We start from the raw sequence: 144,179 nt of genomic DNA on the forward strand, positions 1-144,179 counted from the left end.
TTTTGATGGTTTGGTACAGATAACTCGAGAACAGAAGAAGCTACCAATGTCAAACTACACCACGTGATTCAGGAGGGTTATGGCTCGTGCTCTTTAGATTTTGGTCAAAATCGGTCAAAGGTCAAGGTCACAGTGAGGTCAAACATCCAAAAAATGATAGCTCGAGAAAGGAAGAAGCTACCAATGTCAAATTACACCACGTGATTCAGGAGGGTGGTGGTCAGCGCTGATTAGATTTTGGTCAAAATCGGTCAAAGGTCAAGGTCACAGTGAGGTCAAACATCCAAAACATTCGATTTTTGATGGTTTGGTGCAGAATCATCGTAGAAACTTCTGGTTTGCGTCGCGACCTTCTCGAGAGACAGCTTTTATTAGACAAGGTCAGAGGTCAAGTTGACGATTTTGTAAGTACCAGTCGATGACTGCTTGTTTGTTATCTTGCCAAAACGAAGTTTTTGCAAGATATGTGAGTCAGCTTGTATGTTTTTTGCTTTTTTTTTGTTTGTAATCACGCATGAAAAATTCTGCAGAGCACAGTTATCATTGGAAATTTTTGTAACTTCGCATATCAGAGGCCTATAGAGGTCCCTTTCAGCGCACAAAATTTTGAAGGTCAAGGTCAAAGGTCAAGGTCACTTTGTCGCAAATCAGGGGAGTCGACGGAACCCTTATTTTTGAGTAATTTTGATCGGATCGTCTTCAAACTTTATGGGAATATTGTTCATGGTCTGGCGCTCAGCTGATTAATTTTTGGTTGCGATTGGCCTTGACCTTCTTATGTTTTCTTTTTTATTGGTCTGCAATCACATATAAATCACTCTGCAGAGCATAGTTATCATTGGAAATTTTTGTAACTTCGCATATCAGAGGCCTATAGAGGTCCCTTTCAGCGCATAAAATTTTGAAGGTCAAGGTCAAAGGTCAAGGTCACTTTGTCGCAAATCAGGGGAATCGACGAAACCCTTATTTTTTGAGTAATTTTGATCGGATCGTCTTCAAACTTCATGGGAATATTGTTCATGGTCTGGCGCTCAGCTGATTAATTTTTGGTTGCGATTGGCCTTGACCTTCTTATGTTTTCTTTTTTTTTGGTCTGTAATCACATATAAATCACTCTGCAGAGCACAGTTATCATTGGAAATTTTTGTAACTTCGCATATCAGAGGCCTATAGAGGTCCCTTTCAGCGCATAAAACTTTGAAGGTCAAGGTCAAAGGTCAAGGTCACTTTGTCGCAAATCAGGGGAATCGACGAAACCCTTATTTTTTGAGTAATTTTGATCGAATCGTCTTCAAACTTCATGGGAATATAGTTCATGGGCTAGCGCTCAGTTGATTAAATTTTGGTGGCGATTGGCCTTGACCTTCATGGTTAGCGCCTGAGGTCAAACATATTTGACCCCAAGGTCAACTTTTCAAGTTTTCGCAACCATATCATGTAGGACCTCAAATTGAACACCTCGATGAGTGCTTTCTAGATATGTCAAGCTTGAGACACGATGACGTCATTTGGTGACATTATGAGGCAAAAGCATATTTTTCATGGTTACTCTGTAGAACGATTCTCATCGGAATCTCTCGTAAGCAGATATTCCTTAAGGAGTCGCTCCTGGTGGATAGCAGCTCTGTTCACCTCAGTTTGACCTTTAAGAAGTCACACGTCGTCACCTTTTGGCAAGATACGGGTCAACCTGCGGGTGACACTGGTTTATTTTTTGTATGTTTGTGAACAGTATTACGGAAAAACTCCTCGACGGATTTCGACAAAACTTGGTGGGGGGGTTAGGTATGGTCGAAGGATCATGCCATTAAATTTTGGACTTGGTCCCCCCCCCCAAAAAAAATTGTTAGAGAAAAAAAAATTATTTATTTTTTTTGCATTTCTGTATGTTTTTGGTGATTTCCAACCACCCCCAAAAAAATTGTTACGCCCCCCCCCAAAAATTGTTCAAGAATTATTTTTTTTGCATTTCCACATGTTTTAAATGATTTCCAACCTCCCCCCAAAAAAATTGTTTGAGAATTTTTTTTTCTTCATTTCTACATGTTTTGAGTGATTTCCAACCGCCCCCCAAAAAATTGTGACCCCCCCAAAAAAATTGAGAATTTTTTTTTGCATTTCCACATGTTTTAAATGATTTCCAACCCTCCCCAAAAAAATTACCCCCTCCCAAAAAAAGGGATTTTTTTTTTGCATTTCTACATGTTCTAAGTGATTTCCAACCCACTCTCCCCAAAAAAAAAAATAGAGAATTTTTTTTGCATTTCTACAGATTTTTAGTGATTTCCAACCCCCCCCCCCCCCGCCACAAAAAAATTGTGAAAGAAAAATTTTTTTTTGCATCTATACATGTTTTAAGTGATTTCCAACCCCCCCCCCCCCCAAAAAAAAAATTTTGGAGAAAAGAACGATAACTCTGTCAGCACTGTTGACATCATATTTAATGAAGAAGATATAAGGTTTACTTGAGTGACCGAGCAGTATTGGGGGCAGAGGTTTTGCACTCTCCCGAGTGCTCCCCGTCTGGTTTAATCAGTATAAAGCAAGTTTTACTGAGTGATTTGGACTGATATTCAACGATTTATTTGCAGAAACGAGATCCTGCGTCATGTGCGAAAATTAACTATGCCTCAAACCCAGAGAGCACAAGACCTTTACGATTTTCAGAGGATGAATTGCTGGACAATCGGAAGGTGGAGTCAGATCATCAGGTGATTGTGCAATTCACCAGCGAAGGCAAGGAATCCACAGCTTCCCATTCTGGTCGATCTGGGCACTCAGAAAGGTATCTTGGAGCTGTCAAGGGATCCATTGAGAAAACTCCCTGTTTCATGACAGCAGATGTTGCAGAGGAGTTCCAAGTTAGCTCAAGAACTGTCGTGCAGTAACTTCATCAAATGGACTACTATGGGAGAGCAGCTCAGAGAAAATGTCTTCTTCGACCAGTCAACATTCAAAGAACGAAGTGGGCTGATGATGTGGCCAACAGACCCTTGGAGTTTTGGAAAACTGTCATTTTTTTCAGATGAGTCCCAATTTGCTCAGTTTTCTGACAGTGGACACGTGTGGATCTGGAGACTTCCCAGTCAAGAGTTCTCTTTGAAACGATTGCAGCCAACTGTCAAACACAGTGGTTTTTCAGTGATGGCGTGTGGAGCAATCTGGAGTACTGGTCGGTCAGAGCTTGTGGAGTGGGCAGGCAATATCAACTCCACGAAACACACTTCTATCCTTGAGGAAGGACTTCTCCCTGCCTTCTCCACTGGTCAGATAGTCAAAAACAACACTGTTCCTGGAAGATGGAGCTCCTTGCCACACTGCAAAAAAGACCAAAGAATGGCAGGACAAAAATGGGATCAAGTGACTTCCATGGCCCAGTCAGTCTCCTCACGTGAATCCCATTGAACACCTCTGGGCTAAATTGGATCGAGCTGTGCAGAAAATGTCCAGAAACCAACATCATTGGCAGAATTGCAAAACCTTTTGCATGAGGCCTGGGTGGAAATCCCAGAAGAGAAAATTTCGGAACTCGTTAGTTCTTTGCTTGAAAGAGTAAAAGTGTTGAAATCTGCAAATGTCAAGTCCACTAAACACCAGTGTATGTATTGAAATGGATCAAATGTTCTTCAACTGTTCAAGAAATAGATTTGGAAAAAATCATGATGTCGATTCACTTCTGTCATGTCTTTCTATCGCAAGATATTTCAAATATGTATTGGGCCCAATATGTTCTCATGGATCAGGCATTACGTGGCGGAGGCATGCACTCTGCCGAGTGCCCTTCCAGTTTCTTTTGTAATTAGAATGCCGTGAGAGAGCAGAGAAGTCCGTATTGAGTTGCTTCCTACACCTTAACATGGCGTGCGTTTAAAACATGAGAATTCTCACGGATCATTTGTTGTGCATTCAAAACATATTTGAACGGTCGACAGGAATGTACAGTATCTTCGAGGTCTTTGGGTGTTTTGGGTCCTGGAAACTTTTGGGACATTTGTATCCTCAGGGATTTTTTTGGACTGTTGGGTCCTCAGGGACTTTTGAGATTTTTGGGTCTTCCTGGATTTCAGGGTCTTAATGGTCTTGGGGGTCTTAAAAGGTTTTCAAAGTTGGAAGTGGTCTCAACAGTACAAAGGGTCAAAAGGGACATTCCAAAAGTGCGTAATTAATGAATAGATGTACATAATTAAGAGACAAAAAGTCGCCCCCCCCCACACACACTCACACACACACACACACACACACACACACACACACACACACACACACACACACACACACACACACACACACACACACACACACCTCATCTAATGATAGTAGATTTACAGTGACGACCTTCACAGTATCATTGTGTGTGAAATCCTTCTCTCTTGCCTCTCCATCAAGCGAGCTTTCGTGTTCTCTCACTGTCATGGTGGAATGAGTTGGCATCAATTAATTATTTATTTTAAACCAGACTCGATGCTGTAACGGTTGGAGTGTCCACTCTGAGTCTGGGAGATCAGCGGTTTGAACATCGGCTGAGTCATCCCAAAGACTACAAAACACTCCCACTCCAAAATATTCAAACTCCAACACACTCAAACAATCAAAACACACCAACTCGTGCAAATTACAAAACATCACCACACCACGAAAATTGGGACCTCACAAATGGGGTCTGAACAGCAGGTATCATCACTGTCCTCATTCGTCTGTTGAACCCAAGAAACTTGACTGAAGTATGGAGAATTTATTATTATATTCACTTGTAGATGAGATCTCGTGGCACAATGGTAGTGCGTCTGACTCCAGATCAGAAGGTTGCGTGTTCAAATCACGTCGAGGTCCTTTCCTTTTGAAACCAACGGGAAGTTTCGGTTTTGGCTCCTTGGTTGGAAAAGAGAGACACCGTCATCTTTGAAACCTCATCATCCCTTCCACCACAGAAGTTGAAGGAGGTTGTGTTTTCACCCCCTTTGTGTGTGTTTGTCTGTTTGTGTGAAGGATATTTCAAAAAGTATGGGACGGATTCGGAAGAAACTTTGTGGACAGGTTCGGAACATGACAAGGACTAAGAGATTCGATTTCGGTGAAGATCCGGAACCAGAATGTGATTTTTTTTTTCAGTGATTCGTCACCATTGAGAGATCGGGCTAAAATGATAAACAGCACAATATCTCAGAAAGTTGTGGACGAATTTGGACGAAACTTGGTGGACAGGTTCGTGTGTCGCAAGGAAGAAATTATTCGAATTTGATGAATATCCGAATCCGAATCTGGATACGATAATTATCTAATTGTTAAAATGATCCTTCACGATTGAGGGAAAGGGTCAAAAACAATAAAGTCCTGCACAGATACATGACAAAAGTAAATAGACACCTTAAATCTATTCATTTAATCTGTATAAAGCAAGTTTTACTGAGTGATTTGGACTGATCTTCAGCGATTTGTTTGCAGAAACGAGATCCTGGGTCATGTGTGACAATTAACTTTCCCTCAAACCCATGGAGCACAAGACCTTTACAATTTTCAGAGGATGAATTGTTGGACAATCGGAAGTGGAGTCAGCCAGCGTCAGATAATCAGGTGATTGTGCAATTCACCAGCGAATGCAAAGAATCCACAGCTTCCCATTCTGGTCGATCTGGGCCCTCAGAAAGGTGTCTTGGAGCTGTCAAGGGATCCGTTGAGAAAACTCTCCGTTTCAAGACAGCAGATGTTGCAGAGGAGTTCCAAGTTAGCTCAAGAACTGTCGTGCAGTAACTTCATCAAATGGACTACTATGGCAGAGCAGCTCAGAGAAAATGTCTTCTTTGACCAGTCAATGTTCAAAGAACGAAGTGGGCTGATGATGTGACCAACAGACCCTTGGAGTTTTGGAAAACTGTCATTTTTTTTCAGATGAGTCCCAATTTGCTCAGTTTTCTGACAGTGGACACGTGTAGATCTGGAGACTTCCTTGTCAAGAGTTCTCTTTGAACCGATTGCAGCCAACTGTCAAACACAGTGGTTTTTCAGTGATGGCGTGTGGAGCAATCTGGAGTACTGGTCGGTCAGAGCTTGTGGAGTGGGCAGGCAATATCAACTCCACGAAACACACTTCTATCCTTGAGGAAGGACTTCTCCCTGCCTTCTCCACTGGTCAGATAGTCAAAAACAACACTGTTCATGGAAGATGGAGCTCCTTGCCACACTGCAAAAAAGACCAAAGAATGGCAGGACAGAAATGGGATCAAGTGACTTCCATGGCCCAGTCAGTCTCCTGACATGAATCCCATTGAACACCTCTGGGCTAAATTGGATCGAGCTGTGCAGAAAATGTCCAGAAACCAACATCATTGGCAGAATTGCAAAACCTTTTGCATGAGGCCTGGGTGGAAATCCCAGAAGAGAAAATTTCGGAACTCGTTAGTTCTTTGCTTGAAAGAGTAAAAGTGTTGAAATCTGCAAATGTCAAGTCCACTAAACACCAGTGTATGTATTGAAATGGATCAAATGTTCTTCAAATGTTCAAGAAATAGATTTGGAAAAAATCATGATGTCGATTCACTTCTGTCATGTCTTTCTATCGCAAGATATTTCCAATATGTATTGGGCCCAATATGTTCTCATGGATCAGGCATTACGTGGCGGAGGCATGCACTCTGCCGAGTGCCCTTCCAGTTTCTTTTGTAATTAGAATGCCGTGAGAGAGCAGAGAAGTCCGTATTGAGGTTCTTCCTACACCTTAACATGGCGTGCGTTTAAAACATGAGAATTCTCAAGGATTATTTGTTGTGCATTCAAAATATATTTGAACGGTCGACAGGAATGTACAGTATCTTCGAGGTCTTTGGGTGTTTTGGGTCCTGGAAACTTTTGGGACATTTGTATCCTCAGGGATTTTTTTGGACTGTTGGGTCCTCAGGGACTTTTGAGTTTTTTGGGTTTTCCAGGATTTCAGGGTCTTAATGGTATTGGGGGTCTTAAAAGGTTTTCAAAGTTGGAAGTGGTCTCAACAGTACAAAGGGTCAAAAAGGGCATTCCAAAAGTGCATAATTAATGAATAGATGTACAAAATTAATAGACAAAAAGTCGCCCCCCCCCCACACACACACACACACACACACACACACACACACACACACACACACACACACACACACACACACACACACACACACACACACACACACACACACCTCTTCTATTGATCGTAGATTTACAGTGACGACCTTCACAGTATCATTGTGTGTGAAATCCTTCTCTCTTGCCTCTCCATCAAGCGACCTTTCCTGTTCTCTCACTGTCATGGTGGAATGAGTTGGCATCAATTATTTATTTTTATTTTAAACCAGACTCGATGCTGTAACGGTTGGAGTGTCCACTCTGAGTCTGGGAGATCAGTGGTTTGAACATCGGCTGAGTCATCCCAAAGACTCCAAAACACTCCCACTCCAAAATATTCAAACTCCAACACACTCAAACAATGAAAACACACCAACTCGTGCAAATTACAAAACATCACCACACCACGAAAATTGGGACCTCACAAAGGGGGGTCCGAACAGCAGGTATCATCACTGTCCTCATTCGTCTGATGAACCCAAGAAACTTGACTGAAGTATGGAGAATTTATTATTGGGTTCACTTGCAGATAAGATCTCGTGGCACAATGGTAGCGCGTCTGACTCCAGATCAGAAGGTTGTGTGTTCAAATCACGTCGAGATCATTTCTTTTTAAACCAACGGGTCGTTTGGGTTTTGTCTCCTTCGGGGGAAAAGAGAGACATCGTCATCTTTGAAATCTCATCATCACTTCCACCACAGAAGGTGAAGGAGGTTGTGTTTTCACCCCTTTGTGTGTGTTTGTCTGTTTGTGTGAAGGATATCTCAAAAAGTTTGGGACGGATTCGGATGAAACTTTGTGGACAGGTTCGGAATATGACAAGGACTAACTGGTCCGATTTCGGTGAAGATCCAGAACCAGAATGTGATATTTTTTTCAGTAATTCTTCACCATCGAGAGATTGGGGTACAAATGATATATAGCACAATATCTCAGAAAGTTGTGGACGAATTCGGACGAAACTTGGTGGACAGGTTCGTGTGTCGCAAGGAAGAAATTATTCGATTTTGATGAATATCCGAATCCGAATCTGGATACGATAATTATTTCATTGTTAAAATGATCCTTCACGATTGAGGGATAGGGTCAAAAACAATAAAGTCCTGCACAGATACATGACAAAAGTAAATAGACACCTTAAATCTATTCATTAACCTCCGCCTTCTTCGAAGATGGACGGAGGTTACTGTTTTCACCCCTTTCTGTTTGTTACTTCCAAAATCGAAAGATTTCGTCAGTATATTGATGACTTCCGTTTCTGTTTGTTTGTTTGTTTGTTTGTAGGCACGATAACTCGAGAATGCAAGAAGCTACCAATGTCAAATTACACCACGTGATTCAGGAGGGTGATGGCTCGTGCTGGTTCGATTTTGGTCAAAATCGGTCAAAGGTCAAAGTGAGGTCTAATATTCGATTTTTGATGGTTTGGTACAGATAACTCGAGAACGGAAGAAGATACCAATGTCAAATTACACCACGTGATTCAGGAGGGTTATGGCTCGTGCTCGTTAGATTTTGGTCAAAATCGGTCAAAGGTCAAGGTCAAAGTGAGGTCAAATATTCGATTTTTGATGGTTTGGTACAGATAACTCGAGAACGGAAGAAGCTACCAATGTCAAATTACACCACATGATTCAGGAGCGTGATGGCTCGTGTTGATTAGATTTTGGTCAAAATCGGTCAAAGGTCAAAGTCACAGTGAGGTCAAACATCCAAAAAATGATAACTCGAGAAAGGAAGAAGCTACCAATGTCAAATTACACCAGGTGATTCAGGTGGGTGGTGGCTAGCACTGATTAGATTTTGGTCAAAATCGGTCAAAGGTCAAGGTCACAGTCAGGTCAAACATCCAAAACATTCGATTTTTGATGGTTTGGTGCAGAATCATCGTAGAAACTTTTGGTTTGCGTCGCGACCTTCTCGAGAGACAGCTTTTATTAGACAAGGTCAGAGGTCAAGTTGACGATTTCCTAAGTACCAGTCAATGACTGCTTGTTTGTTATCTTGCCAAAACGAAGTTTTTGCAAGATATGTCTGTCAGCTTGTATGTTTTTTCCTTTTTTTTTTGTTTGTAATCACGTATGAAAAATTCTGCAGAGCACAGTTATCATTGGAAATTTTTGTAACTTCGCATAGCAGAGGCCTATAGAGGTCCCTTTCAACGCACAAAATTTTGAAGGTCAAGGTCAAAGGTCAAGGTCACTTTGTCGCAAATCAGAGGAGTCGATTAAACCCTTATTTTTTGAGTAATTTTGATCGGATCGTCTTCAAACTTCATGGGAATATTGTTCCTGGTCTGACGCTCAGCTGATTAATTTTTGGTTGCGATTGGCCTTGACCTTCTTATGTTTTTTTTTTTTTGTTTGTTTGTTTGTCTGTAATCACGTATAAAAAATTCTGCAGAGCACAGTTATCATTGGAAATTTTTGTAACTTCGCATATCAGAGGCCTATAGAGGTCCCTTTCAGCGCATAAAATTTTGAAGGTCAAGGTCAAAGGTCAAGGTCACTTTGTCGCAAATCAGGGGAATCGACGAAACCCTTATTTTTTGAGTAATTTTGATCGGATCGTCTTCAAACTTCATGGGAATATAGTTCATGGTCTGGCGCTCAGTTGATTAATTTTTGGTGGCGATTGGCCTTGACCTTCATGGTTAGCGCCTGAGGTCAAACATATTTGACCCCAAGGTCAACTTTTCAAGTTTTAGGAACCATATCGTGTAGGACCTCAAATTGAACACCTCGATGAGTGCTTTCTAGATATGTCAAGCTTGAGACATTATGACGTCATTTGGTGACATTATGAGGCAAAAGCATATTTTTCATGGTTACTCTGTAGAACGATTCTCATCGGAATCTCTCGTAAGCAGATATTCCTCAAGGAGTCGCTCCTGGTGGATAGCAGCTCTGTTCACCTCAGTGTGACCTTTAAGAAGTCACACGTCGTCACCTTTTGGCAAGATACGGGTCAACCTGCGGGTGACACTGGTTTATTTTTTGTATGTTTGTGAACAGTATTACGGAAAAACTCCTCGACGGATTTCGACGAAACTTGGTGGGGGGGGAGTTAGGTATGGTCCAAGGATCATGCCATTAAATTTTGGACTTGGTCCCCCCCCCAAAAAAAATTGTTTGAGAAAATTTTTTTTTTTTTTTGCATTTCTGTATGTTTTTGGTGATTTCCAACCACCCCCAAAAAAATTGTTACGCCCCCCCGCCAAAAAAAATTGTTCAAGAATTTTTTTTTTGCATTTCTGCATGTTTTCAGTGATTTCCAACCCCCCCCACCCCCAAAAAAATTGTTAGAGAAAAATAATTTTTTTTTTGCATTTCTTCATATTTTAAGTGATTTCCAACCCCCCCAAAAAAATGTTTGAGAATGTTTTTTTTTCATTTCTACATGTTTTGAGTGATTTCCAACCACCCCCAAAAAAATTGTTACCCCCCCCAAAAAAATAGAGAATTTCTTTTTGCATTTCCACATGTTTTAAATGATTTCCAACCCCCCAAAAAATTACCCCCCCCCCAAAAAAATAGAGAATTTTTTTTTTGCATTTCTACAGATTTTAAGTGATTTCCAACCCCTCCCCCACACCAAAGAATTGTGAAAGAAATTTTTTTTTGGGATTTCTACATGTTTTAAGTGATTTCCAACCCACTCCCCCCTCCCAAAAAATAGACAATTTTTTTTTGCATTTGTACATGTTTTAAATGATTTCCAACCCCCCCCCCAAAAAAATTATCCCCCCCAAAAGAAATTTTTTTTTTTGCATTTCTACATGTTTTAAGTGATTTCCAACACTCCCCCCCTCCCCCCCCAAAAAAAGAAATTTTGGAGAAAAGAACGATAACTCTGTCAGCACTGTTGACATCATATTAAATAAAGAAGATATAAGGTTTACTTGAGTGACCGAGCAGTATTGGTGGCAGAGGTTTTGCACTCTCCCGAGTGCTCCCCCTCTGGTTTAATCAGTATAAAGCAAGTTTTACTGAGTGATTTGGACTGATATTCAACGATTTATTTGCAGAAAAGAGATCCTGGGTCATGTGCGAAAATTAACTATGCCTCAAACCCAGAGAGCACAAGACCTTTACGATTTTCAGAGGATGAATTGCTGGACAATCGGAAGGTGGAGTCAGCCAGAGTTAGATAATCAGGTGATTGTGCAATTCACCAGCGAAGGCAAGGAATCCACAGCTTCCTATTCTGGTCGATCTGGGCACCCAGAAAGGTATCTTGGAGCTGTCAAGGGATCCATTGAGAAAACTCCCCGTTTCAAGACAGCAGATGTTGCAGAGGAGTTCCAAGTTAGCTCAAGAACTGTTGTGCAGTAACTTCATCAAATGGACTACTATGGGAGAGCAGCTCAGAGAAAATGTCTTCTTCGACCAGTCAACATTCAAAGAAAGAAGTGGGCTGATGATGTGGCCAACAGACCCTTGGAGTTTTGGAAAACTGTCATTTTTTTCAGATGAGTCCCAATTTGCTCAGTTTTCTGACAGTGGACACATGTGGATCTGGAGACTTCCCAGTCAAGAGTTCTCTTTGAAACGATTGCAGCCAACTGTCAAACACAGTGGTTTTTCAGTGATGGCGTGTGGAGCAATCTGGAGTACTGGTCGGTCAGAGCTTGTGGAGTGGGCAGGCAATATCAACTCCACGAAACACACTTCTATCCTTGAGGAAGGACTTCTCCCTGCCTTCTCCACTGGTCAGATAGTCAAAAACAACACTGTTCATGGAAGATGGAGCTCCTTGCCACACTGCAAAAAAGACCAAAGAATGGCAGGACAGAAATGAGATCAAGTGACTTCCATGGCCCAGTCAGTCTCCTCACGTGAATCCCATTGAACACCTCTGGGCTAAATTGGATCGAGCTGTGCAGAAAATGTCCAGAAACCAACATCATTGGCAGAATTGCAAAACCTTTTGCATGAGGCCTGGGTGGAAATCCCAGAAGAGAAAATTTCGGAACTCGTTAGTTCTTTGCTTGAAAGAGTAAAAGTGTTGAAAACTGCAAATGTCAAGTCCACTAAACACCAGTGTATGTATTGAAATGGATCAAATGTTCTTCAATTGTTCAAGAAATAGATTTGGAAAAAATCATGATGTCGATTCACTTCTGTCATGTGTTTCTATCGCAAGATATTTCAAATATGTATTGGGCCCAATATGTTCTCATGGATCAGGCATTATGTGGCGGAGGCATGCACTCTGCCGAGGGCCCTTCCAGTTTCTTTTGTAATTAGAATGCCGTGAGAGAGCAGAGAAGTCCGTATTGAGTTGATTCCTACACCTTAACATGGCATGCGTTTAAAACATGAGAATTCTCACGGATTATTTGTTGTGAATTCAAAACATATTTGAACGGTCGACAGGAAAGTACAGTATCTTCGAGGTCTTTGGGTGTTTTGGGTCCTGGAAACTTTTGGGACATTTGTATCCTCAGGGATTTTTTTGGACTGTTGGGTCCTCAGGGACTTTTGAGATTTTTGGGACTTCCAGGACTTCAGGGGTCTTAATGGTCTTGGGGGTCTTGAAAGGTTTTCAAAGTTGGATGTGGTCTCAACAGTACAAAGGGTCAAAAGGGACATTCCAAAAGTGCGTAATGAATGAATCGATGTACAAAATTAATAGACAAAAAGTCGCCCCCCCCCCACACACACACACACACACACACACACACACACACACACACACACACACACACACACACACACACACACACACACACACACACACACACACACACACACACACACACACACACACACACACACACACACACACACACACTCACACACACACGCACACACACCTCTTCTATTGATCGTAGATTTACAGTGACGACCTTCACAGTATCATTGTGTGTGAAATCCTTCTCTCTTGCCTCTCCATCAAGCGAGCTTTCGTGTTCTCTCACTGTCATGGTGGAATGAGTTGGCATCAATTATTTATTTTTATTTTAAACCAGACTCGATGCTGTAACGGTTGGAGTGTCCACTCTGAGTCTGGGAGATCAGCGGTTTGAACATCGGCTGAGTCATCCCAAAGACTCCAAAACACTCCCACTCCAAAATATTCAAACTCCAACACACTCAAACAATCAAAACACACCAACTCGTGCAAATTACAAAACATCACCACACCACGAAAATTGGGACCTCACAAAGGGGGGTCCGAACAGCAGGTATCATCACTGTCCTCATTCGTCTGTTGAACCCAAGAAACTTGACTGAAGTATGGAGAATTTATTATTGGGTTCACTTGTAGATGAGATCTCGTGGCACAATGGTAGCGCGTCTGACTCCAGATCAGAAGGTTGCGTGTTCAAATCACGTCGAGATCATTTCCTTTTTAAACCAACGGGTCGTTTGGGTTTTGGCTCCTTCGGGGGAAAAGAGAGACACCGTCAACTTTGAAATCTCATCATCACTTCCACCACAGAAGGTGAAGGAGGTTGTGTTTTCACCCCGTTGTGTGTGTTTGTCTGTTTGTGTGAAGGATATCTCAAAAAGTTTGGGACGGATTCGGATGAAACTTTGTGGACAGGTTTGGAACATGACAAGGACGAACTGATCCGATTTCGGTGAAGATCCAGAACCAGAATGTGATATTTTTTTCAGTGATTCTTCACCATCGAGAGATTGGGGTACAAATGATATACAGCACAATATCTCAGAAAGTTGTGGACGAATTCGGACGAAACTTGGTGGACAGGTTCGTGTGTCGCAAGGAAGAAATTATTCGATTTTGATGAATATCCGAATCCGAATCTGGATACGATAATTATTTCATTGTTAAAATGATCCTTCACGATTGAGGGATAGGGTCAAAAACAATAAAGTCCTGCACAGATACATGACAAAAGTAAATAGACACCTTAAATCTATTCATTAACCTCCGCCATCTTCGAAGATGGACGGAGGTTACTGTTTTCACCCCTTTCTGTTTGTTACTTCCGAAATCGAAAGATTTCGTCAGTATATTGATGACTTCCGTTTCTGTTTGTTTGTTTGTTTGTAGGCACGATAACTCGAGAATGCAAGAAGCTACCAATGTCACATTACACCACGTGATTCCGGAGGATGATGGCTCGTGCTGGTTCGATTTTGGTCGAAATCGGTCAAAGGTCAAAGTGAGGTCTAATATTCGATTTTTGATGGTTTGGTACAGATAACTCGAGAACGGAAGAAGCTACCAATGTCAAATTATACCACCTGATTCAGGAGCGTTATGTCTCGTGCTCGTTAGATTTTGGTCAAAATCGGTCAAAGGTCAAGGTCACAGTGAGGTCAAACATCCAAGAAATGATAGCTCGAGAAAGGAAGAAGCTACCAATGTCAAATTACACCATGTGATTCAGGAGGGTGGTGGCTAGCGCTGATTAGATTTTGGTCAAAATCGGTCAAAGGTCAAGGTCACAGTCAGGTCAAACATCCAAAACATTCGATTTTTGATGGTTTGGTGCAGAATCATCGTAGAAACTTCTGGTTTGCGTCGCGACCTTCTCGAGAGACAGCTTTTATTAGACAAGGTCAGAGGTCAAGTTGACGATTTTGTAAGTACCAGTCGATGACTGCTTGTTTGTTATCTTGCCAAAACGAAGTTTTTGCAAGATATGTGAGTCAGCTTGTATGTTTTTTGCTTTTTTTTGTTTGTTTGTAATCACGCATGAAAAATTCTGCAGAGCACAGTTATCATTGGAAATTTTTGTAACTTCGCATATCAGAGGCCTATAGAGGTCCCTTTCAGCGCATAAAATTTTGAAGGTCAAGGTCAAAGGTCAAGGTCACTTTGTCGCAAATCAGGGGAATCGACGAAACCCTTATTTTTTGAGTAATTTTGATCGGATCGTCTTCAAACTTCATGGGAATATAGTTCATGGTCTGGCGCTCAGCTGATTAATTTTTGGTGGCGATTGGCCTTGACCTTCATGGTTAGCGCCTGAGGTCAAACATATTTGACCCCAAGGTCAACTTTTCAAGTTTTCGCAACCATATCGTGTAGGACCTCAAATTGAACACCTCGATGAGTGCTTTCTAGACATGTCAAGCTTGAGACATTATGACGTCATTTGGTGACATTATGAGGAAAAAGCATATTTTTCATGGTTACTCTGTAGAACGATTCTCATCGGAATCTCTCGTAAGCAGATACTCCTTAAGGAGTCGCTCCTGGTCGATAGCAGCTCTGTTCACCTCAGTGTGACCTTTAAGAAGTCACACGTCGTCACCTTTTGGCAAGATACGGGTCAACCTGCGGGTGACACTGGTTTATTTTTTGTATGTTTGTGAACAGTATTACGGAAAAACTCCTCGACGGATTTCGACGAAACTTGGTGGGGGGGTTAGGTATGGTCCAAGGATCATGCCATTAAATTTTGGACTTGTTCCCCCCCCCCCCAAAAAAAAATTGTTGGAGAAATTTTTTTTTTTTTTTGCATTTCTGTATGTTTTTGGTGATTTCCAACCACCCCCAAAAAAATTGTTACGCCCCCCCCCCAACATTGATCAAGAATTTTTTTTTTGCATTTCTGCATGTTTTCAGTGATTTCCAACCCGCCCCCAAAAAAAATTGTTCGAGAAAAATAAAAAAATTTTTGCATTTCTTCATATTTTAAGAGATTTCCAACCCCCCCGCAAAAAAAAATTGTTTGAGAATTTTTTTTTTCATTTCTACATGTTTTGAGTGATTTCCAACCGCCCCCCCCAAAAATTGTTACCCCCCCAAAAAAATAGAGATTTTTTTTTGCATTTCCACATGTTTTAAATGATTTCCAACCCTCCCCCCCCAAAAAAAAAATAGAGAATTTTTTTGCATTTATACAGATTTTTAGTGATTTCCAACTCCCCCCACAAAAAAATTGTGAAAGAATTTTTTTTTTTGCATTTCTACATGTTTTAAGTGATTTCCAACCCACTCCCCCCCTCCCAAAAAAATAGAGAATTTTTTTTTGCATTTCTACATGTTTTAAGTGATTTCCAACCACCCCCCCCCCCACAAAAAAAAATTTTGGAGAAAAGAACGATAACTGTCAGCACTATTGACATGTTTAATGAAGAAGATATAAAGTTTACTTGAGTGACCGAGCAGTATTGGCAGCAGAGGTTTTGCACTCTGCCGAGTGCTCCCCCTCTGGTTTAATCAGCATAAAGCAAGTTTTACTGAGTGATTTGGACTGATATTCAACGATTTATTTGCAGAAACGAGATCCTGCGTCATGTACGAAAATTAACTATGCCTCAAAACCCAGAGAGCACAAGACCTTTACGATTTTCAGAGGATGAATTGCTGGACAATCGGAAGGTGGAGTCAGCCAGAGTCAGATCATCAGGTGATTGTGCAATTCACCAGCGAAGGCAAGGAATCCACAGCTTCCCATTCTGGTCGATCTGGGCACTCAGAAAGGTATCTTGGAGCTGTCAAGGGATCTGATGTGGATTTTTTAAACCCACCTTGTTGTGATCGTTGTCCTCCTGAAGGATTCTAACTGGTCGATTGTGGAATCCTATTTGACTTCAGACAGAGTTTAACGTTTGTCCGATTTGATTATAAAACCCTACAAAAACCCTATTGACACTGATAAAACTGATGTCCACACAAGTCCTTCCTTGTGAAACAATTTATTTCCTAATTATACACCATACACTTCTCACCCTTGTACAATGAACTTAAGAATCCCCATTTGATTGCAATATTATTTGGTTCTATTTCATTTATTCTTATTTTAGTTAACAGTTAGACCAACCCGATTCAATTCACTTCTACATTACATCAGAGAGTTTTATTCTAACTTGGTACTTGGTCAGTTCCAAGGAGTACGAGCCACTGAGAAACTATACTTCCTCACGTGCTCGTACTCAGAACAATGTGCCTTTCAAAACATTTATACTTCCATGAGAGAGAGGTTGGGGGATATTCACCCAGACTGTAGACGTGTCCTTTAGACAAAAGCCACTTTGTACATTTTCTAAGCAAAAGTTCATTTATCAGCTCGGTCACTCTGCTCCAGAACAACATATTTCTTATCATTTAGGGCAAAAGTCTTTTGGCCAGAAATGACAGCCAATTCAACTTGCAGCATAAAAGTTACATTTCTGAAACTCCATTTGTTACAATTTAAAATACATTAATATAAATTTTTCCCCGACAGATCCATTGAGAAAACTCCCCGTTTCAAGACAGCAGATGTTGCAGAGGAGTTCCAAGTTAGCTCAAGAACTGTCGTGCAGTTACTTCATCAAATGGACTACGATGGGAGAGCAGCTCAGAGAAAATGTCTTCTTCGACCAGTCAACATTCAAAGAACGAAGTGGGCTGATGATGTGGCCAACAGACCCTTGGAGTTTTGGAAAACTGTCATTTTTTTCAGATGAGTCCCAATTTGCTCAGTTTTCTGACAGTGGACACGTGTGGATCTGGAGACTTCCCAGTCAAGAGTTCTCTTTGAAACGATTGCAGCCAACTGTCAAACACAGTGGTTTTTCAGTGATGGCGTGTGGAGCAATCTGGAGTACTGGTCGGTCAGAGCTTGTGGAGTGGGCAGGCAATATCAACTCCACGAAACACACTTCTATCCTTGAGGAAGGACTTCTCCCTGCCTTCTCCATTGGTCAGATAGTCAAAAACAACACTGTTCATGGAAGATGGAGCTCCTTGCCACACTGCAAAAAAGACCAAAGAATGGCAGGACAGAAATGGGATCAAGTGACTTCCATGGCCCAGTCAGTCTCCTCACATGAATCCCATTGAACACCTCTGGGCTAAATTGGATCGAGCTTTGCAGAAAATGTCCAGAAACCATCATCATTGGCAGAATTGCAAAACCTTTTGCATGAGGCCTGGGTGGAAATCCCAGAAGAGAAAATTTCGGAACTCGTTAGTTCTTTGCTTGAAAGAGTAAAAGTGTTGAAATCTGCAAATGTCAAGTCCACTAAACACCAGTGTATGTATTGAAATGGATCAAATGTTCTTCAAATATTCAAGAAATAGATTTGGAAAAAATCATGATGTCGATTCACTTCTGTCATGTCTTTCTATCGCAAGATATTTCAAATATGTATTGGGCCCAATATGTTCTCATGGATCAGGCATTACGTGGCGGAGGCATGCACTCTGCCGAGTACCCTTCCAGTTTCTTTTGTAATTAGAATGCCGTGAGAGAGCAGAGAAGTCCGTATTGAGGTGCTTCCTACACCTTAACATGGCGTGCGTTTAAAACATGAGAATTCTCAAGGATTATTTGTTGTGCATTCAAAACATATTTGAACGGTCGACAGGAATGTACAGTATCTTCGAGGTCTTTGGGTGTTTTGGGTCCTGGAAACTTTTGGGACATTTGTATCCTCAGGGATTTTTTTGGACTGTTGGGTCCTCAGGGACTTTTGAGATTTTTGGGTTTTCCAGGATTTCAGGGTCTTAATTGTATTGGGGGTCTTAAAAGGTTTTCAAAGTTGGATTAAGTCTCAACAGTACAAAGGGTCAAAAGGGACATTCCAAAAGTGCGTAATTAATGAATAGATGTACAAAATTAATAGACAAAAAGTCGCCCCCCCCCCCACACACACACACACACACACACACACACACACACACACACACACACACACACACACACACACACACACACACACACACACACACACACACACACACACACACACACACACACACACACACACACACACACACACACACACACTCACACACACACGCACACAAACCTCTTCTATTGATCATAGATTTACAGTGATGATCTTCACAGTATCATTGTGTGTGAAATCCTTCTCTCTTGCCTCTCCATCAAGCGACCTTTCGTGTTCTCTCACTGTCATGGTGGAATGAGTTGGCATCAATTATTTATTTTTATTTTAAACCAGACTCGATGCTGTAACGGTTGGAGTGTCCACTCTGAGTCTGAGAGATCAGCGGTTTGAACATCGGCTGAGTCATCCCAAAGACTCCAAAACACTCCCACTCCAAAATATTCAAACTCCAACACACTCAAACAATCAAAACACACCAACTCGTGCAAATTACAAAACATCACCACACCACGAAAATTGGGACCTCACAAAGGGGGTCCGAACAGCAGGTATCATCACTGTCCTCATTCGTCTGATGAACCCAAGAAACTTGACTGAAGTATGGAGAATTTATTATTGGGTTCACTTGTAGATGAGATCTCGTGGCACAATGGTAGCGCGTCTGACTCCAGATCAGAAGGTTGCGTGTTCAAATCACGTCGAGATCATTTCTTTTTAAACCAACGGGTCGTTTGGGTTTTGGCTCCTTCGGGGGAAAAGAGAGACATCGTCATCTTTGAAATCTCATCATCACTTCCACCACAGAAGGTGAAGGAGGTTGTGTTTTCACCCCGATGTGTAAGTTTGTCTGTTTGTGTGAAGGATATCTCAAACAGTTTGGGACGGATTCGGATGAAACTTTGTGGACAGGTTCGGAACATGACAAGGACTAACTGGTCCGATTTCGGTGAAGATCCAGAACCAGAATGTGATATTTTTTTCAGTAATTCTTCACCATCGAGAGATTGGGGTACAAATGATATACAGCACAATATCTCAGAAAGTTTTGGACGAATTCGGACGAAACTTGGTGGACAGGTTCGTGTGTCGCAAGGAAGAAATTATTCGATTTTGATGAATATCCGAATCCGAATCTGGATACGATAATTATTTCATTGTTAAAATGATCCTTCACGATTGAGGGATAGGGTCAAAAACAATAAAGTCCTGCACAGATACATGACAAAAGTAAATAGACACCTTAAATCTATTCATTAACCTCCGCCATCTTCGAAGATGGACGGAGATTACTGTTTTCACCCCTTTCTGTTTCTTACTTCCGAAATCGAAAGATTTCGTTAGTATATTGATGACTTCCGTTTCTGTTTGTTTGTTTGTTTGTTTGTAGGCACGATAACTCGAGAACGCAAGAAGCTACCAATGTCAAATTACACCACGTGATTCAGGAGGGTGATGGCTCGCGCTGGTTCGATTTTGGTCGAAATCGGTCAAAGGTCAAAGTGAGGTCTAATATTCGATTTTTGATGGTTTGGTACAGATAAATCGAGAAAGGAAGAAGCTACCAATGTCAAATTATACCACGTGATTCAGGAGGGTTATGGCTCGTGCTCGTTAGATTTTGGTCAAAATCGGTCAAAGGTGAAGGTCACAGTGAGGTCAAACATACAAAAAAATGATAGCTCGAGAAAGGAAGAAGCTGCCAATGTCAAATTATACCACGTGATTCAGGAGAGTGGTGGCTAGCGCTGATTAGATTTTGGTCAAAATCGGTCAAAGGTCAAGGTCACAGTGAGGTCAAACATCCAAAACATTCGATTTTTGATGGTTTGGTGCAGAATCATCGTAGAAACTTCTGGTTTGCATCGCGACCTTCTCGAGAGATAGCTTTTATTAGACAAGGTCAGAGGTCAAGTTGACGATTTTGTAAGTACCAGTCAATGACTGCTTGTTTGTTATCTTGCCAAAACGAAGTTTTTGCAAGATATGTGAGTCAGCTTGTATGTTTTTTGCTTTTTTTTTGTTTGTAATCATGCATGAAAAATTCTGCAGAGCACAGTTATCATTGGAAATTTTTGTAACTTCGCATATCAGAGGCCGAAAGAGGTCCCTTTCAGCGCACAAAATTTTGAAGGTCAAGGTCAAAGGTCAAGGTCACTTTGTCGCAAATCAGGGGAGTCGACGAAACCCTTATTTTTTGAGTAATTTTGATCGGATCGTCTTCAAACTTCATGGGAATATAGTTCATGGTCTGGCGCTCAGTTGATTAATTTTTGGTGGCGATTGGCCTTGACCTTCATGGTTAGAACCTGAGGTCAAACATATTTGACCCCAAGGTCAACTTTTCAAGTTTTAGGAACCATATCGTGTAGGACCTCAAATTGAACACCTCGATGAGTGCTTTCTAGATATGTCAAGCTTGAGACATTATGACGTCATTTGGTGACATTATGAGGCAAAAGTATATTTTTCATGGTTACTCTGTAGAACGATTCTCATCGGAATCTCTCGTAAGCAGATATTCCTTAAGGAGTTGCTCCTGGTGGATAGCAACTCTGTTCACCTGAGTGTGACCTTTAAGAAGTCACACGTCGTCACCTTTTGGCAAGATACGGGTCAACCTGCGGGTGACACTGGTTTATTTTTTGTATGTTTGTGAACAGTATTACGGAAAAACTCCTCGACGGATTTCGACGAAACTTGGTGGGGGGGGGGGTTAGGTATGGTCCAAGGATCATGCCATTAAATTTTGGACTTGGTCCCACCCCCCCAAAAAAAATTGTTAGAGAAATTTTTTTTTTGCATTTCTGTATGTTTTTGGTGATTTCCAACCACCCCCAAAAAATTGTTACGCCCCCCCCCCAAAAAAAAATTGTTCAAGAATTTTTTTTTTTGCATTTCTGCATGTTTTCAGTGATTTCCAACCCCCCCCCAAAAAAATTGTTTGAGAATTTATTTTTTCATTTCTACATGTTTTGAGTGATTTCCAACCCCCCCCCCCCAAAAAAATTACCCCCTCCCAAAAAAAGGGATTTTTTTTTTTTGCATTTCTACATGTTCTAAGTGATTTCCAACCCACTCCCACCCCCCCAAAAAATAGAGAATTTTTTTTGCATTTCTACAGATTTTTAGTGATTTCCAAACCCCCCCACAAAAAAATTGTGAAAGAAATTTTTTTTTTTGCATTTCAACATGTTCTAAGTGATTTCCAACCCACTCCCCCTCCCCAAAAAAATAGAGAATTTTGTTTTGCATTTCTACATGTTTTAAATGATTTCTAACCCCCCCCCAAAAAAAATTTTTTATCCCCCCCCAAATATTTTTGTTTTGCATTTCTACATGTTTTAAGTGATTTCCAACCCTCCCCCCCCCAAAAAAAAATTTTTGGAGAAAAGAACGATAACTCTGTCAGCACTGTTGACATCATATTTAATGAAGAAGATATAAGGTTTACTTGAGTGACCGAGCAGCATTGGCGGCAGAGGTTTTGCACTCTCCCGAGTGCTCCCCCTCTGGTTTAATCAGTATAAAGCAAGTTTTACTGAGTGATTTGGACTGATATTCAACGATTTATTTGCAGAAACGAGATCCTGCGTCATGTGCGAAAATTAACTATGCCTCAAACACAGAGAGCACAAGACCTTTACGATTTTCAGAGGATGAATTGCTGGACAATCGGAAGGTGGAGTCAGCCAGAGTCAGATCATCAGGTGATTGTGCAATTCACCAGCGAAGGCAAGGAATCCACAGCTTCCCATTCTGGTCGATCTGGTCCCTCAGAAAGGTATCTTGGAGCTGTCAAGGGATCCATTGAGAAAACTCCCCGTTTCAAGACAGCAGATGTTGCAGAGGAGTTCCAAGTTAGCTCAAGAACTGTTGTGCAGTAACTTCATCAAATGGACTACTATGGGAGAGCAGCTCAGAGAAAATGTCTTCTTCGACCAGTCAACATTCAAAGAACGAAGTGGGCTGATGATGTGGCCAACAGACCCTTGGAGTTTTGGAAAACTGCCATTTTTTTCAGATGAGTCCCAATTTGCTCAGTTTTCTGACAGTGGACACGTGTGGATCTGGAGACTTCCCAGTCAAGAGTTCTCTTTGAAACGATTGCAGCCAACTGTCAAACACAGTGGTTTTTCAGTGATGGCGTGTGGAGCAATCTGGAGTCCTGGTCGGTCAGAGCTTGTGGAGTGGGCAGGCAATATCAACTCCACGAAACACACTTCTATCCTTGAGGAAGGACTTCTCCCTGTCTTCTCCACTGGCCAGATAGTCAAAAACAACACTGTCGATGGAAGATGGAGCTCCTTGCCACACTGCAAAAAAGACCAAAGAAAGGCAGGACAGAAATGGGATCAAGTGACTTCCATGGCCCAGTCAGTCTACTGACTTGAATCTCATTGAACACCTCTGGGCTAAATTGGATCGAGCTGTGCAGAAAATGTCCAGGAAACCAACATCATTGGCAAATTAGCAAAACCTTTTGCATGAGGCCTGGGTGGAAATCCCAGAAGAGAAAATTTCGGAACTCGTTCGTTCTTTGCTTGAAAGAGTAAAAGCATTGAAATCTGCAAATGACAATTCCACTAAACACCAGCGTATGTATTGATATGGATCAAATGTTCTTCAAATGTTCAAGAAATAAATTCGGAAAAAATCATGATGTCGATTCACTTCTGTCATGTCTCTCTATTGCAAGATATTTGAAATATGTGTTGGGCCCAATATGTTCTCATGGATAAGGCATTACGTGGCGGAGGCATGCACTCTGCCGAGTACCCTTCCAGTTTCTTTTGTAATTAGAATGCCGTGAGAGAGCAGAAAAGTCCGTATTGAGTTGCTTTCTACACCTTATCATGGCGTGCGTTGAAAACATGGGAATTCTCACGCATTATTTGTTATGCATTCAAAAGAAAATTGAACGGTCTACAGGAATGTACAGTATCTTCGAGGTCTTTGGGTGTTTCGGGTCTTGGAAACTTTTGGGACGTTTTTGTGCTCAGGGATTTTTTTGGACTTTTGGGTCCTCAGGGACTGTTGAGATTTTTGGGTCTTCCAGGACTTCAGAGTCTTAAGGGGTCTTAATGGTCTTGGGGGTCTTAAAAGGTTTTCAAAGTTGGAAGTGGTCTCAACAGTACAAAGGGTCAAAAGGGACATTCCAAAAGTGCGTAATTAATGAATAGATGTACATAATTAAGAGACAAAAAGTCGACCACACACACACACACACACACACACACACACACACACACACACACACACACACACACACACACACACACACACACACACACACACACACACACACACACACACACACACACACACACACACAGACACACACACACACACACACACACACCTCATCTAATGATAGTAGATTTACAGTGACGACCTTCACAGTATCATTGTGTGTGAAATCCCTCTCTCTTGCCTCTCCATCAAGCGAGCTTTCGTGTTCTCTCACTGTCATGGTGGAATGAGTTGGCATCAATTATTTATTTTTATTTTAAACCAGACTCGATGCTGTAACGGTTGGAGTGTCCACTCTGAGTCTGGGAAATCAGCGGTTTGAACATCGTCTGAGTCATCCCAAAGACTCCAAAACACTCCCACTCCAAAATATTCAAACTCCAACACACTCAAACAATCAAATCAAATCACACCAACTCGTGCAAATTACAAAACATCACCACACCACGAAAATTGGGACCTCACAAAGGGGGGTCCGAACAGCAGGTATCATCACTGTCCTCATTCGTCTGTTGAACCCAAGAAACTTGACTGAAGTATGGAGAATTTATTATTGGGTTCACTTGCAGATAAGATCTCGTGGCACAATGGTAGTGCGTCTGACTCCAGATCAGAAGGTTGTGTGTTCAAATCACGTCGAGATCATTTCTTTTTAAACCAACGGGTCGTTTGGGTTTTGGCTCCTTCGGGGGAAAAGAGAGACACCGTCATCTTTGAAATCTCATCATCACTTCCACCACAGAAGGTGAAGGAGGTTGTGTTTTCACCCCGTTGTGTGTGTTTGTCTGTTTGTGTAAAGGATATCTCAAAAAGTTTGGGACGGATTCGGATGAAACTTTGTGGACAGGTTCGGAACATGACAAGGACTAACTGGTCCGATTTCGGTGAAGATCCAGAACCAGAATGTGATATTTTTTTCAGTAATTCTTCACCATCGAGAGATTGGGCTACAAATGATATACAGCACAATATCTCAGAAAGTTGTGGACGAATTCGGACGAAACTTGGTGGACAGGTTCGTGTGTCGCAAGGAATAAATTATTCGTTTTTGATGAATATCCGAATCCGAATCTGGATACGATAATTATTTCATTGTTAAAATGATCCTTCACGATTGAGGGAGAGGGTCAAAAACAATAAAGTCCTGCACAGATACATGACAAAAATAAATAGACACCTTAAATCTATTCATTAACCTCCGCCATCTTCGAAGATGGACGGAGGTTACTGTTTTCACCCCTTTCTGTTTGTTACTTCCGAAATCGAAAGATTTCGTCAGTATATTGATGACTTCCCTTTCTGTTTGTTTGTTTGTTTGTTTGTTTGTAGGCACGATAACTCGAGAATGCAAGAAGCGACCAATGTCAAATTACACCACGTGATTCAGGAGGGTGATGGCTCGTGCTGGTTCGATTTTGGTCGAAATCGGTCAAAGGTCAAAGTGAGGTCTAATATTCGATTTTTGATGGTTTGGTACAGATAAATCGAGAACGGAAGAAGCTACCAATGTCAAATTACACCACGTGATTCAGGAGGGTGATGGCTCGTGCTCGTTAGATTTTGGTCAAAATCGGTCAAAGGTCAAGGTCACAGTGAGGTCAAACATCCAAAAAATGATAGCTCGAGAAAGGAAGAAGCTACCAATGTCAAATTAAACCTCGTGATTCAGGAGGGTGGTGGCTAGCGCTGATTAGATTTTGGTCAAAATTGGTCAAAGGTCAAGGTCACAGTGAGGTCAAACATCCAAAACATTCGATTTTTGATGGTTTGGTGCAGAATCATCGTAGAAACTTCTGGTTTGCGTCGCGACCTTCTCGAGAGACAGCTTTTATTAGACAAGGTCAGAGGTCAAGTTGACGATTTTGTAAGTACCAGTCGATGACTGCTTGTTTGTTATCTTGCCAAAACGAAGTTTTTGCAAGATATGTGAGTCAGCTTGTATGTTTTTTGCTTTTTTTTGTTTGTAATCACGCATGAAAAATTCTGCAGAGCACAGTTATCATTGGAAATTTTTGTAACTTCGCATATCAGAGGCCTATAGAGGTCCCTTTCAGCGCACAAAATTTTGAAGGTCAAGGTCAAAGATCAAGGTCACTTTGTCGCAAATCAGGGGAGTCGACGAAACCCTTATTTTTTGAGTAATTTTGATCGGATCGTCTTCAAACTTCATGGGAATATTGTTCATGGTCTGGCGCTCAGCTGATTAATTTTTGGTTGCGATTGGCCTTGACCTTCTTATGTTTTCTTTTTTTTTGGTCTGTCATCACATATAAATCACTCTGCAGAGCACAGTTATCATTGGAAATTTTTGTAACTTCGCATATCAGAGGCCGATAGAGGTCACTTTCAGCGCACAAAATTTTGAAGTTCAAGGTCAAAGGTCAAGGTCACTTTGTCGCAAATCAGGGGAATCGACGAAACCCTTATTTTTTGAGTAATTTTGATCGGATCGTCTTCAAACTTCATGGGAATATAGTTCATGGTCTGTCGCTCAGTTGATTAATTTTTGGTGGCGATTGGCCTTGACCTTCTTGGTTAGCGCCTGAGGTCAAACATATTTGACCCCAAGGTCAACTTTTCAAGTTTTAGCAACCATATCGTGTAGGACCTCAAATTGAACACCTCGATGAGTGCTTTCTAGACATGTCAAGCTTGAGACATTATGACGTCATTTGGTGACATTATGAGGCAAAAGCATATTTTTCATGGTTACTCTGTAGAACGATTCTCATCGGAATCTCTCGTAAGCAGATATTCCTTAAGGAGTCACTCCTGGTGGATAGCAGCTCTGTTCACCTCAGTGTGACCTTTAAGACGTCACACGTCGTCACCTTTTGGCAAGATACGGGTCAACCTGCGGGTGACACTGGTTTATTTTTTGTATGTTTGTGAACAGTATTACAGAAAAACTCCTCGACGGATTTCGACGAAACTTGGTGGGGGGGTTAGGTATGGTCCAAGGATCATGCCATTAAATTTTGGACTTGTTCCCCCCCCCAAAAAAAAATTGTTAGAGAAATTTTTTTTTTTGCATTTCTGCATGTTTTCAGTGATTTCCAACCCGCCCCCAAAAAAAATTGTTCGAGAAAAATAAAAAAAATTTTGCATTTCTTCATATTTTAAGAGATTTCCAACCCCCCCGCAAAAAAAAATTGTTTGAGAATTTTTTTTTTCATTTCTACATGTTTTGAGTGATTTCCAACCGCCCCCCAAAAATTGTTACCCCGCCAAAAAATAGAGATTTTTTTTTGCATTTCCACATGTTTTAAATGATTTCCAACCCCCCCCCAAAAAATTACCCCCTCCCAAAAAAAGGGATTTTTTTTTTTTTTGCATTTCTACATGTTCTAAGTGATTTCCAACCCTCCCCCCCCCAAAAAAAAATAGAGAATTTTTTTGCATTGCTACAGATTTTTAGTGATTTCCAACCCCTCCCCCACAAAAAAATTGTGAAAGAAATTTTTTTTTTTTGCATTTCTACATGTTTTAAGTGATTTCCAACCCTCCCCCCCCAAAAAAAAAATTTTTTGGAGAAAAGAACGATAACTCTGTCAGCACTGTTGACATCATATTTAATGAAGAAGATATAAGGTTTACTTGAGTGACCGAGCAGCATTGGCGGCAGAGGTTTTGCACTCTCCCGAGTGCTCCCCCTCTGGTTTAATCAGTATAAAGCAAGTTTTACTGAGTGATTTGGACTGATATTCAACGATTTATTTGCAGAAACGAGATCCTGCGTCATGTGCGAAAATTAACTATGCCTCAAACCCAGAGAGCACAAGACCTTTACGATTTTCAGAGGATGAATTGCTGGACAATCGGAAGGTGGAGTCAGCCAGAGTCAGATCATCAGGTGATTGTGCAATTCACCAGCGAAGGCAAGGAATCCACAGCTTCCCATTCTGGTCGATCTGGGCACTCAGAAAGGTATCTTGGAGCTGTCAAGGGATCTGATGTGGATTTTTTAAACCCACCTTGTTGTGATCGTTGTCCTCCTGAAGGATTCTAACTGGTCGATTGTGGAATCCTATTTGACTTCAGACAGAGTTTAACGTTTGTCCGATTTGATTATAAAACCCTACAAAAACCCTATTGACACTGATAAAACTGATGTCCACACAAGTCCTTCCTTGTGAAACAATTTATTTCCAAATTATACACCATACACTTCTCACCCTTGTACAATGAACTTAAGAATCCCCATTTGATTGCAATATTATTTGGTTCTATTTCATTTATTCTTATTTTAGTTAACAGTTAGACCAACCCGATTCAATTCACTTCTACATTACATCAGAGAGTTTTATTCTAACTTGGTACTTGGTCAGTTCCAAGGAGTACGAGCCACTGAGAAACTATACTTCCTCACGTGCTCGTACTCAGAACAATGTGCCTTTCAAAATATTTATACTTCCATGAGAGAGAGGTTGGGGGATATTCACCCAGACTGTAGACGTGTCCTTTAGACAAAAGCCACTTCGTACATTTTCTAAGCAAAGGTTCATTTATCAGCTCGGTCACTCTGCTCCAGAACAACACATTTCTTATCATTTAGGGCAAAAGTCTTTTGGCCAGAAATGACAGCCAATTCAACTTGCAGCATAAAAGTTACATTTCTGAAACTCCATTTGTTACAATTTAAAATACATTAATATAAATTTTTCCCCCACAGATCCATTGAGAAAACTCCCCGTTTCTGACAGCAGATGTTGCAGAGGAGTTCCAAGATAGCTCAAGAACTGTCGTGCAGTGACTTCATCAAATGGACTACTATGGGAGAGCAGCTCAGAGAAAATGTCTTCTTCGACCAGTCAATATTCAAAGAACGAAGTGGGCTGATGATGTGGCCAACAGACCCTTGGAGTTTTGGAAAACTATCATTTTTTTCAGATGAGTCCCAATTTGCTCAGTTTTCTGACAGTGGACACGTGTGGATCTGGAAACTTCCCAGTCAAGAGGTCTCTTTGAAACGATTGCAGGCAACTGTCAAACACAGTGGTTTTTCAGTGATGGCGTGTGGAGCAATCTGGAGTCCTGGTCGGTCAGAGCTTGTGGAGTGGGCAGGCAATATCAACTCCACGAAACACACTTCTATCCTTGAGGAAGGACTTCTCCCTGCCTTCTCCACTGGTCAGATAGTCAAAAACAACACTGTCGATGGAAGATGGAGCTCCTTGCCACACTGCAAAAAAGACCAAAGAATGGCAGGACAGAAATGGGATCAAGTGACTTCCATGGCCCAGTCAGTCTCCTCACATGAATCCCATTGAACACCTCTGGGCTAAATTGGATCGAGCTGTGCAGAAAATGTCCAGGAAACCAACATCATTGGCAAAATAGCAAAACCTTTTGCATGAGGCCTGGGTGGAAATCCCAGAAGAGAAAATTTCGGAACTCGTTCGTTCTTTGCTTGAAAGAGTAAAAGCGTTGAAATCTGCAAATGGCAAGTCCACTAAACACCAGCGTATGTATTGAAATGGATCAAATGTTCTTCAAATGTTCAAGAAATAAATTCGGAAAAAATCATGATGTCGATTCACTTCTGTCATGTCTCTCTATCGCAAGATATTTCAAATATGTGTTGGGCCCAATATGTTCTCATGGATAAGGCATGACGTGGCGGAGGCATGCACTCTGCCGAGTGCCCTTCCAGTTTCTTTTGTAATTAGAATGCCGTGAGAGAGCAGAGAAGTCCGTATTGAGTTGCTTTCTACACCTTATCATGGCGTGCGTTGAAAACATGTGAATTCTCACTGATTATTTGTTGTGCATTCAAAAAAAAATTGAACGGTCGACAGGAATGTACAGTATCTTCGAGGTCTTTGGGTGTTTTGGGTCCTGGAAACTTTTGGGACGTTTGTGTGCTCAGGGATTTTTTTGGACTGATGGGTCCTCAGGGACTGTTGAGATTTTTGGGTCTTCCAGGACTTCAGGGTCTAAAGGGGTCTTAATGGTCTTGGGGGTCTTAAAAGGTTTTCAAAGTTTGAAGTGGTCTCAACAGTACAAAGGGTCAAAAGGGACATTCCAAAAGTGCGTAATTAATGAATAGATGTACATAATTAAGAGACAAAAAGTCGACCACACACACACACACACACACACACACACACACACACACACACACACACACACACACACACACACACACACACACACACACACACACACACACACACACCTCATCTCATGATAGTAGATTTGCAGTGACGACCTTCACAGTATCATTGTGTGTGAAATCCTTCTCTTTTGCCTCTCCATCAAGCGAGCTTTCGTGTTCTCTCACTGTCATGGTGGAATGAGTTGGCATCAATTATTTATTTAATTTTAAACCAGACTCGATGCTGTAACGGTTGGAGTGTCCACTCTGAGTCTGGGAGATCAGCGGTTTGAACATCGGCTGAGTCATCCCAAAGACTCCAAAACACTCCCACTCCAAAATATTCAAACTCCAACACACTCAAACAATGAAAACACACCAACTCGTGCAAATTACAAAACATCACCACACCACGAAAATTGGGACCTCACAAAGGGGGGTCCGAACAGCAGGTATCATCACTGTCCTCATTCGTCTGTTGAACCCAAGAAACTTGACTGAAGTATGGAGAATTTATTATTGGGTTCACTTGCAGATAAGATCTCGTGGCACAATGGTAGTGCGTCTGACTCCAGATCAGAAGGTTGCGTGTTCAAATCACGTCGAGATCATTTCTTTTTAAACCAACGGGTCGTTTGGGTTTTGGCTCCTTCGGGGGAAAAGAGAGACACCGTCATCTTTGAAATCTCATCATCACTTCCACCACAGAAGGTGAAGGAGGTTGTGTTTTCACCCCGTTGTGTGTGTTTGTCTGTTTGTGTGAAGGATATCTCAAAAAGTTTGGGACGGATTCGGATGAAACTTTGTGGACAGGTTCGGAACATGACAAGGACTAACTGGTCCGATTTCGGCGAAGATCCAGAACCAGAATGTGATATTTTTTTCAGTAATTCTTCAACATTGAGAGATTGGGCTACAAATGATATACAGCACAATATCTCAGAAAGTTGTGGACGAATTCGGACGAAACTTGGTGGACAGGTTCGTGTGTCGCAAGGAAGAAATTATTCGATTTTGATGAATATCCGAATCCGAATCTGGATACGATAATTATTTCATTGTTAAAATGATCCTTCACGATTGAGGGATAGGGTCAAAAACAATAAAGTCCTGCACAGATACATGACAAAAGTAAATAGACACCTTAAATCTATTCATTAACCTCCGCCATCTTCGAAGATGACGGAGGTTACTGTTTTCACCCCTTTCTGTTTGTTACTTCCGAAATCTAAAGATTTCGTCAGTATATTGATGACTTCCATTTCTGTTTGTTTGTTTGTTTGTTTGTAGGCACGATAACTCGAGAATGCAAGAAGCGACCAATGTCAAATTACACCACGTGATTCAGGAGGGTGATGGCTCATGCTGGTTCGATTTTGGTCGAAATCGGTCAAAGGTCAAAGTGAGGTCTAATATTCGATTTTTGATGGTTTGGTACAGATAAATCGAGAACGGAAGAAGCTACCAATGTCGAATTACACCACGTGATTCAGGAGGGTGGTGGCTAGCGCTGATTAGATTTTGGTCAAAATCGGTCAAAGGTCAAGGTCACAGTGAGGTCAAACATCCAAAACATTCGATTTTTGATGGTTTGGTGCAGAATCATCGTAGAAACTTCTGGTTTGCGTCGCGACCTTCTCGAGAGACACCTTTTATTAGACAAGGTCAGAGGTCAAGTTGACGATTTTCTAAGTACCAGTCGATGACTGCTTGTTTGTTATCTTGCCAAAACGAAGTTTTGCAAGATATGTGAGTCAGCTTGTATGTTTTTTCCTTTTTTTTTTGTTTGTAATCACGTATGAAAAATTCTGCAGAGCACAGTTATCATTGGAAATTTTTGTAACTTCGCATAGCAGAGGCCTATAGAGGTCCCTTTCAACGCACAAAATTTTGAAGGTCAAGGTCAAAGGTCAAGGTCACTTTGTCGCAAATCAGAGGAGTCGATTAAACCCTTATTTTTTGAGTAATTTTGATCGGATCGTCTTCAAACTTCATGGGAATATTGTTCATGGTCTGGCGCTCAGCTGATTAATTTTTGGTTGCGATTGGCCTTGACCTTCTTATGTTTTCTTTTTTTTTTGGTCTGTAATCACATATAAATCACTCTGCAGAGCACAGTTATCATTGGAAATTTTTGGAACTTCGCATATCAGAGGCCTATAGAGGTCCCTTTCAGCGCACAAAATTTTGAAGGTCAAGGTCAAAGGTCAAGGTCACTTTGTCGCAAATCAGGGGAGTCGATGAAACCCTTATTTTTTGAGTAATTTTGATCGGATACTCTTCAAACTTCATGGGAATATTGTTCATGGTCTGGCGCTCAGCTGATTAATTTTTGGTTGCGATTGGCCTTGACCTTCTTATGTTTTCTTTTTTTTTTGGTCTGTAATCACATATAAATCACTCTGCAGAGCACAGTTATCATTGGAAATTTTTGGAACTTCGCATATCAGAGGCCTATAGAGGTCCCTTTCAGCGCACAAAATTTTGAAGGTCAAGGTCAAAGGTCAAGGTCACTTTGCCGCAAATCAGGGCAATCGACGAAACCCTTATTTTTTTGAGTAATTTTGATCGGATCGTCTTCAAACTTCATGGGAATATAGTTCATGGGCTGGCGCTCAGTTGATTAAACTTTGGTGGCGATTGGCATTGACCTTCATGGTTAGCGCCTGAGGTCAAACATATTTGACCCCACGGTCAACTTTTCAAGTTTTAGCAACCATATCGTGTAGGACCTCAAATTGAACACCTCGATGAGTGCTTTCTAGATATGTCAAGCTTGAGACATTATGACGTCATTTGGTGACATTATGAGGCAAAAGCATATTTTTCATGGTTACTCTGTAGAACGATTCTCATCGGAATCTCTCGTAAGCAGATATTCCTTGAGGAGTCGCTCCTGGTGGATAGCAGCTCTGTTCACCTCAGTTTGACCTTTAAGAAGTCACACGTCGTCACCTTTTGGCAAGATACGGGTCAACCTGCGGGTGACACTGGTTTATTTTTTGTATGTTTGTGAACAGTATTACGGAAAAACTCCTCGACGGATTTCGACGAAACTTGGTGGGGGGGGGGTTAGGTATGGTCCAAGGATCATGCCATTAAATTTTGGACTTGGTCCCCCCCCCAAAAAAAATTGTTTGAGAAAAAATTTTTTTTTTTTGCATTTCTATATGTTTTTGGTGATTTCCAACCACCCACAAAAAATTGTTACACCCCCCCCAAAAATTGTTCAAGAATTTTTTTCTGCATTTCTTCATATTTTAAGTGATTTCCAACCCCCCCCCAAAAAAAAATTGTTTGAGAAATTTTTTTTCTTCATTTCTACATGTTTTGAGTGATTTCCAACCGCCCCCAAAAATTGTTACCCCCCAAAAAAATAGAGAATTTTTTTTGCATTTCCACATGTTTTAAATGATTTCCAACCCCCCCCCCAAAAAATTACCCCCTCACAAAAAAGGGATTTTTTTTTTTTGCATTTCTACATGTTCTAAGTGATTTCCAACCCATTTCCCCCCAAAAAAAAATAGAGAATTTTTTTGCATTTCTACAGATTTTTAGTGATTTCCAACCCCCCCACAAAAAAATTGTGAAAGAAAATTTTTTTTTTTGCATTTCTACATGTTTTAAGTGATTTCCAACCCACTCCCCCCCCCTCCCCAAAAAAATAGAGAATTTTTTTTTTGCATTTCTACATGTTTTAAGTGATTTCCAACCCTCCCCCCCCAAAAAAAAATTTTGGAGAAAAGAACGATAACTCTGTCAGCACTGTTGACATCACATTTAATGAAGAAGATATAAGGTTTACTTGAGTGACCGAGCAGTATTGGGGGCAGAGGTTTTGCACTCTCCCGAGTGCTCCCCGTCTGGTTTAATCAGTATAAAGCAAGTTTTACTGAGTGATTTGGACTGATATTCAACGATTTATTTGCAGAAACGAGATCCTGGGTCATGTGCGACAATTAACTATGCCTCAAACCCAGAGAGCACAAGACCTTTACGATTTTCAGAGGATGAATTGCTGGACAATCGGAAGGTGGAGTCAGCCAGAGTCAGATCATCAGGTGATTGTGCAATGCACCAGCGAAGGCAAGGAATCCACAGCTTCCCATTCTGGTCGATCTGGGCACTCAGAAAGGTATCTTGGAGCTGTCAAGGGATCCATAGAGAAAACTCCCCGTTTCAAGACAGCAGATGTTGCAGAGGAGTTCCAAGTTAGCTCAAGAACTGTCGTGCAGTTACTTCATCAAATGAACTACCATGGGAGAGCAGCTCAGAGAAAATGTCTTCTTCGACCAGTCAATGTTCAAAGAACGAAGTGGGCTGATGATGTGACCAACAGACCCTTGGAGTTTTGGAAAACTGTCATTTTTTTCAGATGAGGCCCAATTTGCTCAGTTTTCTGACAGTGGACACGTGTGGATCTGGAGACTTCCTTGTCAAGAGTTCTCTTTGAACCGATTATAGCCAACTGTCAAACACAGTGGTTTTTCAGTGATGGCGTGTGGAGCAATCTGGAGTCCTGGTCGGTCAGAGCTTGTGGAGTGGGTGTGCAACAGCAACTCCACGAAACACACTTCTATCCTTGAGGAAGGACTTCTCCCTGTCTTCTCCACTGGCCAGATAGTCAAAAACAACACTGTCAATGGAAGATGGAGCTCCTTGCCACACTGCAAAAAAGACCAAAGAATGGCAGGACAGAAATGGGATCAAGTGACTTCCATGGCCCAGTCAGTCTAGTGACGTGAATCCCATTGAACACCTCTGGGCTAAATTGGTCGAGCTGTGCAGAAAATGTCCAGGAAACCAACATCATTGGCAAAATAGCAAAACCTTTTGCATGAGGCCTGGGTGGAAATCCCAGAAGAGAAAATTTCAGAACTCGTTCGTTCTTTGCTTGAAAGAGTAAAAGCGTTGAAATCTGCAAATGGCAATTCCACAAAACACCAGCGTATGTATTGATATGGATCAAATGTTCTTCAAATGTTCAAGAAATAAATTCGGAAAAAATCATGATGTCGATTCACTTCTGTCATGTCTTTCTATCGCAAGATATTTCAAATATGTGTTGGGCCCAATATGTTCTCATGAATCAGGCATTACGTGGTGGAGGCATGCACTCTGCCGAGTGCCCTTCCAGTTTCTTTTGTAATTAGAATGCCGTGAGAGAGCAGAGAAGTCCGTATTGAGTTGCTTTCTCCACCTTATCATGGCGTGCGTTGAAAACATGGGAATTCTCACGCATTATTTGTTATGCATTCAAAAAAAAATTGAACGGTCTCCAGGAATGTACAGTATCTTCGAGGTCTTTGGGTGTTTTGGGTCCTGGAAACTTTTGGGACGTTTGTGTGCTCAGGGATTTTTTTGGACTTTTGGGTCCTCAGGGACTGTTGAGATTTTTGGGTCTTCCAGGACTTCAGGGTCTTAAGGGGTCTTAATGGTCTTGGGGGTCTTAAAAGGTTTTCAAAGTTGGAAGTGGTCTCTACAGTGCAAAGGGTCAAAAGGGACATTCCAAAAGTGCGTAATTAATGAATAGATGTACATAATTAAGAGACAAAAAGTCGACCACCCACACACACACACACACACACACACACACACACACACACACACACACACACACACACACACACACACACACACACACACACACACACACACACACACACACACACACACACACACACACACACACACACACACACACACACACACCTCATCTATTGATGGTAGATTTACAGTGATGACCTTCACAGTATCATTGTGTGTGAAATCCTTCTCTCTTGCCTCTCCATCAAGCGAGCTTTCGTGTTCTCTCACTGTCATGGTGGAATGAGTTGGCATCAATTATTTATTTTTATTTTAAACCAGACTCGATGCTGTAACGGTTGGAGTGTCCACTCTGAGTCTGGGAGATCAGCGGTTTGAACATCGGCTGAGTCATCCCAAAGACTCCAAAACACTCCCACTCCAAAATATTCAAACTCCAACACACTCAAACAATCAAAACACACCAATTCGTGCAAATTACAAAATATCACCACACCACGAAAATTGGGACCTCACAAAGGGGGGGTCCGAACAGCAGGTATCATCACTGTCCTCATTCGTCTGTTGAACCCAAGAAACTTGACTGAAGTATGGAGAATTTATTATTGGGTTCACTTGCAGATAAGATCTCGTGGCACAATGGTAGTGCGTCTGACTCCAGATCAGAAGGTTGCGTGTTCAAATCACGTCGAGATCATTTCTTTTTAAACCAACGGGTCGTTTGGGTTTTGGCTCCTTCGGGGGAAAAGAGAGACACCGTCATCTTTGAAATCTCATCATCACTTCCACCACAGAAGGTGAAGGAGGTTGTGTTTTCACCCCGTTGTGTGTGTTTGTCTGTTTGTGTGAAGGATATCTCAAAAAGTTTGGGACGGATTCGGATGAAACTTTTTGGACAGGTTCGGAACATGACAAGGACTAACTGGTCCGATTTCGGTGAAGATCCAGAACCAGAATGTGATATTTTTTTCAGTAATTCTTCACCTTCGAGAGATTGGGCTACAAATGATATACAGCACAATATCTCAGAAAGTTGTGGACGAATTCGGACGAAACTTGGTGGACAGGTTCGTGTGTCACAAGGAAGAAAGTATTCGATTTTGATGAATATCCGAATCCGAATCTGGATACGATAATTATTTCATTGTTAAAATGATCCTTCACAATTGAGGGAAAGGGTCAAAAACAATAAAGTCCTGCACAGGTACATGACAAAAGTAAATAGACACCTTAAATCTATTCATTAACCTCCGCCATCTTCGAAGATGGACGGAGGTTACTGTTTTCACCCCTTTCTGTTTGTTACTTCCGAAATCGAAAGATTTCGTCAGTATATTGATGACTTCCGTTTCTGTTTGTTTGTTTGTTTGTTTGTAGGCACGATAACTCGAGAATGCAAGAAGCTACCAATGTCAAATTGCACCACGTGATTCAGGAGGGTGATGGCTCGTGCTGGTTCGATTTTGGTCGAAATCGGTCAAAGGTCAAAGTGAGGTCTAATATTCGATTTTTGATGGTTTGGTACAGATAAATCGAGAACGGAAGAAGCTACCAATGCCAAATTACACCACGTGATTCAGGAGGGTTATGGCTCGTGCTCGTTAGATTTTGGTCAAAATCGGTCAAAGGTCAAGGTCACAGTGAGGTCAAACATCCAAAAAATGATAGCTCGAGAAAGGAAGAAGCTACCAATGTCAAATTACACCACGTGATTCAGGAGGGTGGTGGCTAGCGCTGCTTAGATTTTGGTCAAAATCGGTCAAAGGTCAAGGTCACAGTGAGGTCAAACATCCAAAACATTCGATTTTTGATGGTTTGGTGCAGAATCATCGTAGAAACTTCTGGTTTGCGTCGCGACCTTCTCGAGAGACAGCTTTTATTAGACAAGGTCAGAGGTCAAGTTGACGATTTTCTAAGTACCAGTCGATGACTGCTTGGTTGTTATCTTGCCAAAACGAAGTTTTGCAAGATATGTGAGTCAGCTTGTATGTTTTTTGCTTTTTTTTTGTTTGTAATCACGTATGAAAAATTCTGCAGAGCACAGTTATCATTGGAAATTTTTGTAACTTCGCATATCAGAGGCCTACAGAGGTCCCTTTCAGCGCACAAAATTTTGAAGGTCAAGGTCAAATGTTAAGGTCACTTTGTCGCAAATTAGGGGAGTCGACGAAACCCTTATTTTTTGAGTAATTTTGATCGGATCGTCTTCAAACTTCATGGGAATATTGTTCATGGTCTGGCGCTCAGCTGATTAATTTTTGGTTGCGATTGGCCTTGACCTTCTTATGTTTTCTTTTTTTTTGGTCTGTAATCACATATAAATCACTCTGCAGAGCACGGTTATCATTGGAAATTTTTGTAACTTCGCATATCAGAGGCCTATAGAGGTCCCTTTCAGCGCACAGAATTTTGAAGGTCAAGGTCAAAGGTCAAGGTCACTTTGTCGCAAATCAGGGGAGTCGATGAAACCCTTATTTTTTGAGTAATTTTGATCGGATCGTCTTCAAACTTCATGGGAATATTGCTCATGGTCTGGCGCTCAGCTGATTAATTTTTGGTTGCGATTGGCCTTGACCTTCTTATGTTTTCTTTTTTTTTGGTCTGTAATCACATATAAATCACTCTGCAGAGCACAGTTATCATTGGAAATTTTTGTAACTTCGCATATCAGAGGCCTATAGAGGTCCCTTTCAGCGCATAAAATTTTGAAGGTCAAGGTCAAAGGTCAAGGTCACTTTGTCGCAAATCAGGGGAATCGACGAAACCCTTATTTTTTGAGTAATTTTGATCGGATCGTCTTCAAACTTCATGGGAATATAGTTCATGGGCTGGCGCTCAGTTGATTAATTTTTGGTGGCGATTGGCCTTGACCTTCATGGTTAGCGCCTGAGGTCAAACATATTTGACCCCAAGGTCAACTTTTTAAGTTTTAGCAACCATATCATGTAGGACCTCAAATTGAACACCTCGATGAGTGCTTTCTAGATATGTCAAGCTTGAGACATTATGACGTCATTTGGTGACATTATGAGGCAAAAGCATATTTTTCATGGTTACTCTGTAGAACGATTCTCATCGGAATCTCTCGTAAGCAGATATTCCTTAAGGAGTCGCTCCTGGTGGATAGCAGCTCTGTTCACCTCACTGTGACCTTTAAGAAGTCACACGTCGTCACCTTTTGGCAAGATACGGGTCAACCTGCGGGTGACACTGGTTTATTTTTTGTATGTTTGTGAACAGTATTACGGAAAAACTCCTCGACGGATTTCGACGAAACTTGGTGGGGGGGTTAGGTATGGTCGAAGGATCATGCCATTAAATTTTGGACTTGGTCCCCCCTCCCCAAAAAAAAATTGTTAGAGAAAAAAAAAATTTTTTTTTTTTGCATTTCTGTATGTTTTTGGTGATTTCCAACCACCCCCAAAAAAATTGTTACGCCCCCCCCAAAAATTGTTCAAGAATTTTTTTTTTTGCATTTCTGAATGTTTTCAGTGATTTCCAACCCCCCCCCCCAAAAATTGTTTGAGAATTTATTTTTTCATTTCTACATGTTTTGAGTGATTTCCAACCCCCCCCCCCAAAAAAAATACCCCCCCCCAAAAAAGGGATTTTTTTTGCATTTCTACATGTTCTCAGTGATTTCCAACCCACTCCCCCCCCCCCCCAAAAAATAGAGAATTTTTTTTTGCATTTCTACAGATTTTTAGTGATTTCCAACCCCCCCCCCCCAAAAAAATTTTGAAAGAAATTTTTTTTTTGCATTTCTACATGTTTTAAGTGATTTCCAACCCACTCCCCCTCCCCAAAAAAATAGAGAATTTTGTTTTGCATTTCTACATGTTTTAAATGATTTCTAACCCCCCCAAAAAAATTTTTTTATCCCCCCCCCAAATATTTTTGTTTTGCATTTCTACATGTTTTAAGTGATTTCCAACCCTCCCCCCCCCCAAAAAAAAATTTTTGAGAAAAGAACGATAACTCTGTCAGCACTGTTGACATCATATTTAATGAAGAAGATATAAGGTTTACTTGAGTGACCGAGCAGTATTGGGGGCAGAGGTTTTGCACTCTCCCGAGTGCTCCCCGTCTGGTTTAATCAGTATAAAGCAAGTTTTACTGAGTGATTTGGGCTGATATTCAACGATTTATTTGCAGAAACGAGATCCTGCGTCATGTGCGAAAATTAAGTATGCCTCAAACCCAGAGAGCACAAGACCTTTACGATTTTCAGAGGATGAATTGCTGGACAATCGGAAGGTGGAGTCAGATCATCAGGTGATTGTGCAATTCACCAGCGAAGGCAAGGAATCCACAGCTTCCCATTCTGGTCGATCTGGGCACTCAGAAAGGTATCTTGGAGCTGTCAAGGGATCCATAGAGAAAACTCCCCGTTTCAAGACAGCAGATGTTGCAGAGGAGTTCCAAGTTAGCTCAAGAACTGTCGTGCAGTAACTTCATCAAATGGACTACTATGGGAGAGCAGCTCAGAGAAAATGTCTTCTTCGACCAGTCAACATTCAAAGAACGAAGTGGGCTGATGATGTGGCCAACAGACCCTTGGAGTTTTGGAAAACTGTCATTTTTTTCAGATGAGTCCCAATTTGCTCAGTTTTCTGACAGTGGACACGTGTGGATCTGGAGACTTCGCAGTCAAGAGTTCTCTTTGAACCGATTGCAGCCAACTGTTAAACACAGTGGTTTTTCAGTGATGGCGTGTGGAGCAATCTGGAGTACTGGTCGGTCAGAGCTTGTGGAGTGGGCAGGCAATATCAACTCCACGAAACACACTTCTATCCTTGAGGAAGGACTTCTCCCTGCCTTCTCCACTGGTCAGATAGTCAAAAACAACACTGTTCATGGAAGATGGAGCTCCTTGCCACACTGCAAAAAAGACCAAAGAATGGCAGGACAGAAATGGGATCAAGTGACTTCCATGGCCCAGTCAGTCTCCTCACATGAATCCCATTGAACACCTCTGGGCTAAATTGGATCGAGCTGTGCAGAAAATGTCCAGAAACCAACATCATTGGCAGAATTGCAAAACCTTTTGCATGAGGCCTGGGTGGAAATCCCAGAAGAGAAAATTTCGGAACTCGTTAGTTCTTTGCTTGAAAGAGTAAAAGTGTTGAAATCTGCAAATGTCAAGTCCACTAAACACCAGTGTATGTATTGAAATGGATCAAATGTTCTTCAAATGTTCAAGAAATAGATTTGGAAAAAATCATGATGTCGATTCACTTCTGTCATGTCTTTCTATCGCAAGATATTTCAAATATGTATTGGGCCCAATATGTTCTCATGGATCAGGCATTATGTGGCGGAGGCATGCACTCTGCCGAGTACCCTTCAAGTTTCTTTTGTAATTAGAATGCCGTGAGAGAGCAGAGAAGTCCGTATTGAGTTGCTTCCTCCACCTTAACATGGCGTGCATTTAAAACATGAGAATTCTCACGGATCATTTGTTGTGCATTCAAAACATATTTGAACGGTCGACAGGAATGTACAGTATCTTCGAGGTCTTTGCGTGTTTTGGGTCCTGGAAACTTTTGGGACATTTGTATCCTCAGGGATTTTTTTGGACTGTTGGTTCCTCAGGGACTTTTGAGATTTTTGGGTCTTCCAGGACTTCAGGGGTCTTAATGGTCTTGGGGGTCTTGAAAGGTTTTCAAAGTTGGATGTGGTCTCAACAGTACAAAGGGTCAAAAGGGACATTCCAAAAGTGCGTAATTAATGAATAGATGTACAAAATTAACAGACAAAAAGTCGCCCCCCCCCCACACACACACACACACACACACACACACACACACACACACACACACACACACACACACACACACACACACACACACACACACACACACACACACACACACACACACACACACACACACACAAACACACACACACACACACACGCACACACCTCTTCTATTGATCGTAGATTTACAGTGACGACCTTCACAGTGTCATTGTGTGTGAAATCCTTCTCTCTTGCCTCTCCATCAAGCGACCTTTCGTGTTCTCTCACTGTCATGGTGGAATGAGTTGGCATCAATTAATTATTTATTTTAAACAATACTCGATGCTGTAACGGTTGGAGTGTCCACTCTGAGTCTGGGAGATCAGCGGTTTGAACATCGGCTGAGTCATCCCAAAGACTCCAAAACACTCCCACTCCACAATATTCAAACTCCAACACACTCAAACAATCAAAACACACCAACTCGTGCAAATTACAAAACATCACCACACCACGAAAATTGGGACCTCACAAATGGGGGTCCGAACAGCAGGTATCATCACTGTCCTCATTCGTCTGATGAACCCAAGAAACTTGACTGAAGTATGGAGAATTTATTATTGGGTTCACTTGTAGATAAGATCTCGTGGCACAATGGTAGCGCGTCTGACTCCAGATCAGAAGGTTGCGTGTTCAAATCACGTCGAGGTCATTTACTTTGGAAACCAACGGGAAGTTTCGGTTTTGGCTCCTTCGGGGGAAAAGAGAGACACCGTCATCTTTGAAACCTCGTCATCACTTCTACCACAGAAGTTGAAGGAGGTTGTGTTTTCACCCCTTTGTGTGTGTTTGTCTGTTTGTGTGAAGGATATTTCAAAAAGTTTGGGACGGATTCGGAAGAAACTTTGTGGACAGGTTTGGAATATGACAAGGACTAACAGATTCGATTTCGGTGAAGATCCGGAACCAGAATGTGATTTTTTTTTTCAGTGATTCGTCACCATTGAGAGATCGGGCTAAAATGATAAACAGCACAATATCTCAGAAAGTTGTGGACGAATTTGGACGAAACTTGGTGGACAGGTTCGGTGTGTCGCAAGGAAGAAATTATTCGAATTTGATGAATATCCGAATCCGAATCTGGATACGATAATTATTTAATTGTTAAAATGATCCTTCACGATTGAGGGAAAGGGTCAAAAACTATAAAGTCCTGCACGGATACATGACAAAAGTAAATAGACTCCTTAAATCTATTCATTTAATCTGTATAAAGCAAGTTTTACTGAGTGATTTGGACTGATCTTCAACGATTTGTTTGCAGAAAGGAGATCCTGGTTCATGTGCGACAATTAACTATGCCTCAAACCCACGGAGCACAAGACCTTTACGATTTTCAGAGGATGAATTGTTGGACAATCGGAAGTGGAGTCAGCCAGCGTCAGATAATCAGGTGATTGTGCAATTCACCAGCGAATGCAAGGAATCCACAGCTTCCCATTCTGGTCGATCTGGGCCCTCAGAAAGGTGTCTTGGAGCTGTCAAGTGATCCGTTGAGAAAACTCCCCGTTTCAAGACAGCAGATGTTGCAGAGGAGTTCCAAGTTAGCTCAAGAACTGTCGTGCAGTTACTTCATCAAATGGACTACGATGGGAGAGCAGCTCAGAGAAAATGTCTTCTTTGACCAGTCAATGTTCAAAGAACGAAGTGGGCTGATGATGTGACCAACAGACCCTTGGAGTTTTGGAAAACTGTCATTTTTTTCAGATGAGTCCCAATTTGCTCAGTTTTCTGACAGTGGACACGTGTGGATCTGGAGACTTCCTTGTCAAGAGTTCTCTTTGAACCGATTGCAGCCAACTGTCAAACACAGTGGTTTTTCAGTGATGGCGTGTGGAGCAATCTGGAGTACTGGTCGGTCAGAGCTTGTGGAGTGGGTGTGCAACAGCAACTCCACGAAACACACTTCTATCCTTGAGGAAGGACTTCTCCCTGTCTTCTCCACTGGCCAGATAGTCAAAAACAACACTGTCGATGGAAGATGGAGCTCCTTGCCACACTGCAAAAAAGACCAAAGAAAGGCAGGACAGAAATGGGTTCAAGTGACTTCCATGGCCCAGTCAGTCTACTGACGTGAATCTCATTGAACACCTCTGGGCTAAATTGGATCGAGCTGTGCAGAAAATGTCCAGGAAACCAACATCATTGGCAAAATCGCAAAACCTTTTGCATGAGGCCTGGGTGGAAATCCCAGAAGAGAAAATTTCCGAACTCGTTCGTTCTTTGCTTGAAAGAGTAAAAGCGTAGAAATCTGCAAATGGCAATTCCACGAAACACCAGCGTATGTATTGATATGGATCAAATGTTCTTCAAATGTTCAAGAAATAAATTCGGAAAAAATCATGATGTCGATTCACTTCTGTCATGTCTCTCTATCGTAAGATATTTCAAATATGTGTTGGGCCCAATATGTTCTCATGGATCAGGCATCACGTGGTGGAGGCATGCACTCTGCCGAGTGCCCTTCCAGTTTCTTTTGTAATTAGAATGCTGTGAGAGAGCAGAAAAGTCCGTATTGAGTTGCTTTCTACACCTTATCATGGCGTGCGTTGAAAACATGGGAATTCTCACGCATTATTTGTTATGCATTCAAAAAAAAATTGAACGGTCTACAGGAATGTACAGTATCTTCGAGGTCTTTGGGTGTTTTGGGTCCTGGAAACTTTTGGGACGTTTGTGTGCTCAGGGATTTTTTTGGACTTTTGGGTCCTCAGGGACTGTTGAGATTTTTGGGTCTTCCAGGACTTCAGGGTCTTAAGGGGTCTTAATGGTCTTGGGGGTCTTAAAAGGTTTTCAAAGTTGGAAGTGGTCTCAACAGTACAAAGGGTCAAAAGGGACATTCCAAAAGTGCGTAATTAATGAATAGATGTACATAATTAAGAGACAAAAAGTCGACCACACACACACACACACACACACACACACACACACACACACACACACACACACACACACACACACACACACACACACACACACACACACACACACACACACACACACACACACACACACACACCTCATCTAATGATAGTAGATTTACAGTGACGACCTTCACAGTATCATTGTGTGTGAAATCCTTCTCTCTTGCCTCTCCATCAAGCGAGCTTTCGTGTTCTCTCACTGTCATGGTGGAATGAGTTGGCATCAATTATTTATTTTTATTTTAAACCAGACTCGATGCTGTAACGGTTGGAGTGTCCACTCTGAGTCTGGGAGATCAGCGGTTTGAACATCGGCTGAGTCATCCCAAAGACTCCAAAACACTCCCACTCCAAAATATTCAAACTCCAACACACTCAAACAATGAAAACACACCAACTCGTGCAAATTACAAAACATCACCACACCACGAAAATTGGGACCTCACAAAGGGGGGTCCGAACAGCAGGTATCATCACTGTCCTCATTCGTCTGTTGAACCCAAGAAACTTGACTGAAGTATGGAGAATTTATTATTGGGTTCACTTGTAGATGGGATCTCGTGGCACAATGGTAGCGCGTCTGACTCCAGATCAGAAGGTTGCTTGTTCAAATCACGTCGAGATCATTTCTTTTTAAACCAACGGGTCGTTTGGGTTTTGGCTCCTTCGGGGGAAAAGAGAGACACCGTCATCTTTGAAATCTCATCATCACTTCCACCACAGAAGGCGAAGGAGGTTGTGTTTTCACCCCGTTGTGTGTGTTTGTCTGTTTGTGTGAAGGATATCTCAAAAAGTTTGGTGCGGATTCGGATGAAACTTTGTGGACAGGTTCGGAACATGACAAGGACGAACTGGTCCGATTTCGGTGAAGATCCAGAACCAGAATGTGATATTTTTTTCAGTAATTCTTCACCATCGAGAGATTGGGCTACAAATGATATACAGCACAATATCTCAGAAAGTTGTGGACGAATTCGGACGAAACTTGGTGGACAGGTTCGTGTGTCGCAAGGAAGAAATTATTCGATTTTGATGAATATCCGAATCCGAATCTGGATACGATAATTATTTCATTGTTAAAATGATCCTTCACGATTGAGGGATAGGGTCAAAAACAATAAAGTCCTGCACAGATACATGACAAAAGTAAATAGACACCTTAAATCTATTCATTAACCTCCGCCATCTTCGAAGATGACGGAGGTTACTGTTTTCACCCCTTTCTGTTTGTTACTTCCAAAATCGAAAGATTTCGTCAGTATATTGATGACTTCCATTTCTGTTTGTTTGTTTGTTTGTTTGTTTGTAGGCACGATAACTCGAGAATGCAAGAAGCTACCAATGTCAAATTACACCACGTGATTCAGGAGGGTGATGGCTCGTGCTGGTTCGATTTTGGTCGAAATCGGTCAAAGGTCAAAGTGAGGTCTAATATTAGATTTTTGATGGTTTGGTGCAGATAACTCGAGAACGGAAGAAGCTACCAATGTCAAATTACACCACGTGATTCAGGAGGGTTATGGCTCGTGCTCGTTAGATTTTGGTCAAAATCGGTCAAAGGTCAAGGTCACAGTGAGGTCAAACATCCAAAAAATGATAGCTCGAGAAAGGAAGAAGCTACCAATGTCAAATTACACCACGTGATTCAGGAGGGTGGTAGCTAGCGCTGATTAGATTTTGGTCAAAATCGGTCAAAGGTCAAGGTCACAGTGAGGTCAAACATCCAAAACATTCGATTTTTGATGGTTTGGTGCAGAATCATCGTAGAAACTTCTGGTTTGCGTCGCGACCTTCTCGAGAGACAGCTTTTATTAGACAAGGTCAGAGGTCAAGTTGACGATTTTGTAAGTACCAGTCGATGACTGCTTGTTTGTTATCTTGCCAAAACGAAGTTTTTGCAAGATATGTGAGTCAGCTTGTATGTTTTTTGCTTTTTTTTTGTTTGTAATCACGTATGAAAAATTCTTCAGAGCACAGTTATCATTGGAAATTTTTGTAACTTCGCATATCAGAGGCCTATAGAGGTCCCTTTCAGCGCACAAAATTTTGAAGGTCAAGGTCAAATGTTAAGGTCACTTTGTCGCAAATTGGGGGAGTCGACGAAACCCTTATTTTTTGAGTAATTTTGATCGGATCGTCTTCAAACTTCATGGGAATATTGTTCATGGTCTGGCGCTCAGCTGATTAATTTTTGGTTGCGATTGGTCTTGACCTTCTTATGTTTTCTTTTTTTTTGGTCTGTAATCACATATAAATCACTCTGCAGAGCACAGTTATCATTGGAAATTTTTGTAACTTCGCATATCAGAGGCCTATAGAGGTCCCTTTCAGCGCACAAAATTTTGAAGCTCAAGGTCAAAGGTCAAGGTCACTTTGTCGCAAATCAGGGGAGTCGACGAAACCCTTATTTTTTGAGTAATTTTGATCGGATCGTCTTCAAACTTCATGGGAATATTGTTCATGGTCTGGCGCTCAGCTGATTAATTTTTGGTTGCGATTGGCCTTGACCTTCTTATGTTTTCTTTTTTTGGGGTCTGTAATCACATATAAATCACTCTGCAGAGCACAGTTATCATTGGAAATTTTTGTAACTTCGCATATCAGAGGCCTATAGAGGTCCCTTTCAGTGCATAAAAATTTGAAGGTCAAGGTCAAAGGTCAAGGTCACTTTGTCGCAAATCAGGGGAATCGACGAAACCCTTATTTTTTGAGTAATTTTGATCGGATCGTCTTCAAACTTCATGGGAATATAGTTCATGGTCTGGCGCTCAGTTGATTAATTTTTGGTAGCGATTGGCCTTGACCTTCATAGTTGCCACCTGAGGTCAAACATATTTGACCCCAAGGTCAACTTTTCAAGTTTTAGGAACCATATCGTGTAGGACCTCAAATTGAACACCTCGATGAGTGCTTTCTAGATATGTCAAGCTTGAGACATTATGACGTCATTTGGTGACATTATGAGGCAAAGGCATATTTTTCATGGTTACTCTGTAGAACGATTCTCATCGGAATCTCTCGTAAGCAGATATTCCTTAAGGAGTCGCTACTGGTGGATAGCAGCTCTGTTCACCTCAGTGTGACCTTTAAGACGTCACACATCGTCACCTTTTGGCAAGATACGGGTCAACCTGCGGGTGACACTGGTTTATTTTTTGTATGTTTGTGAACAGTATTACGGAAAAACTCCTCGACGGATTTCGACGAAACTTGGTGGGGGGGTTAGGTATGGTCCAAGGATCATGCCATTAAATTTTGGACTTGGTCCCCACCCCCAAAAAAAAATTGTTAGAGAAAAAAAATTTTTTTTTTTGCATTTCTGTATGTTTTTGGTGATTTCCAACCACCCCCCAAAAAATTAAGCCCCCCCCCAATTGTTCAATAATTTTTTTTGCATTTCTGCATGTTTTCAGTGATTTCCAACCCCCCCCAAAAAAATTGTTCGAGAAAAATAATTTTTTTTTTGCATTTATTCATATTTTAAGTGATTTCCAACCCCCCCCCGCAAAAAAAAATTGTTTGAGAAATTTTTTTTCATTTCTACATGTTTTGAGTGATTTCCAACCGACCCCAAAAAATTTTTACCCCCCCAAAAAAATAGAGAATTTTTTTTGCATTTCCACATGTTTTAAATGATTTCCAACCCCCCCCCACCCAAAAAAATTACCCCTCCCAAAAAAAGGGATTTTTTTTGCATTTCTACATGTTCTAAGTGATTTCCAACCCACTCCCCCCCAAAAAAAAAAAAAAAATTTTTTTTTGCATTTCTTCAGATTTTTAGTGTTTTCCATACCCCCTCCCCCCACAAAAAAATTGTGAAAGAAATTATTTTTTGCATTTCTACATGTTTTAAGTGATTTCCAACCCACTCCCCCTCCCAAAAAAAGGAGAATTTTTTTTGCATTTCTACATGTTTTAAATGATTTCCAACCGCCCCCCGCAAAAAAAAATTATCCCCCCCCCCAAAAAAAATTTTTTTTTTTGCATTTCTACATGTTTTAAGTGATTTCCAACCCTCCCCCCCCTCCCAAAAAAAAATTTTTTGGAGAAAAGAACGATAACTCTGTCAGCACTGTTGACATCATATTTAATGAAGAAGATATAAGGTTTACTTGAGTGACCGAGCAGTATTGGCGGCAGAGGTTTTGCACTCTCCCGAGTGCTCCCCCTCTGGTTTAATCAGTATAAAGCAAGTTTTACTGAGTGATTTGGACTGATATTCAACGATTTATTTGCAGAAACGAGATCCTGCGTCATGAGCGAAAATTAACTCTGCCTCAAACCCAGAGAGCACAAGACCTTTACGATTTTCAGAGGATGAATTGCTGGACAATCGGAAGGTGGAGTCAGCGAGAGTCAGATCATCAGGTGATTGTGCAATTCACCAGCGAAGGCAAGGAATCCACAGCTTCCCATTCTTGTCGATCTGGGCACTCAGAAAGGTATCTTGGAGCTGTCAAGGGATCCATTGAGAAAACTCCCCGTTTCAAGACAGCAGATGTTGCAGAGGAGTTCCAAGTTAGCTCAAGAACTGTCGTGCAGTAACTTCATCAAATGGACTACTACGGGAGAGCAGCTCAGAGAAAATGTCTTCTTCGACCAGTCAACATTCAAAGAACGAAGTGGGCTGATGATGTGGCCAACAGACCCTTGGAGTTTTGGAAAACTGTCATTTTTTTCAGATGAGTCCCAATTTGCTCAGTTTTCTGACAGTGGACACGTGTGGATCTGGAGACTTCCCAGTCAAGAGTTCTCTTTGAAACGATTGCAGCCAACTGTCAAACACAGTGGTTTTTCAGTGATGGTGTGTGGAGAAATCTGGAGTACTGGTCGGTCAGAGCTTGTGGAGTGGGCAGGCAATATCAACTCCACGAAACACACTTCTATCCTTGAGGAAGGACATCTCCCTGCCTTCTCCACTGGTCAGATAGTCAAAAACAACACTGTTCATGGAAGATGGAGCTTCTTGCCACACTGCAAAAAGACCAAAGAATGGCAGGACAGAAATGGGATCAAGTGACTTCCATGGCCCAGTCAGTCTCCTCACGTGAATCCCATTGAACACCTCTGGGCTAAATTGGATCGAGCTGTGCAGAAAATGTCCAGAAACCAACATCATTGGCAGAATTGCAAAACCTTTTGCATGAGGCCTGGGTGGAAATCCCAGAAGAGAAAATTTCGGAACTCGTTAGTTCTTTGCTTGAAAGAGTAAAAGTGTTGAAATCTGCAAATGTCAAGTCCACTAAACACCAGTGTATGTATTGAAATGGATCAAATGTTCTTCAAATGTTCAAGAAATAGATTTGGAAAAAATCATGATGTCGATTCACTTCTGTCATGTCTTTCTATCGCAAGATATTTCAAATATGTATTGGGCCCAATACGTTCTCATGGATCAGGCATTACGTGGCGGAGGCATGCACTCTGCCGAGTGCCCTTCCAGTTTCTTTTGTCATTAGAATGCCGTGAGAGAGCAGAGAAGTCCGTATTGAGGTGCTTCCTACACCTTAACATGGCGTGCATTTAAAACATGAGAATTCTCAAGGATTATTTGTTGTGCATTCAAAACATATTTGAACGGTCGACAGGAATGTACAGTATCTTCGAGGTCTTTGGGTGTTTTGGGTCCTGGAAACTTTTGGGACATTTGTATCCTCAGGGATTTTTTTGGACTGTTGGGTCCTCAGGGACTTTTGAGATTTTTGGATTTTCCAGGATTTCAGGGTCTTAATGGTATTGGGGGTCTCAAAAGGTTTTCAAAGTTGGAAGTGGTCTCAACAGTACAAAGGGTCAAAAGGGACATTCCAAAAGTGCGTAATTAATGAATAGATGTACAAAATTAAGAGACAAAAAGTCGCCCCCCCCACACACACACACACACACACACACACACACACTCACACACACACACACACACACACACACTCACACACACACGCACACAAACCTCTTCTATTGATCGTAGATTTACAGTGATGATCTTCACAGTATCATTGTGTGTGAAATCCTTCTCTCTTGCCTCTCCATCAAGCGACCTTTCGTGTTCTCTCACTGTCATGGTGGAATGAGTTGGCATCAATTATTTATTTATTTTAAACCAGACTCGATGCTGTTACGGTTGGAGTGTCCACTCTGAGTCTGGGAGATCAGCGGTTTGAACATCGGCTGAGTCATCCCAAAGACTCCAAAACACTCCCACTCCAAAATATTCAAACTCCAACACACTCAAACAATCAAAACACACCAACTCGTGCAAATTACAAAACATCACCACACCACGAAAATTGGGACCTCACAAATGGGGGTCCGAACAGCAGGTATCATCACTGTCCTCATTCGTCTGATGAACCCAAGAAACTTGACTGAAGTATGGAGAATTTATTATTGGGTTCCACTTGTAGATGAGATCTCGTGGCACAATGGTAGTGCGTCTGACTCCAGATCAGAAGGTTGCGTGTTCAAATCACGTCGAGATCATTTCTTTTTAAACCAACGGGTCGTTTGGGTTTTGGCTCCTTCGGGGGAAAAGAGACACCGTCATCTTTGAAATCTCATCATCACTTCCACCACAGAAGGTGGAGGAGGTTGTGTTTTCACCCCGTTGTGTGTGTTTGTCTGTTTGTGTGAAGGATATCTCAAAAAGTTTGGGACGGATTCGGATGAAACTTTGTGGACAGGTTCGGAATATGACAAGGACCAACTGCTCCGATTTCGGTGAAGATCCGGAACCAGAATGTGATATTTTTTTTTCAGTGATTCTTCACCATTGAGGGATCAGGCTACAAATGATATACAGCACAATATCTCAGAAAGTTGTGGACGAATTCGGACGAAACTTGGTGGACAGGTTCGGTGTGTCGCAAGGAAGAAATTATTCGATTTTGATGAATATCCGAATCCGAATCTGGATACGATAATTATTTAATTGTTAAAATGATCCTTCACGATTGAGGGATCAGGTCAAAAACAATAAAGTCCTGCACAGATACATGACAAAAGTAAATAGACACCTTAAATCAATTCATTAACCTCCGCCATCTTCGAAGATGGACGGAGGTTACTGTTTTCACCCCTTTCTGTTTGTTACTTCCGAAATCTAAAGATTTCGTCAGAATATTGATGACTTCCATTTCTGTTTGTTTGTTATCTTGCCAAAACGAAGTTTTTGCAAGATATGTAAAGGCCCGGTCACACCTTGACGTTTTAGCCAGCGATGGCAACGTATTAAAATTTATGTAAAACGCTGGTTTACGTTGAACTTTTGATGTTTTTTTTTTTAAAGATTCGGACGTATTCATAGCGACTTGGTCTTATGTATAACGCATTGGTAATGGACACAGAACGTTTCGTTGTGTTATAGATAACTTATACCAACGAATGCTGAACCTGTTGTTGGCCTACACAACCGATGCCCAACGATAGTCTAACTTAGGCATAGCGCGTTGCACGCATCGCCGACGATGTCGTGACGTAGCCTATTAAAAGGCTGATGCACAACGATTCGAATCGTAACTGCCGTAGAAATGGAAGTGACAACATCGCGGTCACACCTTGGCGATCTTGCCAGCATATGCCGACCTAAGAAAAATGTGTCTAAAACGTTGGGGCACGTCAAATACGGTATGAGCAAGTTTGGTATACGTGAGTAGAACGCTAAAGTACGCTATCATACGTAGTAGTAAGTAGAGTACGCCAAGAAATTCTAAACATGTTCAAAATTTTACGACGTACTCGGCGTATGACACACGCTCCGCATGCGATGGGGATAAGTTTTACACACGATATGTGGACGCTTACACACGTCCACAAACGCTACTTATAAGCTACTCATAAGTCGAAACACGTCGCGGTAATGTCTTTTTTACGCGAAACTTATTTCTAACTTATGTTTGACGTGCTTTGAACCAATTCTTTACGTAGTCCCAACACACATCGACGTATGTAGACGTATTCCAATGACGTCTTCCGGTCGACAAAAAAAATAAATTGACGTGTTTCTAGCTTACAACTGCCATACAAAGACGTGTTCCCAGCGGTTTTGGGAATTGGTATATAAAAATGCTGCTCATAAAAGGGGAACCCAACAGTGTTTTCGAGTCCTTTTTGAGTCGATGTCCATGTCAGCAGTAACAGTATCAGTATCAGTATTAGTATCAGTATCAGTATCAGTATTAGTATTAGTATTAGTCGTAGTTTGTTCATGTTGGCAGTAGTAGGTGAGTGTGAGGGGGAGGGTGTGGGTTATGATGGATCGTCCTTGCGTTTAACGATTTAAATGATAAACTCAACGATTTAAATGGCTGCATCTCCACTATTGAAAGTAGACTCTTGCGCTCAACAATTGGATTTTTTTTTACACTCAACGACTTTTAAACGGTACCACTCAGCTATTTTCATTGTTTACAATGAACGATTTAAATTGCTGTCACTCGCCTTTGTTTTTTGACGCTGGGGTTTTGAAATTTGAAGCGTTTCTTCTGAACGTGTTAAAACGCTCAAACTCGACTATTTTAAATAGACGCTGCCGATGGACAATTGGAATCATAGCCAAGCAAGACATCGAAGTGTGAACATCCTCGTCATGCCGAAGAAAAGTTTGAAGAATGCTGCAAATAAGTGTCCTGGTCGTGGCCGTGGACGCTGACGCAAGGACGATCCATTATACCGACGTCTTTCAGCCTATGAGTAACTTAAAAGTAACGTCTGTCAACGTGTGGCAACGACCGCGTAACGTGCCAACAACACGTTAATCATAGGTTAGAAATAAGTTTTGGGTACGCTAAACATTACCTCGGCGTGTCTCAACTTATGATTAACTTACAAGTTGCATGTGTTGACGTCTGTCAACGATGGCAGACCGTGCATACAACTTGTGGCCAGCGTAGCGGAACGTGTGAGTCATACGCCGGCATACGTCGTGAAATTTCAAGCATGAAAAAAATTTGAGGACAACCAAAAAGTACAACGTTTAAAGCCAACGTACAACGACGTATGGCAGTGTTTTTCAGCGTGCTCTCGATGTTATCAAAATTTACCCATAACGTATTCAACGTGTGCCAGCGTTTTAGAAAAAAATTCAAAAATCGGCATACGTTGGCTAAAACATCAAGGTGTGACCGGGCCTTTAGTCAGCTTGTATGTTTTTTTTTTTGTTGTTGTTTGTTTGTTTGTTTGTTTGTCTGAAATCACATATAAAAAATTCTGCAGAGCACAGTTATCATTGGAAATTTTTGTAACTTCGCATATCAGAGGCCTATAGAAGTCCCTTTCAGTGCACAAAATTTTGAAGGTCAAGGTCAAAGGTCAAGGTCATTTTGTCGCAAATCAGGGGAGTCGACGAAACCCTTATTTTTTGAGTAATTTTGATCGGATCGTCTTCAAACTTCATGGTAATATAGCTCATGGTCTGGCGCTCAGCTGATTAATTTTTGGTGGCGATTGGCCTTGACCTTCATGGCTAGCGCCTGAGGTCAAACATATTTAACCCCAAGGTCAAATTTTCAAGTTTTAGGAACCATATCGTGTAGTACCTCAAATTGAACACCTCGATGAGTGCTTTCTAGATATGTCAAGCTTGAGACATTATGACGTCATTTGGTGACGTAATGAGGCAAACGCTTATTTTTCATGGTTACTCTGTAGAACGATTCTCATCGGAATCTCTCGTCGGCAGATATTCCTCAAGGAGTCACTCCTGGTGGATAGCAGCTCTGTTCACCTCAGTGTGACCTTAAAGAAGTCACACGTGGTCAGCTTTTGGCAAGATACGGGTCACCCTGCGGGTGACATTGTTTTTGTTTGTTTGTTTGTTGGCACGATAACTTGAGAATGGAAGAAGCTACCAATGTCAAATTACACCACGTGATTCAGGAGGGCGATGGCTCGTGCTGATTAGATTTTGGTCGAAATCGGTCAAAGGTCAAGGTCAAAGTGAGGTCAAATATTCGATTTTTGATGGTTTGGTACAGATAACTCGAGAACGGAAGAAGCTACCAATGTCAAATTACACCAGGTGATTCAGGAGGGTCGTGGCTAGCACTGATTAGATTTTGGTCAAAATCGGTCAAAGGTCAAGGTCACAGTCAGGTCAAACATCCAAAACATTCGATTTTTGATGGCTTGGTGCAGAATCATCGTAGAAACTTCTGGTTTGCGTCGCGACCTTCTCGAGAGACAGCTTTTATTAGACAAGGTCAGAGGTCAAGTTGACGATTTCCTAAGTACCAGTCAATGACTGCTTGTTTGTTATCTTGCCAAAACGAAGTTTTTGCAAGATATGTTAGTCAGCTTGTATGTTTTTTATCTTGCCAAAACGAAGTTTTTGCAAGATATGTTAGTCAGCTTGTATGTTTTTTTTGTTTGTTTGTTTGTCTGTAATCACGTATAAAAAATTCTGCAGAGCACAGTTATCATTGGAAATTTTTGTAACTTCGCATATCAGAGGCCTATAGAGGTCCCTTTCAGTGCATAAAATTTTGAAGGTCAAGGTCAAAGGTCAAGGTCACTTTGTCGCAAATCAGCGGAATCGACGAAACCCTTATTTTTTGAGTAATTTTGATCGGATCGTCTTCAAACTTCATGGGAATATAGTTCATGGTCTGGCACTCAGTTGATTAATTTTTGGTGGCGATTGGCCTTGACCTTCATGGTTAGCGCCTGAGGTCAAACATATTTGACCCCAAGGTCAACTTTTCAAGTTTTAGGAACCATATCTTGTAGGACCTCAAATTGAACACCTCGATGAGTGCTTTCTAGATATGTCAAGCTTGAGACATTATGACGTCATTTGGTGACATTATGAGGCAAAAGCATATTTTTCATGGTTACTCTGTAGAACGATTCTCATCGGAATCTCTCGTAAGCAGATATTCCTTAAGGAGTCGCTCCTGGTGGATAGCAGCTCTGTTCACCTCAGTGTGACCTTTAAGAAGTCACACGTCGTCACCTTTTGGCAAGATACGGGTCAACCTGCGGGTGACACTGGTTTATTTTTTGTATGTTTGTGAACAGTATTACGGAAAAACTCCTCGAAGGATTTCGACGAAACTTGGTGGGGGGGTTAGGTATGGTCCAAGGATCATGCCATTAAATTTTGGACTTGGTCCCCCCCCAAAAAAAAATTTTGGTCAAAATCGGTCAAAGGTCAAGGTCACAGTGAGGTCAAACATCCAAAAAATGATAGCTCGAGAAAGGAAGAAGCTACCAATGTCAAATTACACCACGTGATTCAGGAGGGTGGTAGCTAGCGCTGATTAGATTTTGGTCAAAATCGGTCAAAGGTCAAGGTCACAGTGAGGTCAAACATCCAAAACATTCGATTTTTGATGGTTTGGTGCAGAATCATCGTAGAAACTTCTGGTTTGCGTCGCGACCTTCTCGAGAGACAGCTTTTATTAGACAAGGTCAGAGGTCAAGTTGACGATTTTGTAAGTACCAGTCGATGACTGCTTGTTTGTTATCTTGCCAAAACGAAGTTTTTGCAAGATATGTGAGTCAGCTTGTATGTTTTTTGCTTTTTTTTTGTTTGTAATCACGTATGAAAAATTCTTCAGAGCACAGTTATCATTGGAAATTTTTGTAACTTCGCATATCAGAGGCCTATAGAGGTCCCTTTCAGCGCACAAAATTTTGAAGGTCAAGGTCAAATGTTAAGGTCACTTTGTCGCAAATTGGGGGAGTCGACGAAACCCTTATTTTTTGAGTAATTTTGATCGGATCGTCTTCAAACTTCATGGGAATATTGTTCATGGTCTGGCAATCAGCTGATTAATTTTTGGTTGCGATTGGTCTTGACCTTCTTATGTTTTCTTTTTTTTTGGTCTGTAATCACATATAAATCACTCTGCAGAGCACAGTTATCATTGGAAATTTTTGTAACTTCGCATATCAGAGGCCTATAGAGGTCCCTTTCAGCGCACAAAATTTTGAAGCTCAAGGTCAAAGGTCAAGGTCACTTTGTCGCAAATCAGGGGAGTCGACGAAACCCTTATTTTTTGAGTAATTTTGATCGGATCGTCTTCAAACTTCATGGGAATATTGTTCATGGTCTGGCGCTCAGCTGATTAATTTTTGGTTGCGATTGGCCTTGACCTTCTTATGTTTTCTTTTTTTGGGGTCTGTAATCACATATAAATCACTCTGCAGAGCACAGTTATCATTGGAAATTTTTGTAACTTCGCATATCAGAGGCCTATAGAGGTCCCTTTCAGCGCATAAAAATTTGAAGGTCAAGGTCAAAGGTCAAGGTCACTTTGTCGCAAATCAGGGGAATCGACGAAACCCTTATTTTTTGAGTAATTTTGATCGGATCGTCTTCAAACTTCATGGGAATATAGTTCATGGTCTGGCGCTCAGTTGATTAATTTTTGGTAGCGATTGGCCTTGACCTTCATAGTTGGCACCTGAGGTCAAACATATTTGACCCCAAGGTCAACTTTTCAAGTTTTAGGAACCATATCGTGTAGGACGTCAAATTGAACACCTCGATGAGTGCTTTCTAGATATGTCAAGCTTGAGACATTATGACGTCATTTGGTGACATTATGAGGCAAAGGCATATTTTTCATGGTTACTCTGTAGAACGATTCTCATCGGAATCTCTCGTAAGCAGATATTCCTTAAGGAGTCGCTACTGGTGGATAGCAGCTCTGTTCACCTCAGTGTGACCTTTAAGACGTCACACATCGTCACCTTTTGGCAAGATACGGGTCAACCTGCGGGTGACACTGGTTTATTTTTTGTATGTTTGTGAACAGTATTACGGAAAAACTCCTCGACGGATTTCGACGAAACTTGGTGGGGGGGTTAGGTATGGTCCAAGGATCATGCCATTAAATTTTGGACTTGGTCCCCCCCCCCCAAAAAAAATTGTTAGAGAAAAAAAAAATTTTTTTTTTGCATTTCTGTATGTTTTTGGTGATTTCCAACCACCCCCCAAAAAATTAAGCCCCCCCCCAATTGTTCAATAATTTTTTTTTTGCATTTCTGCATGTTTTCAGTGATTTCCAACCCCCCCCCAAAAAAATTGTTCGAGAAAAATAATTTTTTTTTTGCATTTATTCATATTTTAAGTGATTTCCAACCCCCCTCCCCCCCGCAAAAAAAATTGTTTGAGAAATTTTTTTTCATTTCTACATGTTTTGAGTGATTTCCAACCGACCCCAAAAATTGTTACCCCCCAAAAAATAGAGAATTTTTTTGCATTTCCACATGTTTTAAATGATTTCCAACCCCCCCCACCCAAAAAAAATTACCCCCTCCCAAAAAAAGGGATTTTTTTTGCATTTCTACATGTTCTAAGTGATTTCCAACCCACTCCCCCCCCCCCCAAAAAAAAAAATAGAGAATTTTTTTTGCATTTCTACAGATTTTTAGTGATTTCCAACCCCTCCCCCACAAAAAAATTGTGAAAGAAATTATTTTTTGCATTTCTACATGTTTTAAGTGATTTCCAACCCACTCCCCTCCCAAAAAAATAGAGAATTTTTTTTTGCATTTCTACATGTTTTAAGTGATTTCCAACCCCCCCCCCCCCCCCCAAAAAAAAAAAATTTTTTTTTTTGCATTTCTACATGTTTTAAGTGATTTCCAACCCTCCCCCCCCTCCCAAAAAAAAATTTTTTGGAGAAAAGAACGATAACTCTGTCAGCACTGTTGACATCATATCTAATGAAGAAGATATAAGGTTTACTTGAGTGACGGAGCAGTATTGGCGTGAGAGGTTTTGCATTCTTCCGTGTGCTCCCCATCTGGTTTAGTTACATTAAAGCAAGTTTTACTGAGTGATTTGGACTGATATTCAACGATTTATTTGCAGAAACGAGATCCTGCGTCATGAGCGAAAATTAACTCTGCCTCAAACCCAGAGAGCACAAGACCTTTACGATTTTCAGAGGATGAATTGCTGGACAATCGGAAGGTGGAGTCAGCGAGAGTCAGATCATCAGGTGATTGTGCAATTCACCAGCGAAGGCAAGGAATCCACAGCTTCCCATTCTTGTCGATCTGGGCACTCAGAAAGGTATCTTGGAGCTGTCAAGGGATCCATTGAGAAAACTCCCCGTTTCAAGACAGCAGATGTTGCAGAGGAGTTCCAAGTTAGCTCAAGAACTGTCGTGCAGTAACTTCATCAAATGGACTACTACGGGAGAGCAGCTCAGAGAAAATGTCTTCTTCGACCAGTCAACATTCAAAGAACGAAGTGGGCTGATGATGTGGCCAACAGACCCTTGGAGTTTTGGAAAACTGTCATTTTTTTCAGATGAGTCCCAATTTGCTCAGTTTTCTGACAGTGGACACGTGTGGATCTGGAGACTTCCCAGTCAAGAGTTCTCTTTGAAACGATTGCAGCCAACTGTCAAACACAGTGGTTTTTCAGTGATGGTGTGTGGAGAAATCTGGAGTACTGGTCGGTCAGAGCTTGTGGAGTGGGCAGGCAATATCAACTCCACGAAACACACTTCTATCCTTGAGGAAGGACATCTCCCTGCCTTCTCCACTGGTCAGATAGTCAAAAACAACACTGTTCATGGAAGATGGAGCTTCTTGCCACACTGCAAAAAAGACCAAAGAATGGCAGGACAGAAATGGGATCAAGTGACTTCCATGGCCCAGTCAGTCTCCTCACGTGAATCCCATTGAACACCTCTGGGCTAAATTGGATCGAGCTGTGCAGAAAATGTCCAGAAACCAACATCATTGGCAGAATTGCAAAACCTTTTGCATGAGGCCTGGGTGGAAATCCCAGAAGAGAAAATTTCGGAACTCGTTAGTTCTTTGCTTGAAAGAGTAAAAGTGTTGAAATCTGCAAATGTCAAGTCCACTAAACACCAGTGTATGTATTGAAATGGATCAAATGTTCTTCAAATGTTCAAGAAATAGATTTGGAAAAAATCATGATGTCGATTCACTTCTGTCATGTCTTTCTATCGCAAGATATTTCAAATATGTATTGGGCCCAATACGTTCTCATGGATCAGGCATTACGTGGCGGAGGCATGCACTCTGCCGAGTGCCCTTCCAGTTTCTTTTGTCATTAGAATGCCGTGAGAGAGCAGAGAAGTCCGTATTGAGGTGCTTCCTACACCTTAACATGGCGTGCATTTAAAACATGAGAATTCTCAAGGATTATTTGTTGTGCATTCAAAACATATTTGAACGGTCGACAGGAAAGTACAGTATCTTCGAGGTCTTTGGGTGTTTTGGGTCCTGGAAACTTTTGGGACATTTGTATCCTCAGGGATTTTTTTGGACTGTTGGGTCCTCAGGGACTTTTGAGATTTTTGGATTTTCCAGGATTTCAGGGTCTTCATGGTATTGGGGGTCTCAAAAGGTTTTCAAAGTTGGAAGTGGTCTCAACAGTACAAAGGGTCAAAAGGGACATTCCAAAAGTGCGTAATTAATGAATAGATGTACAAAATTAAGAGACAAAAAGTCGCCCCCCCACACACACACACACACACACACACACACACACACACACACACACACACACACACACACACACACACACACACACACACACACACACACACACACACTCACACACACACGCACACAAACCTCTTCTATTGATCGTAGATTTACAGTGATGATCTTCACAGTATCATTGTGTGTGAAATCCTTCTCTCTTGCCTCTCCATCAAGCGAGCTTTCGTGTTCTCTCACTGTCATGGTGGAATGAGTTGGCATCAATTATTTATTTATTTTAAACCAGACTCGATGCTGTTACGGTTGGAGTGTCCACTCTGAGTCTGGGAGATCAGCGGTTTGAACATCGGCTGAGTCATCCCAAAGACTCCAAAACACTCCCACTCCAAAATATTCAAACTCCAACACACTCAAACAATCAAAACACACCAACTCGTGCAAATTACAAAACATCACCACACCACGAAAATTGGGACCTCACAAATGGGGGTCCGAACAGCAGGTATCATCACTGTCCTCATTCGTCTGATGAACCCAAGAAACTTGACTGAAGTATGGAGAATTTATTATTGGGTTCCACTTGTAGATGAGATCTCGTGGCACAATGGTAGTGCGTCTGACTCCAGATCAGAAGGTTGCGTGTTCAAATCACGTCGAGATCATTTCTTTTTAAACCAACGGGTCGTTTGGGTTTTGGCTCCTTCGGGGGAAAAGAGAGACACCGTCATCTTTGAAATCTCATCATCACTTCCACCACAGAAGGTGGAGGAGGTTGTGTTTTCACCCCGTTGTGTGTGTTTGTCTGTTTGTGTGAAGGATATCTCAAAAAGTTTGGGACGGATTCGGATGAAACTTTGTGGACAGGTTCGGAATATGACAAGGACCAACTGCTCCGATTTCGGTGAAGATCCGGAACCAGAATGTGATATTTTTTTTTCAGTGATTCTTCACCATTGAGGGATCAGGCTACAAATGATATACAGCACAATATCTCAGAAAGTTGTGGACGAATTCGGACGAAACTTGGTGGACAGGTTCGGTGTGTCGCAAGGAAGAAATTATTCGATTTTGATGAATATCCGAATCCGAATCTGGATACGATAATTATTTAATTGTTAAAATGATCCTTCACGATTGAGGGATCAGGTCAAAAACAATAAAGTCCTGCACAGATACATGACAAAAGTAAATAGACACCTTAAATCAATTCATTAACCTCCGCCATCTTCGAAGATGGACGGAGGTTACTGTTTTCACCCCTTTCTGTTTGTTACTTCCGAAATCTAAAGATTTCGTCAGAATATTGATGACTTCCATTTCTGTTTGTTTGTTATCTTGCCAAAACGAAGTTTTTGCAAGATATGTAAAGGCCCGGTCACACCTTGACGTTTTAGCCAGCGATGGCAACGTATTAAAATTTATGTAAAACGCTGGTTTACGTTGAACTTTTGATGTTTTTTTAAAGATTCGGACGTATTCATAGCGACTTGGTCTTATGTATAACGCATTGGTAATGGACACAGAACGTTTCGTTGTGTTATAGATAACTTATACCAACGAATGCTGAACCTGTTGTTGGCCTACACAACCGATGCCCAACGATAGTCTAACTTAGGCATAGCGCGTTGCACGCATCGCCGACGATGTCGTGACGTAGCCTATTAAAAGGCTGATGCACAACGATTCGAATCGTAACTGCCGTAGAAATGGAAGTGACAACATCGCGGTCACACCTTGGCGATCTTGCCAGCGTATGCCGACCTAAGAAAAATGTGTCTAAAACGTTGGGGCACGTCAAATACGGTATGAGCAAGTTTGGTATACGTGAGTAGAACGCTAAAGTACGCTATCATACGTAGTAGTAAGTAGAGTACGCCAAGAAATTCTAAACATGTTCAAAATTTTACGACGTACTCGGCGTATGACACACGCTCCGCATGCGATGGGGATAAGTTTTACACACGATATGTGGACGCTTACACACGTCCACAAACGCTACTTATAAGCTACTCATAAGTCGAAACACGTCGCGGTAATGTCTTTTTACGCGAAACTTATTTCTAACTTATGTTTGACGTGCTTTGAACCAATTCTTTACGTAGTCCCAACACACATCGACGTATGTAGACGTATTCCAATGACGTCTTCCGGTCGACAAAAAAAATAAATTGACGTGTTTCTAGCTTACAACTGCCATACAAAGACGTGTTCCCAGCGGTTTTGGGAATTGGTATATAAAAATGCTGCTCATAAAAGGGGAACCCAACAGTGTTTTCGAGTCCTTTTTGAGTCGATGTCCATGTCAGCAGTAACAGTATCAGTATCAGTATTAGTATTAGTATTAGTCGTAGTTTGTTCATGTTGGCAGTAGTAGGTGAGTGTGAGGGGGAGGGTGTGGGTTATGATGGATCGTCCTTGCGTTTAACGATTTAAATGATAAACTCAACGATTTAAATGGCTGCATCTCCACTATTGAAAGTAGACTCTTGCGCTCAACAATTGGATTTTTTTTTTACACTCAACGACTTTTAAACGGTGCCACTCAGCTATTTTCATTGTTTACAATGAACGATTTAAATTGCTGTCACTCGCCTTTGTTTTTTGACGCTGGGGTTTTGAAATTTGAAGCGTTTCTTCTGAACGTGTTAAAACGCTCAAACTCGACTATTTTAAATAGACGCTGCCGATGGACAATTGGAATCATAGCCAAGCAAGACATCGAAGTGTGAACATCCTCGTCATGCCGAAGAAAAGTTTGAAGAATGCTGCAAATAAGTGTCCTGGTCGTGGCCGTGGACGCTGACGCAAGGACGATCCATTATACCGACGTCTTTCAGCCTATGAGTAACTTAAAAGTAACGTCTGTCAACGTGTGGCAACGACCGCGTAACGTGCCAACAACACGTTAATCATAGGTTAGAAATAAGTTTTGGGTACGCTAAACATTACCTCGGCGTGTCTCAACTTATGATTAACTTACAAGTTGCATGTGTTGACGTCTGTCAACGATGGCAGACCGTGCATACAACTTGTGGCCAGCGTAGCGGAACGTGTGAGTCATACGCCGGCATACGTCGTGAAATTTCAAGCATGAAAAAAATTTGAGGACAACCAAAAAGTACAACGTTTAAAGCCAACGTACAACGACGTATGGCAGTGTTTTTCAGCGTGCTCTCGATGTTATCAAAACTTACCCATAACGTATTCAACGTGTACCAGCGTTTTAGAAAAAAAATTCAAAAATCGGCATACGTTGGCTAAAACGTCAAGGTGTGACTGGGCCTTCAGTCAGCTTGTATGTTTTTTTTGTTGTTGTTTGTTTGTTTGTTTGTTTGTCTGAAATCACATATAAAAAATTCTGCAGAGCACAGTTATCATTGGAAATTTTTGTAACTTCGCATATCAGAGGCCTATAGAAGTCCCTTTCAGTGCACAAAATTTTGAAGGTCAAGGTCAAAGGTCAAGGTCATTTTGTCGCAAATCAGGGGAGTCGACGAAACCCTTATTTTTTGAGTAATTTTGATCGGATCGTCTTCAAACTTCATGGTAATATAGCTCATGGTCTGGCGCTCAGCTGATTAATTTTTGGTGGCGATTGGCCTTGACCTTCATGGCTAGCGCCTGAGGTCAAACATATTTAACCCCAAGGTCAAATTTTCAAGTTTTAGGAACCATATCGTGTAGTACCTCAAATTGAACACCTCGATGAGTGCTTTCTAGATATGTCAAGCTTGAGACATTATGACGTCATTTGGTGACGTAATGAGGCAAACGCTTATTTTTCATGGTTACTCTGTAGAACGATTCTCATCGGAATCTCTCGTCGGCAGATATTCCTCAAGGAGTCACTCCTGGTGGATAGCAGCTCTGTTCACCTCAGTGTGACCTTAAAGAAGTCACACGTGGTCAGCTTTTGGCAAGATACGGGTCACCCTGCGGGTGACATTGTTTTTGTTTGTTTGTTTGTTGGCACGATAACTTGAGAATGGAAGAAGCTACCAATGTCAAATTACACCACGTGATTCAGGAGGGCGATGGCTCGTGCTGATTAGATTTTGGTCGAAATCGGTCAAAGGTCAAGGTCAAAGTGAGGTCAAATATTCGATTTTTGATGGTTTGGTACAGATAACTCGAGAACGGAAGAAGCTACCAATGTCAAATTACACCAGGTGATTCAGGAGGGTCGTGGCTAGCACTGATTAGATTTTGGTCAAAATCGGTCAAAGGTCAAGGTCACAGTCAGGTCAAACATCCAAAACATTCGATTTTTGATGGTTTGGTGCAGAATCATCGTAGAAACTTCAGGTTTGCGTCGCGACCTTCTCGAGAGAAAGCTTTTATTAGACAAGGTCAGAGGTCAAGTTGACGATTTCCTAAGTACCAGTCAATGACTGCTTGTTTGTTATCTTGCCAAAACGAAGTTTTTGCAAGATATGTTAGTCAGCTTGTATGTTTTTTATCTTGCCAAAACCAAGTTTTTGCAAGATATGTTAGTCAGCTTGTATGTTTTTTTTGTTTGTTTGTTTGTCTGTAATCACGTATAAAAAATTCTGCAGAGCACAGTTATCATTGGAAATTTTTGTAACTTCGCATATCAGAGGCCTATAGAGGTCCCTTTCAGTGCATAAAATTTTGAAGGTCAAGGTCAAAGGTCAAGGTCACTTTGTCGCAAATCAGCGGAATCGACGAAACCCTTATTTTTTGAGTAATTTTGATCGGATCGTCTTCAAACTTCATGGGAATATAGTTCATGGTCTGGCACTCAGTTGATTAATTTTTGGTGGCGATTGGCCTTGACCTTCATGGTTAGCGCCTGAGGTCAAACATATTTGACCCCAAGGTCAACTTTTCAAGTTTTAGGAACCATATCTTGTAGGACCTCAAATTGAACACCTCGATGAGTGCTTTCTAGATATGTCAAGCTTGAGACATTATGACGTCATTTGGTGACATTATGAGGCAAAAGCATATTTTTCATGGTTACTCTGTAGAACGATTCTCATCGGAATCTCTCGTAAGCAGATATTCCTTAAGGAGTCGCTCCTGGTGGATAGCAGCTCTGTTCACCTCAGTGTGACCTTTAAGAAGTCACACGTCGTCACCTTTTGGCAAGATACGGGTCAACCTGCGGGTGACACTGGTTTATTTTTTGTGTTTGTGAACAGTATTACGGAAAAACTCCTCGAAGGATTTCGACGAAACTTGGTGGGGGGGTTAGGTATGGTCCAAGGATCATGCCATTAAATTTTGGACTTGGTCCCCCCCCAAAAAAAAATTGTTTGAGGAAAAAAAAAATTTTTTTGCATTTCTGTATGTTTTTGGTGATTTCCAACCACCCCAAAAAAAAATTGTTACGCCCCCCCACGCAAAAAAAATTGTTCAAGAATTTTTTTTTTTGCATTTCTGCATGTTTTCAGTGATTTCCACCCCCCCCCCGCCCCAAAAAAATTGTTAGAGAAAAATACATTTTTTTTTGCATTTCTTCATATTTTAAGTGATTTCCAACCCCCCCAAAAAAAATGTTTGAGAAATTTTTTTCATTTCTACATGTTTTGAGTGATTTCCAACCGCCCCAAAAAATTGTTACCCCCCCCAAAAAATAGAGATTTTTTTTTTTGCATTTCCACATGTTTTAAATGATTTCCAGCCCCCCCAAAAAAATTACCCCCATGAAACAAAAGGGATTTTTTTGCATTTCTACATGTTCTAAGTGATTTCCAACCCACTCCCCCCCCCCACAAAAAAATAGAGAAATTTTTTTTGCATTTCTACAGATTTTAAGTGATTTCCAACCCCTCCCCCACACCAAAAAATTGTGAAAGAAATTTTTTTTTTTGCATTTCTACATGTTTTAAGTGATTTCCAACCCTCCCCCCCTCCCAAAAATAGAGAATTTTTTTTTTGCATTTCTACATGTTTTAAATGATTTCCAACACCCTCCCCCCAATTTTTTTTTTTTTTTTGCATTTCTACATGTTTTAAGTGATTTCCAACCCTCCCCCCCCAAAAAAAAAATTTTGGAGAAAAGAACGATAACTCTGTCAGCACTGTTGACATCATATTAAATGAAGAAGATATAAGGTTTACTTGAGTGACCGAGCAGTATTGGCGGCAGAGGTTTTGCACTCTCCTGAGTGCTCCCCCTCTGGTTTAATCAGTATAAAGCAAGTTTTACTGAGTGATTTGGACTGATATTCAACGATTTATTTGCAGAAACGAGATCCTGCGTCATGTGCGAAAATTAACTATGCCTCAAACCGAGGGAGCACAAGACCTTTACGATTTTCAGAGGATGAATTGCTGGACAATCAGAAGGTGGAGTCAGCCAGAGTTAGATAATCAGGTGATTGTGCAATTCACCAGCGAAGGCAAGGAATCCACAGCTTCCCATTCTGGTCGATCTGGGCACTCAGAAAGGTATCTTGGAGCTGTCAAGGGATCCATTGAGAAAACTCCCCGTTTCAAGACAGCAGATGTTGCAGAGAAGTTCCAAGTTAGCTCAAGAACTGTTGTGCAGTAACTTCATCAAATGGACTACGATGGGAGAGCAGCTCAGAGAAAATGTCTTCTTCGACCAGTCAACATTCAAAGAACGAAGTGGGCTGATGATGTGGCCAACAGACCCTTGGAGTTTTGGAAAACTGTCATTTTTTTCAGATGAGTCCCAATTTGCTCAGTTTTCTGACAGTGGACACGTGTGGGTCTGGAGACTTCCCAGTCAAGAGTTCTCTTTGAAACGATTGCAGCCAACTGTCAAACACAGTGGTTTTTCAGTGATGGCGTGTGGAGCAATCTGGAGTACTGGTCGGTCAGAGCTTGTGGAGTGGGCAGGCAATATCAACTCCACGAAACACACTTCTATCCTTGAGGAAGGACTTCTCCCTGCCTTCTCCACTGGTCAGATAGTCAAAAACAACACTGTTCATGGAAGATGGAGCTCCTTGCCACACTGCAAAAAAGACCAAAGAATGGCAGGACAGAAATGGGATCAAGTGACTTCCATGGCCCAGTCAGTCTCCTGACGTGAATCCCATTGAACACCTCTGGGCAAAATTGGATCGAGCTGTGCAGAAAATGTCCAGAAACCAACATCATTGGCAGAATTGCAAAACCTTTTGCATGAGGCCTGGGTGGAAATCCCAGAAGAGAAAATTTCGGAACTCGTTAGTTCTTTGCTTGAAAGAGTAAAAGTGTTGAAAACTGCAAATGTCAAGTCCACTAAACACCAGTGTATGTATTGAAATGGATCAAATGTTCTTCAAATGTTCAAGAAATAGATTTGGAAAAAATCATGATGTCGATTCACTTCTGTCATGTGTTTCTATCGCAAAATATTTCAAATATGTATTGGGCCCAATATGTTCTCATGGATCAGGCATTACGTGGCGGAGGCATGCACTCTGCCAAGTGCCCTTCCAGTTTCTTTTGTAATTAGAATGCAGTGAGAGAGCAGAGAAGTCAGTATTGAGGTGCTTCCTACACCTTAACATGGCGTGCGTTTAAAACATGAGAATTCTCACGGATTATTTGTTGTGCATTCAAAACATATTTGAACGGTCGACAGGAAAGTACAGTATCTTCGAGGTCTTTGGGTGTTTTGGGTCCTGGAAACTTTTGGGACATTTGTATCCTCAGGGATTTTTTTGGACTGTTGGGTCCTCAGGGACTTTTGAGATTTTTGGGTCTTCCAGGACTTCAGGGGTCTTAATGGTCTTGGAGGTCTTGAAAGGTTTTCAAAGTTGGATGTGGTCTCAACAGTACAAAGGGTCAAAAGGGACATTCCAAAAGTGCGTAATTAATGAATCGATGTACAAAATTAATAGGCAAAAAGTCGCCCCCCCCCCACACACACACACACACACACACACACACACACTCACACACACGCACACACACCTCTTCTATTGATCGTAGATTTACAGTGACGACCTTCACAGTATCATTGTGTGTGAAATCCTTCTCTCTTGCCTCTCCATCAAGCGACCTTTCGTGTTCTCTCACTGTCATGGTGGAATGAGTTGGCATCAATTAATTATTTATTTTAAACCAGACTCGATGCTGTAACGGTTGGAGTGTCCACTCTGAGTCTGGGAGATCAGCAGTTTGAACATCGGCTGAGTCATCCCAAAGACTCCAAAACACTCCCACTCCAAAATATTCAAACTCCAACACACTCAAACAATCAAAACACACCAACTCATGCAAATTACAAAACATCACCACACCACGAAAATTGGGACCTCACAAATGGGGGTCCGAACAGCAGGTATCATCACTGTCCTCATTCGTCTGATGAACCCAAGAAACTTGACTGAAGTATGGAGAATTTATGATTGGGTTCACTTGTAGTTGAGATCTCGTGGCACAATGGTAGTGCATCTGACTCCAGATCAGAAGGTTGTGTGTTCAAATCACGTCGAGATCATTTACTTTTGAAACCAACGGGAAGTTTCGGTTTTGGCACCTTCGGGGGAAAAGAGAGACACCGTCATCTTTGAAACCTCGTCATCGCTTCCACCACAGAAGTTGAAGGAGGTTGTGTTTTCACCCCTTTGTGTGTGTTTGTCTGTTTGTGTGAAGGATATTTCAAAAAGTATGGGACGGATTCGGAAGAAACTTTGTGGACAGGTTTGGAATATGACAAGGACGAACAGATTCGATTTCGGTGAAGATCCGGAACCAGAATGTGATTTTTTTTTCAGTGATTCGTCACCATTGAGAGATCGGGCTAAAATGATATACAGCACAATATCTCAGAAAGTTCTGGACAAATTTGGACGAAACTTGGTGGACAGGTTCGGTGTGTCGCAAGGAAGAAATTATTCGAATTTGATGAATATCCGAATCCGAATCTGGATACGATAATTATTTAATTGTTAAAATGATCCTTCACGATTGAGGGAAAGGGTCAAAAACTATAAAGTCCTGCACAGATACATGACAAAAGTAAATAAACACCTTAAATCTATTCATTTAATCTGTATAAAGCAAGTTTTACTGAGTGATTTGGACTGATCTTCAACGATTTGTTTGCAGAAAGGAGATCCTGGGTCATGTGCGACAATTAACTTTCCCTCAAACCCACGGAGCACAAGACCTTTACGATTTTCAGAGGATGAATTGTTGGACAATCGGAAGGTGGAGTCAGCCAGAGTTAGATAATCAGGTGATTGTGCAATTCACCAGCGAAGGCAAGGAATCCACAGCTTCCTATTCTGGTCGATCTGGGCACCCAGAAAGGTATCTTGGAGCTGTCAAGGGATCCATTGAGAAAACTCCCCGTTTCAAGACAGCAGATGTTGCAGAGGAGTTCCAAGTTAGCTCAAGAACTGTTGTGCAGTAACTTCATCAAATGGACTACGATGGGAGAGCAGCTCAGAGAAAATGTCTTCTTCGACCAGTCAACATTCAAAGAAAGAAGGGGGCTGATGATGTGGCCAACAGACCCTTGGAGTTTTGGAAAACTGTCAGTTTTTTCAGATGAGTCCCAATTTGCTCAGTTTTCTGACAGTGGACACATGTGGATCTGGAGACTTCCCAGTCAAGAGTTCTCTTTGAAACGATTGCAGCCAACTGTCAAACACAGTGGTTTTTCAGTGATGGCGTGTGGAGCAATCTGGAGTACTGGTCGGTCAGAGCTTGTGGAGTGGGCAGGCAATATCAACTCCACGAAACACACTTCTATCCTTGAGGAAGGACTTCTCCCTGCCTTCTCCACTGGTCAGATAGTCAAAAACAACACTGTTCATGGAAGATGGAGCTCCTTGCCACACTGCAAAAAAGACCAAAGAATGGCAGGACAGAAATGGGATCAAGTGACTTCCATGGCCCAGTCAGTCTCCTCACGTGAATCCCATTGAACACCTCTGGGCTAAATTGGATCGAGCTGTGCAGAAAATGTCCAGAAACCAACATCATTGGCAGAATTGCAAAACCTTTTGCATGAGGCCTGGGTGGAAATCCCAGAAGAGAAAATTTCGGAACTCGTTAGTTCTTTGCTTGAAAGAGTAAAAGTGTTGAAAACTGCAAATGTCAAGTCCACTAAACACCAGTGTATGTATTGAAATGGATCAAATGTTCTTCAAATGTTCAAGAAATAGATTTGGAAAAAATCATGATGTCGATTCACTTCTGTCATGTCTTTCTATCGCAAGATATTTCAAATATGTATTGGGCCCAATATGTTCTCATGGATCAGGCATTACGTGGCGGAGGCATGCACTCTGCCGAGTGCCCTTCCAGTTTCTTTTGTAATTAGAATGCCGTGAGAGAGCAGAAAAGTCCGTATTGAGTTGCTTTCTACACCTTATCATGGCGTGCGTTGAAAACATGGGAATTCTCACGCATTATTTGTTATGCATTGAAAAAAAAATGGAACGGTCTTCAGGAATGTACAGTATCTTCGAGGTCTTTGGGTGTTTTGGGTCCTGGAAACTTTTGGAACGTTTGTGTAATCAGGGATTTTTTTTGGACTTATAGGTCCTCAAGGACTGTTGAGATTTTTGGGTCTTCCAGGACTTCAGGGTATTAAGGGGTCTTAATGGTCTTGGGGGTCTTAAAAGGCTTTCAAAGTTGGAAGTGGTCTCAACAGTACAAAGGGTCAAAAGGGACATTCCAAAAGTGCCGAATTAATGAAAAGATGTACATAAATAAGAGACAAAAAGTCGACCACACACACACACACACACACACACACACACACACACACACACACACACACACACACACACACACACACACACACACACACACACACACACACACACACACACACACACACACACACACACACACACCTCATCTAATGATAGTAGATTTACAGTGACGACCTTCACAGTATCATTGTGTGTGAAATCCTTCTCTCTTGCCTCTCCATCAAGCGACCTTTCGTGTTCTCTCACTGTCATGGTGGAATGAGTTGGCATCAATTATTTATTTATTTTAAACCAGACTCGATGCTGTAACGGTTGGAGTGTCCACTCTGAGTCTGGGAGATCAGCGGTTTGAACATCGGCTGAGTCATCCCAAAGACTCCAAAACACTCCCACTCCAAAATATTCAAACTCCAACACACTCAAACAATCAAAACACACCAACTCGTGCAAATTACAAAACATCACCACACCACGAAAATTGGGACCTCACAAAGGGGGTCCGAATAGCAGGTATCATCACTGTCCTCATTCGTCTGATGAACCCAAGAAACTTGACTGAAGTATGGAGAATTTATTATTGGGTTCACTTGTAGATGAGATCTCGTGGCACAATGGTAGTGCGTCTGACTCCAGATCAGAAGGTTGCGTGTTCAAATCACGTCGAGATCATTTCTTTTTAAACCAACGGGTCGTTTGGGTTTTGGCTCCTTCGGGGGAAAAGAGAGACACCGTCATCTTTGAAATCTCATCATCACTTCCACCACAGAAGGTGAAGGAGGTTGTGTTTTCACCCCTTTGTGTGTGTTTGTCTGTTTGTGTGAAGGATATCTAAAAAGTTTGGGACGGATTCAGATGAAACTTTGTGGACAGGTTCGGAACATGACAAGGACTAACTGGTCCGATTTCGGTGAAGATCCAGAACCAGAATGTGATATTTTTTTCAGTAATTCTTCACCATCGAGAGATTGGGCTACAAATGATATACAGCACAATATCTCAGAAAGTTGTGGACGAATTCGGACGAAACTTGGTGGACAGGTTCGTGTGTCGCAAGGAAGAAATTATTCGATTTTGATGAATATCCGAATCCGAATCTGGATACGATAATTATTTCATTGTTAAAATGATCCTTCACGATTGAGGGATAGGGTCAAAAACAATAAAGTCCTGCACAGATACATGACAAAAGTAAATAGACACCTTAAATCTATTCATTAACCTCCGCCATCTTCGAAGATGACGGAGGTTACTGTTTTCACCCCTTTCTGTTTGTTACTTCCGAAATCAAAAGATTTCGTCAGTATATTGATGACTTCCGTTTCTGTTTGTTTGTTTGTTTGTTTTAGGCACGATAACTCGAGAATGCAAGAAGCTACCAATGTCAAATTACACCACGTGATTCAGGAGGGTGATGGCTCGTGCTGGTTCGATTTTGGTCGAAATCGGTCAAAGGTAAAAGTGAGGTCTAATATTCGATTTTTGATGGTTTGGTACAGATAACTCGAGAACGGAAGAAGCTACCAATGTCAAATTACACCACCTGATTCAGGAGGGTTATGGCTCGTGCTCGTTAGATTTTGGTCAAAATCGGTCAAAGGTCAAGGTCGCAGTGAGGTCAAACATCCAAAAAATGATAGCTCGAGAAAGGAAGAAGCTACCAATGTCAAATTAAACCACGTGATTCAGGAGGGTGGTAGCTAGCGCTGATTAGATTTTGGTCAAAATCGGTCAAAGGTCAAGGTCACAGTGAGGTCAAACATCCAAAACATTCGATTTTTGATGGTTTGGTGCAGAATCATCGTAGAAACTTCTGGTTTGCGTCGCGACCTTCTCGAGAGACAGCTTTTATTAGACAAGGTCAGAGGTCAAGTTGACGATTTTGTAAGTACCAGTCGATGACTGCTTGTTTGTTATCTTGCCAAAACGAAGTTTTTGCAAGATATGTGAGTCAGCTTGTATGTTTTTTGCTTTTTTTTTGTTTGTAATCACGTATGAAAAATTCTGCAGAGCACAGTTATCATTGGAAATTTTTGTAACTTCGCATATCAGAGGCCTATAGAGGTCACTTTCAGCGCATAAAATTTTGAAGGTCAAGGTCAAATGTTAAGGTCACTTTGTCACAAATTAGTGGAGTCGACGAAACCCTTATTTTTTGAGTAATTTTGATCGGATCGTCTTCAAACTTCATGGGAATATTGTTCATGGTCTGGCGCTCAGCTGATTAATTTTTGGTTGCGATTGGCCTTGACCTTCTTCTGTTTTCTTTTTTTTGGGTCTGTAATCACATATAAATCACTCTGCAGAGCACAGTTATCATTGGAAATTTTTGTAACTTCGCATATCAGAGGCCTATAGAGGTCTCTTTCAGCGCATAAAAATTTGAAGGTCAAGGTCAAAGGTCAAGGTCACTTTGTCGCAAATCAGGGGAATCGACGAAACCCTTATTTTTTGAGTAATTTTGATCGGATCGTCTTCAAACTTCATGGGAATATAGTTCATGGTCTGGCACTCAGTTGATTAATTTTTGGTGGCGATTGGCCTTGACCTTCATGGTTAGCACCTGAGGTCAAACATATTTGACCCCAAGGTCAACTTTTCAAGTTTTAGCAACCATATCGTGTAGGACATCAAATTGAACACCTCGATGAGTGCTTTCTAGATATGTCAAGCTTGAGACATTATGACGTCATTTGGTGACATTGTGAGGCAAAAGCATATTTTTCATGGTTACTCTGTGGAACGATTCTCATCGGAATCTCTCAGAAGCAGATATTCCTTAAGGAGTCGCTCCTGGTGGATAGCAGCTCTGTTCACCTCAGTGTGACCTTTAAGAAGTCACACGTCGTCACCTTTTGGCAAGATACGGGTCAACCTGCGGGTGACACTGGTTTATTTTTTGTATGTTTGTGAACAGTATTACGGAAAAACTCCTCGGCGGATTTCGACGAAACTTGGTGGGGGGGGTTAGGTATGGTCCAAGGATCATGCCATTAAATTTTGGACTTGGTCCCCGCCCCCCAAAAAAATTGTCAGAGAAAAAAAAATTATTTTTTTTGCATTTCTGTATGTTTTTGGTGATTTCCAACCACCCCCAAAAAATTGTTAAGCCCCCCCCCCAAATTGTTCAAGAAATTTTTTTTTGCATTTCTGCATGTATTCAGTGATTTCCAACCCCCCCAAAAAAATTGTTCGAGAAAAATATTTTTTTTTTTGCATTTCTTCATATTTTAAGTGATTTCCAACCCCCCCACAAAAAAAAATTGTTTGAGAATTTTTTTTTCATTTCTACATGTTTTGAGTGATTTCCAACCGACCCCAAAAAATAGTTACCCCCCCAAAAAAATAGAGAATTTTTTTTTGCATCTCCACATGTTTTAAATGATTTCCAACCCCCCCAAAAAAATTACCCCTCCCAAAAAAAAGAGATTTTTTTGCATTTCTACATGTTCTAAGTGATTTCCAACCCACTCCCCCACAAAAAAATTGTGAAAGAAAATTTTTTTTGTGCATTTCTACATGTTTTAAGTGATTTCCAACCCATCCCCCACAAAAAAATTGTGAAAGAAAATTTTTTTTTTGCATCTCTACATGTTTTAAGTGATTTCCAACCCACTCCCCCCCCCTCCCCAAAAAAATAGAGAATTTTTTTTTGCATTTCTACATGTTTTAAGTGATTTCCAACCCTCCCCCCCCCAAAAAAAAAATTTTGGAGAAAAGAACGATAACTCTGTCAGCACTGTTGACATCATATTTAATGAAGAAGATATAAGGTTTACTTGAGTGACCGAGCAGTATTGGGGGCAGAGGTTTTGCACTCTCCCGAGTGCTCCCCGTCTGGTTTAATCAGTATAAAGCAAGTTTTACTGAGTGATTTGGACTGATATTCAACGATTTATTTGCAGAAACGAGATCCTGCGTCATGTGCGAAAATTAACTATGCCTCAAACCCAGAGAGCACAAGACCTTTACGATTTTCAGAGGATGAATTGCTGGACAATCGGAAGGTGGAGTCAGCGAGAGTCAGATCATCAGGTGATTGTGCAATTCACCAGCGAAGGCAAGGAATCCACAGCTTCCCATTCTTGTCGATCTGGGCACTCAGAAAGGTATCTTGGAGCTGTCAAGGGATCCATTGAGAAAACTCCCCGTTTCAAGACAGCAGATGTTGCAGAGGAGTTCCAAGTTAGCTCAAGAACTGTCGTGCAGTAACTTCATCAAATGGACTACTATGGGAGAGCAGCTCAGAGAAAATGTCTTCTTCGACCAGTCAACATTCAAAGAACGAAGTGGGCTGATGATGTGGCCAACAGACCCTTGGAGTTTTGGAAAACTGTCAGTTTTTTCAGATGAGTCCCAATTTGCTCAGTTTTCTGACAGTGGACACGTGTGGATCTGGAGACTTCCCAGTCAAGAGTTCTCTTTGAACCGATTGCAGCCAACTGTCAAACACTGTGGTTTTTCAGTGATGGCGTGTGGAGCAATCTGGAGTACTGGTCGGTCAGAGCTTGTGGAGTGGGCAGGCAATATCAACTCCACGAAACACACTTCTATCCTTGAGGAAGGACTTCTCCCTGCCTTCTCCACTGGTCAGATAGTCAAAAACAACACTGTTCATGGAAGATGGAGCTCCTTGCCACACTGCAAAAAAGACCAAAGAATGGCAGGACAGAAATGGGATCAAGTGACTTCCATGGCCCAGTCAGTCTCCTCACGTGAATCCCATTGAACACCTCTGGGCTAAATTGGATCGAGCTGTGCAGAAAATGTCCAGAAACCAACATCATTGGCAGAATTGCAAAACCTTTTGCATGAGGCCTGGGTGGAAATCCCAGAAGAGAAAATTTCGGAACTCGTTAGTTCTTTGCTTGAAAGAGTAAAAGTGTTGAAATCTGCAAATGTCAAGTCCACTAAACACCAGTGTATGTATTGAAATGGATCAAATGTTCTTCAAATGTTCAAGAAATAGATTTGGAAAAAATCATGATGTCGATTCACTTCTGTCATGTCTTTCTATCGCAAGATATTTCAAATATGTATTGGGCCCAATATGTTCTCATGGATCAGGCATTACGTGGCGGAGGCATGCACTCTGCCGAGTGCCCTTCCAGTTTCTTTTGTAATTAGAATGCCGTGAGAGAGCAGAGAAGTCCGTATTGAGGTGCTTCCTACACCTTAACATGGCGTGCGTTTAAAACATGAGAATTCTCAAGGATTATTTGTTGTGCATTCAAAACATATTTGAACGGTCGACAGGAATGTACAGTATCTTCGAGGTCTTTGGGTGTTTTGGGTCCTGGAAACTTTTGGGACATTTGTATCCTCAGGGATTTTTTTGGACTGTTGGGTCCTCAGGGACTTTTGAGTTTTTTGGGTTTTCCAGGATTTCAGGGTCTTAATGGTATTGGGGGTCTTAAAAGGTTTTCAAAGTTGGAAGTGGTCTCAACAGTACAAAGGGTCAAAAGGGACATTCCAAAAGTGCATAATTAATGAATAGATGTACAAAATTAATAGACAAAAAGTCGCCCCCCCCCCCACACACACACACACACACACACACACACACACACACACACACACACACACACACACACACACACACACACACACACACACACACACACACACACACACTCACACACACACACGCACACACACCTCTTCTATTGATCGTAGATTTACAGTGACGACCTTCACAGTATCATTGTGTGTGAAATCCTTCTCTCTTGCCTCTCCATCAAGCGAGCTTTCGTGTTCTCTCACTGTCATGGTGGAATGAGTTGGCATCAATTATTTATTTTTATTTTAAACCAGACTCGATGCTGTAACGGTTGGAGTGTCCACTCTGAGTCTGGGAGATCAGCGGTTTGAACATCGGCTGAGTCATCCCAAAGACTCCAAAACACTCCCACTCCAAAATATTCAAACTCCAACACACTCAAACAATCAAAACACACCAACTCGTGCAAATTACAAAACATCACCACACCACGAAAATTGGGACCTCACAAAGGGGGGTCCGAACAGCAGGTATCATCACTGTCCTCATTCGTCTGATGAACCCAAGAAACTTGACTGAAGTATGGAGAATTTATTATTGGGTTCACTTGTAGATGAGATCTCGTGGCACAATGGTAGCGCGTCTGACTCCAGATCAGAAGGTTGCGTGTTCAAATCACGTCGAGATCATTTCTTTTTAAACCAACGGGTCGTTTGGGTTTTGTCTCCTTCGGGGGAAAAGAGAGACACCGTCATCTTTGAAATCTCATCATCACTTCCACCACAGAAGGTGAAGGAGGTTGTGTTTTCACCCCTTTGTGTGTGTTTGTCTGTTTGTGTGAAGGATATCGAAAAAGTTTGGGACGGATTCAGATGAAACTTTGTGGACAGGTTCGGAACATGACAAGGACTAACTGGTCCGATTTCGGTGAAGATCCAGAACCAGAATGTGATATTTTTTTCAGTAATTCTTCACCATCGAGAGATTGGGGTACAAATGATATACAGCACAATATCTCAGAAAGTTGTGGACGAATTCGGACGAAACTTGGTGGACAGGTTCGTGTGTCGCAAGGAAGAAATTATTCGATTTTGATGAATATCCGAATCCGAATCTGGATACGATAATTATTTCATTGTTAAAATGATCCTTCACGATTGAGGGATAGGGTCAAAAACAATAAAGTCCTGCACAGATACATGACAAAAGTAAATAGACACCTTAAATCTATTCATTAACCTCCGCCATCTTCGAAGATGACGGAGGTTACTGTTTTCACCCCTTTCTGTTTGTTACTTCCAAAATCGAAAGATTTCGTCAGTATATTGATAACTTCCGTTTCTGTTTGTTTGTTTGTTTGTTTGTAGGCACGATGACTCGAGAATGCAAGAAGCTACCAATGTCAAATTACACCACGTGATTCCGGAGGGTGATGGCTCGTGCTGGTTCGATTTTGGTCGAAATCGGTCAAAGGTCAAAGTGAGGTCTAATATTCGATTTTTGATGGTTTGGTACAGATAACTCGAGAACGGAAGAAGCTACCAATGTCAAATTACACTACGTGATTCAGGAGGGTTATGGCTCGTGCTCGTTAGATTTTGGTCAAAATCGGTCAAAGGTCAAGGTCACAGTGAAGTCAAACATCCAAAAAATGATAGCTCGAGAAAAGAAGAAGCTACCAATGTCAAATTACACCACGTGATTCAGGAGGGTGGTGGCTAGCGCTGATTAGATTTTGGTCAAAATCGGTCAAAGGTCAAGGTCACAGTGAGGTCAAACATCCAAAACATTCGATTTTTGATGGTTTGGTGCAGAATCATCGTAGAAACTTCTGGTTTGCGTCGCGACCTTCTCGAGAGACAGCTTTTATTAGACAAGGTCAGAGGTCAAGTTGACGATTTTCTAAGTACCAGTCGATGACTGCTTGTTTGTTATCTTGCCAAAACGAAGTTTTTGCAAGATATGTGAGTCAGCTTGTATGTTTTTTTGTTTTTTTTTGTTTGTAATCACGTATGAAAAATTCTGCAGAGCACAGTTATCATTGGAAATTTTTGTAACTTCGCATATCAGAGGCCTATAGAGGTCCCATTCAGCGCACAAAATTTTGAAGGTCAAGGTCAAAGGTCAAGGTCACTTTGTCGCAAATCAGGGGAGTCGACGAAACCCTTATTTTTTGAGTAATTTTGATCGGATCGTCTTCAAACTTCATGGGAATATTGTTCATGGTCTGGCGCTCAGCTGATTAATTTTTGGTTGCGATTGGCCTTGACCTTCTTATGTTTTCTTTTTTTTTGGTCTGTAATCACATATAAATCACTCTGCAGAGCACAGTTATCATTGGAAATTTTTGTAACTTCGCATATCAGAGGCCTATAGAGGTCCCTTTCAGCGCACAAAATTTTGAAGGTCAAGGTGAAAGGTCAAGGTCACTTTGTCGCAAATCAGGGGAATCGACGAAACCCTTATTTTTTGAGTAATTTTGATCGGATCGTCTTCAAACTTCATGGGAATATAGTTCATGGGCTGGCGCTCAGTTGATTAATTTTTGGTGGCGATTGGCCTTGACCTTCATGGTTAGCGCCTGAGGTCAAACATATTTGACCCCAAGGTCAACTTTTTAAGTTTTAGCAACCATATCATGTAGGACCTCAAATTGAACACCTCGATGAGTGCTTTCTAGATATGTCAAGCTTGAGACATTATGACGTCATTTGGTGACATTATGAGGCAAAAGCATATTTTTCATGGTTACTCTGTAGAACGATTCTCATCGGAATCTCTCGTAAGCAGATATTCCTTAAGGAGTCGCTCCTGGTGGATAGCAGCTCTGTTCCCCTCAGTGTGACCTTTAAGAAGTCACACGTCGTCACCTTTTGGCAAGATACGGGTCAACCTGCTGGTGACACTGGTTTATTTTTTGTATGTTTGTGAACAGTATTACGGAAAAACTCCTCGACGGATTTCGACGAAACTTGGTGGGGGGGTTAGATATGGTCGAAGGATCATGCCATTAAATTTTGGACTTGGTCCCCCCCCCCCAAAAAAAAATTGTTAGAGAAAAAAATTTTTTTTTTGCATTTCTGTATGTTTTTGGTGATTTCCAACCACCCCCAAAAAATTGTTACGCCCCCCCCAAATTGTTCAAGAATTTTTTTTTTGCATTTCTGCATGTTTTCAGTGATTTCCAACCCCCCCCAAAAATTGTTTGAGAATTTTTTTTCTTCATTTCTACATGTTTTGAGTGATTTCCAACCGCCCCCCAAAAAATTGTTACCCCCCCAAAAAAATTGAGAATTTTTTTTTGCATTTCCACATGTTTTAAATGATTTCCAACCCTCCCTAAAAAATTACCCCCTCCCAAAAAAAGGGATTTTTTTTTTTTGCATTTCTACATGTTCTAAGTGATTTCCAACCCACTCCCCCCAAAAAAAAAATAGAGAATTTTTTATTGCATTTCTACAGATTTTTAGTGATTTCCAACCCCCCCCCCCCCGCCACAAAAAATTGTGAAAGAAAATTTTTTTTTTGCATCTCTACATGTTTTAAGTGATTTCCAACCCACTCCGCCCCCTCCCCAAAAAAATAGAGAATTTTTTTTTGCATTTCTACATGTTTTAAGTGATTTCCAACCCCCCCCCCCCCCCCCAAAAAAAAAATTTTGGAGAAAAGAACGATAACTCTGTCAGCACTGTTGACATCATATTTAATGAAGAAGATATAAGGTTTACTTGAGTGACCGAGCAGTATTGGGGGCAGAGGTTTTGCACTCTCCCGAGTGCTCCCCGTCTGGTTTAATCAGTATAAAGCAAGTTTTACTGAGTGATTTGGACTGATATTCAACGATTTATTTGCAGAAACGAGATCCTGCGTCATGTGCGAAAATTAACTATGCCTCAAACCCAGAGAGCACAAGACCTTTACGATTTTCAGAGGATGAATTGCTGGACAATCGGAAGGTGGAGTCAGATCATCAGGTGATTGTGCAATTCACCAGCGAAGGCAAGGAATCCACAGCTTCCCATTCTGGTCGATCTGGGCACTCAGAAAGGTATCTTGGAGCTGTCAAGGGATCCATTGAGAAAACTCCCCGTTTCAAGACAGCAGATGTTGCAGAGGAGTTCCAAGTTAGCTCAAGAACTGTCGTGCAGTAACTTCATCAAATGGACTACTATGGGAGAGCAGCTCAGAGAAAATGTCTTCTTCGACCAGTCAACATTCAAAGAACGAAGTGGGCTGATGATGTGGCCAACAGACCCTTGGAGTTTTGGAAAACTGTCATTTTTTTCAGATGAGTCCCAATTTGCTCAGTTTTCTGACAGTGGACACGTGTGGATCTGGAGACTTCCCAGTTAAGAGTTCTCTTTGAAACGATTGCAGCCAACTGTCAAACACAGTGGTTTTTCAGTGATGGCGTGTGGAGCAATCTGGAGTACTGGTCGGTCAGAGCTTGTGGAGTGGGCAGGCAATATCAACTCCACGAAACACACTTCTATCCTTGAGGAAGGACTTCTCCCTGCCTTCTCCACTGGTCAGATAGTCAAAAACAACACTGTTCATGGAAGATGGAGCTCCTTGCCACACTGCAAAAAAGACCAAAGAATGGCAGGACAGAAATGGGATCAACTGACTTCCATGGCCCAGTCAGTCTCCTCACATGAATCCCATTGAACACCTCTGGGCTAAATTGGATCGAGCTGTGCAGAAAATGTCCAGAAACCAACATCATTGGCAGAATTGCGAAACCTTTTGCATGAGGCCTGGGTGGAAATCCCAGAAGAGAAAATTTCGGAACTCGTTCGTTCTTTGCTTGAAAGAGTAAAAGTGTTGAAATCTGCAAATGTCAAGTCCACTAAACACCAGTGTATGTATTGAAATGGATCAAATGTTCTTCAAATGTTCAAGAAATAGATTTGGAAAAAATCATGATGTCGATTCACTTCTGTCATGTCTTTCTATCGCAAGATATTTCAAATATGTATTGGGCCCAATATGTTCTCATGGATCAGGCATTACGTGGCGGAGGCATGCACTCTGCCGAGTGCCCTTCCAGTTTCTTTTGTAATTAGAATGCCGTGAGAGAGCAGAGAAGTCCGTATTGAGGTGCTTCCTACACCTTAACATGGCGTGCGTTTAAAACATGAGAATTCTCACGGATTATTTGTTGTGCATTCAAAACATATTTGAACGGTCGACAGGAATGTACAGTATCTTCGAGGTCTTTGGGTGTTTTGGGTCCTGGAAACTTTTGGGACGTTTGTGTGCTCAGGGATTTTTTTGGACTGTTGGGTCCTCAGGGACTTTTGAGATTTTTGGGTCTTCCAGGACTTCAGGGTCTTAAGGGGTCTTAATGGTCTTAAAAGGTTTTCAAAGTTTGAAGTGGTCTCAACAGTGCAAAGGGCCAAAAGGGGCATTCCAAAAGTGCATAATTAATGAATAGATGTACATAATTAAGAGACAAAAAGTCGCCCCCCCCACACACACACACACACACACACACACACACACACACACACACACACACACACACACACACACACACACACACACACACACACACACACACACACACACACACACACACACACACACACACACACACCTCATCTAATGATAGTAGATTTACAGTGACGACATTCACAGTATCATTGTGTGTGAAATCCTTCTCTCTTGCCTCTCCATCAAGCAAGCTTTCGTGTTCTCTCACTGTCATGGTGGAATGAGTTGGCATCAATTATTTATTTTAATTTTAAACCAGACTCGATGCTGTTCCGGTTGGAGTGTCCACTCTGAGTCTGGGAGATCAGCGGTTTGAACATCGGCTAAGTCATCCCAAAGACTCCAAAACACTCCCACTCCAAAATATTCAAACTCCAACACACTCAAACAATGAAAACACACCAACTCGTGTAAATTACAAAACATCACCACACCACGAGAATTGGGACCTCACAAAGGGGGTCCGAATAGCAGGTATCATCACTGTCCTCATTCGTCTGTTGAACCCAAGAAACTTGACTGAAGCATGGAGAATTTATTATTGGGTTCACTTGCAGATAAGATCTCGTGGCACAATGGTAGTGCGTCTGACTCCAGATCAGAAGGTTGCGTGTTCAAATCACGTCGAGATCATTTCCTTTTTAAACCAACGGGTCGTTTGGGTTTTGGCTCCTTCGGGGGAAAAGAGAGACACCGTCATCTTTGAAATCTCATCATCACTTCCACCACAGAAGGTGAAGGAGGTTGTGTTTTCACCCCGTTGTGTGTGTTTGTCTGTTTGTGTGAAGGATATCTCAAAAAGTTTGGGACGGATTCGGATGAAACTTTGTGGACAGGTTTGGAACATGACAAGGACGAACTGGTCCGATTTCGGTGAAGATCCAGAACCGGAATGTGATATTTTTTTCAGTGATTCTTCACCATCGAGAGATTGGGCTGCAAATGATATACAGCACAATATCTCAGAAAGTTGTGGACGAATTCGGACGAAACTTGGTGGACAGGTTCGTGTGTCGCAAGGAAGAAATTATTCGATTTTGATGAATATCCGAATCCGAATCTGGATACGATAATTATTTCATTGTTAAAATGATCCTTCACGATTGAGGGATAGGGTCAAAAACAATAAAGTCCTGCACAGATACATGACAAAAGTAAATAGACACCTTAAATCTATTCATTAACCTCCGCCATCTTCGAAGATGGACGGAGGTTACTGTTTTCACCCCTTTCTGTTTGTTTCTTCCGAAATCGAAAGATTTCGTCAGTATATTGATGACTTCCGCTTCTGTTTGTTTGTTTGTTTGTTTGTAGGCACGATAACTCGAGAATGCAAGAAGCTACCAATGTCAAATTACACCACGTGATTCCGGAGGATGATGGCTCGTGCTGGTTCGATTTTGGTCGAAATCGGTCAAAGGTCAAAGTGAGGTCTAATATTCGATTTTTGATGGTTTGGTACAGATAACTCGAGAACGGACGAAGCTACCAATGTCAAATTACACCACCTGATTCAGGAGGGTTATGGCTCGTGCTCGTTAGATTTTGGTCAAAATCGGTCAAAGGTCAAGGTCACAGTGAGGTCAAACATCCAAGAAATGATAGCTCGAGAAAGGAAGAAGCTACCAATGTCAAATTACACCACGTGATTCAGGAGGGTGGTGGCTAGCGCTGATTAGATTTTGGTCAAAATCGGTCAAAGGTCAAGGTCACAGTCAGGTCAAACATCCAAAACATTCGATTTTTGATGGTTTGGTGCAGAATCATCGTAGAAACTTCTGGTTTGCGTCGCGACCTTCTCGAGAGACAGCTTTTATTAGACAAGGTCAGAGGTCAAGTTGACGATTTTGTAAGTACCAGTCGATGACTGCTTGTTTGTTATCTTGCCAAAACGAAGTTTTTGCAAGATATGTGAGTCAGCTTGTATGTTTTTTGCTTTTTTTTTGTTTGTAATCATGCATGAAAAATTCTGCAGAGCACAGTTATCATTGGAAATTTTTGTAACTTCGCATATCAGAGGCCTATAGAGGTCCCTTTCAGCGCATAAAATTTTGAAGGTCAAGGTCAAAGGTCAAGGTCACTTTGACGCAAATCAGGGGAATCGACGAAACCCTTATTTTTTGAGTAATTTTGATCGGATCGTCTTCAAACTTCATGGGAATATAGTTCATGGTCTGTCGCTCAGTTGATTAATTTTTGGTGGCGATTGGCCTTGACCTTCATGGTTAGCGCCTGAGGTCAAACATATTTGACCCCAAGGTCAACTTTTCAAGTTTTAGCAACCATATCGTGTAGGACCTCAAATTGAACACCTCGATGAGTGCTTTCTAGACATGTCAAGCTTGAGACATTATGACGTCATTTGGTGACATTATGAGGCAAAAGCATATTTTTCATGGTTACTCTGTAGAACGATTCTCATCGGAATCTCTCGTAAGCAGATACTCCTTAAGGAGTCGCTCCTGGTCGATAGCAGCTCTGTTCACCTCAGTGTGACCTTTAAGAAGTCACACGTCGTCACCTTTTGGCAAGATACGGGTCAACCTGCGGGTGACACTGGTTTATATTTTGTATGTTTGTGAACAGTATTACGGAAAAACTCCTCGACGGATTTCGACGAAACTTGGTGGGGGGGGGGTTAGGTATGGTCCAAGGATCATGCCATTAAATTTTGGACTTGTTCCCCCCCCCCCCCAAAAAAAAATTGTTGGAGAAATTTTTTTTTTTTTTGCATTTCTGTGTGTTTTTGGTGATTTCCAACCACCCCCAAAAAAATTGTTACGCCCCCCCCCCCAAAATTGTTCAAGAATTTTATTTTTTTGCATTTCTGCATGTTTTCAGTGATTTCCAACCTGCCCCCAAAAAAAATTGTTCGAGAAAAATAAAAAAAATTTTGCATTTCTTCATATTTTAAGAGATTTCCAACCCCCCGCAAAAAAAAATTGTTTGAGAATTTTTTTTTTCATTTCTACATGTTTTGAGTGATTTCCAACCGCCCCCCAAAAATTGTTACCCCACCAAAAAATAGAGATTTTTTTTTGCATTTCCACATGTTTTAAATGATTTCCAACCCCCCCCCCCCCCCAAAAAAAAATAGAGAATTTTTTTTGCCTTTCTACAGATTTTTAGTGATTTCCAACCCCCCGCCCACAAAAAAATGGTGAAATAATTTTTTTTTTTGCATTTCTACATGTTTTAAGTGATTTCCAACCCACTCCCCCCCTCCCAAAAAAATAGAGAATTTTTTTTTGCATTTCTACATGTTTTAAGTGATTTCCAACCATCCCCCCCCCACAAAAAAAATTTTTGAGAAAAGAACGATAACTGTCAGCACTGTTGACATGTTTAATGAAGAAGATATAAAGTTTACTTGAGTGACCGAGCAGTATTGGCAGCAGAGGTTTTGCACTCTCCCGAGTGCTCCCCCTCTGGTTTAATCAGCATAAAGCAAGTTTTACTGAGTGATTTGGACTGATATTCAACGATTTATTTGCAGAAACGAGATCCTGCGTCATGTACGAAAGTTAACTATGCCTCAAAACCCAGAGAGCACAAGACCTTTACGATTTTCAGAGGATGAATTGCTGGACAATCGGAAGGTGGAGTCAGCCAGAGTCAGATCATCAGGTGATTGTGCAATTCACCAGCGAAGGCAAGGAATCCACAGCTTCCCATTCTGGTCGATCTGGGCACTCAGAAAGGTATCTTGGAGCTGTCAAGGGATCTGATGTGGATTTTTTAAACCCACCTTGTTGTGATCGTTGTCCTCCTGAAGGATTCTAACTGGTCGATTGTGGAATCCTATTTGACTTCAGACAGAGTTTACCGTTTGTCCGATTTGATGATAAAACCCTACAAAAACCCTATCGACACTGATAAAACTGATGTCCACACAAGTCCTTCCTTGTGAAACAATTTATTTCCTAATTATACACCATACACTTCTCACCCTTGTACAATGAACTTAAGAATCCCCATTTGATTGCAATATTATTTGGTTCTATTTCATTTATTCTTATTTTAGTTAACAGTTAGACCAACTCGATTCAATTCACTTCTACATTACATCAGAGAGTTTTATTCTAACTTGGTACTTGGTCAGTTCCAAGGAGTACGAGCCACTGAGAAACTATACTTCCTCACGTGCTCGTACTCAGAACAATGTGCCTTTCAAAATATTTATACTTCCATGAGAGAGAGGTTGGGGGATATTCACCCAGACTGTAGACGTGTCCTTTAGACAAAAGCCACTTTGTACATTTTCTAAGCAAAAGTTCATTTATCAGCTCGGTCACTCTGCTCCAGAACAACACATTTCTTATCATTTAGGGCAAAAGTCTTTTGGCCAGAAATGACAGCCAATTCAACTTGCAGCATAAAAGTTACATTTCTGAAACTCCATTTGTTACAATTTAAAATACATTAATATAAATTTTTCCCCCACAGATCCATTGAGAAAACTCCCCGTTTCTGACAGCAGATGTTGCAGAGGAGTTCCAAGTTAGCTCAAGAACTGTCGTGCAGTTACTTCATCAAATGGACTACTATGGGAGAGCAGCTCAGAGAAAATGTCTTCTTCGACCAGTCAATATTCAAAGAACGAAGTGGGCTGATGATGTGGCCAACAGACCCTTGGAGTTTTGGAAAACTATCATTTTTTTCAGATGAGTCCCAATTTGCTCAGTTTTCTGACAGTGGACACGTGTGGATCTGGAGACTTCCCAGTCAAGAGTTCTCTTTGAAACGATTATAGCCAACTGTCAAACACAGTGGTTTTTCAGTGATGGCGTGTGGAGCAATCTGGAGTCCTGGTCGGTCAGAGCTTGTGGAGTGGGCAGGCAATATCAACTCCACGAAACACACTTCTATCCTTGAGGAAGGACTTCTCCCTGCCTTCTCCACTGGTCAGATAGTCAAAAACAACACTGTCGATGGAAGATGGAGCTCCTTGCCATACTGCAAAAAAGACCAAAGAATGGCAGGACAGAAATGGGATCAAGTGACTTCCATGGCCCAGTCAGTCTACTGACGTGAATCCCATTGAACACCTCTGGGCTAAATTGGATCGAGCTGTGCAGAAAATGTCCAGGAAACCAACATCATTGGCAAAATAGCAAAACCTTTTACATGAGGCCTGGGTGGAAATCCCAGAAGAGAAAATTTCGGAACTCGTTCGTTCTTTGCTTGAAAGAGTAAAAGCGTTGAAATCTGCAAATGGCAATTCCACTAAACACCAGCGTATGTATTGAAATGGATCAAATGTTCTTCAAATGTTCAAGAAATAAATTCGGAAAAAATCATGATGTCGATTCACTTCTGTCATGTCTTTCTATCGCAAGATATTTCAAATATGTATTGGGCCCAATATGTTCTCATGGATCAGCCATTACGTGGCGGAGGCATGCACTCTGCCGAGTGCCCTTCCAGTTTCTTTTGTAATTAGAATGCCGTGAGAGAGCAGAGAAGTCCGTATTGAGTTGCTTTCTACACCTTATCATGGCGTGCGTTGAAAACATGTGAATTCTCACTGATTATTTGTTGTGCATTCAAAAAAAAATTGAACGGTCTACAGGAATGTACAGTATCTTCGAGGTCTTTGGGTGTTTTGGATCCTGGAAACTTTTGGGACGTTTGTGTGCTCAGGGATTTTTTTGGACTTATAGGTCCTCAGGGACTGTTGAGATTTTTGGGACTTCCAGGACTTCAGGGTCTTAAGGGGTCTTAATGGTCTTGGGGGTCTTAAAAGGTTTTCAAAGTTTGAAGTGGTCTCAACAATACAAAGGGTCAAAAGGGACATTCCAAAAGTGCGTAATTAATGAATAGATGTACATAATTAAGAGACAAAAAGTCGACCACACACACACACACACACACACACACACACACACACACACACACACACACACACACACACACACACACACACACACACACACACACACACACACACACACACACCTCATCTATTGACAGTAGATTTACAGTGACGACATTCACAGTATCATTGTGTGTGAAATCCTTCTCTCTTGCCTCTCCATCAAGCGAGCTTTCGTGTTCTCTCACTGTCATGGTGGAATGAGTTGGCATCAATTATTTATTTTTATTTTAAACCAGACTCGATGCTGTGACGGTTGGAGTGTCCACTCTGAGTCTGGGAGATCAGCGGTTTGAACATCGGCTGAGTCATCCCAAAGACTCCAAAACACTCCCACTCCAAAATATTCAAACTCCAACACACTCAAACAATGAAAACACACCAACTCGTGCAAATTACAAAACATCACCACACCACGAAAATTGGGACCTCACAAAGGGGGGTCCGAACAGCAAGTATCATCACTGTCCTCATTCCTCTGTTGAACCCAAAAAACTTGACTGAAGTATGGAGAATTTATTATTGGGTTCACTTGTCGATGAGATCTCGTGGCACAATGGTAGCACGTCTGACTCCAGATCAGAAGGTTGCTTGTTCAAATCACGTCGAGATCATTTCTTTTAAAACCAACGGGTCGTTTGGGTTTTGGCTCCTTCCGGGGGAAAAGAGAGACACCGTCATCTTTGAAATCTCATCATCACTTCCACCACAGAAGGTGAAGGAGGTTGTGTTTTCACCCCGTTGTGTGTGTTTGTCTGTTTGTGTGAAGGATATCTCAAAAAGTTTGGTGCGGATTCGGATGAAACTTTGTGGACAGGTTCGGAACATGACAAGGACGAACTGGTCCGATTTCGGCGAAGATCCAGAACCCGAATGTGATATTTTTTTCAGTAATTCTTCACCATCGAGAGATTGGGGTACAAATGATATACAGCACAATATCTCAGAAAGTTGTGGACGAATTCGGACGAAACTTGGTGGACAGGTTCGTGTGTCGCAAGGAAGAAATTATTCGATTTTGATGAATATCCGAATCCGAATCTGGATACGATAATTATTTCATTGTTAAAATGATCCTTCACGATTGAGGGATAGGGTCAAAAACAATAAAGTCCTGCACAGATACATGACAAAAGCAAATAGACACCTTAAATCTATTCATTAACCTCCGCTATCTTCGAAGATGGACGGAGGTTACTGTTTTCACCCCTTTCTGTTTGTTACGACCGAAATCGAAAGATTTCGTCAGTATACTGATGACTTCCGTTTCTGTTTGTTTGTTTGTTTGTTTGTAGGCACGATAACTCGAGAATGCAAGAAGCTACCAATGTCAAATTACACCACATGATTCAGGAGAGTGATGGCTCGTGCTGGTTCGATATTGGTCGAAATCAGTCAAAGGTCAAAGTGAGATCTAATATTCGATTTTTGATGGTTTGGTACAGATAAATCGAGAACGGAAGAAGCTACCAATGTCAAATTACACTACGTGATTCAGGAGGGTTATGGCTCGTGCTCGTTAGATTTTGGTCAAAATCGGTCAAAGGTCAAGGTCACAGTGAAGTCAAACATCCAAAAAATGATAGCTCGAGAAAAGAAGAAGCTACCAATGTCAAATTACACCACGTGATTCAGGAGGGTGGTGGCTAGCGCTGATTAGATTTTGGTCAAAATCGGTCAAAGGTCAAGGTCACAGTGAGGTCAAACATCCAAAACATTCGATTTTTGATGGTTTGGTGCAGAATCATCGTAGAAACTTCTGGTTTGCGTCGCAACCTTCTCGAGAGACAGCTTTTATTAGACAAGGTCAGAGGTCAAGTTGACGATTTTCTAAGTACCAGTCGATGACTGCTTGTTTGTTATCTTGCCAAAACGAAGTTTTTGCAAGATATGTGAGTCAGCTTGTATGTTTTTTTTTTTTTTGTTGTTTGTAATCACGTATGAAAAATTCTGCAGAGCACAGTTATCATTGGGAATTTTTGTAACTTCGCATATCAGAGGCCTATAGAGGTCCCTTTCAGCGCACAAAATTTTGAAGGTCAAGGTCAAAGGTCAAGGTCACTTTGTCCCAAATCAGGGGAGTCGACGAAACCCTTATTTTTTGAGTAATTTTGATCGGATCGTCTTCAAACTTCATGGGAATATTGTTCATGGTCTGGCGCTCAGCTGATTAATTTTTGGTTGCGATTGGCCTTGACCTTCTTATGTTTTCTTTTTTTTTGGTCTGTAATCACATATAAATCACTCTGCAGAGCACGGTTATCATTGGAAATTTTTGTAACTTCGCATATCAGAGGCCTATAGAGGTCCCTTTCAGCGCACAGAATTTTGAAGGTCAAGGTCAAAGGTCATGGTCACTTTGTCGCAAATCAGGGGAGTCGATGAAACCCTTATTTTTTGAGTAATTTTGATCGGATCCTCTTCAAACTTCATTGGAATATTGTTCATGGTCTGGCGCTCAGCTGATTAATTTTTGGTTGCGATTGGCCTTGACCTTCTTATGTTTTCTTTTTTTTTGGTCTGTAATCACATATAAATCACTCTGCAGAGCACAGTTATCATTGGAAATTTTTGTAACTTCGCATATCAGAGGCCTATAGAGGTCCCTTTCAGCGCATAAAATTTTGAAGGTCAAGGTCAAAGGTCAAGGTCACTTTGTCGCAAATCAGGGGAATCGACGAAACCCTTATTTTTTGAGTAATTTTGATCGGATCGTCTTCAAACTTCATGGGAATATAGTTCATGGGCTGGCGCTCAGTTGATTAATTTTTGGTGGCGATTGGCCTTGACCTTCATGGTTAGCGCCTGAGGTCAAACATATTTGACCCCAAGGTCAACTTTTTAAGTTTTAGCAACCATATCATGTAGGACCTCAAATTGAACACCTCGATGAGTGCTTTCTAGATATGTCAAGCTTGAGACATTATGACGTCATTTGGTGACATTATGAGGCAAAAGCATATTTTTCATGGTTACTCTGTAGAACGATTCTCATCGGAATCTCTCGTAAGAAGATATTCCTTAAGGAGTCGCTCCTGGTGGATAGCAGCTCTGTTCCCCTCAGTGTGACCTTTAAGAAGTCACACGTCGTCACCTTTTGGCAAGATACGGGTCAACCTGCGGGTGACACTGGTTTAATTTTTGTATGTTTGTGAACAGTATTACGGAAAAACTCCTCGACGGATTTTGACGAAACTTGGTGGGGGGGTTAGGTATGGTCGAAGGATCATGCCATTAAATTTTGGACTTGGTCCCCCCCCCCCAAAAAAAAATTGTTAGAGAAAAAAAAAATTTTTTTTTTTTTGCATTTCTGTATGTTTTTGGTGATTCCAACCACCCCCAAAAAAATTGTTACGCCCCCCCCCAAAAAATTGTTCAAGAATTTTTTTTTGCATTTCTGCATGTTTACAGTGATTTCCAACCCCCCCAAAAAATTGTTTGAGAATTTTTTTTTCTTCATTTCTACATGTTTTGAGTGATTTCCAACCGCCCCCCAAAAAATTGTTACCCCCCCAAAAAATTGAGAATTTTTTTTTGCATTGCCATATGTTTTAAATGATTTCCAACCCTCCCCAAAAAATTACCCCCTCCCAAAAAAAGGGATTTTTTTTTTTGCATTTCTACATGTTCTAAGTGATTTCCAACCCACTCCCCCCCCCAAAAAAATAGAGAATTTTTTTTTTGCATTTGTACAGATTTTTAGTGATTTCCAACCCACCCCCCCCCCCGCCACAAAAAAATTGTGAAAGAAAATTTTTTTTTTGCATCTCTACATGTTTTTAGTGATTTCCAACCCACTCCCCCCTCCCCAAAAAATAGAGAATTTGTTTTTGCATTTCTACATGTTTTAAGTGATTTCCAACCCCCCCCCCCCCCAAAAAAAAATTTTGGAGAAAAGAACGATAACTCTGTCAGCACTGTTGACATCATATTTAATGAAGAAGATATAAGGTTTACTTGAGTGACCGAGCAGTATTGGGGGCAGAGGTTTTGCACTCTCCCGAGTGCTCCCCCTCTGGTTTAATCAGTATAAAGCAAGTTTTACTGAGTGATTTGGACTGATATTCAACGATTTATTTGCAGAAACGAGATCCTGCGTCATGTGCGAAAATTAACTATGCCTCAAACCCAGAGAGCACAAGACCTTTACGATTTTCAGAGGATGAATTGCTGGACAATCGGAAGGTGGAGTCAGATCATCAGGTGATTGTGCAATTCACCAGCGAAGGCAAGGAATCCACAGCTTCCCATTCTGGTCGATCTGGGCACTCAGAAAGGTATCTTGGAGCTGTCAAGGGATCCATTGAGAAAACTCCCCGTTTCAAGACAGCAGATGTTGCAGAGGAGTTCCAAGTTAGCTCAAGAACTGTCGTGCAGTAACTTCATCAAATGGACTACTATGGGAGAGCAGCTCAGAGAAAATGACTTCTTCGACCAGTCAACATTCAAAGAGTGAAGTGGGCTGATGATGTGGCCAACAGACCCTTGGAGTTTTGGAAAACTGTCATTTTTTTCAGATGAGTCCCAATTTGCTCAGTTTTCTGACAGTGGACACGTGTGGATCTGGAGACTTCCCAGTCAAGAGTTCTCTTTGAAACGATTGCAGCCAACTGTCAAACACAGTGGTTTTTCAGTGATGGCGTGTGGAGCAATCTGGAGTACTGGTCGGTCAGAGCTTGTGGAGTGGGTGTGCAACAGCAACTCCACGAAACACACTTCTATCCTTGAGGAAGGACTTCTCCCTGTCTTCTCCACTGGTCAGATAGTCAAAAACAACACTGTCGATGGAAGATGGAGCTCCTTGCCACACTGCAAAAAAGACCAAAGAATGGCAGGACAGAAATGGGATCAAGTGACTTCCATAGCCCAGTCAGTCTCCTCACATGAATCCCATTGAACACCACTGGGCTAAATTGGATCGAGCTGTGCAGAAAATGTCCAGGAAACCAACATCATTGGCAAAATAGCAAAACCTTTTGCATGAGGCCTGGGTGGAAATCCCAGAAGAGAAAATTTCGGAACTCGTTAGTTCTTTGCTTGAAAGAGTAAAAGCGTTGAAATCTGCAAATGGCAATTCCACTAAACACCAGCGTATGTATTGAAATGGATCAAATGTTCTTCAAATGTTCAAGAAATAAATTCGGAAAAAATCATGATGTCGATTCACTTCTGTCATGTCTCTCTATCGCACGATATTTCAAATATGTATTGGGCCCAATATGTTCTCATGGATCAGGCATTACGTGGCGGAGGCATGCACTCTGCCGAGTGCCCTTCCAGTTTCTTTTGTAATTAGAATGCCGTGAGAGAGCAGAGAAGTCCGTATTGAGTTGCTTTCTACACCTTATCATGGCGTGCGTTGAAAACATGTGAATTCTCACTGATTATTTGTTGTGCATTCAAAAAAAAATTGAACGGTCTACAGGAATGTACAGTATCTTCGAGGTCTTTGGGTGTTTTGGGTCCTGGAAACTTTTGGGACGTTTGTGTGCTCAGGGATTTTTTTGGACTTATAGGTCCTCAGGGACTGTTGAGATTTTTGGGTCTTCCAGGACTTCAGGGTCTTAAGGGGTCTTAATGGTCTTGGGGGTCTTAAAAGGTTTTCAAAGTTTGAAGTGGTCTCAACAGTACAAAGGGTCAAAAGGGACATTCCAAAAGTGCGTAATTAATGAATAGATGTACATAATTAAGAGACAAAAAGTCGACCACACACACACACACACACACACACACACACACACACACACACACACACACACACACACACACACACACACACACACACACACACACACACACACACACACACACACACACACACACACACACACACACACACACACACACCTCATCTATTGACAGTAGATTTACAGTGACGACATTCACAGTATCATTGTGTGTGAAATCCTTCTCTCTTGTCTCTCCATCAAGCGAGCTTTCGTATTCTCTCACTGTCATGGTGGAATGAGTTGGCATCAATTAATTTTTTTATTTTAAACCAGACTCGATGCTGTGACGGTTGGAGTGTCCACTCTGAGTCTGGGAGATCAGCGGTTTGAACATCGGCTGAGTCATCCCAAAGACTCCAAAACACTCCCACTCCAAAATATTCAAACTCCAACACACTCAAACAATGAAAACACACCAACTCGTGCAAATTACAAAACATCACCACACCACGAAAATTGGGACCTCACAAAGGGGGGTCCGAACAGCAGGTATCATCACTGTCCTCATTCCTCTGTTGAACCCAAGAAACTTGACTGAAGTATGGAGAATTTATTATTGGGTTCACTTGCAGATAAGATCTCGTGGCACAATGGTAGTGCGTCTGACTCCAGATCAGAAGGTTGCGTGTTCAAATCACGTCGAGATCATTTCTTTTTAAACCAACGGGTCGTTTGGGTTTTGGCTCCTTCCGGGGGAAAAGAGAGACACCGTCATCTTTGAAATCTCATCATCACTTCCACCACAGAAGGTGAAGGAGGTTGTGTTTTCACCCCGTTGTGTGTGTTTGTCTGTTTGTGTGAAGGATATCTCAAAAAGTTTGGTGCGGATTCGGATGAAACTTTGTGGACAGGTTCGGAACATGACAAGGACGAACTGGTCCGATTTCGGCGAAGATCCAGAACCAGAATGTGATATTTTTTTCAGTAATTCTTCACCATCGAGAGATTGGGGAACAAATGATATACAGCACAATATCTCAGAAAGTTGTGGACGAATTCGGACGAAACTTGGTGGACAGGTTCGTGTGTCGCAAGGAAGAAATTATTCGATTTTGATGAATATCCGAATCCGAATCTGGATACGATAATTATTTCATTGTTAAAATGATCCTTAACGATTGAGGGATAGGGTCAAAAACAATAAAGTCCTGCACAGATACATGACAAAAGTAAATAGACACCTTAAATCTATTCATTAACCTCCGCCATCTTCGAAGATGGACGGAGGTTATTGTTTTCACCCCTTTCTGTTTGTTACGACCGAAATCGAAAGATTTCGTCAGGATATTGATGACTTCCGTTTCTGTTTGTTTGTTTGTTTGTTTGTAGGCACGATAACTCGAGAATGCAAGAAGCTACCAATGTCAAATTACACCACGTGATTCAGGAGGGTGATGGCTCGTGCTGGTTCGATTTTGGTCGAAATCGGTCAAAGGTCAAAGTGAGATCTAATATTCGATTTTTGATGGTTTGGTACAGATAAATCGAGAACGGAAGAAGCTACCAATGTCAAATTACACTACGTGATTCAGGAGGGTTATGGCTCGTGCTCGTTAGATTTTGGTCAAAATCGGTCAAAGGTCAAGGTCACAGTGAAGTCAAACATCCAAAAAATGATAGCTCGAGAAAAGAAGAAGCTACCAATGTCAAATTACACTACGTGATTCAGGAGGGTTATGGCTCGTGCTCGTTAGATTTTGGTCAAAATCGGTCAAAGGTCAAGGTCACAGTGAGGTCAAACATCCAAAACATTCGATTTTTGATGGTTTGGTGCAGAATCATCGTAGAAACTTCTGGTTTGCGTCGCAACCTTCTCGAGAGACAGCTTTTATTAGACAAGGTCAGAGGTCAAGTTGACGATTTTCTAAGTACCAGTCGATGACTGCTTGTTTGTTATCTTGCCAAAACGAAGTTTTTGCAAGATATGTGAGTCAGCTTGTATGTTTTTTTGTTTTTTTTTGTTTGTAATCACGTATGAAAAATTCTGCAGAGCACAGTTATCATTGGAAATTTTTGTAACTTCGCATATCAGAGGCCTATAGAGGTCCCTTTCAGCGCACAAAATTTTGAAGGTCAAGGTCAAAGGTCAAGGTCACTTTGTCGCAAATCAGGGGAGTCGACGAAACCCTTATTTTTTGAGTAATTTTGATCGGATCGTCTTCAAACTTCATGGGAATATTGTTCATGGTCTGGCGCTCAGCTGATTAATTTTTGGTTGCGATTGGCCTTGACCTTCTTATGTTTTCTTTTTTTTTGGTCTGTAATCACATATAAATCACTCTGCAGAGCACAGTTATCATTGGAAATTTTTGTAACTTCGCATATCAGAGGCCTATAGAGGTCCCTTTCAGCGCATAAAATTTTGAAGGTCAAGGTCAAAGGTCAAGGTCACTTTGTCGCAAATCCGGGGAATCGACGAAACCCTTATTTTTTGAGTAATTTTGATCGGATCGTCTTCAAACTTCATGGGAATATAGTTCATGGGCTGGCGCTCAGTTGATTAATTTTTGGTGGCGATTGGCCTTGACCTTCATGGTTAGCGCCTGAGGTCAAACATATTTGACCCCAAGGTCAACTTTTTAAGTTTTAGCAACCATATCATGTAGGACCTCAAATTGAACACCTCGATGAGTGCTTTCTAGATATGTCAAGCTTGAGACATTATGACGTCATTTGGTGACATTATGAGGCAAAAGCATATTTTTCATGGTTACTCTGTAGAACGATTCTCATCGGAATCTCTCGTAAGCAGATATTCCTTAAGGAGTCGCTCCTGGTGGATAGCAGCTCTGTTCCCCTCAGTGTGACCTTTAAGAAGTCACATGTCGTCACCTTTTGGCAAGATACGGGTCAACCTGCGGGTGACACTGGTTTATTTTTTGTATGTTTGTGAACAGTATTACGGAAAAACTCCTCGACGGATTTCGACGAAACTTGGTGGTGGGGGTTAGGTATGGTCGAAGGATCATGCCATTAAATTTTGGACTTGGTCCCCCCCCAAAAAAAAAAATTGTTAGAGAAAAAAATTTTTTTTTTTTTTTTTGCATTTCTGTATGTTTTTGGTGATTTCCAACCACCCCCAAAAAAATTGTTACGCTCCCCCCCAAAAATTGTTCAAGAATTTTTTTTTTGCATTTCTGCATGTTTTCAGTGATTTCCAACCCCCCCCAAAAAAAATTGTTTGAGAATTTTTTTTTCTTCATTTCTACATGTTTTGAGTGATTTCCAACCGCCCCCCCAAAAATTGTTACCCCCCCAAAAAAATTGAGAATTTTTTTTTGCATTTCCAACCCTCCCCAAAAAATTACCCCCTCCCAAAAAAAGGGATTTTTTTTTTTGCATTTCTACATGTTCTAAGTGATTTCCAACCCACTCCCCCCCCCAAAAAAAAATAGAGAATTTTTTTTTGCATTTCTACAGATTTTTAGTGATTTCCAACCCCTCCACCACACCAAAAAATTGTGAAAGAAAATTTTTTTTTTGCATTTCTACATGTTTTAAGTGATTTCCAACCCACTCCCCCCCTCCCCAAAAAAATAGAGAATTTTTTTTTGCATTTCTACATGTTTTAAGTGATTTCCAACCCTCCCCCCCCCCCAAAAAAAAATTTGGAGAAAAGAACGATAACTCTGTCAGCACTGTTGACATCATATTAAATGAAGAAGATATAAGGTTTACTTGAGTGACCGAGCAGTATTGGTGGTAGAGGTTTTGCACTCTCCTGAGTGCTCCCCCTCTGGTTTAATCAGTATAAAGTAAGTTTTACTGAGTGATTTGGACTGATATTCAACGATTTATTTGCAGAAACGAGATCCTGCGTCATGTGCGAAAATTAACTATGCCTCAAACCCAGAGAGCACAAGACCTTTACGATTTTCAGAGGATGAATTGCTGGACAATCGGAAGGTGGAGTCAGATCATCAGGTGATTGTGCAATTCACCAGCGAATGCAAGGAATCCACAGCTTCCCATTCTGGTCGATCTGGGCACTCAGAAAGGTATCTTGGAGCTGTCAAGGGATCCATTGAGAAAACTCCCCGTTTCAAGACAGCAGATGTTGCAGAGGAGTTCCAAGTTAGCTCAAGAACTGTTGTGCAGTAACTTCATCAAATGGACTACGATGGGAGAGCAGCTCAGAGAAAATGTCTTCTTCGACCAGTCAACATTCAAAGAAAGAAGGGGGCTGATGATGTGGCCAACAGACCCTTGGAGTTTTGGAAAACTGTCATTTTTTTCAGATGAGTCCCAATTTGCTCAGTTTTCTGACAGTGGACACATGTGGATCTGGAGACTTCCCAGTCAAGAGTTCTCTTTGAAACGATTGCAGCCAACTGTCAAACACAGTGGTTTTTCAGTGATGGCGTGTGGAGCAATCTGGAGTACTGGTCGGTCAGAGCTTGTGGAGTGGGCAGGCAATATCAACTCCACGAAACACACTTCTATCCTTGAGGAAGGACTTCTCCCTGCCTTCTCCACTGGTCAGATAGTCAAAAACAACACTGTTCATGGAAGATGGAGCTCCTTGCCACACTGCAAAAAAGACCAAAGAATGGCAGGACAGAAATGGGATCAAGTGACTTCCATGGCCCAGTCAGTCTCCTCACGTGAATCCCATTGCACACCTCTGGGCTAAATTGGATCGAGCTGTGCAGAAAATGTCCAGAAACCAACATTATTGGCAGAATTGCAAAACCTTTTGCATGAGGCCTGGGTGGACATCCCAGAAGAGAAAATTTCGGAACTCGTTAGTTATTTGCTTGAAAGAGTAAAAGTGTTGAAAACTGCAAATGTCAAGTCCACTAAACACCAGTGTATGTATTGAAATGGATCAAATGTTCTTCAAATGTTCAAGAAATAGATTTGGAAAAAATCATGATGTCGATTCACTTCTGTCATGTGTTTCTATCGCAAGATATTTCAAATATGTATTGGGCCCAATATGTTCTCATGGATCAGGCATTATGTGGCGGAGGCATGCACTCTGCCAAGTGCCCTTCCAGTTTCTTTTGTAATTAGAATGCCGTGAGAGAGCAGAGAAGTCCGTATTGAGGTGCTTCCTACACCTTAACATGGCATGCATTTAAAACATGAGAATTCTCACGGATCATTTGTTGTGAATTCAAAACATATTTGAACGGTCGACAGGAAAGTACAGAATCTTCGAGGTCTTTGGGTGTTTTGGGTCCTGGAAACTTTTGGGACATTTGTATCCTCAGGGATTTTTTTGGACTGTTAGGTCCTCAGGGACTTTTGAGATTTTTGGGTCTTCCAGGACTTCAGGGGTTTTAATGGTCTTGGGGGTCTTGAAAGGTTTTCAAAGTTGGATGTGGTCTCAACAGTACAAAGGGTCAAAAGGGACATTCCAAAAGTGCGTAATTAATGAATAGATGTACAAAATTAACAGACAAAAAGTCGCCGCCCCCCCCCACACACACACACACACACACACACACACACACACACACACACACACACACACACACACACACACACACACACACACACACACACACACACACACACACACACACGCACACACACGCACACACACCTCTTCTATTGATCGTAGATTTACAGTGACGACCTTCACAGTATCATTGTGTGTGAAATCCTTCTCTCTTGCCTCTCCATCAAGCGACCTTTCGTGTTCTCTCACTGTCATGGTGGAATGAGTTGGCATTAATTAATTATTTATTTTAAACCAGACTCGATGCTGTTACGGTTGGAGTGTCCACTCTGAGTCTGGGAGATCAGCGGTTTGAACATCGGCTGAGTCATCCCAAAGACTCCAAAACACTCCCACTCCAAAATATTCAAACTCCAACACACTCAAACAATCAAAACACACCAACTCGTGCAAATTACAAAACATCACCACACCACGAAAATTGGGACCTCACAAATGGGGGTCCGAACAGCAGGTATCATCACTGTCCTCATTCGTCTGATGAACCCAAGAAACTTGACTGAAGTATGGAGAATTTATTATTGGGTTCACTTGTAGATGAGATCTCGTGGCACAATGGTAGCGTGTCTGACTCCAGATCAGAAGGTTGTGTGTTCAAATCACGTCGAGGTCATTTACTTTGGAAACCAACGGGAAGTTTCGGTTTTGGCTCCTTGGTTGGAAAAGAGAGACACCGTCATCTTTGAAACCTCGTCATCACTTCTACCACAGAAGTTGAAGGAGGTTGTGTTTTCACCCCCTTTGTGTGTGTTTGTCTGTTTGTGTGAAGGATATTTCAAAAAGTATGGGACGGATTCGGAAGAAACTTTGTGGATAGGTTTGGAATATGACAAGGACTAACAGATTCGATTTCGGTGAAGATCCGGAACCAGAATGTGATTTTTTTTTTCAGTGATTCGTCACCATTGAGAGATCGGGCTAAAATGATAAACAGCACAATATCTCAGAAAGTTGTGGACGAATTTGGACGAAACTTGGTGGACAGGTTCGGTGTGTCGCAAGGAAGAAATTATTCGAATTTGATGAATATCCGAATCCGAATCTGGATACGATAATTATTTAATTGTTAAAATGATCCTTCACGATTGAGGGATAGGGTCAAAAACGATAAAGTCCTGCACGGATACATGACAAAAGTAAATAGACTCCTTAAATCTATTCATTTAATCTGTATAAAGCAAGTTTTACTGAGTGATTTGGACTGATCTTCAACGATTTGTTTGCAGAAAGGAGATCCTGGGTCATGTGCGACAATTAACTTTCCCTCAAACCCACGGAGCACAAGACCTTTACGATTTTCAGAGGATGAATTGTTGGACAATCGGAAGTGGAGTCAGCCAGCGTCAGATAATCAGGTGATTGTGCAATTCACCAGCGAATGCAAGGAATCCACAGCTTCCCATTCTGGTCGATCTGGGCCCTCAGAAAGGTGTCTTGGAGCTGTCAACAGCTTGGTGGTACACTATGAAGACCAAGATTCCTCCAGAGGGCATCCCGATTCACTGAATCGAACGCTTTACAGAGATCAACATAGGCTGCAAGCAGCACCTGCCGAAACTCTCGTCTGCGTTCCGTGAGGACACGAAGTGCAAGGATGCGGTCAATCGTTGACCTCTTTGGTGTAAAGCCTGACTGCTCTGGACGCTGGTGCTCAAGCAGATGGTGGCGAACCCTATCGAGAATTATCCGAGCAAAGACATTACCCGGCACTGAGAGCAGTGTCACCCCTCGGTAGTTGTTGCAGTCTTGGCGATCACCCTTCCCTTTCCAGAGAGGGACAACAAGGCCCCTCTTCCAGTCAGTTGGGATGATGCCTGTGTTCCAGGCAGAGCACAAAACTGCATGCAACGACACGAGTGCAGCATTTCCACCAGCCTTGAGAAGTTCAGCATGGATGCCACAGATCCCTGGAGCTTTGCCCCGTTTCAACTGGTTCACCGCAGCCCGTGTTTCCACAAGCGTAGGTGGACCACAGTTGATTCGAGGGTCAGCAACAGGGATTGTAACACCCCTGATGTCCAACTCGACAGTTGGGGGATCAGCCTGGTACAACCGCTCAAAGTAACCGGCCCAGCGGGCCTTCACTTCAGACCCCTCTGTCAAGAGCCTACCACTCTCTGCTCGAACTGTAGTGCTCCGAGGGATGGGCTTGGATGAACGTAATGCGCGAATTCCCCTGTAAGCGGGACGAGAATCACCTGTCCACAGGTGATGCTCTACCCCCTCACAGATTCCTCGCACATAGGCCTCCTTGTCCACCCTCAGTGCACGTACAGTTTTACGCCTCAGCTCCCTGAACAGGTCAGCTCTGCCATTCAGCCTGGCCCTGCGACTCTGGTCAATGGTATCCAGTGTCCCTTGAGAGACAAAATTCTTCTTTGCCCTGCGGTGAGCTCCAAGGCATCCACCGGCAACATCGAGGATGGTGGTCTTGAAGGCGCTCCACAACTCTTCAGGACCCCCCAAAGCACCCAGACCCCCCAAGTGTCCACTCAGCCTGTTCGCAAACTCCTCAGCTGCTATCTCATCCCTGAGCTTGGCAACATCCAGCCTCGGCTGGGATGGTACCATTCTCCAGGATTTAAGGTGCAGCTTTAGAGTTGCTACAACAAGCCTGTGGTCAGTATTGAGGAACTGAGCACTCCGGTAGACCCTGCAGTTCTGGATCATCCTCCAACGACCGTCAATGAGGACATGGTCAATCTCCTTTGCAACACCGCCAGCGTTGGAATACCAAGTCCAGCGATGAGCTTGTGGGCGCTGAAACCATGAACCAGCCACCCTAAGTCCATGACTTCTTGCAAAGTCAAGGAACTTAGTGCCATTCTGGTTCATAGCTCCTGACCCATGGGGACCAACACACACCTCATAACCGTCCCTATCAGTTCCAGTCGATGCATTGAAATCCCCCAAGACTAGAAGTGTATCTCGTCTGGGGCACTGATCAACCACAGACTCGAGTGTGGCGTAGAATGCATCCTTCACGGTGAGATCACTCGCCTCAGTCGGAGCATAAACAGAGACCAGGGAAATGACACCAAAGGAGTGACGAATCCTTAATCTCATAATACGCTCGTTGACCGGTGTTACCTCAATTATCATTGGGGTCAGCTTATTGGACACAGCTACAGCAACTCCTTGGATATGGTAACCATCAGAGCGACCAGACCAATAGTAGGTGTAAACAACCACCATTATCTCGCCGCAATCCGGTCTCCGAACCTCAGAGAGAGAGCTGCAATCCCGATGTGCAAACGCTTGAGCTCAGATGATAACAGAGACAGGTGATCATCCTCTCTTCGGGATAGGACATTCCAGGCACCCACCCGAAGGGACCGCCTCAGGTTAACCCAAGGAGACCGCCGTCTGGTGGACGACACCTCAGCACCACTCCGACACACTCTCCCACAATCTGACCCAGGGATGTTACCCCGTCGTTTCCCTCCTATCAAAGATTGGGGGTCCCGAAGGCTTTGCCCCAATCCCGTCATCCGGTGAGCTGCCCTGCAAAGGGAAGCTGCACAGGAGGTACTCCCACGGAGTGGGTTTTCAGATTTTTTTTGCGTTTTTGCGTTTTGCGGCATGAAGGGTTTTACGGTGGCCGGAGTGCAAATCCTGCCACCAACCTCCTAATAAGAAGTGACCCAACTGCAGGAGGACGTCCGCAGACACAGTTGGGCACTAGATATGGATGGCCGTTGGCTCACAAGGAGCTCCTCCGCCCTTTGACAGGTTTTGTTTTTTATCCTGCTGGGTGTCCATATCCAAACACCCTCCTCACCAGAAAACCTGGTGGGGGAGACGGTTTAGTCACCGACAACCCGACCATGGAACAGGTTAGTACAGGTTTACATGGTACCTGTAGCAGGTCACAGATCGAACCTGACCTGACAGAACCTGACCTGACCTAGGTGGACGACACCTCAGCACCACTCCGACACACTCTCCCGCAATCTGACCCACGATCATGACTCGATGAGTGCTTTCTAGATATGTCAAGCTTGAGACATTATGACGTCATTTGGTGACATTATGAGGCAAAAGTATATTTTTCATGGTTACTCTGTAGAACGATTCTCATCGGAATCTCTCGTAAGCAGATATTCCTTAAGGAGTCGCTCCTGGTGGATAGCAGCTCTGTTCACCTCAGTGTGACCTTTAAGAAGTCACACGTCGTCACCTTTTGGCAAGATACGGGTCAACCTGCGGGTGACACTGGTTTATTTTTTGTATGTTTGTGAACAGTATTACGGAAAAACTCCTCGACGGATTTCGACGAAACTTGGTGGGGGGGGGGGTTAGGTATGGTCCAAGGATCAGGCCATTAAATTTTGGACTTGGTAAAACCCCCCCCAAAAAAAATTGTTAGAGAAATTTTTTTTGTTTTTTTGCATTTCTGTATGTTTTTGGTGATTTCCAACCACCCCCAAAAAAACTTGTTACGCCCCCCCCAAAAAAAATTGTTCAAGAATTTTTTTTTTTTGCATTTCTGCATGTTTTCAGTGATTTCCAACCCCCTGCCCCAAAAAAATTGTTTGAGAAAAATAATTTTTTTTTTGCATTTCTTCATATTTTAAGTGATTTCCAACCCCCCCCCAAAAAAATTACCCCCTCCCAAAAAAAGGGATTTTTTTTTTTGCATTTCTACATGTTCTAAGTGATTTCCAACCCACTCCCACCCCCAAAAAATAGAGATTTTTTTGCATTTCTACAGATTTTTAGTGATTTCCAACGCCCCCCCCCCCACAAAAAAATTGTGAAAGAAATTTTTTTTTTTTGCATTTCTACATGTTTTAAGTGATTTCCAACCCACTCCCCCCCCCTCCCAAAAAAAATAGAGAATTTTTTTTTTTGCATTTCTACATGTTTTAAGTGATTTCCAACCCTCCCCCCCCAAAAAAAAAATTTTGGAGAAAAGAACGATAACTCTGTCAGCACTGTTGACATCATATTTAATGAAGAAGATATAAGGTTTACTTGAGTGACCGAGCAGTATTGGCGGCAGAGGTTTTGCACTCTCCCGAGTGCTCCCCCTCTGGTTTAATCAGTATAAAGCAAGTTTTACTGAGTGATTTGGACTGATATTCAACGATTTATTTGCAGAAACGAGATCCTGCGTCATGTGCGAAAATTAACTATGCCTCAAACACAGAGAGCACAAGACCTTAACAATTTTCAGAGGATGAATTGCTGGACAATCAGAAGGTGGAGTCAGCCAGAGTCAGATCATCAGGTGATTGTGCAATTCACCAGCGAAGGCAAGGAATCCACAGCTTCCCATTCTGGTCGATCTGGGCACTCAGAAAGGTATATTGGAGCTGTCAAGGGATCCATTGAGAAAACTCCCCGTTTCAAGACAGCAGATGTTGCAGAGGAGTTCCAAGTTAGCTCAAGAACTGTCGTGCAGTAACTTCATCAAATGGACTACTACGGGAGAGCAGCTCAGAGAAAATGTCTTCTTCGACCAGTCAATGTTCAAAGAACGAAGTGGGCTGATGATGTGGCCAACAGACCCTTGGAGTTTTGGAAAACTGCCATTTTTTCAGATGAGTCCCAATTTGCTCAGTTTTCTGACAGTGGACACGTGTGGATCTGGAGACTTCCCAGTCAAGAGTTCTCTTTGAAACGATTGCAGCCAACTGTCAAACACAGTGATTTTTCAGTGATGGCGTGTGGAGCAATCTGGAGTCCTGGTCGGTCAAAGCTTGTGGAGTGGGCAGGCAATATCAACTCCACGAAACACACTTCTATCCTTGAGGAAGGACTTCTCCCTGCCTTCTCCATTGGTCAGATAGTCAAAAACAACACTGTTCATGGAAGATGGAGCTCCTTGCCACACTGCAAAAAAGACCAAAGAATGGCAGGACAGAAATGGGATCAAGTGACTTCCATGGCCCAGTCAGTCTCCTCACGTGAATCTCATTGAACACCTCTGGGCTAAATTGGATCGAGCTGTGCAGAAAATGTCCAGAAACCAACATCATTGGCAGAATTGCAAAACCTTTTGCATGAGGCCTGGGTGGAAATCCCAGAAGAGAAAATTTCGGAACTCGTTAGTTCTTTGCTTGAAAGAGTAAAAGTGTTGAAATCTGTAAATGTCAAGTCCACTAAACACCAGTGTATGTATTGAAATGGATCAAATGTTCTTCAAATGTTCAAGAAATAGATTTGGAAAAAATCATGATGTCGATTCACTTCTGTCATGTCTTTCTATCGCAAGATATTTCAAATATGTATTGGGCCCAATATGTTGGCCCAAAACCAGAATAGCGCTAAGTTCCTTGACTTTGCAAGAAGTCATGGACTTAGGGTGGCTGGTTCATGGTTTCAGCGCCCACAAGCTCATCGCTGGACTTGGTATTCCAACGCTGGCGGTGTGCCAAAGGAGATTGACCATGTCCTCATTGATGGTCGTTGGAGGATGATCCAGAACTGCAGGGTCTACCAGAGTGCTCAGTTCCTCAATACTGACCACAGGCTTGTTGTAGCAACTCTAAAGCTGCACCTTAAATCCTGGAGAATGGTACCATCCCAGCCGAGGCTGGATGTTGCCAATCTCAGGGATGAGAGAGTAGCTGAGGAGTTTGCGAACAGGCTGAGTGGACACTTGCGGGGGTCTGGGTGCTTTGGGGGGTCCTGAAGAGTTGTGGAGCGCCTTCAAGACCACCGTCCTCGATGTTGCCGGTGGATGCCTTGGAGATCACCGCAGGGCAAAGAAGAATTTTGTCTCTCAAGGGACACTGGATACCATTGACCAGAGTCGCAGGGACAGGCTGAATGGCAGAGCTGAGCTGTTCAGGGAGCTGAGGCGTAAAACTGTACGTGCACTGAGGGTGGACAAGGAGGCCTATGTGCGAGGAATCTGTGAGGGGGTAGAGCATCACCTGTGGACAGGTGATTCTCATCCCGCTTACAGGGGAATTCGCGCATTACGTTCATCCAAGCCCATCCCTCGGAGCACTACAGTTCGAGCAGAGAGTGGTAGGCTCTTGACAGAGGAGTCTGAAGTGAAGACCCGCTGGGCCGGTTACTTTGAGCGGTTGTACCAGGCTGATCCCCCAACTGTCGAGTTGGACGTCAAGGGTGTTACAATCCCTGTTGCTGACCCTCGAATCAACTGTGGTCCACCTACGCTTGTGGAAACACGGGCTGCGGTGAACCAGTTGAAATGGGGCAAAGCTCCAGGGATCTGTGGCATCCTTGCCGAACTTCTCAAGGCTGGTGGAAATGCTGCACTCGTGTCGTTGCATGCAGTTTTGTGCTCTGCCTGGAACACAGGCATCATCCCAACTGATTGTAAGAGGGGCCTTGTTGTTCCTCTCTGGAAAGGGAAGGGTGATCGCCAAGACTGCAACAACTACCGAGGGGTGACGCTGCTCTCAGTGCCGGGCAAGGTCTTCACTCGGATAATTCTCGATAGGGTTCGCCACCATCTGCTTGAGCACCAGCGTCCAGAGCAGTCAGGCTTTACACCAAAGAGGTCAACGATTGACCGTATCCTTGCACTTCGTGTCCTCACCGAACGCAGACGAGAGTTTCAGCAGGGGCTGCTTGCAGCCTATGTTGATCTCTGTAAAGCGTTCGATTCAGTGAATCGGGATGTCCTCTGGAGGATTCTTGGTCTTCGTGTGGTGCCACCAAAACTGATCGATCTGATGTCTGAACTCTACTCTGGTACTGAGAGTGCTGTGAAGTGTGGTGGTACCATCTCTGACTTATTTCCAGTTGTTACTGGAGTTCGTCAGGGATGTGTACTTGCCCCCACACTTTTCAGCACTTGTCTGGACTGGATTTTTGGGAGGATGTCGGAGAGATCAAGTTGCGGTGCGTCATTTGGGAATGTCAAGATCTCGGACCTTGACTTTGCAGATGATGCAGTCATCTTTGGGGAGACTTTAGACATCCTCTTGCGGGCCCTCGAGGTGCTGAATGAGGAGTCGGAGCCGTTGGGATTTCGGGATTCTTGGGTCAAAACTAAGATCCAGGCTTTCGGTGACATCTTGGATGCTGCTGTCCTGTCTGTGTCTGTTTGTGGTGAGGATGTTGAGGTCGTGGAGAGATTCACTTACCTTGGCAGTGATATTCATGTCTCTGCTGGCTGCGAGTCAGAGGTCAATAGACGTCTGGGTCGGGCCTGGTGAGTCATGGATTCACTGGATCATGGGGTGTGGCGCTGCCGGTACCTGTGCGGGAGGACGAAAGTCCGAGTCTTCAGGTCCTTGGTACTTCCAGTCTTGCTCTATGGGTGCGAGACTTGGACTCTGACCAAGGATCTGAGATGGAGACTTAATTCCTTTGGTACCAGGTCTCTTCGGAGAATCCTTGGCTATCGCTGGTCGGATTTTGTGTCCAACGAGCGGTTGCTGAGAGAGACTCGGATGAGATTTGTTACCGGCATAGTCCGTGAGCGTCAGTTGCGGCTGTATGGACATGTGGCTCGTTTTCCTGACTCTGATCCTGCTCACCAGATTCTCTCAGCGAGGGAGTCTCATGAGTGGAGGAGGCCAGTGGGTCGACCACGTGCCTCATGGTTGCAACAGGTTGACCATCAACTCAAGGAGATGGGGATGGGCCTGGCATCTGCCTGGGGGATGGCCAGACGGAGGCCCCTGGAGTACCGGCGGAAAGTGGACGCAGCGACGTGCTGTTCTGGCACATGCTCCCATACCTGACCTGACCTGACCAATATGTTCTCATGGATCAGGCATTACGTGGCGGAGGCATGCACTCTGCCGAGTGCCCTTCCAGTTTCTTTTGTAATTAGAATGCCGTGAGAGAGCAGAGAAGTCCGTATTGAGGTGCTTCCTACACCTTAACATGGCGTGCGTTTAAAACATGAGAATTCTCACGGATTATTTGTTGTGCATTCAAAACATATTTGAACGGTCGACAGGAATGTACAGTATCTTCGAGGTCTTTGGGTGTTTTGGGTCCTGGAAACTTTTGGGACATTTGTATCCTCAGGGATTTTTTTGGACTGTTGGGTCTTCAGGGACTTTTCAGATTTTTGGGTCTTCCAGGATTTCAGGGTCTTAATGGTCTTGGGGGTCTTAAAAGGTTTTCAAAGTTGGAAGTGGTCTCAACAGTACAAAGGGTCAAAAGGGACATTCCAAAAGTGCGTAATTAATGAATCGATGTACAAAATTAATAGACAAAAAGTCGCCCCCCCCCACACACACACACACACACACACACACACACACACACACACACACACACACACTCATACACACACGCACACACACTTCTTCTATTGATCGTAGATTTACAGTGATGACCTTCACAGTATCATTGTGTGTGAAATCCTTCTCTCTTGCCTCTCCATCAAGCGAGCTTTCGTGTTCTCTCACTGTCATGGTGGAATGAGTTGGCATCAATTAATTATTTATTTTAAACCAGACTCGATGCTGTAACGGTTGGAGTGTCCACTCTGAGTCTGGGAGATCAGCGGTTTGAACATCGGCTGAGTCATCCCAAAGACTCCAAAACACTCCCACTCCACAATATTCAAACTCCAACACACTCAAACAATCAAAACACACCAACTCGTGCAAATTACAAAACATCACCACACCACGAAAATTGGGACCTCACAAATGGGGGTCCGAACAGCAGGTATCATCACTGTCCTCATTCGTCTGTTGAACCCAAGAAACTTGACTGAAGTATGGAGAATTTATTATTGGGTTCACTTGTCGATGAGATCTCATGGCACAATGGTAGTGCGTCTGACTCCTGATCAGAAGGTTGTGTGTTCAAATCACGTCGAGGTCATTTACTTTTGAAACCAACGGGAAGTTTCGGTTTTGGCTCCTTGGTTGGAAAAGAGAGACACCGTCATCTTTGAAACCTCGTCATCGCTTCCACCACAGAAGTTGAAGGAGGTTGTGTTTTCACCCCTTTGTGTGTGTTTGTCTGTTTGTGTGAAGGATATTTCAAAAAGTATGGGACGGATTCGGAAGAAACTTTGTGGACAGGTTTGGAATATGACAAGGACTAACAGATTCGATTTCGGTGAAGATCCGGAACCAGAAGGTGATTTTTTTTTCAGTGATTAGTCACCATTGAGAGATCGGGCTAAAATGATAAACAGCACAATATCTCAGAAAGTTGTGGACGAATTTGGACGAAACTTGGTGGACAGGTTCGGTGTGTCGCAAGGAAGAAATTATTCGAATTTGATGAATATCCGAATCCGAATCTGGATACGATAATTATTTAATTGTTAAAATGATCCTTCACGATTGAGGGAAAGGGTCAAAAACTATAAAGTCCTGAACAGATACATGACAAAAGTAAATAGACACCTTAAATCTATTCATTTAATCTGTATAAAGCAAGTTTTACTGAGTGATTTGGACTGATCTTCAACGATTTGTTTGCAGAAAGGAGATCCTGGTTCATGTGCGACAATTAACTATGCCTCAAACCCACGGAGCACAAGACCTTTACGATTTTCAGAGGATGAATTGTTGGACAATCGGAAGTGGAGTCAGCCAGAGTCAGATAATCAGGTGATTGTGCAATTCACCAGCGAATGCAAGGAATCCACAGCTTCCCATTCTGGTCGATCTGGGCCCTCAGAAAGGTGTCTTGGAGCTGTCAAGTGATCCGTTGAGAAAACTCCCCGTTTCAAGACAGCAGATGTTGCAGAGGAGTTCCAAGTTAGCTCAAGAACTGTCGTGCAGTTACTTCATCAAATGGACTACTATGGGAGAGCAGCTCAGAGAAAATGTCTTCTTTGACCAGTCAATGTTCAAAGAACGAAGTGGGCTGATGATGTGACCAACAGACCCTTGGAGTTTTGCAAAACTGTCATTTTTTTCAGATGAGTCCCAATTTGCTCAGTTTTCTGACAGTGGACACGTGTGGATCTGGAGACTTCCTTGTCAAGAGTTCTCTTTGAACCGATTGCAGCCAACTGTCAAACACAGTGGTTTTTCAGTGATGGCGTGTGGAGCAATCTGGAGTACTGGTCGGTCAGAGCTTGTGGAGTGGGTGTGCAACAGCAACTCCACGAAACACACTTCTATCCTTGAGGAAGGACTTCTCCCTGTCTTCTCCACTGGCCAGATAGTCAAAAACAACACTGTCGATGGAAGATGGAGCTCCTTGCCACACTGCAAAAAAGACCAAAGAAAGGCAGGACAGAAATGGGATCAAGTGACTTCCATGGCCCAGTCAGTCTACTGACGTGAATCCCATTGAACACCTCTGGGCTAAATTGGATCGAGCTGTGCAGAAAATGTCCAGGAAACCAACATCATTGGCAAAATCGCAAAACCTTTTGCATGAGGCCTGGGTGGAAATCCCAGAAGAGAAAATTTCCGAACTCGTTCGTTCTTTGCTTGAAAGAGTAAAAGCGTTGAAATCTGCAAATGGCAATTCCACGAAACACCAGCGTATGTATTGATATGGATCAAATGTTCTTCAAATGTTCAAGAAATAAATTCGGAAAAAATCATGATGTCGATTCACTTCTGTCATGTCTCTCTATCGCAAGATATTTCAAATATGTGTTGGGCCCAATATGTTCTCATGGATCAGGCATCACGTGGTGGAGGCATGCACTCTGCCGAGTGCCCTTCCAGTTTCTTTTGTAATTAGAATGCCGTGAGAGAGCAGAAAAGTCCGTATTGAGTTGCTTTCTACACCTTATCATGGCGTGCGTTGAAAACATGGGAATTCTCACGCATTATTTGTTATGCATTCAAAAAAAAATTGAACGGTCTACAGGAATGTACAGTATCTTCGAGGTCTTTGGGTGTTTTGGGTCCTGGAAACTTTTGGGACGTTTGTGTGCTCAGGGATTTTTTTGGACTTTTGGGTCCTCAGGGACTGTTGAGATTTTTGGGTCTTCCAGGACTTCAGGGTCTTAAGGGGTCTTAATGGTCTTGGGGGTCTTAAAAGGTTTTCAAAGTTGGAAGTGGTCTCAACAGTACAAAGGGTCAAAAGGGACATTCCAAAAGTGCGTAATTAATGAATAGATGTACATAATTAAGAGACAAAAAGTCGACCACACACACACACACACACACACACACACACACACACACACACACACACACACACACACACACACACACACACACACACACACACACACACACACACACACACACACCTCATCTAATGATAGTAGATTTACAGTGACGACCTTCACAGTATCATTGTGTGTGAAATCCTTCTCTCTTGCCTCTCCATCAAGCGACCTTTCGTGTTCTCTCACTGTCATGGTGGAATGAGTTGGCATCAATTATTTATTTTTATTTTAAACCAGACTCGATGCTGTAACGGTTGGAGTGTCCACTCTGAGTCTGGGAGATCAGCGGTTTGAACATCGGCTGAGTCATCCCAAAGAATCCAAACCACTCCCACTCCAAAATATTCAAACTCCAACACACTCAAACAATGAAAACACACCAACTCGTGCAAATTACAAAACATCACCACACCACGAAAATTGGGACCTCACAAAGGGGGGTCCGACCAGCAGGTTTCATCACTGTCCTCATTCGTCTGTTGAACCCAAGAAACTTGACTGAAGTATGGAGAATTTATTATTGGGTTCACTTGCAGATAAGATCTCGTGGCACAATGGTAGCGCGTCTGACTCCAGATCAGAAGGTTGCGTGTTCAAATCATGTCGAGATCATTTCTTTTTAAACCAACCGGTCGTTTTGGTTTTGGCTCCTTCGGGGGAAAAGAGAGACACCGTCATCTTTGAAATCTCATCATCACTTCCACCACAGAAGGTGAAGGAGGTTGTGTTTTCACCCCGTTGTGTGTGTTTGTCTGTTTGTGTGAAGGATATCTCAAAATGTTTGGGACGGATTCGGATGAAACTTTGTGGACAGGTTCGGAACATGACAAGGACTAACTGGTCCGATTTCGGTGAAGATCCAGAACCAGAATGTGATTTTTTTTCAGTAATTCTTCAACATTGAGAGATTGGGCTACAAATGATATACAGCACAATATCTCAGAAAGTTGTGGACGAATTCGGACGAAACTTGGTGGACAGGTTCGTGTGTCGCAAGGAAGAAATTATTCGATTTTGATGAATATCCGAATCCGAATCTGGATACGATAATTATTTCATTGTTAAAATGATCCTTCACGATTGAAGGATAGGGTCAAAAACAATAAAGTCCTGCACAGATACATGACAAAAGTAAATAGACACCTTAAATCTATTCATTAACCTCCGCCATCTTCGAAGATGGACGGAGGTTACTGTTTTCACCCCTTTCTGTTTGTTACTTCCAAAATCGAAAGATTTCGTCAGTATATTGATGACTTCCGTTTCTGTTTGTTTGTTTGTTTGTAGGCACGATAACTCGAGAATGCAAGAAGCTACCAATGTCAAATTACACCACGTGATTCAGGAGGGTGATGGCTCGTGCTGGTTCGATTTTGTTCGAAATCGGTCAAAGGTCAAAGTGAGGTCTAATATTCGATTTTTGATGGTTTGGTACAGATAACTCGAGAACGGAAGAAGCTACCAATGTCAAATTACACCACGTGATTCAGGAGGGTGATGGCTCGTGCTGATTAGATTTTGGTCGAAATCGGTCAAAGGTCAAGGTCAAAGTGAGGTCAAATATTCGATTTTTGATGGTTTGGTACAGATAACTCGAGAACGGAAGAAGCTACCAATGTCAAATTACACCACATGATTCAGGAGCGTGATGGCTCGTGCTGATTAGATTTTGGTCAAAATCGGTCAAAGGTCAAAGTCACAGTGAGGTCAAACATCCAAAAAATGATAACTCGAGAAAGGAAGAAGCTACCAATGTCAAATTACACCAGGTGATTCAGGAGGGTCGTGGCTAGCACTGATTAGATTTTGGTCAAAATCGGTCAAAGGTCAAGGTCACAGTCAGGTCAAACATCTAAAACATTCGATTTTTGATGGTTTGGTGCAGAATCATCGTAGAAACTTCTGGTTTGTGTCGCGACCTTCTCGAGAGACAGCTTTTATTAGAGAAGGTCAGAGGTCAAGTTGACGATTTCCGAAGTACCAGTCAATGACTGCTTGTTTGTTATCTTGCCAAAACGAAGTTTTTGCAAGATATGTTAGTCAGCTTGTATGTTGTTGTTTGTTTGTTTGTTTGTCTGTAATCACGTATAAAAAATTCTGCAGAGCACAGTAATCATTGGAAATTTTTGTAACTTCGCATATCAGAGGCCTATAGAGGTCCCTTTCAGCGCATACAATTTTGAAGGTCAAGGTCAAAGGTCAAGGTCACTTTGTCGCAAATCAGGGGAATCGACGAAACCCTTATTTTTTGAGTAATTTTGATCGGATCGTCTTCAAACTTCATGGGAATATAGTTCATGGTCTGGCGCTCAGTTGATTAATTTTTGGTGGCGATTGGCCTTGACCTTCATGGTTAGCGCTTGAGGTCAAACATATTTGACCCCAAGGTCAACTTTTCAAGTTTTAGGAACCATATCGTGTAGGACCTCAAATTGAACACCTCGATGAGTGCTTTCTAGATATGTCAAGCTTGAGACATTATGACGTCATTTGGTGACATTATGAGGCAAAAGCGTATTTTTCATGGTTACTCTGTAGAACGATTCTCATCGGAATCTCTCGTAAGCAGATATTCCTTAAGGAGTCGCTCCTGGTGGATAGCAGCTCTGTTCACCTCAGTGTGACCTTTAAGAAGTCACACGTCGTCACCTTTTGGCAAGATACGGGTCAACCTGCGGGTGACACTGGTTTATTTTTTGTATGTTTGTGAACAGTATTACGGAAAAACTCCTCGATGGATTTCGACGAAACTTGGTGGGGGGGGGGGTTAGGTATGGTCCAAGGATCATGCCATTAAATTTTGGACTTGGTCCCCCCCCCCAAAAAAAATTGTTTGAGAAAAAAAAAAATTTTTTGCATTTCTGTATGTTTTTGGTGATTTCCAACCACCCCAAAAAAAATTGTTACGCCCCCCCGCCAAAAAAAATTGTTCAAGAATTTTTTTTTGCATTTCTGCATGTTTTCAGTGATTTCCAACCCCCCCCCCGCCCCAAAAAAAATTGTTAGAGAAAAATAATTTTTTTTTTGCATTTCTTCATATTTTAAGTGATTTCCAACCCCCCCAAAAAAAAATGTTTGAGAAATTTTTTTCTTTTCATTTCTACATGTTTTGAGTGATTTCCAACCGCCCCCAAAAATTGTTCCCCCCCCCCAAACAATAGAGAATTTTTTTTGCATTTCCACATGTTTTAAATGATTTCCAACCCCCCCCAAAAATTACCCCCCCCAAAAAAAAATAGAATTTTTTTTTTGCGTTTCTACAGATTTTAAGTGATTTCCAACCCCTCCCCCACACCAAAAAATTGTGAAAGAATTTTTTTTTTTGCATTTCTACATGTTTTAAGTGATTTCCAACCCACTCCCCCCCTCCCAAAAAAATAGAGATTTTTTTTTGCATTTGTACATGTTTTAAATGATTTCCAACCCCCCCAAAAAAATTATCCCCCCCAAAAAAAAATATTTTTTTTTTTGCATTTCTACATGTTTTAAGTGATTTCCAATCCTCCCCCCCCCCCAAAAAAAAAAAAAAAATTTTGGAGAAAAGAACGATAACTCTGTCAGCACTGTTGACATCATATTAAATGAAGAAGATATAAGGTTTACTTGACTGACCGAGTAGTATTGGTGGCAGAGGTTTCGCACTCTCCCGAGTGCTCCCCCTCTGGTTTAATCAGTATAAAGCAAGTTTTACTGAGTGATTTGGACTGATATTCAACGATTTATTTGCAGAAACGAGATCCTGCATCATGTGCGAAAATTAACTGTGCCTCAAACCCAGAGAGCACAAGACCTTTACGATTTTCAGAGGATGAATTGCTGGACAATCGGAAGGTGGAGTCAGCCAGAGTTAGATAATCAGGTGATTGTGCAATTCACCAGCGAAGGCAAGGAATCCACAGCTTCCCATTCTGGTCGATCTGGGCACCCAGAAAGGTATCTTGGAGCTGTCAAGGGATCCATTCAGAAAACTCCCCGTTTCAAGACAGCAGATGTTGCAGAGGAGTTCCAAGTTAGCTCAAGAACTGTTGTGCAGTAACTTCATCAAATGGACTACTATGGGAGAGCAGCTCAGAGAAAATGTCTTCTTCGACCAGTCAACATTCAAAGAAAGAAGTGGGCTGATGATGTGGCCAACAGACCCTTGGAGTTTTGGAAAACTCATTTTTTTCAGATGAGTCCCAATTTGCTCAGTTTTCTGACAGTGGACACGTGTGGATCTGGAGACTTCCCAGTCAAGAGTTCTCTTTGAAACGATTGCAGCCAACTGTCAAACACAGTGGTTTTTCAGTGATGGCGTGTGGAGCAATCTGGAGTCCTGGTCGGTCAAAGCTTGTGGAGTGGGCAGGCAATATCAACTCCACGAAACACACTTCTATCCTTGAGGAAGGACTTCTCCCTGCCTTCTCCACTGGTCAGATAGTCAAAAACAACACTGTTCATGGAAGATGGAGCTCCTTGCCACACTGCAAAAAAGACCAAAGAATGGCAGGACAGAAATGGGATCAAGTGACTTCCATGGCCCAGTCAGTCTCCTCACGTGAATCCCATTGAACACCTCTGGGCTAAATTGGATCGAGCCGTGCAGAAAATGTCCAGAAACCAACATCATTGGCAAAATCGCAAAACCTTTTGCATGAGGCCTGGGTGGAAATCCCAGAAGAGAAAATTTCCGAACTCGTTCGTTCTTTGCTTGAAAGAGTAAAAGCGTTGAAATCTGCAAATGGCAATTCCACGAAACACCAGCGTATGTATTGATATGGATCAAATGTTCTTCAAATGTTCAAGAAATAAATTCGGAAAAAATCATGATGTCGATTCACTTCTGTCATGTGTTTCTATCGCAAGATATTTCAAATATGTATTGGGCCCAATATGTTCTCATGGATCAGGCATTATGTGGCGGAGGCATGCACTCTGTCAAGTGCCCTTCCAGTTTCTTTTGTAATTAGAATGCCGTGAGAGAGCAGAGAAGTCCGTATTGAGGTGCTTCCTACACCTTAACATGGCGTGCGTTGAAAACATGAGAATTCTCACGGATTATTTGTTGTGCATTCAAAACATATTTGAACGGTCGACAGGAAAGTACAGTATCTTCGAGGTCTTTGGGTGTTTTGGGTCCTGGAAACTTTTGGGACTTTTGTATCCTCAGGGATTTTTTTGGACTGTTGGGTCCTCAGGAGTAGGGAAAGAATACTGGTTCTGGCTCACTTTTCCCCATGTAAATGAATGGGGGATTTTCAGCCATGAAATTTTTCTTTTTTTTCCCTGAAAAAATAAATCCCCTTTTTAGCCCAAGGTATATTTATTTGTCTCCCCTTTTAACCTGGAGCCTGGTGTTGGCTTAGTTGTTAGGGTGGTGGCTTGGGATCCCAGGGTCCTGAGTTCAAATCCCGTTGGCTGCTGAATTAACACCAGGGGGTTGACTCAGCCTGCCATCCTTCCGAGGTCGGCGAAATGAGTGCCAGTGTACTGGTCCCGGTGTATGCCCCGGTTAGAATAGGTGTACCATATCCCTGTGTGTCGTAAGAGGCGACCAGGGTTGGTGTCAGGAAGGGCATCCGGCCATAAAACATTGCCTCAAGAAAAAGCCAAACCCCTGCACAGCAGGGAAAAATGGCTGTAAAAACGGTCATTTTTTTATTTCCCCTTTTAACCTAGGGGCTCTCTATTCAAATAACCCATACAACAAGATAAAGATTTGTTAAAGGTGATTCGAAAGAAATATCTGAAACGCCTAAGCCCCGGGACACTCTTTATCAAATAACCAATGCATATTGTTTAGCTCACTCATTGAACCTATAAACATTTGTTCATTCTCAAATTCCTTCAATAGTTTAATTTTCTTTGCACAATAATCCCCATCTAAAATATTGAAAAACAAAACATTTGAATCTTTATATTTTTTAAGATACCCCTTTTGTGCCATTACGAAATGATAAACTTCTCTTAATGATCTCATCTGGCCACCGCCCGAGTTGCAAATCATTTTTGTACATAAACCATGCCAGAAAAAAGTTTTGTTTCAAATGTTTTCAGTTCATGCCGTGAAAATGAGGAAGTGTTTTTGACACGGCCGTGCTGTGTGAATGAGGAAGTGGTTTTGGACTGTCATGCTGTGAAAAAATAGGAACTATTCTGTGAGACAAGGTCTCGTGTTTATATTTTATCTCAGAACACGAACTGAAAACATTTGAATCAAAACTTTTATGGCGTGGTTTATGTCCAAAAACGATTTGCAACTCGGGCGGTGGCCAGATGAGATCATTAAGAGAAGCTTGTCATTTCCTGTGCCCACACCCAATGATTAAGCAATTTCCTCATCGTTGCTTTATAAGCGGTTCGCCAGACAAAGTTTCTGCCAGACGGGATTTTCATTTTTACAACTGAGGCATGGACGATATTTCTTCCGATGAAGCCAACAGCCCACTACAGAGTTGGTAAGTTTGTGTATGCTTTTCTCTTTGAACGATGAAGCAAATGATTATTAATTAAATCATGATAATTCTGATATATATATATATTTTTTCCCTGACAGGGCATTGGAAGAAATTGAGTTCACATATCACGACGTGGTTCATGAAATTAATACTCTTATTGAAGAGATCAATGATTTTAGAAGAGAATTGAAAGACATTTTCAATGAGTGGCATGAAGTCTTATCACGTCCTCTCATCTCGAAGGAATTAAACCAATGGTGAGACACGTGTGTGTGCCTCTCTCTCTGTCTGTCTTTCTACCTACCTCTCTCTGCTCTTATTGAAGAGGCCAATGATTTATAATGACTGGTCTCTGATCTCGAATGAATTAAACCAATGGTGAGGCACGTGTGTGTGTGTCTATGTGTGTGTGTATGTGTGTGTGTGTGCGTGTGTGTGTGTGTGTGTGTTGCTTTCCCTGTCTGTCTCTTCATCTATACCCTTGACTTATTTTTTTTTTTTTTTTTCAGCACTATCGCACAACATCAGCTGTTGAAGCAATCTTGTACAACACATGATTTTCTGGAGGTAAATATTTCTGAATTATTATTAATATCACTCGTACAACACATGATTTTCTGGAGGTAAATATTTCTGAATTATTATTAATATCACTCTCTCTTTAGAATGTCGCCTTATGTTGGTTGCATCATTAGTTTGGACGTGGTTTTGTCAGTACACTGGAATTCATTTTATTGACCTTGAAAGGATGACAGGCTCCTGGTGTGTTAATTCAGTGGTCAACGAGGCTTATTCATATTACCATGTAATTATCTTTATAGAACCTAATTATTATCCACTTTTTGTTTCAAAACAGAATATGGTGTCTGAGTTTCGAAATCACAAGGCATCTGAAGAAGATTGCTGGGAAAGATTGTACATTCTCGCAAATGAATATTTAATATTTTCAATATTAATAAATTATATTTGTTTTGTTTACAATTACTTGATTCTGAATTACAAGAAAAGAATAAAAGAGATGTAAAGGGGGGGGGGTTGGGGGGAGGGAGGGGGTAGGTGCGCTCCCCAATGACCCATCACCCCCTCATCCCATCCCTCCCCTCCCCATGTGTGTGTGTGTGGGGAAGGGTGGGGGTGGGATGAGGGAGGTGGTGGGTCAAAGGTGGGGGCGCACAGGGGGATGAGGGGGTGGGGCTTGTGTGGGCGGGGCTTGTGTGGGCGGGGCTTCGGTGGGGGCTTGTGTGGGTGGGGTGTGTGTGGGAGGGGCTTGTGTGGGCGGGGTGTGTGTGTGTGGGTGGGGCTTGTGTGGGTGGGGCTTGTGTGGGCGGGGGTTTATGTGGGTGGAGCTTGTGTGGGAGGGGTTTATGTGTGTGGAGTTTTTGTGTGGAGCTTGTGTAGGCAGGGCTTATGTGGGAGGGGTTTATGTGGGCAGGGTTTATATGGGCAGGGGTTTATGTGCGTGGAGCTTGTGTGGGAGCGGTGAATGTGGATGAGGCTTATGTGGATAAATGGATGGGTGGAGAGATGGGGGATGGGTGGATGACTGGAGCTTGTGTGGATGGGTGGATAATTTTTTAATTAAATAAACATGTTGTGTGTGTGGGGAACTAATTAACTAATCACTAATTATGTGAATATGATGAATATGGGTGCAGCTTGTGTGGGGTTTGTGTGTGTGGAGCTTGTGTGGAGTTTTTGAGTGGAGGTTGTGTGGAGCTTGTGTGGGGTTTGTGTGGGGTTTGTGTGGGCGGGGCTTCGGTGGGAGGGGCGTGTGTGGGCGGAGTCAAAAAGGGGCGGAGTCAAAAATTTCAATTTATTGGAGCTTGTGGGGGGGTGTGTGGTGGGGTTTGTGTGGGGTTTGTGTGGGCGGGGCTTGTGTGGGCGGGGGCTTGTGTGGGTGGAGCCAAAAAGGGGCGGAGTCAAAAAATTTCAATTTATCTTTGTCTTTTGTAATTCCTGTGAATAAAATGAACCTAAAATCTCCTCCCCTTCCAAATCATATATCTTATAAGTCCAAGGAACCGTATCTATTACATCAACAATTTTAAAAAGCTCGTTGGTCCATCTTTTCGTATAACCTTTTTCAAAATGAGATTTCCACCTATATATTCTTACGATATCACCAACTTTGAACTTAGGTTTTCTGACATTAATCTCTTTTTCATATTTTAATTTTGTAAATGTTTCTGATGGCTTCATATTTGTTGACGTGTGAATCGTGTCATTGTACTTATCCACAATATCTTGAATAAAAGATGACCATTGTTGTGAACCGAGTTGTGTGAATTTTTTATATAGTCTCTCTTTTAAGGTACGATTAAAACGTTCAACAACAACTGCCTTCCCTTCATTAAAGGTACTGTATAATGTAATACTGTTATTTTTTAGAAAATTCATAAATGTCTTGTTATAAAACTCCCTACCCTCATCAGTCCACAATTTTTTAGGTTTTCTCTTACTTTTATTAAATATCTGTTGGAAGGCTAACATAAGAGTATTACCTGTTTTGTTTTTTAATGGTACAACCCACGCATATCTACTCCTCAAATCAATAACGGTTAAAGCATACTTGTACCCCTTATCATTATTGAGTTCAATCAAATCAGCAGACCAGATATAATCAACTTCCTTGGAATAAACTTTCCTTCTCTGAAACTTTGTGAATATTGGTTTATGTAATTCATCAGCTAATTGCTCTTCAGTCTTAATGGCATCATTAGAGCCTATAAGTTTTTTGAATTTCCAAGTCCAAGTTTCAATTTAGCACTAATCATCTTCTTCACGATGAACCTATCAACTTTTTCTCTCAAGGTTGGATTTTGTATCAGAGACAAATTATACAACATTTCTCTATCGGCTTCATGCTTTTCTTCCAACGTTGTGGTATTCCCATAATCAATATCGTGTCTCATGCACACTTCATCAACTCTATTGATTGGTTTACTCCAGGATTTAGGATTGTCTGCCTCATCTAATCTTTTATCCAAGTTTGTGCCTGGACCACAGAAAGAATACCCTGGAAGATGTAATTCCCTGGTATTCCAGTAGTTGTAAATTTACTTCCTGATAAAAACTTTTGTATATCTCCTCCTAGTTTGTGTTGGGAGATAAATTGATTTTTTTTTTGAACCACACACCGAACATATACCTTTTTGTATAACCCTGTTATTTTTACTTTTAATATATGAAATATTTTTAGTATTAGTTTTCTTTTTACATTTGAGACAATAACTCATTTATTTATGAGAAAAATTCCTGCAGAGTGCAAAAACCTTTTTAGTTTCCAACATGCACATTTGAATCTTAATTTTTAAAACATAAAGAATCCTTAGAAATGCCTTCACTCTCTCCCCCATTTATTTAAGAAAAAAAAAAAAATGAAAAACTTGAATTAAAATACATGTCTTCTCGATGTCAATAGTCTTGTCGAAAGTATTGTAAATAGACTTATCAATTCTTTGTTTTCCTCCTCGGTGGGTTGAGTTATTTTCTGTAATACCCCTAATCTTTTTTAATCTCACTGGTTTCCATATTTTGATATTTATTTTGTCTCGCTCTTTCCTCCCTCTCCTCCTTCTCTTTCTTCTCCCTCTCCTCCCTCTCCTTCTCTTTCTTCTCCCTCTCCTCCCTCTCTCTCTTCTCTCTCTCCTCTCTCTCTCTCTCTCTCTGTCTGTCTCTCTCTCTCTCTTCTCCCTCTCCTCCTTCTCTCTCTTCTCTTTTTCCTCCTTCTCTTTCTTCTCCCTCTTCTCCTTTTCCTCCTCTTCCCTCTCTTCTTCAACTCCTTCCTCATCCCTTACTATCCTTGAATCGCTTACACCCCATAGAATATTATACATATATTCATCAGGATTTCTTGTTATTCCTGTATCCAAAATAATTTTTTTACAACAGGAAACCAATAAAATTTCTTTTGAATTTCTAAAAGAGCCTTACCTTTTCTTAACTTTATAATTTTTTCATTATTTAACATTCTAATTAAATCTAAAGTTGTCGGTTTATCAACATCAGCATAATGCCAATCTTTTATTGAAAATACCTCATTCTTATGTTGTAGAACATATTTATTAAAATACCGAATACCCTTTTCTTGAAGGTATGCTTGGACACAGAAATGATAATTTTCTTGAAGCCTTCTTGCTGTCATTTATGTATTAGAAATATATGTTAGAACAATATTATGGCACGAAACACCTCCCCATCTTCCCATAGTTAAATCATTTTGTATTTCCTTACTTATTATATATAATCCTGTTTTTTCTGTTTTCATGAGATAAACAAGGGCAAAACCATTATTATATTTACCCTTATTAAATTCTTTTATTTGTTGTTTACTAATCGTAGCCCCACAAAACTCATTCTCGATACCAAGTGGATAATATTCTTCCTTACGAGACTGATTTAATTGTTCCAGGTCTTCGAGGTTAATTTTAAATGACCAATTATACCCTAAATCATTCATATCATACCCCCATTGTTCTATTCTCATACAAACGATACGCCCTTCTTTATAAAAATTTATTTTAATTCGAACTGTGAATTCTGTATGACCTGGAGATAATATCAACACTTCTGTATCTTTGGAATACACGGCTGTTTTATTTAAGGATATATATTGTGATAAATCGCTTAATCTCACCAAGTCATTCGCGTCAGTCGGGCTTGGATAATTTTTTAATTTATAAGCATTTTTCATGTTAATATTTTTGGTTATATTATATTTATGTCGTTCAGCCTGTGCCTTTGTGTAATAATTTGATAAATCAATATCCAGTTCTTGAGATACACCAAAGATAGAACCATCTTTACCAACATAAGTCATTTATATTAGATTAAAAATAATATCATAAAATTTTTTATTTTTGTTGAGTTGAAATAACACATATAGGCATAATTGGCCACAACACTTGGAATTTAATTCTTGGACTTGAAATGTTTGATAAACACCATTCTGTAAGAATTTTATGACTTCAACAGGTGGTGGAAGACCAAAACTATCAAAATAATATTTGTCTTGACTATTAAAAATACAAACCCAATGAGAACCGTTCCCATTATTATCTTCTAAGTTCATAATAATATTCTTTGTATGTTTCGGCACATTTGTTAATTCATCTCTCATACAAATAACCACATTATGAATTTTTAATTTCTTACAATATTTGACAAGTTGTAAATTTGATGTTGTATTCTTTCCAAATTCTTTCAACCACTCATCAATGCTCATTTATTTATTAGAAAGATATAATCCATTACCTCTTTTCGTTAATTTTACACCTGCTTGTGCTATAGAAGAAAGCATATCTCCAACTAGCAATCTCGCTTTATCAGGCAGACCTTCAAGTTTTTCAGCAAAATCGACAATTACACCACTTCCACTAATTTGTTTCTCCAACTCTTTGTTATGTCTTTCCAATTCTTTTTGAGCCTGGAGTTGAGCCTTCCTTTCGTTGGCAGTTTTCACCGCTGTTGAAATACCACCCGTCAATGCTCCAACCGCACTTAAACCAGCAAATAAAGGAATTAGAAATGGGAGAAATCCTCCACTCGTCTCTCTTATTGAATATTTTTTCAACATTGGTTTTGTCATTTTAATTTTAAGTGAGCCAGTGTCATTCAAGATTTTAACCTGTTCTCTTGTGAGAAAAACATCAATTCTTACTGCTCCTTTTCTCTGAATTGTATTAACGTTAATCGTACAAGGCTTTTGATTTTGAACACAAGATGATAGTTTATGAAGATTGATTTGATTAACATATACCCCAGTTGGTACTTTGCCACTCATTTATTTAACAAAAAATTATGTGAGACTAATCATCACACCATTATCTGTATTAATCTGCAATTCTGTTTCTTCCAAAAGCAAACAATATGTATCAACTTCTTCACTCTCTCCTCTTTCAATGTATAGGGAAGTATCCACTCGATTAGACTTTATAGTTTCCTTTTGAGCGCTCAGGTCAAACGCATAGATTGTATACAAACTTTTAAATGCTGTCATATCCAAAATAGGTTCTTTATTTCCATTACTTTCACACACCTTTTGGTAAGACTTGTATGCTTCAGCAAAATCATTTTTTCCCAATTAATTTCCAATCTATCTCGTGGGTAAAATGTTCCATCTAGAGAAACGCGAAGTTGTTTCACCTTAGCATTATCACTCAATGCATTATTCTTATCAGTCGCAGTATCACCATCTGGCTTTTTAAAAATGATCCACAGATATCGTGGCTTTCCTTCCAGAACACCCAAATTCCACGTGTAAGTAGTTTGATTGAGTTTAACGTGTTGACATCTTCTTTTGAGGTATGATACACTGAGTGGTTTCTTTGAGTTAAGTCTTCGATTCAACATCTCTTCTGTTTTAAGATTAGGAGTATATTCACTGATATACCAACTCATTTCCTCAATTACAAATTTATTCTGATCACCAAAAGCACTACCAACACCAAAAAGCAATCGATTTTCATTATCATTCCTTTGTAGTTGAAATCTAATTTTAAGGCCATACAGAACTTTATCATGATCACAAAATCCAAATATACCTTTAAGAGGAACTGCCACAGTAAAACTATTTTCTGCTTTTGTATCATCATTATACATTCCTTTCCTTTGAGTATACCCAGGGTCTGTGTTTGTTCCCGTTGACATATCAGGAATAAAACCTTCGACAGACCCCTTTCCCATTCTATCACTGAATGTATAGAGTGTAAATTTTATCATTTCAGATACAGCAGAGACATAATCAACCGCTTCAACTTCTTGTGTTCCAATATACAAACGCACACAATCAAACATTTTCCAGAAGAAATCATTTACAAGTGTAGCGTTTGTGTTATTCCCAGCCTTAGTGAATTTAAATTTACACAACAAGAAACTTTCGGAGAGATTCAAATAGGTTTGTTGATTATTTATTTCAAAACTTTTTGTACCATTCGTATTCCAGTCTGTTCCAGTTATTGCATTTACCTTGAAGTAATCTTCTTTTTTAGTGGAGTTTGAGATAATAATAGTATCATCCAAATCATAGATACTATCAATTGCTTCCATACTTGTATTTATTTAGGAAAAAAAGATGTTAAAACTTTTGAAACCCTGATCCAAGTATTTGAATTATTTTCTGTCGTTCTTGGGGGAACAACTGAGTTTTGCCTTTCTTAATTTCTTTTATTGCTTGTAATTTATGAGATTCCTTCTGGGCATCTTTTATACTCTTTACAGCACCTGCAACATTTCCCACAGCAGAAGCAGTTGAACCAATTAGATCTTTATGTTTAAGAATAGTTGAACCAATACCCATGAGAGTATCAATTATCCCATCTCCTCTAAATTGATGCCCAACACCCCTTTGTCTCTTAGGTTTATAGTATCCTCTACCAAGATACATACCTTCACCCTTGTAGTATGGGGAAAGGAACATCCCATCCCCTGTAATTATTTTATATTTTCCCAACTCGTGTTTCCTCACAATAACCATCGTATTTATTTATTGGAAAACTTCACGTAGGTGAATTCTGATGGATATAACTTCTCCATTAAAAGAAATCACACGATTATCTTGGTCGGTTATCCTAAAATTTACTCTGTGTATGGTTTTTCCTGACACAGGTAGATAAACCAAATTTTTGGGTTCCATATTGAATTTATAACCAATTGGGGTTGAGTATGCGCTGAATGAAAATATTGTATTTGTTTTTTTCCCATCATTATAAGCACCATCAATCAAATCACAGTGAATTAACACCGAATTTATTCCTGAGGATATTTGAATGACATTATCACTGTAAAACGTCCCATTAGTTTCAATCTTTTTGAGGAGAAACCCAATAACTCTCTAAATGAATTATCAAATTGTGAAATCAACCTTGTAGTTATTTTTAACTTTAATCGTTGATTTTGAAGTATGTTTTTGAATGTTTATAACAATATTTTTTGGTTCATCACCCTGTTCTTTCATAAGACGAGCAATTTCGGAAGATATTTGAGAAATCTCATATGCTCCGGGTGAGACTGTTATCGTTTTGTATCCACTTCCTGGATTATAACTAAACTTGTCATTTTTCTCGGTTATATTAAATAAGGTATTATAAGTTTCCATGGACAATAAAGATGCCTCATATTCTTTTGTTGTGTCAAGTTGTAGTGGGTATGGGAATGAAGATGTGTGGTCGCTTGTTGTGAAATTGAAACTAAGGATTGTGCTTCTCATCTTATTTAATATGAGATAAAATGTCTTTATATTGATATTTATTAATTATTTTCATGTTCATCAACTGGTCTAAAATGGCTGATGCTTCATTAAAACAATTGTTATTTCCAGCCTTCTTACTGCCTAACAACAATAACAGTCTATTAACTAATTGCGATGGGTCATTTGGAAGAAAACTAACACCTGAACCAAGGATACTTAAAGCCTGAATAATGTGTTTCTCCTTCTCATTCTTCCTACTTTTACCAGAAAGAATAACCTTATAATTTAGAGTGTTCAGCAGATCAATATATACTCTATCATCATTATTTTCCATATCCAATGGTTTATCAATATACTTTGATTCATCCCTCACAGTTGAACCTTGTCTTCCATCTTTTGTGAGAAGAAACATTAATCTCGGAGTTAGTTTAACAGGGGGTTGAGCAGAACCCAAGAACCTTAATTCATCATTAAATATCAATACCTTTTCTTGAACAAGATGAAATATTGCTGATTGTTCTGTTGGAATGAGTCCTGCTTTGGTTTTTGAATCCGCTGAATATTCATTGTTTTGAAGAGCATTCACAATATAATCAGGGGGTCGATTAATCTCTTCCAGTTGTTGAAATAAACCTTCATCATCATATTCTAATTCTCCTAAATGCACTAATTCTTCCTCCGTCATTTGACTGAAATCTTTTAACATTTGAAGATTTTTAGGAGTATATTCTACCGTGGGAACTGTGGAAACATCTTTCATTTTTCCTTGGGAAGTTTTTAAAAGTGGTTTAAAAAATTTCTCTTGTTTTCTTTCAAATGCTTCTTCGCCCGTTAGTTTCTGTCTGCGTTTCTTCTTTATGTCTTCCTGCTGTTTTACAACTTTTAAAACCAACTCTTGATGTTCCCTAAATCTTCTTGCTCTTTCTTTCGCATCCATTTATTTATTGAAAAATATCATTTAATATCTCATCTTGTTTCACAACAATATATTTATATTTTTCAGTCGTGTGTTTCATGTAATCCCCAAATTCCTTTTTACTACATAATGTAGAACAATTGTCTCTCCAAAAATTGTTTATATCTATTGAATTTAACTTGAATAAAATAAAAGTATTAGCATTGTTTCTGATGGAACGACGAGGAAGCTGAAAGTACGATTGACTAAGATAAATACAATTACAAGAAGAATGTCTCCCTCTTGTGTAGTAGCTGTCCATTACCGTTTGGTTTCTCTCATTAACACAATCATCAAAGATAACGAGGTTCTTTTTGGATTTATCCAAATCTTGGGGAGACGGTATATCATCCGTATTATCACTCAGAATACAAGTTATCGGTTTTGATTTCTTTTACATCTCTGTGTATCACAAAATAGTTGTATTATATCTTCAATGTTAAAATCATTTAGGTTTTTTGAAGTTTAAATAAACCGATTATATCTTCTTTTTGAAGACCAGCATTAAAACCTTGTGAGAGTAGTTGATACTCTGGTTGAAAACTCGACTTTGTGAAAATTATTAAATTATCATAATCTAAAAAGTTGGGAGTGAGGAGCATCTTTAAAAGTAAGCAGGTTTTTCCACATCCACTTGAACCAACTATGAGGCATCTTAATGAATTTGGGAGATTTTTATGGTTGTCAAATTTTATCTTATTTTCCCAAATAGGTAAAAAATCATTCATTTATATATTTGGAAAACAGGTTATTTAATTTATTCTTGGCTTTTTTCGAAATTCTATATTTTATCCTAAGTTCAGGTTTAATTTCAAGATAATCCATTATTTTATTTATGCAATATCTTGTGTTGATATTTCCCTGAAAATCACATCCATGAATAAGATATAACAACAATCCTTTGAACATTTCTCTAATACGTTCAGTTTCTTCCCTTGTAAGGAAAGGTGTGTTCTCACCCTCGTTCTTTACATTCATTTCTCGAATCAATCTTGTAAAGTAATTCATTTTTGGTGTAAATCTAAAAGAATTATTTTCCTTTTTATATTTTTGATTATCATTAATTAGAAGATAATCACAGAATATACATTGTTTATAGGCTTTTGACTCTGTGTTTAATCCCCGTCTTTCACACGCAGGACAATTCTCAAATTTGTCATATGGAGAATCATGGAATTCAAGAGGCTCAAAATCGAGTAAACTATTCATATTTATAAAGTAAAACTTTACTTAAACTGAAATTCATCTTCGATATCATCTTCGATACTTTCAGAATCATCTATACTTTCATAACTATCATTTGAACACAAACTCTCGGTGTCATAACTATCGTTTGAATGCAAACTCTCGGTATCATAATCACTCTCATAATCTTCAAAATCTTCAGTTGAATATTGGCTCATTTAATTAGTAGAAAAAACATTACCATCGATATCGATATACATTTTTTCATTAACAGATTCAACTGCTACATTTTTTATATTAAAGGTAATTTTAAAATGATCCTTAACTACAATTGAACGAAATGTCATTTCACCTGATATATTAACATCCTTTATTTCATCAGGATTTATATCTTTAGGGTTGTTGAAAAAAATACAAATTTCTCCTTGCATATTACAGATGGTCTTATCTTTTCTTTCTAAAGCTTCATCCATAAGGTTTTTATTTTTTGATACCTTTTCTTGTTTCATTGCTTTTTCTAGTTTTGAATATATTGCCAGAAGGAGAGGAGAAACTTTTGTTAGAGATACCTTAATTGATGTTCTTCCAGGTATACTAAAAGCCCTTCCACTGAAGTAAATTGAAGAACTCATCATATCCACCATAATTGTTTTTATCCAATAGTTGTTATATTTATCTTTGTTCAATTTTACATCCTTGACATATTTCTCAGCATCTTTAACAAATGAAGAGATTGATTGAAACTTGTCTTTTGTGTCTTGAAACATTGTATTTATTAAGTGAAAAAGTTGGAGGATAAAATGGTTTTAAGCACAGATTCACCTGTAAAATAAACGAAATTTTCATCAAGAAAATTTTAGTTTAAGCACAGATTCACCTGTAAAATAAACGAAATTTTCACCAAGAAAATTTTAGTTTAAGCACAGATTCACCTGTAAAATAAACGAAATTTTCATCAAGAAAATTTTAGTTTAAGCACAGATTCACCTGTAAAATAAACGAAATTTTCATCAAGAAATTTTTAGTTTAAGCAAAGTTTTATTATATAAATATGGTGAATACAACATACTGCGATGTTTGTAATCACGAATATAAACATTATAGAAAACACCTCCGAACCAACAAACACACATTTAATCTATTTCACAAAATATCCCCTCTTGAGTTGGAAAGAAAACATTGTGATACCTGCTCAAAGGATGTTTTGAAGAGTAGTTATAATAGGCATCTTCAATCACAAAAACACAAGAAAAATGAGTTTAAAGTAAAGGGAGACTATTATATTGAAAACACTGATGGGGCATTTAAAGGGCATATAAAAATCAGGATTTTTCAATTTGGAGAACCCGGTCCATCATCAATAGTTGAATCAATTGAAATAGTGAAACCTGATGTTGAAAAATTTATTAAAAAGACATTAAAAGAAATGAAAACTTTAAAGTTTTATATGGGAGTGAAAATGAATATGAAAAGACAAGATGAAGAACAAACTCCTTATATGAGGACAGATCTTCATTTTATAACATCATTTCAAGATTTTTTGAATAGTGGGGTTTATGAAGAACTATCAAGACAAGAGGAGGATGTTGATAATACAGTGGTAGGAAGTGGATTCAATATTAAAAAAATCATCTTTTTAGATATACACATTCTAAAATCAAACCCTCTTAAAGCTTCTTCTTATATTGAATTACCAAAAGAAATAAAACGAAAGAAGGCAGTTGTTAATATTAAGAATAATGATAATAAATGTTTTCTCTGGTCTGTTCTTGCTCACTTACATCCACCAAAATGTAATTCAGAAAGAGTAAAACAATATATGAAATATGAGAATACCTTGGACATTAAAGATTTTAATTTCCCAATGCCACTAACAGATATTCCTAAATTTGAGAAAAAGAATAATCTTTCTATTAATGTATATGGATTAACGGATACAAACAAAGTTCAAATATTAAAAATTTCAAACAACTATAAAAATGAAGAAACACACATTGATCTTTTATATTTTAGTGTTGGAAAGAATTCACATTACACATACATCAATAATTTATCAAGATTAATCTCTTCTCAGGTATTCAGAACAGCAAACAAAATATATCCTTGTAAGCGATGTCTTAATTCATTTCATACAAAAGAACGATTAGAACAACATTCAAAATATTGTAGTAATCATAAATCAGCTGTAATTACAATGCCTAAACCTGGTGAAAAGATTTCTTTTGAAGATTATAATAAATCTATCATGCACCCATTTGTGATATACGCTGATTTTGAGTGTATCCTTAAAAAGATAAATACTGCTTCTCCTAATCCAAAAGAACCATATACAAATAAATATCAAAAACATATTCCTTGTGGTTTCTGTTATTATATCAAATCATCTGTTGGAGAAAAGTATAATAAACTTGAACAGTATAGTGGAAAAAATGCTTCACAAGAGTTTGTAAAACGATTAGAAAAGGATTGTATAAGACTAACTAAATTAATGAAAGAAACAAATGAACCGATGAAATTAACCATAGAAGAAAAATTAGAATTTAGAAAGAACAATATCTGTCATATTTGTGAGGAGGAAATTGAGGAGTCTAAAGTTAGGGATCATTGTCATCTTACTGGTAAATATAGAGGTCCCGCTCATTCCTGTTGTAATCTTAATTATAAATTACCTTCTTTTATTCCAGTCTTTCTTCACAACAGCGCCAACTATGATACACATCTATTTATAAATGAACTTTCAAAAACACCAGGGAATATTTCTGCCATAACAAACACAAGTCAAAAGTATATTTCATTTACAAAAATGATATTCACAAAACCTATAACTCGTATAAGGTTTCTTGATTCTTACAAGTTTATGGGAACGCCACTAGCCAACCTCGCATCAAATCTAAGCTCCACGGGCTCTTTTCCAAATCTTAATTCATTCTTTCCAAAAGAGGAAATTCTAACTAAAGAGGAAATTCAGATTAAAGAGAGAATTCAAAGTAAAGAGGAAATTCTAATTAATGGGGAAATGAATGAAGAAATTCTTACTGAAGATGAAATTCTAATTATACACAAAATTCGAACAAAGAATGAAATTCTAACTAAAGAGGAAATTCTGATTATAGATGAAATTCTGATTAAAGAGGGAATTCTAACTAGAGAGGAAATTGAAACAAGGAATGAAATTCAAAGTAAAGAGAAAATTCTTACAAGTAAGGGAATTTATCCTTATGGTTATATGGATTCATTTATGAGATTTAAAGAAACACAACTTCCTTCAAAAGAAAGTTTCTATAATAACCTTTATGAAGAAGAGATAAGTGATAAGGAATATAAACACGCACAAGAAATTTGGAAAATATTTAAGATAAAGAACCTTGGAGAATATCATGATTTGTATCTAAAAACAGATGTTTTATTGTTAGCTGATGTGTTTGAAGCTTTTAGATCACTCTGTCATAATAAAAATTGTTATGGATTAGATCCTGCCCACTATTTCACAGCTCCTGGTTTAGCTTGGAGTGCAATGTTGAAAATGACAAAACAAGATATAGATTTAGTCAGTGATGTAGATATGCTTTTGATGATTGAGAAGTCTAAGAGAGGTGGAATATCACAAGTATGTTCAAAAAGATATGCTAAAGCAAATAATAAATATCTTCCAAATTATGAGAGTGAAAAAGATAGTAATTATTTGATGTACTTTGATGCTAATAATTTGTATGGATGGGCAATGTCTCAATCTCTGCCTTATGGTAAATTAGAGTGGGTGGAAGAAAAGGATTATGAAAAGGCTTTGATGAATATTGTTATTTCTTCTCAAGAGAAATTGAATGACAAAGAAGAAGGTTATTATTTTGAAGTTGATTTGAAGTACCCGAGTGATCTTCATAATAAGCATAAAGACCTTCCTTTTGCATGTGAGAAAGAAACCCCAAAGAAAGAATGGTTCAGTGATTATCATAAAAGTTTTAATATTAAAGGCAAATCAACAGAAAAGTTATTAACAACATTCTATGATAAAGAGGGATATGTTTTGCATCAAAGGAACTTGAGACAATATTTATCTGCTGGGTTGAGAGTAGCTAAAATTCATAGAGTTTTAAAATTTAAACAAAGTCCTTGGATGAAAAAGTATATTAAATTCAATACAGATATGAGAACAAATACAAAAGTAAAATTTGAAGGGGAATTCTATAAATTGATGAATAATGCTGTCTTTGGAAAGACAATGGAGAATGTTAGAAACAGGCAAAACATTAGATTTGCAACATCTTGGAAAGAAGCTTCTAGATTGATAAATAAACCAAGTTTTGAGAGAGAAGAGGTTTTTTCAGAGAACTTTTCTGCTATTCATATGAAAAAGGAAAGTATTGTCATGGATAAACCAATTTATATTGGAACAGCAGTTCTTGATTTATCAAAGATATTGATGTATGATTATTTGTATAATGATTTAAAGAAAGAGTATGGTGAAAATGCTTCATTGTTGTATATGGACACCGATAGTTTTATTCTAGATATAAAAACTGACGATGTTTATAAGGATATGAAGAAAAACATTGGAGTATATGATACAAGTAATTTTAGTAAGAAGAGTGAGTTATTTTCAAAAAAGAATGAAAAGGTTATTGGTAAGTTTAAGGATGAGTTGGGTGGAAAAGTAATGAGTGAGTTTATTGGATTGAGAGCAAAGGCATATGCTTATAAGTATGGTGATCAGATTGATAAAAGGTTAAAGGGAATAAAGAAATATGTAATAAAGAAATCAATAACTTTTAGAAATTATTATAATTGTTTGATGAATAAGAAAGAAGAATATAGGAAAATGAATACAATAAGAAGTTATAAACATAAGATATATAGTGAAGAAGTAAATAAAAAGGCATTAGGAGCCTTTGATGATAAGAGATTTATTTTAGATAATGGAATAGATTGTGTTCCATATGGATATTGTATGATAGAGTGTATAAAAATAGATTGTGTTCCATATGGGTATTGTATGATAGAGTGAATAGAATAGATTGTGTTCCATATGGACACAAGTTTTAACGATGGGAAGATGGGTTAGGGTTTTTAAGGGCTACCGCCGCGTTTTTCACAATATATAAATGGTCGAACCAAGTATAAGTCAAACTAAAGAGTGGAGAAAATCTCAGTCTTGGTATATAAATGGAAAACATAATGAATGTGAAAAATATCAAATAAGTCTTATTGAAAAAATATCTAAAACAAAGGTAAATAAAACAAATATGCGAATCAATTTAAAAACCAATAAGTTAGAGGATGTAAAGAAAATAATAAATATGTTTGAATGGACTGAAAAATTTGATGGTTATCAATTGAACAATGGAAAAATAATTTACTACAATATCAAAATGATATGCAACTCAGGAGGTGGTCAGATGAGATCATTAAGAGAAGTTTATCATTTCGTAATGGCACAAAAGGGGTATCTTAAAAAATATAAAGATTCAAATGTTTTGTTTTTCAATATTTTAGATGGGGATTATTGTGCAAAGAAAATTAAACTATTGAAGGAATTTGAGAATGAACAAATGTTTATAGGTTCAATGAGTGAGCTAAACAATATGCATTGGTTATTTGATAAAGAGTGTCCCGGGGCTTAGGCGTTTCAGATATTTCTTTCGAATCACCTTTAACAAATCTTTATCTTGTTGTATGGGTTATTTGAATAGAGAGCCCCTAGGTTAAAAGGGGAAATAAAAAAATGACCGTTTTTACAGTCATTTTTCCCTGCTGTGCAGGGGTTTGGCTTTTTCTTGAGGCAATGTTTTATGGCCGGATGCCCTTCCTGACACCAACCCTGGTCGCCTCTTACGACACACAGGGATATGGTACACCTATTCTAACTGGGGCATACACCGGGACCAGTACACTGGCACTCATTTCGCCGACCTCGGAAGGATGGCAGGCTGAGTCAACCCCCTGGTGTTAATTCAGCAGCCAATGGGATTTGAACTCAGGACCCTGGGATCCCAAGCCGCCACCCTAACAACTAAGCCAACACCAGGCTCCAGGTTAAAAGGGGAGACAAATAAATATACCTTGGGCTAAAAAGGGGATTTATTTTTTCAGGGAAAAAAAAGAAAAATTTCATGGCTGAAAATCCCCCATTCATTTACATGGGGAAAAGTGAGCCAGAACCAGTATTCTTTCCCTACTCTCAGGGACTTTTGAGATTTTTGGGTCTTCCAGGACTTCAGGGTCTTAAGGGGTCTTAATGGTCTTGGGGGTCTTGAAAGGTTTTCAAAGTTGGATGTGGTCTCAACAGTACAAAGGATCAAAAGGGACATTCCAAAAGTGCGTAATTAATGAATCGATGTACAAAATTAAGAGACAAAAAGTCGTCCCCCCCACACACACACACACACACACACACATACACACACACACACACACACACACACACACACACACACACACACACACACACACCTCATCTAATGATAGTAGATTTACAGTGACGACCTTCACAGTATCATTGTGTGTGAAATCCTTCTCTCTTGCCTCTCCATCAAGCGAGCTTTCGTGTTCTCTCACTGTCATGGTGGAATGAGTTGGCATCAATTATTTATTTTTATTTTAAACCAGACTCGATGCTGTAACGGTTGGAGTGTCCACTCTGAGTCTGGGAGATCAGCGGTTTGAACATCGGCTGAGTCATCCCAAAGACTCCAAAACACTCCCACTCCAAAATATTGAAACTCCAACACACTCAAACAATGAAAACACACCAACTCGTGCAAATTACAAAACATCACCACACCACGAAAATTGGGACCTCACAAAGGGGGGTCCGAACAGCAGGTATCATCACTGTCCTCATTCGTCTGTTGAACCCAAGAAACTTGACTGAAGTATGGAGAATTTATTATTGGGTTTACTTGCAGATAATATCTCGTGGCACAATGGTAGCGCGTCTGACTCCAGATCAGAAGGTTGCGTGTTCAAATCACGTCGAGATCATTTCTTTTTAAACCAAGGGGTCGTTTGGGTTTTGGCACCTTCGGGGGAAAAGAGAGACACCGTCATCTTTGAAATCTCATCATCACTTCCACCACAGAAGGTGAAGGAGGTTGTGTTTTCACCCCGTTGTGTGTGTTTGTCTGTTTGTGTGAAGGATATCTCAAAAAGTTTGGGACGGATTCGGATGAAACTTTGTAGACAGGTTCGGAACATGACAAAGACTAACTGGTCCGATTTCGGTGAAGATCCAGAACCAGAATGTGAGTGTTTTTTTCAGTAATTCTTCACCATCGAGAGATTGGGCTACAAATGATATACAGCACAATATCTCAGAAAGTTATGGACGAATTCGGACGAAACTTGGTGGACAGGTTCGTGTGTCGCAAGGAAGAAATTATTCGATTTTGATGAATATCCGAATCCGAATCTAGATGCGATAATTATTTCATTGTTAAAATGATCCTTCACGATTGAGGGCTTGGGTCAAAAACAATAAAGTCCTGCACAGATACATGACAAAAGTAAATAGACACCTTAAATCTATTCATTAACCTCCGCCATCTTCGAAGATGGACGGAGGTTACTGTTTTCACCCCTTTCTGTTTGTTACTTCCGAAATCGAAAGATTTCGTCAGTATATTGATGACTTCCGTTTCTGTTTGTTTGTTTGTTTGTTTGTAGGCACGATAACTCGAGAATTCAAGAAGCTACCAATGTCAAATTACACCACGTGATTCAGGAGGGTGATGGCTCGTGCTGGTTCGATTTTGGTCGAAATCGGTCAAAGGTCAAAGTCACAGTGAGGTCAAACATCCAAAAAATGATAACTCGAGAAAGGAAGAAGCTACCAATGTCAAATTACACCAGGTGATTCAGGAGGGTCGTGGCTAGCACTGATTAGATTTTGGTCAAAATCGGTCAAAGGTCAAGGTCACAGTCAGGTCAAACATCCAAAACATTCGATTTTTGATGGTTTGGTGCAGAATCATCGTAGAAACTTCTGGTTTGTGTCGCGACCTTCTCGAGAGACAGCTTTTATTAGACAAGGTCAGAGGTCAAGTTGACGATTTCCTAAGTACCAGTCAATGACTGCTTGTTTGTTATCTTGCCAAAACGAAGTTTTTGCAAGATATGTTAGTCAGCTTGTATGTTTTTTGTTTGTTTGTTTGTTTGTCTGTAATCACGTATAAAAAATTCTGCAGAGCACAGTAATCATTGGAAATTTTTGTAACTTCGCATATCAGAGGCCTATGGAGGTCCCTTTCAGCGCATACAATTTTGAAGGTCAAGGTCAAAGGTCAAGGTCACTTTGTCGCAAATCAGGGGAATCGACGAAACCCTTATTTTTTGAGTAATTTTGATCGGATCGTCTTCAAACTTCATGGGAATATAGTTCATGGTCTGGCGCTCAGTTGATTAATTTTTGGTGGCGATTGGCCTTGACCTTCATGGTTAGCGCCTGAGGTCAAACATATTTGACCCCAAGGTCAACTTTTCAAGTTTTAGGAACCATATCGTGTAGGACCTCAAATTGAACACCTCGATGAGTGCTTTCTAGATATGTCAAGCTTGAGACATTATGACGTCATTTGGTGACATTATGAGGCAAAAGCGTATTTTTCATGGTTACTCTGTAGAACGATTCTCATCGGAATCTCTCGTAAGCAGATATTCCTTAAGGAGTCGCTCCTGGTGGATAGCAGCTCTGTTCACCTCAGTGTGACCTTTAAGAAGTCACACGTCGTCACCTTTTGGCAAGATACGGGTCAACCTGCGGGTGACACTGGTTTATTTTTTGTATGTTTGTGAACAGTATTACGGAAAAACTCCTCGATGGATTTCGACGAAACTTGGTGGGGGGGTTAGGTATGGTCCAAGGATCATGCCATTAAATTTTGGACTTGGTCCCCCCCCCCAAAAAAATTGTTAGAGAATTTTTTTTTTTGCATTTCTGTATGTTTTTGGTGATTTCCAACCACCCCCAAAAAAATTGTTATGCCCCCCCCAAAAAAATTGTTCAAGAATTATTTTTTTTTGCATTTCTGCATGTTTTCAGTGATTTCCAACCCCCCCCCAAAAAAAATTGTTCGAGAAAAATAATTTTTTTTGCATTTCTTCATATTTTAAGTGATTTCCAACCCCCCCCGCAAAAAAAAATTGTTTGAGAAATTTTTTTCATTTCTACATGTTTTGAGTGATTTCCAACCGCCCCCCAAAAATTGTTACCCCCCCAAAAAAATAGAGAATTTTTTTTTGCATTTCCACATGTTTTAAATGATTTCCAACCCCCCCAAAAAAAATTACCCCCTCCCAAAAAAAGGTATTTTTTTTTTTTGCATTTCTGCATGCTCTAAGTGATTTCCAACCAACTCCCCCCCAAAAAAATAGAGAATTTTTTTTTTTGCATTTCTACAGATTTTTAGTGATTTCCAACCCCCCCCACGAAAAAATTGTGAAAGAATTTTTTTTGCATTTTTACATGTTTTAAGTGATTTCCAACCTACTCCCCCCTCCCCCAAAAAATAGAGAATTTTTTTGCATTTCTACATGTTTTAAATGATTTCCAACCCTCCCCCAAAAATTATCCCCCCGCCCAATTTTTTTTTGCATTTCTACATGTTTTAAGTGATTTCCAACCCTCCCTCCCCCCCCCCAAAAAAAATTTTTGGAGAAAAGAACGATAACTCTGTCAGCACTGTTGACATCATATTTAATGAAGAAGATATAAGGTTTACTTGAGTGACCGAGCAGTATTGGCGGCAGAGGTTTTGCACTCTCCCGAGTGCTCCCCCTCTGGTTTAATCAGTATAAATCAAGTTTTACTGAGTGATTTGGACTGATATTCAACGATTTATTTGCAGAAACGAGATCCTGCGTCATGTGCGAAAATTAACTATGCCTCAAACCCAGAGAGCACAAGACCTTTACGATTTTCAGAGGATGAATTGCTGGACAATCGGAAGGTGGAGTCAGCCAGAGTCAGATCATCAGGTGATTGTGCAATTCACCAGCGAAGGCAAGGAATCCACAGCTTCTCATTCTGGTCGATCTGGGCACTCAGAAAGGTATCTTGGAGCTGTCAAGGGATCCATTGAGAAAACTCCCCGTTTCAAGACAGCAGATGTTGCAGAGGAGTTCCAAGTTAGCTCAAGAACTGTCGTGCAGTAACTTCATCAAATGGACTACTATGGGAGAGCAGCTCAGAGAAAATATCTTCTTCGACCAGTCAACATTCAAAGAACGAAGTGGGCTGATGATGTGGCCAACAGACCCTTGGAGTTTTGGAAAACTGTCATTTTTTTCAGATGAGTCCCAATTTGCTCAGTTTTCTGACAGTGGACACGTGTGGATCTGGAGACTTCCCAGTCAAGAGATCTCTTTGAAACGATTGCAGCCAACTGTCAAACACAGTGGTTTTTCAGTGATGGCGTGTGGAGCAATCTGGAGTACTGGTCGGTCAGAGCTTGTGGAGTGGGCAGGCAATATCAACTCCACGAAACACACTTCTATCCTTGAGGAAGGACTTCTCCCTGCCTTCTCCACTGGTCAGATAGTCAAAACAACACTGTTCATGGAAGATGGAGCTCCTTGCCACACTGCAAAAAAGACCAAAGAATGGCAGGACAGAAATGGGATCAATTGACTTCCATGGCCCAGTCAGTCTCCTCACGTGAATCCCATTGAACACCTCTGGGCTAAATTGGATCAAGCTGTGCAGAAAATGTCCAGAAACCAACATCATTGGCAGAATTGCAAAACCTTTTGCATGAGGACTGGGTGGAAATCCCAGAAGAGAAAATTTCGGAACTCGTTCGTTCTTTGCTTGAAAGAGTAAAAGTGTTGAAATCTGGATATGTCAAGTCCACTAAACACCAGTGTATGTATTGAAATGCATCAAATGTTCTTCAAATGTTCAAGAAATAGATTTGGAAAAAATCATGATGTCGATTCACTTCTGTCATGTCTTTCTATCGCAAGATATTTCAAATATGTATTGGGCCCAATATGTTCTCATGGATCAGGCATTACGTGGCGGAGGCATGCACTCTGCCGAGTGCCCTTCCAGTTTCTTTTGTAATTAGAATGCCGTGAGAGAGCAGAGAAGTCTGTATTGAGGTGCTTCCTACACCTTAACATGGCGTGCATTTAAAACATGAGAATTCTCACGGATTATTTGTTGTGCATTCAAAACATATTTGAACGGTCGACAGGAATGTACAGTATCTTCGAGGTCTTTGGGTGTTTTGGGTCCTGGAAACTTTTGGGACATTTGTATCCTCAGGGATTTTTTTGGACTGTTGGGTCCTCAGGGACTTTTGAGATTTTTGGGTCTTCCAGGATTTCAGGGTCTTAATGGTCTTGGGGGTCTTAAAAGGTTTTCAAAGTTGGAAGTGGTCTCAACAGTACAAAGGGTCAAAAGGGACATTCCAAAAGTGCGTAATTAATGAATAGATGTACAAAATTAATAGACAAAAAGTCGCCCCCCCCCCAAACACACACACACACACACACACACACACACACACACACACACACACACACACACACACTCACACACACACACACACACACACACACTCACACACACACGCACACACACCTCTTCTATTGATCGTAGATTTACAGTGATGACCTTCACAGTATCATTGTGTGTGAAATCCCTCTCTCTTGCCTCTCCATCAAGCGACTTTTCGTGTTCTCTCACTGTCATGGTGGAATGAGTTGGCATCAATTAATTATTTATTTTAAACCAGACTCGATGCTGTAACGGTTGGAGTGTCCACTCTGAGTCTGGGAGATCAGCGGTTTGAACATCGGCTGAGTCATCCCAAAGACTCCAAAACACTCCCACTCCAAAATATTCAAACTCCAACACACTCAAACAATGAAAACACACCAACTCGTGCAAATTACAAAACATCACCACACCACGAAAATTGGGACCTCACAAAGGGGGTCCGAATCGCAGGTATCATCACTGTCCTCATTCGTCTGTTGAACCCAAGAAACTTGACTGAAGTATGGAGAATTTATTATTGGGTTCACTTGCAGATAAGATCTCGTGGCACAATGGTAGCGTGTCTGACTCCAGATCAGAAGGTTGCGTGTTCAAATCACGTCGAGATCATTTCTTTTTAAACCAACGGGTCGTTTTGGTTTTGGCTCCTTCGGGGGAAAAGAGAGACACCGTCATCTTTGAAATCTCATCATCACTTCCACCACAGAAGGTGAAGGAGGTTGTGTTTTCACCCCGTTGTGTGTGTTTGTCTGTTTGTGTGAAGGATATCTCAAAAAGTTTGGGACGGATTCGGATGAAACTTTGTGGACAGGTTCGGAACATGACAAGGACTAACTGGTCCGATTTCGGTGAAGATCCGGAACCAGAATGTGATATTTTTTTCAGTGATTCTTCACCATTGAGAGATTGGGCTACAAATGATATACAGCACAATATCTCAGAAAGTTGTGGACGAATTCGGACGAAACTTGGTGGACAGGTTCGTGTGTCGCAAGGAAGAAATTATTCGATTTTGCTGAATATCCGAATCCGAATCTGGATACGATAATTATTTAATTGTTAAAATGATCCTTCACGATTGAGGGATCGGGTCAAAAACAATAAAGTCCTGCACAGATACATGACAAAAGAAAATAGACACCTTAAATCTATTCATTAACCTCCGCCATCTTCGAAGATGGACGGAGGTTACTGTTTTCACCCCTTTCTGTTTGTTACTTCCGAAATCTAAAGATTTCGTCAGAATATTGATGACTTCCGTTTCTGTTTGTTTGTTATCTTGCCAAAACGAAGTTTTTGCAAGATATGTGAAGGCCCGGTCACACCTTGACGTTTTAGCCAGCGATGGCAACGTATTAAAATGTATGTAAAACGCTGGCTTACGTTGAACTTTTGATGTTTTTTTTTTAAAGATTCGGACGTATTCATAGCGACTTGGTCTTATGTATAACGCATTGGTAATGGACACAGAACGTTTCGTTGTGTTATAGATAACTTATACCAACGAATGCTGAACCTGTTGTTGGCCTACACAACCGATGCCCAACGATAGTCTAACTTCGGCATAGCGCGTTGCACGCATCGCCGACGATGTCGTGACGTAGCCTATTAAAAGGCTGACGCACAACGATTCGAATCGTAACTGCCGTAGAAATGGAAGTGACAACATCGCGGTCACACCTTGGCGATCTTGCCAGCGTATGCCGACCTAAGAAAAATGTGTCTAAAACGTTGGGGCACGTCAAATACGGTATGAGCAAGTTTGGTATACGTGAGTAGAACGCTAAAGTACGCTATCATACGTAGTAGTAAGTAGAGTACGCCAAGAAATTCTAAACATGTTCAAAATTTTACGACGTACTCGGCGTATGACACACGCTCCGCATGCGATGGGGATAAGTTTTACACACGATATGTGGACGCTTACACACGTCCACAAACGCTACTTATAAGCTACTCATAAGTCGAAACACGTCGCGGTAATGTCTTTTTTACGCGAAACTTATTTCTAACTTATGTTTGACGTGCTTTGAACCAATTCTTTACGTAGTCCCAACACACATCGACGTATGTAGACGTATTCCAATGACGTCTTCCGGTCGACAAAAAAAATAAATTGACGTGTTTCTAGCTTACAACTGCCATACAAAGACGTGTTCCCAGCGGTTTTGGGAATTGGTATATAAAAATGCTGCTCATAAAAGGGGAACCCAACAGTGTTTTCGAGTCCTTTTTGAGTCGATGTCCATGTCAGCAGTAACAGTATCAGTATCAGTATTAGTATTAGTATTAGTCGTAGTTTGTTCATGTTGGCAGTAGTAGGTGAGTGTGAGGGGGAGGGTGTGGGTTATGATGGATCGTCCTTGCGTTTAACGATTTAAATGATAAACTCAACGATTTAAATGGCTGCATCTCCACTATTGAAAGTAGACTCTTGCGCTCAACAATTGGATTTTTTTTTACACTCAACGACTTTTAAACGGTACCACTCAGCTATTTTCATTGTTTACAATGAACGATTTAAATTGCTGTCACTCGCCTTTGTTTTTTGACGCTGGGGTTTTGAAATTTGAAGCGTTTCTTCTGAACGTGTTAAAACGCTCAAACTCGACTATTTTAAATAGACGCTGCCGATGGACAATTGGAATCATAGCCAAGCAAGACATCGAAGTGTGAACATCCTCGTCATGCCGAAGAAAAGTTTGAAGAATGCTGCAAATAAGTGTCCTGGTCGTGGCCGTGGACGCTGACGCAAGGACGATCCATTATACCGACGTCTTTCAGCCTATGAGTAACTTAAAAGTAACGTCTGTCGACGTGTGGCAACGACCGCGTAACGTGCCAACAACACATTAATCATAGGTTAGAAATAAGTTTTGGGTACACTAAACATTACCTCGGCGTGTCTCAACTTATGATTAACTTACAAGTTGCATGTGTTGACGTCTGTCAACGATGGCAGACCGTGCATACAACTTGTGGCCAGCGTAGCGGAACGTGTGAGTCATACGCCGGCATACGTCGTGAAATTTCAAGCATGAAAAAATTTTGAGGACAACCAAAAAGTACAACGTTTAAAGCCAACGTACAACGACGTATGGCAGTGTTTTTCAGCGTGCTCTCGATGTTATCAAAATTTACCCATAACGTATTCAACGTGTGCCAGCGTTTTAGAAAAAAAATTCAAAAATCGGCGTACGTTGGCTAAAACATCAAGGTGTGACCGGGCCTTTAGTCAGCTTGTATGTTTTTTTTTTGTTGTTGTTTGTTTGTTTGTTTGTTTGTCTGAAATCACGAATAAAAAATTCTGCAGAGCACAGTTATCATTGGAAATTTTTGTAACTTCGCATATCAGAGGCCTATAGAGGTCCCTTTCAGTGCACAAAATTTTGAAGGTCAAGGTCAAAGGTCAAGGTCATTTTGTCGCAAATCAGGGGAGTCGACGAAACCCTTATTTTTTGAGTAATTTTGATCGGATCGTCTTCAAACTTCATGGTAATATAGTTCATGGTCTGGCGCTCAGCTGATTAGTTTTTGGTGGCGATTGGCCTTGACTTTCATGGTTAGCGCCTGAGGTCAAACATATTTACCCCCAAGGTCAAATTTTCAAGTTTTAGGAACCATATCGTGTAGTACCTCAAATTGAACACCTCGATGAGTGCTTTCTAGATATGTCAAGCTTGAGACATTATGACGTCATTTGGTGACGTAATGAGGCAAACGCATATTTTTCATGGTTACTCTGTAGAACGATTCTCATCGGAATCTCTCGTCGGCAGATATTCCTCAAGGAGTCACTCCTGGTGGATAGCAGCTCTGTTCACCTCAGTGTGACCTTAAAGAAGTCACACGTGGTCAGCTTTTGGCAAGATACGGGTCACCCTGCGGGTGACTGTTTTTGTTTGTTTGTTTGTTTGTTGGCACGATAACTTGAGAATGGAAGAAGCTACCAATGTCAAATTACACCACGTGATTCAGGAGGGTGATGGCTCGTGCTGATTAGATTTTGGTCGAAATCGGTCAAAGGTCAAGGTCAAAGTGAGGTCAAATATTCGATTTTTGATGGTTTGGTACAGATAACTCGAGAACGGAAGAAGCTACCAATGTCAAATTACACCACATGATTCAGGAGCGTGATGGCTCGTGCTGATTAGATTTTGGTCAAAATCGGTCAAAGGTCAAGGTCACAGTCAGGTCAAACATCCAAAACATTCAATTTTTGATGGGTTGGTGCAGAATCATCGTAGAAACTTCTGGTTTGCGTCGCGACCTTCTCGAGAGACAGCTTTTATTAGACAAGGTCAGAGGTCAAGTTGACGATTTCCTAAGTACCAGTCAATGACTGCTTGTTTGTTATCTTGCCAAAACGAAGTTTTTGCCAGATATGTTAGTCAGCTTGTATGTTTTTTATCTTGCCAAAACGAAGTTTTTGCAAGATATGTTAGTCAGCTTGTATGTTTTTTTTGTTTGTTTGTTTGTCTGTAATCACGTATAAAAAATTCTGCAGAGCACAGTTATCATTGGAAATTTTTGTAACTTCGCATATCAGAGGCCTATAGAGGTCCCTTTCAGTGCATAAAATTTTGAAGGTCAAGGTCAAAGGTCAAGGTCACTTTGTCGCAAATCAGCAGAATCGACGAAACCCTTATTTTTTGAGTAATTTTGATCGGATCGTCTTCAAACTTCATGGGAATATAGTTCATGGTCTGGCGCTCAGTTGATTAATTTTTGGTGGCGATTGGCCTTGACCTTCATGGTTAGCGCCTGAGGTCAAACATATTTGACCCCAAGGTCAACTTTTCAAGTTTTAGGAACCATATCTTGTAGGACCTCAAATTGAACACCTCGATGAGTGCTTTCTAGATATGTCAAGCTTGAGACATTATGACGTCATTTGGTGACATTATGAGGCAAAAGCATATTTTTCATGGTTACTCTGTAGAACGATTCTCATCGGAATCTCTCTTAGGCAGATATTCCTCAAGGAGTCGCTCCTGGTGGATAGCAGCTCTGTTCCCCTCAGTGTGACCTTTAAGAAGTCACATGTCGTCACCTTTTGGCAAGATACGGGTCAACCTGCGGGTGACACTGGTTTATTTTTTTGTATGTTTGTGAACAGTATTACGGAAAAACTCCTCGAAGGATTTCGACGAAACTTGGTGGGGTGGTTAGGTATGGTCCAAGGATCATGCCATTAAATTTTGGACTTGGTCCCCCCCCCCCAAAAAAATTGTTTGAGAAAAAAAAAATTTTTTTTTTGCATTTCTGTATGTTTTTGGTGATTTCCAACCACCCCAAAAAAAATTGTTACGCCCCCCCACCAAAAAAAATTGTTACGCCCCCCCACCAAAAAAAATTGTTCAAGAATTTTTTTTTTGCATTTCTGCATGTTTCCAGTGATTTCCACCCCCCCCCCCCGCCCCAAAAAAAATTGTTAGAGAAAAATACATTTTTTTTTGCATT

At 41.0% G+C, this 144,179-nt stretch overlaps 1 long non-coding RNA gene and 21 other non-coding genes across 22 annotated transcripts; all 22 read left to right on the forward strand.

The window, feature by feature from the left end:
- The first annotated feature begins 4,758 nt into the window (after positions 1–4,758).
- TRNAW-CCA (transfer RNA tryptophan (anticodon CCA)) lies at positions 4,759–4,830 on the forward strand. Its single transcript has one exon. It is a non-coding gene; the product is annotated as a tRNA-Trp (tRNA).
- A 2,795-nt stretch (positions 4,831–7,625) lies between these two features.
- Positions 7,626–7,697, forward strand: TRNAW-CCA (transfer RNA tryptophan (anticodon CCA)). The gene has a single exon. It is a non-coding gene; the product is annotated as a tRNA-Trp (tRNA).
- A 5,673-nt stretch (positions 7,698–13,370) lies between these two features.
- On the forward strand, positions 13,371–13,442 carry TRNAW-CCA (transfer RNA tryptophan (anticodon CCA)). The gene has a single exon. It is a non-coding gene; the product is annotated as a tRNA-Trp (tRNA).
- Positions 13,443–19,277: 5,835 nt separating this feature from the next.
- On the forward strand, positions 19,278–19,349 carry TRNAW-CCA (transfer RNA tryptophan (anticodon CCA)). The gene has a single exon. It is a non-coding gene; the product is annotated as a tRNA-Trp (tRNA).
- Positions 19,350–24,465: 5,116 nt separating this feature from the next.
- On the forward strand, positions 24,466–24,537 carry TRNAW-CCA (transfer RNA tryptophan (anticodon CCA)). The gene has a single exon. It is a non-coding gene; the product is annotated as a tRNA-Trp (tRNA).
- Positions 24,538–30,528: 5,991 nt separating this feature from the next.
- Positions 30,529–30,600, forward strand: TRNAW-CCA (transfer RNA tryptophan (anticodon CCA)). The gene has a single exon. It is a non-coding gene; the product is annotated as a tRNA-Trp (tRNA).
- A 5,561-nt stretch (positions 30,601–36,161) lies between these two features.
- Positions 36,162–36,233, forward strand: TRNAW-CCA (transfer RNA tryptophan (anticodon CCA)). The gene has a single exon. It is a non-coding gene; the product is annotated as a tRNA-Trp (tRNA).
- Positions 36,234–41,919: 5,686 nt separating this feature from the next.
- On the forward strand, positions 41,920–41,991 carry TRNAW-CCA (transfer RNA tryptophan (anticodon CCA)). The gene has a single exon. It is a non-coding gene; the product is annotated as a tRNA-Trp (tRNA).
- A 2,826-nt stretch (positions 41,992–44,817) lies between these two features.
- On the forward strand, positions 44,818–44,889 carry TRNAW-CCA (transfer RNA tryptophan (anticodon CCA)). The gene has a single exon. It is a non-coding gene; the product is annotated as a tRNA-Trp (tRNA).
- A 5,779-nt stretch (positions 44,890–50,668) lies between these two features.
- TRNAW-CCA (transfer RNA tryptophan (anticodon CCA)) lies at positions 50,669–50,740 on the forward strand. The gene has a single exon. It is a non-coding gene; the product is annotated as a tRNA-Trp (tRNA).
- A 9,542-nt stretch (positions 50,741–60,282) lies between these two features.
- TRNAW-CCA (transfer RNA tryptophan (anticodon CCA)) lies at positions 60,283–60,354 on the forward strand. The gene has a single exon. It is a non-coding gene; the product is annotated as a tRNA-Trp (tRNA).
- A 7,691-nt stretch (positions 60,355–68,045) lies between these two features.
- On the forward strand, positions 68,046–68,117 carry TRNAW-CCA (transfer RNA tryptophan (anticodon CCA)). The gene has a single exon. It is a non-coding gene; the product is annotated as a tRNA-Trp (tRNA).
- A 2,827-nt stretch (positions 68,118–70,944) lies between these two features.
- On the forward strand, positions 70,945–71,016 carry TRNAW-CCA (transfer RNA tryptophan (anticodon CCA)). The gene has a single exon. It is a non-coding gene; the product is annotated as a tRNA-Trp (tRNA).
- A 5,445-nt stretch (positions 71,017–76,461) lies between these two features.
- TRNAW-CCA (transfer RNA tryptophan (anticodon CCA)) lies at positions 76,462–76,533 on the forward strand. The gene has a single exon. It is a non-coding gene; the product is annotated as a tRNA-Trp (tRNA).
- Positions 76,534–81,901: 5,368 nt separating this feature from the next.
- TRNAW-CCA (transfer RNA tryptophan (anticodon CCA)) lies at positions 81,902–81,973 on the forward strand. The gene has a single exon. It is a non-coding gene; the product is annotated as a tRNA-Trp (tRNA).
- An 11,547-nt stretch (positions 81,974–93,520) lies between these two features.
- Positions 93,521–93,592, forward strand: TRNAW-CCA (transfer RNA tryptophan (anticodon CCA)). The gene has a single exon. It is a non-coding gene; the product is annotated as a tRNA-Trp (tRNA).
- A 5,360-nt stretch (positions 93,593–98,952) lies between these two features.
- TRNAW-CCA (transfer RNA tryptophan (anticodon CCA)) lies at positions 98,953–99,024 on the forward strand. Its single transcript has one exon. It is a non-coding gene; the product is annotated as a tRNA-Trp (tRNA).
- Positions 99,025–108,113: 9,089 nt separating this feature from the next.
- Positions 108,114–108,185, forward strand: TRNAR-CCU (transfer RNA arginine (anticodon CCU)). The gene has a single exon. It is a non-coding gene; the product is annotated as a tRNA-Arg (tRNA).
- Positions 108,186–110,994: 2,809 nt separating this feature from the next.
- TRNAW-CCA (transfer RNA tryptophan (anticodon CCA)) lies at positions 110,995–111,066 on the forward strand. The gene has a single exon. It is a non-coding gene; the product is annotated as a tRNA-Trp (tRNA).
- A 5,482-nt stretch (positions 111,067–116,548) lies between these two features.
- LOC147019596 (uncharacterized) lies at positions 116,549–117,919 on the forward strand. Its single transcript, XR_015061462.1, has 3 exons — positions 116,549–117,148; positions 117,401–117,458; positions 117,748–117,919. It is a non-coding gene; the product is annotated as an uncharacterized LOC147019596 (long non-coding RNA).
- A 16,206-nt stretch (positions 117,920–134,125) lies between these two features.
- TRNAW-CCA (transfer RNA tryptophan (anticodon CCA)) lies at positions 134,126–134,197 on the forward strand. The gene has a single exon. It is a non-coding gene; the product is annotated as a tRNA-Trp (tRNA).
- Positions 134,198–139,253: 5,056 nt separating this feature from the next.
- TRNAW-CCA (transfer RNA tryptophan (anticodon CCA)) lies at positions 139,254–139,325 on the forward strand. The gene has a single exon. It is a non-coding gene; the product is annotated as a tRNA-Trp (tRNA).
- Positions 139,326–144,179: the final 4,854 nt, after the last annotated feature.

The sequence above is a fragment of the Eptatretus burgeri genome, chromosome 9 (assembly GCF_056783735.1).
Source record: "Eptatretus burgeri isolate ZD-2024b chromosome 9, Ebu_testis_v1, whole genome shotgun sequence".
NCBI classification, from domain to species: Eukaryota; Metazoa; Chordata; class Myxini; order Myxiniformes; family Myxinidae; genus Eptatretus; species Eptatretus burgeri.